Source organism: Oncorhynchus nerka, linkage group LG3 (assembly GCF_034236695.1).
Source record: "Oncorhynchus nerka isolate Pitt River linkage group LG3, Oner_Uvic_2.0, whole genome shotgun sequence".
In the NCBI taxonomy this organism is placed as follows: Eukaryota; Metazoa; Chordata; class Actinopteri; order Salmoniformes; family Salmonidae; genus Oncorhynchus; species Oncorhynchus nerka.
In genome coordinates, this window is record NC_088398.1 from 15,759,002 (window position 1) to 15,860,491 (window position 101,490).

At 43.4% G+C, this 101,490-nt stretch overlaps 2 protein-coding genes across 2 annotated transcripts; one reads left to right on the forward strand and one right to left on the reverse strand.

Annotated features, from left to right (window-relative positions):
• The first annotated feature begins 28,931 nt into the window (after positions 1–28,931).
• Positions 28,932–85,416, forward strand: LOC115106092 (epithelial discoidin domain-containing receptor 1-like). Its single transcript, XM_065008824.1, is given in 21 exon segments — positions 28,932–29,087; positions 43,276–43,378; positions 46,535–46,610; positions 49,541–49,693; positions 49,932–50,079; positions 52,258–52,360; positions 53,088–53,274; positions 61,850–62,099; positions 62,310–62,453; positions 64,830–64,883; positions 65,710–65,876; positions 66,100–66,301; positions 74,946–75,092; positions 75,408–75,561; positions 75,729–75,793; positions 75,796–75,860; positions 76,265–76,392; positions 77,472–77,669; positions 80,404–80,671; positions 82,240–82,389; positions 82,613–85,416. Coding segments are annotated over 21 exon segments (3,003 nt in total). The 5' UTR covers positions 28,932–28,987; the 3' UTR covers positions 82,754–85,416.
• A 34-nt stretch (positions 85,417–85,450) lies between these two features.
• Positions 85,451–100,380, reverse strand: LOC115106879 (flotillin-1-like). The gene is made up of 12 exons (XM_029630060.2): positions 100,223–100,380; positions 99,354–99,415; positions 98,477–98,552; positions 98,049–98,139; positions 97,763–97,906; positions 92,676–92,795; positions 91,913–92,161; positions 91,497–91,678; positions 89,862–89,907; positions 88,497–88,634; positions 88,080–88,244; positions 85,451–87,982 (listed from the first exon to the last, which is right to left on the reverse strand). Exons 2-12 carry the CDS (start codon positions 99,394–99,396, stop codon positions 87,956–87,958), a joined length of 1,281 nt encoding a protein of 426 aa, XP_029485920.2. The 5' UTR covers positions 99,397–99,415; positions 100,223–100,380; the 3' UTR covers positions 85,451–87,955.
• Between the last annotated feature and the right edge of the window lie 1,110 nt (positions 100,381–101,490).

Genomic DNA, 101,490 nt, shown 5'->3' on the forward strand with positions numbered 1-101,490 from the left:
GAAAAATCTGCTGTTGTGCCATTGAGCAAAGCACTTAACCCTACTTTTCTCCGGGGGCTGACCCTGTAAAGCAACACATTTCACTGCACCTATCTGGTGTATGTGACAATAAAACATATACTGAACAACAATATAAATGCACGATGCAAACATTTCAAAGATTTTACTGAGTTACAATTCATATGAGAAAATCAGTCAATTTGAAATGAATTAATTCAGCCCTAATCTATGGATTTCACAACAGTTGGTCAAAGATACCTTGGGCCTCAGCTTCTTGATATTCCACACCTATCAGGTGGATGGATTATCTTGGCAAATGAGAAATACTCACTAACAGGGACGTCAACAACTTTGTGCACAACATTTGAGAGAGAGAAGCTTTTTGTGCGTATGGAACATTTCTGGGATCTTTTATTTCAGCTCATGAAACATGGGACCAACACTTTACATGTTGTGTTTATAATTTTGTTCAGTGTATAAATACAGAACACCTTCCTAATATTGAGTTGCACCACCTTTTGCCTCAATTTGTTGGTCCATGTTTACCACAATGCAGTTGTATCAAGTTGGCTGGATGTCCTTTGGGTGATGAACCATTCTTGATCCACACAGGAAACTGTTGAGCATGAAAAATCCAGCAGCATTGCAGTTTTTGACACACACAAACCCGGTGAACCTGGCACCTACTATCATCCCCTGTTCAAAAGCACTTCAATATTTTGTCTTGCATATTCACCCTCTGAATGGCACATATAGAATCCATGTCTCAATTGTCTCAAGACTTAAAAATACTGTAACCTGTCTCCTCCCCTTTATCTACACTGATTGAAATGGATTTAACAAATGACATCAATAAAGGATCATAGTTTTTACATGGATTCACCTGGTCAGTCTATGTGTTCCTAATGTTTGGTACACTCAGTGTATATATCCAGGGTAGGGATTATGGAGAGAGGGAGTAGCTCCACTAGGACAGGTGTAATCATCCGTTTGAGGCCCAGAGCAGTTCCCTGGACGTGCACCGACTAGTAAGGAGTTCTAAGCCCCGTCTGAGAACCAAAACAAAACCGTTGGAGTAGCAGACAGTGAGAGTGAAACAAAATTCTTGTCCCGTGGGAACCAATTGTAGTCCAAAATGGCACCCTATACCCTACACAGTGCTTTACTTTTGAAAAGGGCCTTTTCTTTCTCTCAATTTAAAAAAAATATTGTAGTTAGATTGTGGCTTCTAGCAATGTATTGTCTGCATCATTTCAATTCATTTCAATTTTTTATTTGACCTTTATTTAACTAGGCAAGTCAGTTAAGAACAAATTCTTATTTTCAATGACAGCCTAGGAACAGTGGGTTAACTGCCTGTTCAGGGGCAGAATGACAGATTTGTACCTTGTCAGCTCGGGGGGTGAAAACTTCCGGTTACTGGTCCAACGCACTAACCACTAGGCTATCCTGCCACCCCAAAAAATAGACAGTATATATATATATATATATATATATATATATATACAGTATATCACAAAAGTGAGTACACCCCTCACATTTTTGTAAATATTTGAGTATAGCTTTTCATGTGACAACACTGAAGAAATTACACTTTGCTACAATGTAAAGTAGTGAGTGTACAACTTGTATAACAGTGTAAATTTGCTGTCCCCTCAAAATAACTCAACACACAGCCATTAATGCATATGAAAACTTTCTAGATCTGATGCCTAGGCTTTAGCTCAGTGTGCTAACGTGGTCTAGATCTAATGCCTAGGCTTTAGCTCAGTGTGCTAATGGTCTAGATCTAATGCCTAGACTTTAGCTCAGTGTGCTAACGTGGTCTAGATCTAATGCCTAGACTTTAGCTCAGTGTGCTAACGTGGTCTGGTCTAGATCTAATGCCTAGGCTTTAGCTCAGTGTGCTAACGTGGTCTAGATCTAATGCCTAGGCTTTAGCTCAGTGTGCTAACGTGGTCTAGATCTAATGCCTAGGCTTTAGCTCAGTGTGCTAATGTGGTCTAGATCTAATGCCTAGGCTTTAGCTCAGTGTGCTAACGTGGTCTAGATCTAATGCCTAGGCTTTAGCTCAGTGTGCTAATGTGGTCTAGATCTAATGCCTAGGCTTTAGCTCAGTGTGCTAATGTGGTCTAGATCTAATGCCTAGGCTTTAGCTCAGCAGTTTAAGGTGATCATGTACACAGTTTAGCGGGTGCAGCGAAATGCTTATGTTACCAGCTCCTACCAATGCAGTAAAAAGTAAAATAGCACTGTAACAGTAATCTATGCATGTGTACACCAGATGAATCTACACAAGATATACTAAGAATGATATGTACAACAGTAGATATATTAGATTGGGCTATGTCAAGAATCCACTATATAAATACATATGGGGTGTGTATAAACAGTGTAACTAAAATGTCATGTACAGTAGTAGAAATATTAGAATGAGCAACACTCCAAAAGTATGTGGACACCTGCTCGTTGAACATCTCATTCCAATATAATGGGCATTAATATGGAGTTGGTCCCCCCTTTGCTGCCATAGCAGCCTCCACTCTTCTGGGAAGGCTTTCCACTAGATGTGGGAACATTGCTGCCACAGCAGCCTCCACTCTTCTGGGAAGGCTTTCCACTAGATGTGGGAACATTGCTGCCACAGCAGCCTCCACTCTTCTGGGAAGGCTTTCCACTAGATGTGGGAACATTGCTGCCACAGCAGCCTCCACTCTTCTGGGAAGGCTTTCCACTAGATGTGGGAACATTGCTACCACAGCAGCCTCCACTCTTCTGGGAAGGCTTTCCACTAGATGTGGGAACATTGCTGCGGGGACATGCTTCCATTCAGCCAGAAGAGCATTAGTGAGGTCGGGCACTGATGTTGGGTAAGTAAGCTTGGCTCATAGTCGTCGTTCCAATTCAACCCAAAAGTGTTCGATGGGGGTTGAGGTTAGGGCTCTTTGCAGGCCCGTCAAGTTCTTCCACACCGATCTTGACAAACCATTTCTGTATGGACCTAGCTTTGTGCACAGGGGCATTGTGATGCTGAAATGGGAAAGGGCCTTCCCCAAAATGTTGCCACAAAGTTGGAAGCACAGGATCGTCTAGAATGTCTTTGTATGCTATAGCGTTTAAGATTTCCCTTCACTGGAACTAAGGGGCCAACTTTTAATATGCACTACGCATTCGGGCTGGACTGCCATATGGTGAGGCATAATTCATCACTCCAGAGAACGCGTTTCCACTGCTTCAGAGTCCAATGGCAGCGAGCTTTACACCACTCCAGCTGATGCTTGGCATTGCGCATGGAATATAAATATACAGTGCATTCGGAAATTATTCAGATTCCTAGACTTTTTCCACATTTTTACGTTATAGCCTTATTCTTAAATTGATGAAAAAAAAAAAATAACATCAATCTACACAAAATACCCCATAAAGACGAAGCTTAAACAATTAAAAATGTACCTTATTTACATAAGTATTCAGACCCTTTGCTCTGAAATTTTAGCTCAGGTGCATCCTGTTTCCATTAATCATCCTTGAGATGTTTCTACAACTTGATTGGAGTCCACCTGTGGTAAATTCATTTGATTGGACATGATTTGGAAAGGCACACACCTGTCTATATAAGGTCCCACAGTTGACAGTACATGTCAGAGTAAATGTGATATTTCTGTTTTTTATTTTTAATACATTTGCTAACATTTAAAAACATATATGTTTTTAGCTTTGACATTATGGGGTATTGTATTGTGTGTAGATTGATGAGGGGGAAAACAATGTATTCAATTTTAGAATAAGGCTGTAACGTAAAAAAATATGGCAAAAGTCAAGGGGTCTGAATACTTTCTGAATGCACTGTATGTATGTGAATGGTGTGTATGGACAGTGTGTGACTAGAAAGGGTGTGCATAGCAGTAGTTATATACTAGCTAAAGTCCAGATGTAATACATAGGATTTAGCTCAATGTTCTAGATCTATGCCTAGGCTTTAGCTCATTGTGCTAACGTTGTCTTGATTCTTCCAGGTGATCTTGGTTACATACGGGTTTGGATCCATACACAGGCAACAACAGAGGTGTTTTAGTTCATTGTTCAGAATTGTACAGGTTGTGTTTCTCCACTCTGCAGTGTGGGTGTGTTGTAGGCGTATAGGACAGAGGTCTAGGGCTATTATGCCCCAACAGAAAATGAATATTCCTCCTCTTGATTCTGTCATTTTGATGCAGATCAATGACAGTGAGCAAAAGCATGAGTCAGTGTTTGGCTTTAGGACTGCTTAGAGACTTTGTAATTGATCCCAAAACTCCATTAAATGTGCTAGTTTGAATCTGTTCATTATTAGCTTAGTTTTGCTTCAGGATTAGTCAGATTTTTTTTATAATAACATAAAACTTGAACAAAAAAAAGTATTAGTATTTAACATCCATAATTTTTGTAATGGCGTCCAACTAATGTCTTCATATTCTGTTGTTGTTGACGACAAAAGCTTCATTTCCTCAGCAGGACAAACTGAACATGTGGTCTTCAATCGTCATCGGTCTCTGTCCTCTACTATATAGGCCAGTGGTTGTCGTGCCTTTTAAGATGAGGGAGGATGATGACTTTTTTCACAGCATATTGGATGACTGTCATTCATATTCCATTCCGCCCAGCTCAATGTAACATTGATAGGTTTAGGCTTCTACATGATACTCACATTTTCATGAGGTTGCTACAACCTAGCCTATGAATGAAAGCTTACAAATGTAGGTGCACAGGTCAATAGAATTTTGAGTAATCAAGGTGACAGATTGAGACATTCAATACCGGCTTGCACACTCTTGCCAGCATCTAGCTGATCTGGGGTGTAATCATTAGTCCAACAGTTGCAAATTAGAGTTTATATCGGATAAATTCTGGTATGTCTCTGTTGCGTTCCGTTTGCCTCCGTTTAAGAACCGTTTTTCAACAGAATCATCAGAATGAATACACCCCTGATAACACACAAACACAGTTCACTTTCATAGCAGCCACAGACTTTCTCTGGAAGTTGTCATAATTACTATGTAAGTCTATGGAAGGGGGTGAGAACCATGAGCCTCCTAGGTTTTGTATTGAACTCAATGTACCCAAAGGAGGACAGAAGCTAGCTGACAGGGTTCTGATGAGGCTACTGTAGACCTTCATTTCAAAACAGTGTGGTTTAATCAATTATTTGGTGACGTGAATATATTTAATATAGTTTTATCTAAACTTCTTTGTTTCACTATTTTTATTTTTATGAAATTCACTGAGGAGGATGGTCCTCCCCTTCCTCCTCTGAGGGGTCTCCACTGATGTAGACATGCTGAAGAATGTGCAATCCTAGTAATACAGCTCTTTTGGAGCTGAGATTTAGAGGAAGGAGGACTGGGGAAGGCCAAGAGGACCTGATCCCAACTATGAAGTAGGAGAGGAGGAGAGGGCTATGGAAAGGGGAAAGGGGGGAGAGGAGAGGGCTATGGAAAGGGGGAAGGAACGTATTGGAGTAACTGTAAGTTTTACTCCCTTAATGATTGACTTCTACTTGGCCCAAGCTGCATATAATGAATCAGAGTTTATTACAATAATTGTTACTCCTATCCTTTATTGCAGACATATTTTCTGTCTGTCAGTTCCTCGTCACTTTGATTGGTTCAGAGCAATGTTCAGAGCAAAGTTTATGGTGTTGGCACTGAAAGTTTGTGTGTGTGTATACATATGTATGTACAGTGGGGCAAAAAAAGTATTTAGTCAGCCACCAATTGTGCATGTTCTCCTACTTAAAAAGATGAGAGAGGCCTGTAATTTTCATCATAGGTACACTTCAACTATGACAGACAAAATTAGAAAAAAAATCTGGAAAATCACATTGTAGGATTTTTTATGAATTTATTTGCAAATTATGGTGGAAAATAAGTATTTGGTCAATAACAAAAGTTTATCTCAATACTTTGTTATATACCCTTTGTTGGCAATGACAGGGGTCAAACGTTTTCTGTAATTCTTCACAAGGTTTTCACACACTGTTGCTGGTATTTTGGCCCATTCCCCAATGCAGATCTCCTCTAGAGCAGTGATGTTTTGGGGCTGTTGCCGGGCAACACGGACTTTCAACTCCCTCCAAAGATTTTCTATGGGGTTGAGATCTGGAGACTGGCTAGGCCACTCCAGGACCTTGAAAAGCTTCTTACGAAGCCACTCCTTCATTGCCCGTGCGGTGTGTTTGGGATCATTGTCATGCTGAAAGACCCAGCCACGTTTCATCTTCAATGCCCTTGCTGATGGAAGGAGGTTTTCACTCCAAATCTCACGATACATGGCCCCATTCATTCTTTCCTTTACACGGATCAGTCGTCCTGGTCCCTTTGCAGAAAAACAGCCCCAAAGCATGATGTTTCCACCCCCATGCTTCACAGTAGGTATGGTGTTCGTTGGATAAAACTCAACATTCTTTGTACTCCAAACACAACGACGAGTTTTTACCAAAAAGTTATATTTTGGTTTCATCTGACCATATGACATTCTCCCAATCTTCTTCTGGATCATCCAAATGCGCTCTAGCAAACTTCAGACCTGGACATGTACTGGCTTAACCTCTTGCTTCTACTCGGGACGCTTGCGTCCCAACTAGAGCTCTGGAAATGCAAATGCGCTATGCTAAATGCTAATAGTATTAGTTAAAACTCAAACGTTCATTAAAATACACATGCAGGGTATCGAATTAAAGCTACACTCGTTGTGAATCCAGGCAACAAGTCAGATTTTTAAAATGCTTTTCGGCGAAAGCATGAGAAGCTATTATCTGATAGCATGTAACAATACACTACAACACAAAAGACCCGCAGGGGATGTAAACAAAATAATTAGCATATTCGGCGCTACACAAACCGCACAATAAAATAGAAAACATTCATTACCTTTCACCATCTTCTTCGTTGGCACTCCTAGATGTCCCATAAACACTATTGGGTCTTTATTTTGATTAAATCGGTCCATATAAAGCCTAGATATCGTTATATGTAGACTGTGTGATAAACGAAAAAAACAGCGTTTCAAAACGTAACGTCATTTTTTAAAATTCAAAAAGTCGACGATAAACTTTCACAAAACACTTTGAAATACTTTTGTAATGCAACTTTAGGTATTAGTAAACGTTAATAAGCGATAAAATTCATCAGGAGGCGATGTAAAAATCATTAGCTATCATTATCATTAGCATGTCTGGCAGACATATCAGTGTGGATGACGGATCACCACCTCAAGCTGAACCTCGGCAAGACGGAGCTGCTCTTCCTCCCGGGGAAGGACTGCCCGTTCCATGATCTCGCCATCACGGTTGACAACTCCATTGTGTCCTCCTCCCAGAGCGCTAAGAACCTTGGCGTGATCCTGGACAACACCCTGTCGTTCTCAACTAACATCAAGGCGGTGGCCCGTTCTTGTAGGTTCATGCTCTACAACATCCGCAGAGTACGACCCTGCCTCACACAGGAAGCAGCGCAGGTCCTAATCCAGGCACTTGTCATCTCCCGTCTGGATTACTGCAACTCGCTGTTGGCTGGGCTCCCTGCCTGTGCCATTAAACCCCTACAACTCATCCAGAACGCCGCAGCCCGTCTGGTGTTCAACCTTCCCAAGTTCTCTCACGTCACCCCGCTCCTCCGCTCTCTCTACTGGCTTCCAGTTGAAGCTCGCATCCGCTACAAGACCATGGTGCTTGCCTACGGAGCTGTGAGGGGAACGGCACCTCAGTACCTCCAGGCTCTGATCAGGCCCTACACCCAAACAAGGGCACTGCGTTCATCCACCTCTGGCCTGCTCGCCTCCCTACCACTGAGGAAGTACAGTTCCCGCGCAGCCCAGTCAAAACTGTTCGCTGCTCTGGCCCCCCAATGGTGGAACAAACTCCCTCACGACGCCAGGACAGCGGAGTCAATCACCACCTTCCGGAGACACCTGAAACCCCACCTCTTTCAGGAATACCTAGGATAGGATAAAGTAATCCTTCTCACCCCCCTCCCCCCTTAAAAGATTTAGATGCACTATTGTAAAGTGGCTGTTCCACTGGATGTCTTAAGGTGAACGCATCAATTTGTAAGTCGCTCTGGATAAGAGCGTCTGCTAAATGACTTAAATGTAAATGTAAATTAGCTGTCCGTCTGGAAAAATTTCCGGCTAGAAACTCAACCAAAATATCCGGTCCTAGACCTGAAGAAATGCGCTGCCTTGCATGTGTTTGACCAAGAAAAAACTCGTAGGCAAATGACAAGACTCTAGACACCGTGTGGAAGCTGTAGGTACTGCAACCTCAGTCAATTAATTGTGGTTCACCTTTAACAATGGGTTCAAGTAGCGCAGCAATATATTTTTCCATTTTCAGTGATCAGTTTTTCCTGTGCTTTTCGATGTAAATGCCGTTCTGGTAAAGCCACAGCAGTGATTTAACCAGTTTTATAAACGTCTGAGTGTTTTCTATCCACACAGACTAAGCAAATGCATATACTATATTCCTGGCATGAGTAGCAGGGCGCTGAAATGTTGCGCGATTTTTAACAGAATGTTCAAAAAAGTAGAGGGTAGAGGCAAGAGGTTAAGCAGGGGGACACGTCTGGCACTGCAGGATTTGAGTCCCTGGCGGCGTAGTGTGTGTAGCGTAGTGTGTGTTACTGATGGTAGGCTTTGTTACTTTGGTTCCAGCTCTCTGCAGGTCATTCACTAGGTCCCCCCGTGTGGTTCTGGGATTTTTGCTCACCGTTCTTGTGATCATTTTGACCCCACGGGGTGAGATCTTGCATGGAGCCCCAGATCGAGGGAGATTATCAGTGGTCTTGTATGTCTTCCATTTCCTAATAATTGCTCCCACAGTTGATTTCTTCAAACCAAGATGCTTACCTATTGCAGATTCAGTCTTCCCAGCCTGGTGCAGGTCTACAATTTTGTTTCTGGTGTCCTTTGACAGCTCTTTGGTCTTGGCCATAGTGGAGTTTGGAGTGTGACTGTTTGTGGTTGTGGACAGGTGTCTTTTATACTGATAACAAGTTCAAACAGGTGCCATTAATACAGGTAACGAGTGGAGGACAGAGGAGCCTCTTAAAGAAGAAGTTACAGGTCTGTGAGAGCCAGAAATCTTGCTTGTTTGTAGGTGACCAAATACTTATTTTCCACAATAATTTGCAAATAAATTCATAAAAAATCCTACAATGTGATTTTCAGGATTTTTTTCTTCTAATTTTGTCTGTCATAGGTGAATTGTACCTATGATGAAAATTACAGGCCTCTCTCATCTTTTTAAGTGGGAGAACTTGCACAATTGGTGGCTGACTAAATACTTTTTTGCCCCACTGTATGTGTGTGTGAGTTGTTGAACCTATGTTTTGGAAAGCAGAGAGACGTCCTGTTGAGTCATGCCACACTTCCAAAGGCCAAACTATTCCTGGAAATGAGTTCCCTTTCTTCCACTTTCTCTTTATCCGTCCACCTTTATAATTCTCTCTCTCTCCTCTCTCTCTCTCTCTCTCTCTCTCTCTCCTCACTATCAAAATGTTTTGTTTAACTTCTCAAAGCATTTTCTTAGTTTGCCTCTATCTTCTTCCTCTCTTACCACTTTTTGTTATTTTTAAATGACTAACTTTTCCTAATCTCTTCCTGCTCCATCCTGTCAAAATCAGTTCAGATTCAAAATTTCTGACTGGCTGTACTTCTTTACTTCCTGCTGACTGGTATTTCCTGGTATTGATGAAGTGTCAGCTGACACATACCAGTGAATCACTGGATGACGAATGACTGGACTACTGACTGACTGACCAACCAATAGCACGCACTGTTACATACAGCCTCATCACAGAGGATATCCACCACAGCATTGATTCCAGACAGATGGCTTCATTCTATCTCAGTGCGTTTGTTGTTCTTGGAATCCAGTGAGAGGATCCATATAAGGTCAACGGCACATATGGAGTAGACAATCCATGTTGGAATCGTGGATTTTTATCTTGGCTGTCAGTGTCTTGTTTTCTCTTTGGAGCGTGAGAATTTCATTCTGGCTGAACTCCAAACTCCCCATCAGCCCTGCTACCTCTTCACACAACTTTTCCATTGTTGCATGGATTCCAGCCAGAGCACTAGCCTCTACCTCAATGGGAAGTAAATCGTCCGTGTCTGTAGATGAATCTGTTTTTCTTTTTTTTTGTCAGGTTAAAGTTATTTTGTGAGGTGGTCGGATCTTTCCATGATGGAGTATGTTGTTCCTCCATAGCGTAAAGCTGTTGGTACTCGTCGATTTCCCTCAGGATCTCCTTAGTATCCAGATTGGCTCTTTACTGCAACCAGTTGTCTTACGAAAAGATAACAATGAGTCTTTCCCACGACGATGACAGGTGTCTGTAGTACAGCCAGCTAGCACTCGCGGAATCCACGCAAAAAAATGAACACAAACTTGCTGTCCCAGCCGTAAAGGCTAACCGCGTCGTGGAATCCTTAGCAACAAAACTTTAGTTCTGATTTCTTAGTTCTGATTTGTTAGATTAGTTTGGTGGTGACAGTGTTTCTTAGCCTCTGGGCAGCTGGAAGGATGTGCTCTTATTCTCCATATACTTTACAGTGTCCCAGAACTTTTTGGAGTTTGTGCTGCATAATGCAAATTTCTGTTTGAAAAAGCTAGCCTTTGCTTTCCTAACTACTTGTGTATATTGGTTCCTAACTTCCCTGAAAGGTTGCATATCACGGGGGCTGTTCGATGCTAATGCAGAACTGATAGAGGAATTCTAAATTCCTTTATGCTTTAATTGCCAAAATCAATTAGCACTCATTTCTAATTCATTAATGAATTGTAAGTTCATTAATTATGCATGAAGTAGATCGAGACCAGTCTTAAAAGCCAGGTAAAGAGCGTTTAATTCCAGAGAGTACTGAATGCTTCCACACATTTCCACAGGTTATAAACTGAAAATGACGTCAGCGTTTTCCAAACGTTCCGTTTCACAAACAGAGGGCCCCTCTTAACTCTCAAGCCTCCACGTTATCAGCACGAAGTCAAGGCCAGTCAGCATAAATCAACATTCCCGACCATTTGGAGATGGCCCGTTCCCACCACCTGGAGATTTGTACAACTGAATGAACTAAGGAACAGACCTATATTGTTACTAACTCCTGACTACATTATATACAATTGGGAAAGGGAGCAAGAGGGAAAACTCACATGTACCGTACATTATAGCATTTGGACTAGTCAGTTTCTGATTGGAATGTATACATAATTAGTCATTTCAACCATATTTTCCTCTATCAATCCTCCCTTTGATCAAATATTATACATTCAAATCTACAAAATAAAAATATTATTATAAATGTTTACCCGACTCTTCACCCATCATTAATCAAATCTAACCTTAACTCCAACTGTTTTTAAACCTACATCAGAATCATAACTCCTCTTTCAGGATTTTTTTTTCTTTTTACAATCTTTATTAACCTCTTGCCTCTACTTGGGACGCTTGCGTCCCAACTAGAGCTCTGGAAATGCAAATGCGCTACGCTAAATGCTAATAGTATTAGTTAAAACTCAAAAGTTCATTAAAATACACATGCAGGGTATCAAATTAAAGCTACACTCGTTGTGAATCCAGGCAACAAGTCAGATTTTTAAAATGCTTTTCGGCGACAGCATGAGAAGCTATTATCTGATAGCATGCACCAATACACTACAACACAAAAGCACAGCAGGGGACGTAAACAAAATAATTAGCATTTCGGCGTTACACAAACCGCACAATAAAATAGAAAACAGTCATTACCTTTCACCATCTTCTTTGTTGGCACTCCTAGATGTCCCATAAACACTATTGGGTCTTTATTTCGATTAAATCGGGCCATATAAAGCCAAGATATCTTTATATGTAGACTGTGTGATAAACGAAAAAAACAGCGATTTCACAACGTAACGTAATTTTTTTAAATTCAAAAAGTAGACGATAAACTCTCACAAAACACTTCGAAATACGTTTGTAATGCTACTTTAGGTATTAGTAAATGTTAATAAGCGATAAAAATCATCCATAGGCGATGTAGAAATCATTAGCTGTCGTCTTGGAAAAAATTTCAGGAGAGAGCTCTTCCGGAATGATCTGGGCGGAGACCGGAGGTAAGTCGTGCCCCTCTTTCGGTTCAACCAAGAATCAAAGATGATTCAATTCACAAGACTCTAGACAACATGGGGATGCTGTGGTAGTTGAATGCTCGGTCTTATCTAATTCGGCTCACTGTTAACAATTGCTGGAAGTGGTGCAAGGATATTTATTTCCATTTTCTGTGATCAGGTTTTCCTGCGCTTTCCGATGTAACGCACGTTATGTAATAGCCACAGTCGTGATTTAACCAGTTTTAAAAACGTCCGAGGGTTTCCTATCCACACATTCTAACCATATGAACGTACTATATTCCTGGCATGAGTAGCAGGGCGCTGAAATGTTGCGCGATTTTTAACAAAATGTTCAAAAAAGTAGAGGGTCGACTGAAGAGGTTAAAAAACAGTTTAATCATTGAAACAAATTACAATCTAATTCCCCTTCATCTCAACACTATTCTCATCAAACATAAATTCCCCACAAATGACAGATCCAGATTCGTCCACTTCCTCTGTAGACATGCCTTCAGTCCTCCATGGGTCAGAACCTGGAATCGGCCCATAACGCACCATCTGTAGTGTCATTGATCTCTCCAGAGTCCTGGAAACAATAACTTTCATACATACACACAATCAACCACGTACGTACAAGACTAACACAGTCACACCGGTTAACCTCTTAAGTCGACCCTCTACTTTTTTGAACATTCTGTTAAAAATCGCGCAACATTTCAGCGCCCTGCTACTCATGCCAGGAATATAGTATATGCATTTGCTTAGTCTGTGTGGATAGAAAACACTCAGACGTTTATAAAACTGGTTAAATCACTGCTGTGGCTTTACCAGAACGGCATTTACATCGAAAAGCACAGGAAAAACTGATCACTGAAAATGGGAAAATATATCCATGCGCTACTTGAACCCATTGATAAAGGTGAACCACAATTAATTGACTGAGGTTGCAGTACCTACAGCTTCCACATGGTGTCTAGAGTCTTGTCATTTCCCTTCGAGTTTTTTCTTGGTCAAACACATGCAGGGCACCGTATCTCCTCAGGTCTAGGACCGGATATTTTCGTTGAGTTTCTAGCCGGACATTTTTCCAGACGGACAGCTAATGATCTTTACATCGCCTCCTGATGAATTTTATCGCTTATTAACGTTTACTAATACCTAAAGTTGCATTACAAACGTATTTCGAAGTGTTTTGTGAAAGTTTATCGTCGACTTTTTGAATTTTAAAAAATGACGTTACGTTTTGAAACAATGTTTTTTTCGTTTATCACACAGATATAACGATATCTAGGCTTTATATGGACCGATTTAATCGAAATAAAGACCCAAATAGTGTTTATGGGACATCTAGGAAGGCCAACAAAGAAGATGGTGAAAGGTAATGAATGTTTTCTATTTTATTGTGCGGTTTGTGTAACGCCGAAATGCTAATTATTTTGTTTACGTCCCCTGTGGGTCTTTTGGGGTGTTACATGCTATCAGATAATAGCTTCTCATGCTTTCGCCGAAAAGCATTTTAAAAATCTGACTTGTTGCCTGGATTCACAACGAGTGTAGCTTTAATTCGATACCCTGCATGTGTATTTTAATGAACTTTTGAGTTTTAACTAATACTATTAGCATTTAGCGTAGCGCATTTGCATTTCCAGAGCTCTAGTTGGGACGCAAGCGTCCCGAGTAGAAGCAAGAGGTTAAGGTGGCCCATAACACCACATTTTTCCATAAATACTGTCTACCCAATTTAGTTCAGAGAAGTATCCACCCCAGAGTTTCTGCCAACCCGTGAGCCAGGGTGGTCAAACCAGCTGAGGCTTCGGGCACTGATTCGTCCGGAGCTATGCTACCTGGGATGTAAGACACGGTCCTGATTACCACGCCCACTTCCTCCTTTTATCTAATGCAATTCTATTCTGTCAGGTCTTCCAGCTGATTGCTTCAGTCTGTTCTACAAACCCTTTAATAACCCTTCTGGTAACTATAATTAATCCAGTCTACATTCTTATTGAGAGTAGACCACTCTAATCCTGCTAGTATCTGATTTCTTGCCTTGAACTCATCCGGCACACCTCGTGGAACCCCAATGTTATCAATATATACTCTTTCGCCAAAAGACCTAGATGGAGCATCTCTTCTCTCTCGTTTTGGCTAACTTCATGTCTTGGTGTTGTATGAGTGTAAAAGGCATTCCTAACCAGTCCAATCAGTCGGCAATACTGCACAAACTCATTCCCCCGCACAACCACCAGATGTCGACACTGGCCCATTTTATTTTATTGAAGTCCCCAGAGTTCAACCAGCCTGTCAATTCAGACATGGTCTCGTCAGTGGTCATATTCTCTGTACCAACTTGGTTCCTGGGAATATAAATAGTGCAAATCAATACAACTGTCATTATTTGGCATTCCTGCTTTCATGAACAGCTTTACCATACATGCCATTCCCTTAGGGGAATTAATTCCGTTCAGTGGAAAAGGGATAGTTGTTAACTGGGGTTTAGCGTTCACACAGGCATAACATTCTTCTTTAGCCACTGATCTGGCCGTATATTGAATCCATTCCAACCATGTGTTGGACTCCCCAAACCCAGTCTCCACCTCTATAACTTAACTGGTCGAAGCCCACATACCATAACCCGAGGTCCTGAGTATTGACCGCCTTAATGTTAATTCGCACCTTTATACAATACTTCCTTTGCTCGGGAACACAGTCCAAAACGCCAACCCTTACTATACTCCACCTGATCCCACATTGAGTGTATGGGTTTACGTAGCCATCCCTTTCAGTGTGAGCTATGACCTGTGTCCACGATCAATATGGGAACCTGCACTGATATCTCTTCTATTTTGGAACAAAATCCTCACCGTCTAAACCATGGGTCAAATTACCACTCTCCGCATATCAAGTAGGGCGTGCTGTATCAGGAATACGTCACCCACGATAAGACAGCTCAGACGAACAGCTTCCATGTGAAACCCCACCCTTTCCCCGAGAACACATCACTTAGCAAGAGCCAGATACATCTTCACTTCTATGAACAAAAACAGGGGTGACAGGACAGGGAGGGTTACTTCATTCGAGAGATGGCCCCCGGAATTCTGTTAATTCCAGTTCTCCTCCCGAACACTGTTTATTTGTTCGACAGTGAAATATGTATCTTACCCCCCCCGCAGTGCGATATGAATCCGGGTGGCCCACGGGACTGGATTGAGTGTCTTCACCTGTAGTTCACCTGTAGTGCATAAACTCTTGGACATACAGGTTTGGTTAATAAAACAGTTTCTTATTCGTCAAACCAATTAACAATTTTTTTTTTATTAGTTAATTATCCCGTAGGTCACATCCTATTCTAGAACACTATTTACCCATCCCCCTTTTGTTACCTGGCTCTGCCCAGGTAACAACCTTGCCTTATTCTTATACAATGACTTAGATAAGATTTAGTGAATTATCCTTATGTCTGAAATTCCATTTAGGAGTGTCCCTTTCATTTTCCACATGTCCAATTCTCACTTTTGTCTCCACTCAGTAACTTATCTACCCACTATGTTATCTTTGCTCGTCCTGGCCCCCCTTCTAAAACTTCTCTGCACTCCAACCTTCAAGGTCTCTGCAGTGCGGGGGAGGGCTCCTCTGTATGTTTCTCATGTTTTCCAAATTTGAACTACATGTCTCACTGTTTGGCTCCATCCAAACCCATGGACCCTCTTTTTAGAAAAAAAACATGTCTATGAGCGGCTTTTCTCCAAATTCCTTAATCAATCTATCTTAATCCTAACAATAATCCTAACTCCTCATAGATGTCCTATATTCCTGTTAAATATAATACTATTTAAAAACTTATAATCTAATAAATGCTAACCATATTAAAAATCCTTCCTACCCTAACAAGCCCTCTCCTTGGGGACCCTCAGTATTCTATCTGACAATAACATGGATTTAATGTGTTGCAAAGTGTGGAATAAAACTTTGGTCATGGATAACAGAGTAAAGCAGAACAAAGCATTCTTATAACCCATCTGGTCCTCTCAACTATTCTTATCCAGCACCAGGTGGGCACCATGCCACCCTTCACGACAGGGAGAACAAACATACATGGGTCATCCTCAGTCAGTCTTATCCTCCCCTCAAAGCATGCTTCACCTCAGCCTCTCCAACTGGAGCATCAAGCAAAGGCATCATGCCTGAAGCCTTCACCACATCTGTAACAGACTTCTTAAAACATGGTATGATGCAAGCAGCACATCACATCAATAACAAATAATACAAGAATTAGGGTCAGAAATCCAGTAACCACCATACCAGTATACTTACCAAACCAGTCTCCCAACCAGGTGGACAGTCAGACTCCTCTACCCCCGCCATGGTCCTCATCTCAGCAGATAGTGCATCAAGCCCATTTAAGGCCCTTAGATATACTACCATCTGGACTGGTGTTATTAGGGATATACGTACAACATTGTTCGCCGAACATCTTGCAGGCTCCCCCCTGACTAGCAAGAAGCATCCCCTAAGCAAGTCTATTCTGTATAAGACAGCCACAATTTGTCCCTACCATCAAAACCAGTCTCCGTGCCTAATTGATCAATAGCTGAATAGTCTAACATTAATTACCTGAATGGGATTTTTAACACAGTGGTGGCAGGTTCGGTCCAGGGGTGGTAGAGGAGTGTGTCCGGCCTTGGTTCGTGTGAGACCTCCGGTTTTGGCAGTACCTTAATAGAAAACACACCCACCGTGTCTGTCCCGGTCCTTTGTAGTCCGGGGGTGTAAGTGCCTGCATCAGAGAGCTTAATAGTTTTGATGGTTAGTAGGATTTCATCACCTTTACAAAGTTCAACAGTACTCCCAGGTTTCCCCCATATCATGGAAAACCTATCCACCTTTGTGGGATTCCCTATGCCATAAGGATATCCTCTTCTCCAGTCCCAGAACTGTCCCAAGTTGGTTATCATGTAATCCCCATACGGACACCCTCCCCCATTACACAGGTAATGTCCCCCGTCTTTTGACACTCCTGTACACGGGTGTTAAAATCAAATAAAAATACCTCAATTTCTTCCCTGCCCTGTTGGCTCAAAATATGTTATCTTCCCCTATTTATTCTCAATGATGAATATGACTTTCTCTCTGTTACAATACCAACTCCCTAATAGCCCATTCAAAAAACTTCACAGCTAATGTTATAAGACAGAATCCTGAACCACTTTCTCATTTGCGGTTCAAACAGTAATTCTAAACCCTCAACCAAAACTGCTTCATTTCTAATGAATTTACCTTAAAACTAGTAACTTAATATGACCCCATTCATTATACAAATGACTCTCCCTGAGGCTGATCAGACCTCAGAAGCCAGTCATGATAAGGTCAAAAGGCCATACCATATTAGACATAAAGATCCCTTTATCCTTACAATAGAAATAGTCACCTGTATGATTCAAACCCATAAAAAAAACATCTCATAAGGTTCCATATGTGAGCGTGCCTCTTTAAAATCTCCTTGCACTAAAACAAATCGTTCTAACAGTTGTTTTATATATATATAATTTGCAGACCTTTTTCAATTTGGTCGTTTAAAGCTGCACTCTCCCCCAAAATTATAATCCCAGGAGGCCTCTAAAAGTGAGCCACCACATCCCTAACTATCATTCACTAATGCTACCTCGAATCAGAAACTCAATAAGTGAACTATAACTAAAACCTAATGATAATTCCCCTTTGACTCAAATCAATAATCATAAGTTTTAAACATCGTCTACGGATATGTTTACTTAACCTCTTGCCTCTACTTGGGACGCTTGCGTCCCAACTAGAGCTCTGGAAATGCAAATGCGCTACGCTAAATGCTAATAGTATTAGTTAAAACTCAAAAGTTCATTAAAATACACATGCAGGGTATCAAATTAAAGCTACACTCGTGAATCCAGGCAACAAGTCAGATTTTTAAAATGCTTTTCGGTGACAGCATGAGAAGCTATTATCTGATAGCATGCAATACAATACACTACAAGACAAAAGCACAGCAGGGGACGTAAACAAAATAATTAGCATTTCGGCGTTACACAAACCACACAATAAAATAGAAAACAGTCATTACCTTTCACCATCTTCTTTGTTGGCACTCCTAGATGTCCCATAAACACTATTGGGTCTTTATTTCGATTAAATCGGGCCATATAAAGCCAAGATATCGTTATATGTAGACTGTGTGATAAACGAAAAAAACAGCGATTTCACAACGTAACGTCATTTTTTAAAATTCAAAAAGTAGACGATAAACTTTCACAAAACACTTCGAAATATGTTTGTAATGCTACTTTAGGTATTAGTAAACGTTAATAAGCGATAAAAATCATCCATAGGCGATGTAAAAATCATTAGCTATCATTATCATTAGCATGTCTGGCAGACATATCAGTGTGGATGACGGATCACCACCTCAAGCTGAACCTCGGCAAGACGGAGCTGCTCTTCCTCCCGGGGAAGGACTGCCCGTTCCATGATCTCGCCATCACGGTTGACAACTCCATTGTGTCCTCCTCCCAGAGCGCTAAGAACCTTGGCGTGATCCTGGACAACACTCGTCTTGGAAAAAATTTCACGAGAGAGCTCTTCCGGAATGATCTGGGCGGAGACCGGAGGTAAGTGGTGCCCCTGTTTCGGTTCAACCAAGAATCAAAGATGATTCAATTCACAACTCTAGACAACATGGGGATGCTGTGGGAGTTGAATGCTCGGTCTTATCTAATTCGGCTCACTGTTAACAATTGCTGGAAGTGGCGCAAGGATATTTATTTCCATTTTCTGTGATCAGGTTTTCCTGCGCTTTCCGATGTAACGCACGTTATGTAATAGCCACAGTCGTGATTTAACCAGTTTTAAAAACGTCCGAGGGTTTCCTATCCACACATTCTAACCATATGAACGTACTATATTCCTGGCATGAGTAGCAGGGCGCTGAAATGTTGCGCGATTTTTAACAAAATGTTCAAAAAAGTAGAGGGTAGGAGCAACTAGTTAAATGACCATGCTACCTTTAGATACAATTCACCCGATAACATTATTATCCAATGCATTACTTTTTCTCTCTGCCGCAAATGTTTCATTTCACAGTGTAAGGAATCCGTAATTTAATCCCCGATATTTAATAAATATGCATTCGCATTTCTCTCATGGCTCCTTTAATTTACTTATTTTGGTTAACTCTCATCCGTTCCGGAACAAAGAGTTCTACCTAAACCCGCCAGAACACACTGTTCATGTTATGCAGGTGAGTGAGGACCCAAAAGCGGTTAACAGAAACAGAGTCTTTTAATGTCCAAACACAGGGAAGACATAAATCCTCTTCTGATGTATCGGTTGACAAAATAGACAACCCGCAGAGAGGGCGACAAATAAATCATAAAGTCCTCTGATCTTTACAGGAGAGTCCCCTTCTAGCAGCAGAGGAGAATAGCAGGGTTAGCGGCAACAGACTGCTGGTCTCTCCGGGTAGGCGCGGGTTGTAGAGGACAGAGGTACCTGATCACACGTAGCATCTGATGAAGAAGCAGATTACGACAGGACGGGACAAGGGTGAAGCAAACGAGAATCTGACAAAGACAGAAGCAGAAACAGAGAGAGAAATAGAGACCTAATCAGAGGGAAAAAAGGGAACAGGTGGGAGAGAGTAAACGAGGTAGTTAGAGGAGATGAGGAACAGCTGGGGGAAGGAAAGGGAGAGAAGGTAACCTAATACGACCAGCAGGGGGAAACGAAGTGAAGAGAAAGAACAGGAACAAGACATAACATGACAATACATGACAGTTCAACTAAGTTAAATCAAACCCTAAAATTGACTATAACCAATAAACAAATAAACAAAACACTTTTATCTCAACTTCTGAAAGGTTACTCGAAGCCTCGATACACACACTAACAGCCATACAGTTTGCTCCGTTATTCCCAGTCTCTGGTGACAAAAGTGTCTCGCTAGTGACGTCATCATCAAGCGCTCAACCTGCCAATTCGTAGCGACTTCAAATGAATTGTAAATAATTCTTGTTCGATTAACCAAACCTAATTTATCACATCTGTTCAAATCCTGAATTTATAATTTACCACCCCAACCAACATCTCTAAATTCGCCAATTTTATAAAAGCTTTTCGATGGGCATAAATCATAATTGTCTCTTTGTTATCATTTAGAATCCATTTTGCTCTAAATACCTGTCTCGTCTTTGACTTAGTATTTTAATTACAACTCTATTCCCAATACGTTATTCACTTGTCTAATTACAACTCAGACCAGCATTAGTGAGTGCTCGCCTTAAAAATGCCTTGTCTCTGGGAACAGGGAAATCCCCTTAACCCAAACATTTACTCCTACAACGACACCCAATAATTCTTATGATCCCTTCACGTCGTTCGTTTTAAATCTCTTGATGTATCATGTAACTTATTTTTCTCTCTTCGAATTGTCGTCCCACAATATTTTTTCCCACTGTCATACACTCAAACCACTGTGATTACCGTGCACTGTCCCTTTAAGATAAGACTTTTCATTTGTTCCCCGCAACGAGAACGGAAATCAGATCATTTTTAGAATACGTTACTTTTTGTTCAAATTCACTGGTGTTACCTTAACCAAAAATCAATAATCAGAAAAACAATCACAACTTCTTACGATTAAACTATTCTTACCTAATTTATAGTCCAAAGCGTTGCACTATATAGCCCCATTGAGTGTCTAGCAATTCCGTTGCTGGCCATAGACACAAATCTGCCCGCCTTTGTAAAACCACACGATCACTTTTCACTATCAAGAACACTGACTACTAAAAACCGGGAAAGACCCCCCCATACATACATCGCTCGATCTCCCGTCAGTTCTGGGGCTTCTTTCGAGGCATTTCTCCCCATTCTTAATCCTTACCGTTACTAGTAGCTATGGTCTTTAAACACTTATCTATGCCCTTCTATATCATTTTAAATTCTATGTGCGTGCAGTTCTATAAATTTGTAATTTACCGTTACTTAGTTACTTCTAGTTACTATTCTGTCTGACTACGTGTGTGTCCCTTTAAAAATAATCCGTATGTATTTTCCATCCTGTGAACCGCGTCCATAGAAGACTTTTGATCGGACATCACATTTTCCCCATAGGATATTCCTTCTGGGACTTTCAACGTTAAATGTCTCGAATCTCACTTCTCTAGACTAAGTTGACCTCTCCTGTGAACCACGTCTATAGAAGACTTTTGATCGGACATTCAATTTCACCCGTAGGATATTCCTTTTGGGACTTTCAACGTAAAATGTCTCAAATCTCACTACTCTAGACTAATCACGTATCATTTGATATTAATTTCTTTCAGCATTGTACAGGTTCATTTATTCTGTTCGCCTAGAATTACCCTGCCTTCTCACCAAGCCTAATTTATCCTCACCTGTTTTAACATATCTATCTGCTACTTTCCACAGTCAGTTTCCCATATACAGATAGACTATTAGGTAAAAACTTTATTTAGGTATGTTTATTGAATTATTGGCCATCCTAATTGTACGGTAATTGTGTTGGTAGCGCACCTTACCTCAGGTCAATTTCGGACCTGCTTCCATTTTATCGATATCCTGGTTAATACCCCCGGTAGAAACCAATTTCTATTTGTTCGGAATATTCAAGCACCTATTATTGATCAAATTCAACTCCTTCATAACATTTTAATCAATAAATATCCTAAATAATCCCTCCCAAATTCGAGAATAAAGGCTACTTTACCTGCTGCCGACTGGGATAAGCATTGTTCGTTTGAATCTAGTCACCCTCTCTGTCCTCTGTGATAATACGCAGGCCTGTTTCAATTTTAACCTCAATTTAGAGGTCAGGTCTTTAGTAAAACGAGTCAAAACTCGTCCGTGCACGATTTTCCAGCGTACTACCTACAGGCACAGAGAGGGATATTTTAGATCCGGCTCTTCGAAGGACCAAATTGATAGAGGAATTCTAAATTCCTTTATGCTTTAATTGCCAAAATCAATTAGCACTCATTTCTAATTCATTAATGAATTGTAAGTTCAATAATTATGCATGAAGTAGATTGAGACCAGTCTTAAAAGCCAGGTAAAGAGCGTTTAATTCCAGAGAGTACTGAATGCTTACACACATTTCCACAGGTTATAAACTGAAAATGACATCAGCGTTTTCCAAACGTTCCGTTTCACAAACAGAGGGCCCCTCTTAACTCTCAAGCCTCCACGTTATCAGCACGAAGTCAAGGCCAGTCAGCATAAATCAACATTCCCGACCATTTGGAGATGGCCCGTTCCCACCACCTGGAGATTTGTACAACTTAATGAACTAAGGAACAGACCTATATTGTTACTAACTCCTGACTACATTATATACAATTGGGAAAGGGAGCAAGAGGGAAAACTCACATGTACCGTACATTATAGCATTTGGACTAGTCAGTTTCTGATTGGAATGTATACATAATTAGTCATTTCAACCATATTTTCCTCTATCAAGAACGCCACAGGATGTTTTTCTGCTGGTCAAGGGCAGTCAGGTCTGGAGTGAATCACGGGCTATATCTGTTCCTGGTTCTACATTTTTTGAATGGGGCATGTTTATTTAAGATTGTGAGGAAAATACTTTTAAAGAATAACCAGGCATCTTCTACTGACGGAATGAAGTCAATATCCTTCCAGGATACCCGGGCCAGGTCGATTAGAAAGGCCTGCTCACTGAAGTGTTTTAGGGAGCGTTTGACAGTGATGAGGGGTGGACGTTTGACCGCAGACCCATTACGGATGCAGGCAATGAGTCAGATAGTTTAATAATACTTCAAGGGAAGGGCGACAGCTTCAAGGGAAGGGCGACAGCTTCAAGGGAAGGGCGACAGCTTCAGTGAAGGGCGACTGCTTCAAGGGAAGGGCGACAGCTTCAAGGGAAGGTGACAGCTTCAAGGGAAGGTGACAGCTTCAAGGGAAGGGCGACTGCTTCAAGGGAAGGGCGACAGCTTCAATGGAAGGGCGACAGCTTCAAGTGAAGGGCGACAGCTTCAAGGGAAGGGCGACAGCTTCAAGGGAAGGGCGACAGCTTCAAGTGAAGGGCGACAGCTTCAAGGGAAGGTGACAGCTTCAAGGGAAGGTGACAGCTTCAAGGGAAGGGCGACTGCTTCAAGGGAAGGGCGACAGCTTCAATGGAAGGGCGACAGCTTCAAGTGAAGGGCGACAGCTTCAAGGGAAGGGCGACAGCTTCAAGGGAAGGGCGACAGCTTCAAGTGAAGGGCGACAGCTTCAAGGGAAGGGCGACAGCTTCAAGTGAAGGGCGACAGCTTCAGTGAAGGGCGACTGCTTCAAGGGAAGGGCGACAGCTTCAAGTGAAGGGCGACAGCTTCAGTGAAGGGCGACTGCTTCAAGGGAAGGGCGACTGCTTCAAGGGAAGGGCGACAGCTTCAAGTGAAGGGCGACAGCTTCAAGGGAAGGGCGACAGCTTCAAGTAAAGGGCGACAGCTTCAGTGAAGGGCGACTGCTTCAAGGGAAGGGCGACTGCTTCAAGGGAAGGGCGACAGCTTCAGTGAAGGGCGACTGCTTCAAGGGAAGGGTGACAGCTTCAATGGAAGTGCGACAGCTTCAAGGGAAGGGCGACAGCTTCAAGGGAAGGGCGACAGCTTCAAGGGAAGTGCGACAGCTTCAAGGGAAGGTGACAGCTTCAAGGGAAGGTGACAGCTTCAAGGCAAGGGAAGGTGACAGCTTCAAGGGAAGGGCGACAGCTTCAAGGGAAGTGCGACACAGCTTCAAGGGAAGGGCGACAGCTTCAAGGGAAGTGCGACAGCTTCAAGGGAAGGTGACAGCTTCAAGGGAAGGTGACAGCTTCAAGGGAAGGGCGACAGCTTCAAGGGAAGGGCGACAGCTTCAGTGAAGGGCGACTGCTTCAAGGGAAGGGCGACAGCTTCAAGGGAAGGTGACAGCTTCAAGGGAAAGCTTCAGGGAAAGGGTATCAGAAATTCTTGCAGGATTATCAAAAATGCCTGCTGGATAGTAGCACAGCTCTCTAGCTGCCACTATTGTTCTTCTAGCCAGGTCTTTAAAGATTCTCAGAGAATAGCCCCTCAGAACCAGTAGCAGTGTTACCAGGCTGACAACAATCCTGACCTAGCCTGCTGGTCTCTGATCTGTTTGTGTTGTATTGTCAACTACAGCATAAATAAACAAAGGGGTTTTCTACAAAGCAGGATCAATGAGTTAGCCATCTAACTTGCCTAACTATTCTAAAATAATGTTGTCGTTTTTAGAAAGATACGTTTGAAATGTGCATGGTCTAATTGACTCAACAACCAAAAACACATATCTAAGCTTTTTAATGATTCAGAAAATCAACAGTTATTTCTTGTTATTAATTAAAGTTAGCTGGCTAACTCATTGATCCTACTTTGTAGTATACCCCTCTGAGGTGTCAATACCTCACAAACAGATCTTGGACCAGGCTATCACTGACTCACAGACAAAATAACAAAACCATCTGCTCTCGTTCAGGAAAGCCTTCAAGTGCCACCTTGTTTCCCCAGTTGACACTATCGAACACTGTAAGTGCTTGGAAGGTTAAAAGGTGTTTCCTTCTATCCAGGACTCACTGAATGGTTGTGCCTCAGTGACTCCCTCTACTCCCTCTACTGGGTCTGACGGAAACCCAGAACAAAGACCTCACTCCTTTCTAACCTCCCCAGTGGGAGGGTTACTATTACTGTCTGTCTTACTGACTGGCTGACTGGGGAGAGAAATGGTCTGTCTGTCTTACTGACTGGGGAGAGAAACGGTCTGTCTGTCTGACTGACTGGCTGACTGGGGAGAGAAACGGTCTGTCTGTCTTACTGACTGGCTGACTGGGGAGAGAAACGGTCTGTCTGTCTTACTGACTGGCTGACTGGGGAGAGAAACGGTCTGTCTGTCTGACTGACTGGGGAGAGAAACGGTCTGTCTGTCTGACTGACTGGCTGACTGGGGAGAGAAATGGTCTGTCTGTCTTACTGACTGGCTGACTGGGGAGAGAAACGGTCTGTTTGTCTTACTGACTGGCTGACTGGGGAGAGAAACGGTCTGTTTGTCTTACTGACTGGCTGACTGGGGAGAGAAACGGTCTGACTGACTGGCTGACTGGGGAGAGAAACGGTCTGTCTGTCTGACTGACTGGGGAGAGAAACGGTCTGTCTGTCTTACTGACTGGCTGACTGGGGAGAGAAACGGTCTGTCTGTCTTACTGACTGGCTGACTGGGGAGAGAAACGGTCTGTCTGTCTTACTGACTGGCTGACTGGGGAGAGAAATGGTCTGTCTGTCTTACTGACTGGCTGACTGGGGAGAGAAACAGTCTCTGTGGCTGACAGAGAATATAATAGATTTAGAATCAGCTCCTTGTTCTACCCCATGCCCAAACTCAACCCCTTAGAATTAGACTGAGTGGAACGAGCATTCCAACTCAAAGTTGGGCTTGATACCATCAAGTCCTATAGTATGGCAAACTCTCATAATATGGCACAACTTGAATGGATGTTTTAATGGGCACTATTGATCTTAGCAGTTCCAAGACAATCACATTATACACTGAACAAAAATATAAATGCAACAATTTCAAAGATTTTACAGAGTTACAGTTTATATAAGGCCCCAGTCTAACTCTCTTGCAACTGCTCTGGTGGACATTCCTGCAGTCAGCATGCCGAATGCACGCTCCCTCAAAACTAGAGACATCTGTGGCATTGTGTTGTGTGACAAAACTGCACATTTTAGAGTGGCCTTTTATTGTCCCCAACACAAGGTGCACCTGTGTAATGATCATGCTTTTCAATCAGCTTATTGATATGCCACACCTGTCAGGTGGATGGATTATCTTGGCAAAGGATAAATATTCACTAACATGGATATAAACACATTTGTGCACAAAATGAAAGAGAAATATGTTTTTTGTGCGTATGAAAAATGTCTGAGATTTTTTTCCAGCTCATTGCGTTTATATTTTTGTTCAGTATAGTTTGGAATGCAAACTACAATATGATTGTCATGAGACATTGCAGTGCCAAAAGGAATCCAAACTTCTCCCTCCCCCATTCCCTCCTTCCCTCTCCCCTCTCTCTGTCTGTTTTATTGTTGTGTGGTGGGACTTAGACAGCTGTTCATAACCATTAGTTAGCCTTGTGAATTAGTCTGGACAAATCATGTAAGTGGAGGGAGATGGCAGTGGGATAGGGAGATAGATAGATGGTTTGCTAAACACCGTGGGCTCGCCTCACTTCCCTCACTAGCTTCTCCCTAAACACTGTGGCTTGTTTTTCCACTTAGACATGGCAGCTGCCTGGTGCCTCAACAACACTTGACTGTCTATGCCAAACATAATCTTGGTTTTGGTTAGCGGTGATTTTCATTTGGTTGTATTTTCTTCAGAACCTAAGATTTGTGTTTCCATCCACTTTTGTGATCGCTGGTCAGTAAAAGTATTTTATCAGTTGTAACATTTGTTGAGTACCTTGTTATGGATTGTGACGGGGATCATTTTTAGGATTGTTGACATAGTGGACAGGCCAGCAGAGGGAGATTCTCAGCTCTGGTTCTGCATGCTTAGAGTTACTGGAATCCTATAAGAGACATATTTCAACATGGTGTCATCTGGCACAGCAGACACACACTGCTTCACTCGTTTGGAAGGCTCGGGTGTTTCCTCAAAACAAGCTGTCTACTCTCTCTCACTCTCTCTGAACACTTGCACCCTGTATCTGTTGCCTAGCGCCTGTCTTTTGTTCTGGACAGCTGCACTGGCTGGCTATCCCTGAAATCTCCTCTGTGTCACACGCACGCACACACACACGCACACACGCACACACACACACACACGCACACACACACACACACTCTACTATGTCATCCATGTCATCTGGACTGCTCCGTCGTTCCATCCTTCTCTTCTGTTCTCTATGCCTACAATTCCACTTTTCACTCGTCTTCATACCTCCCTTCATTCCCTCCCTCTGTCCATCACACTGTCGCTCCCCTTCCTCTGTGTCCCTACAGCTGTGTGTCAGCTGTCGGTCTGTGCCAGTGAAGTCAGTGGGCCCACAGGGAAACCAGGCCACCCCTCTACACCCCCTCCCCTACCAGCTGTCTCCCCCTCCCTACCCCCATCACCCCCAATCATTAGGCAACCACCAGTAAAACTACTGGACAAGCCTTTTTGTGTCTCGTAGATGGGTAACTACAGCACCCTATCCACCCTATCAGGCCCCAGTCTAACTACTACAGCACCCTATCAGGCCCCAGTCTAACTACTACAGCACCCTATCAGGCCCCAGTTCTAACTACTACAGCACCCTATCAGGCCCCAGTCTAACTACTACAGCACCCTATCAAGCCCCAGTCTAACTACTACAGCACCCTATCAGGCCCCAGTCTAACTACTACAGCACCCTATCAGGCTCCAGTCTAACTACTACAGCACCCTATCAGGCCCCAGTCTAACTACTACAGCACCCTATCAGGCCCCAGTCTAACTACTACAGCACCCTATCAGGCCCCAGTCTAACTACTACAGCACCCTATCAGGCTCCAGTCTAACTACTACAGCACCCTATCAGGCCCCAGTCTAACTACTACAGCACCCTATCAGGCCCCAGTCTAACTACTACAGCACCCTATCAGGCCCCAGTCTAACTACTACAGCACCCTATCAGGCTCCAGTCTAACTACTACAGCACCCTATCAGGCCCCAGTCTAACTACTACAGCACCCAGGCCCCAGTCTAACTACTACAGCACCCTATCAGGCCCCAGTCTAACTACTACAGCACCCTATCAGGCTCCAGTCTAACTACTACAGCACCCTATCAGGCCCCAGTCTAACTACTACAGCACCCTATCAGGCCCCAGTCTAACTACTACAGCACCCTATCAGGCCCCAGTCTAACTACTACAGCACCCTATCAGGCTCCAGTCTAACTACTACAGCACCCTATCAGGCCCCAGTCTAACTACTACAGCACCCTATCAGGCCCCAGTCTAACTACTACAGCACCCTATCAGGCCCCAGTCTAACTACTACAGCACCCTATCAGGCTCCAGTCTAACTACTACAGCACCCTATCAGGCCCCAGTCTAACTACTACAGCACCCTATCAGGCCCCAGTCTAACTACTACAGCACCCTATCAGGCCCCAGTCTAACTACTACAGCACCCTATCAGGCCCCAGTCTAACTACTACAGCACTTGAGGAGGAGTTTGTAATAAAGGAGTTGGAAATGACATGATTGACATTTTGAATGCTGAAGGACTATGTACTGCTGGCTAGGCTAATTACACCACCTTCGATTGTTCATTGTGCAACAACAACATATCAAAACAAAGCTAATGTTCTCTGTGCTGTGGTGCCACTGGTCTGTTTTGTTGGATTTTGTGGTGTTGAATTGAGTTATTTTGTTGTGTTATATTGTATTGTGTTGTGTCATATTGTCTTGTATTATATTGTGTTGTGTTGTATTATATTGTGTCATGTTGTGTTGTATTATATTGCTTACATTTTGAGTTTCTCTCCAATGAGTCTATGGTGTCTGGTTACACGTACACAGGGCTGACAGACAGGGATTCATAAATCACAGAGGAAGCTACTGTATCTACTAGACTGGACCTGACATTTAGACAGAAACCCATCCACACGGATTATCACCCCTCTCTCTCATTCTTCCTACTCTCTCGTATTCTGTCTTTCATGATACAAAATAAATGATTCATGCATTTTGAAATCTTCTAATCCTTCCTCTCTCTCTATCCCTCTGTTAGGTATGCCTGTGGTTGTCAGCGCGTCTCCGGACAGGTAACCGGGTGTGTTGCTGGTGCCATGGCAACGCCAGAGCTGCGGCTGTTTCCTGTCATTGTGGTTACCGTCATCCTGGTGGCGTTGTCGGCTGCGGATGACCACGACTGGCACTTTAAACCAGGTGAGAGGTCAAAGGTCAGATGTCAGACAGGAAGTGACTGCTTAAGGTCAAGGTCAAATCAGATCCCCAGAATATGATTGGTCATTATTGTTGAAGAGTTTGGGTTCTCAATAACTTACCTAGTTAAAGCCAAGGGAGGTCATAGACGGACTAGGGATTGATGATCGTTGACCAATCGGCCAGGTTTAATACAATTGGAGTCACAACAAGGGAAAAAGCTATAATCAGAACAGATGTGTTTTACCTTCCATTCAAGATCTCACAGGCACCTCCTCAGAAATGTCAGACAATTCCATCTCGGCCTTACCCATTGCCTTGTCCTCCTCCTCCATCCCTCGCCCTCTCTGCCCCTTTCTTGTCTACACTCTCCTCACATTCTTGAATGTGTGACTTACGTCTGTCCATCCGCTATCAGCAGCCGATCCTGTTTCAGGTCCATGTCTCCCAGGCAGCCATGTGTAAAAGGAGAGAGATGGTAGCAGGGAGAATGAGCCTTGGGTATTCAGCCTCACTAATGTACAGGCCGCTCATCACCTGTCAATCATACAAAGAGAGAGAGAGGAGGGAGGGGAGGAGAGGGATAGAGATAGAGTAGAGAAAATGAAACTCCACAAGGTGAAACCAGAGCTGCCACCTCCAGGGTAGAAGCAGACAGTAAATTATCTGTCTCCCGCACACACACATGCATGCACAGGTTTGTGTCATCTGATTTGATCCATATGGTTATTATTTCCACACCGTTGCTGCGGTAATGCAACAAGTCTTTTATAGGAGGAAATAGCCCATTAGTACCAGGATATGAACTGATATGAAGAATAAATAAAGGAAGGGAAACACCCAGCATGTGTGTGAAAGGGGGAGAAAGAGAGATGGAGCGTGGGAAGAAAGCCAATGGAGACAGAGAGGGCAATGACAGAGAGGGACTAAAAAGAGAGAAGGGGAGGCCTGGAGAGAGAGTTTTATTGGCAGCTAGGTAATGATGTAATGAAACAGGCCTGTCCGTGTGGGGGTGTAGGGGGTAGGTGTGTGTGTGTCTCAGAGGTTTTATCTTCCAACCCCACATTCCTATCCACTGACTCACTGACAGCAACTGAGTTAGAACTTCCCCACTTATCACCCCCCATGCCCTCATATCACTGACAGCATCATTATCACCCCCTCATGCCCTCATATCACTGACAGCATCATTATCACCCCCTCATGACCTCATATCACTGACAGCATCATTATCACCCCCCCATGCCCTCATATCACTGACAGCATCATTATCACCCCCCATATCACTGACAGCATCATTATCACCCCCTCATGCCCTCATATCACTGACAGCATCATTATCACCCCCATGCCCTCATATCACTGACAGCATCATTATCACCCCCCATATCACTGACAGCATCATTATCACCCCCTCATGCCCTCATATCCCTGACAGCATCATTATCACCCCCTCATGCCCTCATATCACTGACAGCATCATTATCACCCCCTCATGCCCTCATATCACTGACAGCATCATTATCACGTCCCCATATCACTGACAGAATCAGTTATCAACGTCCCCATATCAATGACAGTATCAGTTATCCACGTCCCCATATCAATGACAGTATCAGTTATCCACGTCCCCATATCAATGACAGAATCAGTTATCCACGTCCCCATATCAATGACAGTATCAGTTATCCACACACCATATCAATGACAGTATCAGTTATCCACGTCCCCATATCAATGACAGAATCAGTTATCCACGTCCCCATATCAATGACAGTATCAGTTATCCACGTCCCCATATCAATGACAGTATCAGTTATCCACGTCCCCATATCAATGACAGTATCAGTTATCCACATCCCCATATCAATGACAGTATCAGTTATCCACGTCCCCATATCAATGACAGTATCAGTTATCCACGTCCCCATATCAATGACAGAATCAGTTATCCACGTCCCCATATCAATGACAGAATCAGTTATCCACATCCCCATATCAATGACAGAATCAGTTATCCACGCCAGCATATCAATGACAGAATCAGTTATCCACGTCCCCATATCAATGACAGAATCAGTTATCCACGCCAGCATATCAATGACAGAATCAGTTATCCACGTCCCCATATCAATGACAGAATCAGTTATCCACGCCAGCATATCAATGACAGAATCAGTTATCCACGTCCCCATATCAATGACAGTATCAGTTATCCACATCCCCATATCAATGACAGTATTAGTTATCCACGTCCCCATATCAATGACAGAATCAGTTATCCACGCCAGCATATCAATGACAGTATCAGTTATCCACGTCCCCATATCAATGACAGAATCAGTTATCCACGTCCCCATATCAATGACAGTATCAGTTATCCACGTCCCCATATCAATGACAGTATCAGTTATCCACGTCCCCATATCAATGACAGAATCAGTTATCCACATCCCCATATCAATGACAGAATCAGTTATCCACGCCAGCATATCAATGACAGAATCAGTTATCCACGTCCCCATATCAATGACAGAATCAGTTATCCACGCCAGCATATCAATGACAGAATCAGTTATCCACGTCCCCATATCAATGACAGAATCAGTTATCCACGCCAGCATATCAATGACAGAATCAGTTATCCACGTCCCCATATCAATGACAGAATCAGTTATCCACGCCAGCATATCAATGACAGAATCAGTTATCCACGTCCCCATATCAATGACAGAATCAGTTATCCACGTCCCCATATCAATGACAGAATCAGTTATCCACGTCCCCATATCAATGACAGAATCAGTTATCCACGTCCCCATATCAATGACAGAATCAGTTATCCACATCCCCATATCAATGACAGAATCAGTTATCCACGCCAGCATATCAATGACAGAATCAGTTATCCACGTCCCCATATCAATGACAGAATCAGTTATCCACGTCCCCATATCAATGACAGAATCAGTTATCCACACACCATATCAATGACAGTATCAGTTATCCACGTCCCCATATCAATGACAGTATCAGTTATCCACGTCCCCATATCAATGACAGTATCAGTTATCCACGCCAGCATATCAATGACAGAATCAGTTATCCACGTCCCCATATCAATGACAGTATCAGTTATCCACGCACCATATCAATGACAGTATCAGTTATCCACGTCCCCATATCAATGACAGTATCAGTTATCCACGCCAGCATATCAATGACAGAATCAGTTATCCACGTCCCCATATCAATGACAGAATCAGTTATCCACGTCCCCATATCAATGACAGAATCAGTTATCCACATCCCCATATCAATGACAGAATCAGTTATCCACATCCCCATATCAATGACAGAATCAGTTATCCACATCCCCATATCAATGACAGTATCAGTTATCCACATCCCCATATCAATGACAGTATCAGTTATCCACGTCCCCATATCAATGACAGTATCAGTTATCCACGCACCATATCAATGACAGAATCAGTTATCCACGTCCCCATATCAATGACAGAATCAGTTATCCACGTCCCCATATCAATGACAGAATCAGTTATCCACATCCCCATATCAATGACAGAATCCGTTATCCACGCCAGCATATCAATGACAGAATCAGTTATCCACGTCCACATATCAATGACAGAATCAGTTATCCACATCCCCATATCAATGACAGAATCCGTTATCCACGCCAGCATATCAATGACAGAATCAGTTATCCACATCCCCATATCAATGACAGTATCAGTTATCCACGCCAGCATATCAATGACAGAATCAGTTATCCACGTCCCCATATCAATGACAGAATCAGTTATCCACGCCAGCATATCAATGACAGAATCAGTTATCCACGTCCCCATATCAATGACAGAATCAGTTATCCACGCCAGCATATCAATGACAGAATCAGTTATCCACGTCCCCATATCAATGACAGAATCAGTTATCCACGCCAGCATATCAATGACAGTATCAGTTATCCACGCCAGCATATCAATGACAGAATCAGTTATCCACGCACCATATCAATGACAGTATCAGTTATCCACGTCCCCATATCAATGACAGAATCAGTTATCCACGTCCCCATATCAATGACAGAATCAGTTATCCACGTCCCCATATCAATGACAGCATCCATAACAATAACTGAGTTATACCCCCCCCCCACTAGCATCACCCCTTTATCGCATCTCATTTTCCATCACCCCCCCACACCCCCTTCCTTTCATTCACTGTGAAGACTGGTTCTCTGCCCTCTATTTGGTCATGTCTGGCCCTCTAGTTAAGTCATGGCAGATAGTTAAGTCATTTGATAATGCCTGGTTGATATATGCCTGTAGGACTGTTGTCGGGGCTGATATTTTCCCCGGGCAGAGTAGAGCTGTCCATTTAATCTGGTTAACTGTCTGCCCTATGTCCTCCTTATCCCCTCTTTCACTATCCTCTCCACTTCCACCTTCTCCTCTTCTTTCTCCTCCCCTCCCCCTCCTCATGCCCCTCTCCCTTCTCTTTCTCCTTCCCCTCCTCCTCTTTTTACTCCTGTATTCACCTCACCTCATCTGCCTGTTAAAGTGAAAACTATGGAGAATGATACCTCTTCAGGGTTATAAACTAACAGAAGGTTATCTGTTTGTAATGACCTTGGCAGCTCCTATTCTTCACTATTCATCCTATTAGATTATTAATTAACATTGACTCTACGTGTTTCTTCCTGAGTGACTAGAAGAGAAATAAGAGGTGACAAGGACATTATTGGATGAGCTCCCCTACGCAGTGTGATGATGTGTCCCAAATGGCACCCTATTCCCTATGGAATGTATTGCTTTTGACCAGAACCTTGGAGTAGGGTGCCTTGTAGGAAAGATAGGAAATATAGAGAAGGAAAGATAGGGAATATAGACAAGGAAAGATCGGAGATTGAGATTACTTAATGCTGCGTGACCAATGACTGGCTCCAACAATGACATGTACAGGTGTAGGATCACCCTGTTGTTGCAGGACATTTCGCAAACTTGTAGTGTGTTCGACTTGATTTGCCTTCACAAAAATGTCCATTGATTTTAATCCACACAATAATGAACATTTCCTGTTGCTGCAGGATTATTTTCCTGCTGGGAGAAACAGGTCAAATTAAGATCCTTTTAGCTATAATGTTACTCCTGATGTATGATAGTACAATGTATGATAGTAGAATGTGTATGATAGTAAAATTTATGATAGTAGAATGTGTATGATAGTAAAATGTATGATAGTTGAATGTGTATGATAGTACAATGTATGATAGTAGAATATGTATGATAGTAGAATATGTATGATAGTTCAATGTGTATGATAGTACAATGTATGATAGTAGAAAATGTATGATTGTAGAATGTGTATGATAGTAGAATGTATATGATAGTAGAATGTATATGATAGTACAATGTATGATAGTAGAATATGTATGATAGTATAATATGTATGATAGTACAATGTGTATTGTAGTACAATGTGTATGATAGTAGAATGTGTATGATAGTAGAATGTATGATAGTACAATGTATGATAGTAGAATATGTATGATAGTTCAATGTGTATGATAGTACAATGTATAATAGTCGAATGTGTATGATAGTATAATATGTATGATAGTACAATGTGTATTGTAGTACAATGTGTATGATAGTAGAATGTGTATGATAGTAGAATGTATGATAGTACAATGTGTGTGATAGTACAATGTGTATGATAGTACAATGTATGGTTGTAGAATATGTATGATAGTACAATATGTATGATAGTAGAATGTGTATGATAGTACAATGTGTATGATAGTAGAATGTGTATGATAGTAGAATGTATATGATAGTAAAATGTGTATGATAGTAGAATGTATATGATAGTAAAATGTGTATGATAGTAGGATGTGTATGATAGTAGAATGTGTATGATAGTACAATGTATGAGAGTAGAATGTGTACGAGAGTAGAATGTATGATAGTACAATGTGTATGATAGTACAATGTGTTTGATAGTAGAATGTGTATGATAGTAGAATGTGTATGATAGTAGAATATGTATGATAGTACAATGTGTATGATAGTACAATGTATGATAGTAAAATATGTAGAATATGTATGATAATACAATGTGTATGATAGTAGAATATGTATGATAGTACAATATGTATGATAGTAGAATGTGTATGATAGTAGAATGTATATGATAGTAGAATGTGTATGATAGTAGAATGTATATGATAGTAAAATGTGTATGATAGTAAAATGTGTATGATAGTAGAATGTGTATGATAGTACAATGTATGATAGTTCAATGTGTATGAGAGTACAATGTATAATAGTCGAATGTGTATGATAGTATAATATGTATGATAGTACAATGTGTATTGTAGTACAATGTGTGTGATAGTACAATGTGTATGATAGTACAATGTATGGTTGTAGAATATGTATGATAGTACAATATGTATGATAGTAGAATGTGTATGATAGTACAATGTGTATGATAGTACAATGTGTACGATAGTAGAATGTATATGATAGTAAAATGTGTATGATAGTAGAATGTATATGATAGTAAAATGTGTATGATAGTAGGATGTGTATGGTAGTACAATGTATGAGAGTAGAATGTGTACGAGAGTAGAATGTATATGATAGTAGAATGTGTATGATAGTAGAATGTATATGATAGTAAAATGTGTATGATAGTAGAATGTGTATGATAGTACAATGTATGAAAGTAGAATGTGTATTAGAGTAGAATGTATATGATAGTACAATGTGTTTGATAGTAGAATGTATGATAGTAAAATATGTAGAATATGTATGATAATACAATGTGTATGATAGTAGAATATGTATGATAGTACAATGTTTATGATAGTACAATGTGTACGATAGTACAATGTTTATGATAGTACAATGCGTACGATAGTAGAATGTGTATGATAGTAAAATGTGTATGATAGTAGAATGTGTATGATAGTAGAATGTATATGATAGTAAAATGTGTATGATAGTAGAATGTGTATGATAGTAGAATGTGTATGATAGTAGAATATGTATGATAGTACAATGTATGAGAGTAGAATGTGTATGAGAGTAGAATGTATATGATAGTAAAATGTGTATGATAGTACAATGTATGAGAGTAGAATGTGTATGAGAGTAGAATGTATATGATAGTAAAATGTGTATGATAGTAGAATGTGTATGATAGTAGAATGTGTGAGAGTAGAATGTATATTATAGTAGAATGTGTTTGATAGTAGAATGTGCATGATAGTAGAATGTGTATGATAGTAGAATATATATGATAGTACAATATGTATGATAGTACAAGGTGTATGATAATAGAATGTATATGATAGTACAATGTGTACGATAGTAGAATGTGTATGATAGTACAATGTTTATGATAGTAGAATGTATATGATAGTACAATGCGTACGATAGTAGAATGTGTATGATAGTAGAATGTGTATGATAGTACAATGTTTATGATAGTAGAATGTATATGATAGTACAATGCGTATGATAGTAGAATGTGTGTGATAGTAGAATGTGTGTGATAGTAGAATGTGTATGATAGTACAGTCTGTATGATAGTAGAATGTATATGATAGTACAATGTATAATAGTCGAATGTGTATGATAGTACAATGTATGATAGTAGAATGTGTATGATAGTACAATGTGTTTGACATTAGAATGTGTATGATAGTACAATGTGTATGATAGTACAATGTGTATGATAGTAGAATGTATATGATAGTAAAATGTGTATGATAGTAGAATGTGTACGATAGTAGAATGTGTATGATAGTACAATGTATGATAGTACAATGTGTATGATAGTACAATGTGTATTATAGTAAAATGTGTATGATAGTAGAATGTGTGTGATAGTACAATGTATGATAGTAGAATATGTATGATAGTTCAATGTGTATGAGAGTAGAATGTATATGATAGTAGAATGTGTATGATAGTAGAATGCGTATGATAGTACAATGTATGAAAGTAGAATGTGTATTAGAGTAGAATGTATATGATAGTACAATGTGTTTGATAGTAGAATGTATGATAGTAAAATATGTAGAATATGTATGATAATACAATGTGTATGATAGTAGAATATGTATGATAGTACAATGTGTATGATAGTACAATGTTTATGATAGTAGAATGTATATGATAGTACAATGCGTACGATAGTAGAATGTGTATGATAGTAAAATGTGTATGATAGTAGAATGTGTATGAGAGTAGAATGTGTATGATAGTACAATGTTTATGATAGTAGAATGTATATGATAGTACAATGCGTACGATAGTAGAATGTGTATGATAGTAAAATGTGTATGATAGTACAATGTATGAGAGTAGAATGTGTATGAGAGTAGAATGTATATGATAGTAAAATGTGTATGATAGTACAATGTATGAGAGTAGAATGTGTATGAGAGTAGAATGTATATGATAGTAAAATGTGTATGATAGTAGAATGTGTATGATAGTAGAATGTGTATGATAGTACAATGTATGAGAGTAGAATGTATATGATAGTAGAATGTGTATGATAGTACAATGTGTTTGATAGTAGAATGTGCATGATAGTAGAATGTGTATGATAGTAAAATATATATGATAGTACATTATGTATGATAGTACAAGGTGTATGATAATAGAATGTATATGATAGTACAATGTGTACGATAGTAGAATGTGTATGATAGTACAATGTATGATAGTAGAATATGTATGATAGTACAATGTGTTTGACATTAGAATGTGTATGATAGTACAATGTGTATGATAGTACAATGTGTATGATAGTAGAATGTATATGATAGTAGAATGTGTATGATAGTAGAATGTGTATGATAGTACAATTTGTATGATAGTACAATGTGTATTATAGTACAATGTGTTTGATAGTAGAATGTGTTTGATAGTAGAATGTGTGTGAGTAGAATGTGTGTTTAGAATGTGTATGATAGTAGAATGTGTATGATAGTAGAATGTGTATGATAGTACAATGTATGATAGTAGAATATGGATGATAGTACAATATGTATGATAGTAAAATGTGTATTATAGTAGAATGTGTATGAGTGTAGAATGTGTATGATAGTAGAATGTATACGATAGTAACATGTGTATGATAGTAGAATGTGTTTGATAGTAGAATGTGTTTGATAGTAGAATGTGTGTGAGTAGAATGTGTATGATAGTAGAATGTGTATGATAATACAATGTGTATGATAGTACAATGTATGATAGTAGAATATGGATGATAGTACAATATGTATGATAGTAAAATGTGTATTATAGTAGAATGTGTATGAGTGTAGAATGTGTATGATAGTAGAATGTATACGATAGTAACATGTGTATGATAGTAGAACGTGTATGATAGTAACATGTGTATGATAGTAGGATGTGTATGATAGTAGAATGCGTATGATAGTAGAATGTGTATGAGTGTAGAATGTGTTTGATAGTAGAATGCGTATGATAGTAGAATGTGTATGAGTGTAGAATGTGTATGATAGTAGAATGTGTATGAGTGTAGAATGTGTATGATAGTAGAATGTGTATGAGTGTAGAATGTGTTTGATAGTAGAATGTGTATGCTAGTAGAATGTGTATGAGTGTAGAATGTGTATGATAGTAGAATGTGTATGAGTGTAGAATGTGTATGATAGTAGAATGTGTATGAGTGTAGAATGTGTTTGATAGTAGAATGTGTATGAGTGTAGAATGTGTATGATAGTAGAATGTGTATGAGTGTAGAATGTGTATGATAGTAGAATGTGTATGAGTGTAGAATGTGTATGATAGTAGAATGTGTATGAGTGTAGAATGTGTTTGATAGTAGAATGTGTATGCTAGTAGAATGTGTATGAGTGTAGAATGTGTATGATAGTAGAATGTGTATGAGTGTAGAATGTGTTTGATAGTAGAATGCGTATGATAGTAGAATGTGTATGATAGTAGAATGTGTATGATAGTAGAATGTGTATGAGTGTAGAATGTGTATGATAGTAGAATGTATACGATAGTAACATGTGTATGATAGTAGAACGTGTATGATAGTAACATGTGTATGATAGTAGGATGTGTATGATAGTAGAATGCGTATGATAGTAGAATGTGTATGAGTGTAGAATGTGTTTGATAGTAGAATGCGTATGATAGTAGAATGTGTATGAGTGTAGAATGTGTATGATAGTAGAATGTGTATGAGTGTAGAATGTGTATGATAGTAGAATGTGTTTGATAGTAGAATGTGTATGCTAGTAGAATGTGTATGAGTGTAGAATGTGTATGATAGTAGAATGTGTATGAGTGTAGAATGTGTATGATAGTAGAATGTGTATGAGTGTAGAATGTGTTTGATAGTAGAATGTGTATGAGTGTAGAATGTGTATGATAGTAGAATGTGTATGAGTGTAGAATGTGTATGATAGTAGAATGTGTATGAGTGTAGAATGTGTATGATAGTAGAATGTGTATGAGTGTAGAATGTGTTTGATAGTAGAATGTGTATGCTAGTAGAATGTGTATGAGTGTAGAATGTGTATGATAGTAGAATGTGTATGAGTGTAGAATGTGTTTGATAGTAGAATGCGTATGATAGTAGAATGTGTATGATAGTAGAATGTGTATGATAGTACATTGTATGGTGGTAGAATGTGTATGATAGTAGAATATGTATGATAGTACAATGTGTATGATAGTACAATGTGTATGATATTAGAATGTATGATAGTACAATGTGTATGATAGTACAATGTGTATGATAGTACAATGTGTATGATATTAGAATGTATGATAGTACAATGTGTATGATAGTACAATGTGTATGATAGTACAATGTGTATGATAGTACAATGTGTATGATAGTACAATGTGTATGATAGTACAATGTGTATGATATTAGAATGTATGATAGTACAATGTGTATGATAGTACAATGTGTATGATAGTACAATGTGTATGATATTAGAATGTATGATAGTACAATGTGTATGATATTAGAATGTATGATAGTACAATGTGTATGATATTAGAATGTGTATGAGATTAGAATGTATGATAGTACAATGTGTATGATAGTAGAATGTGTATGATAGTACAATGTGTATGATTGTACAATGTATGATTGTAGAATGTGTATGATTGTAGAATGTGTATGATAGTAGAATGTATATGATAGTAACATGTGTATGATAGTAGAATGTGTATGATAGTAGAATGTGTATGATAGTATAATGTGTATGATAGTAGAATGTGTATGATAGTAGAATGTGTATGATAGTACATTGCATGGTGGTAGAATGTGTATGATAGTAGAATATGTATGATAGTAGAATGTGTATGATAGTAGAATGTGTATGATAGTACATTGCATGGTGGTAGAATGTGTATGATAGTAGAATATGTATGATAGTAGAATGTGTATGATAGTAGAATGTGTATGATAGTAGAATGTATATGATAGTAACATGTGTATGATAGTAGAATGTGTATGATAGTATAATGTGTATGATAGTATAATGTGTATGATAGTAGAATGTGTATGAGTGTAGAATGTGTATGATAGTAGAATGTGTATGAGTGTAGAATGTGTTTGATAGTAGAATGTGTATGCTAGTAGAATGTGTATGAGTGTAGAATGTGTATGATAGTAGAATGTGTATGAGTGTAGAATGTGTTTGATAGTAGAATGCGTATGATAGTAGAATGTGTATGATAGTAGAATGTGTATGATAGTAGAATGTGTATGAGTGTAGAATGTGTATGATAGTAGAATGTATACGATAGTAACATGTGTATGATAGTAGAACGTGTATGATAGTAACATGTGTATGATAGTAGGATGTGTATGATAGTAGAATGCGTATGATAGTAGAATGTGTATGAGTGTAGAATGTGTTTGATAGTAGAATGCGTATGATAGTAGAATGTGTATGAGTGTAGAATGTGTATGATAGTAGAATGTGTATGAGTGTAGAATGTGTATGATAGTAGAATGTGTTTGATAGTAGAATGTGTATGCTAGTAGAATGTGTATGAGTGTAGAATGTGTATGATAGTAGAATGTGTATGAGTGTAGAATGTGTATGATAGTAGAATGTGTATGAGTGTAGAATGTGTTTGATAGTAGAATGTGTATGAGTGTAGAATGTGTATGATAGTAGAATGTGTATGAGTGTAGAATGTGTATGATAGTAGAATGTGTATGAGTGTAGAATGTGTATGATAGTAGAATGTGTATGAGTGTAGAATGTGTTTGATAGTAGAATGTGTATGCTAGTAGAATGTGTATGAGTGTAGAATGTGTATGATAGTAGAATGTGTATGAGTGTAGAATGTGTTTGATAGTAGAATGCGTATGATAGTAGAATGTGTATGATAGTAGAATGTGTATGATAGTACATTGTATGGTGGTAGAATGTGTATGATAGTAGAATATGTATGATAGTACAATGTGTATGATAGTACAATGTGTATGATATTAGAATGTATGAGAGTAGAATGTGTATGAGAGTAGAATGTATATGATAGTAAAATGTGTATGATAGTAGAATGTGTATGATAGTAGAATGTGTGAGAGTAGAATGTATATTATAGTAGAATGTGTTTGATAGTAGAATGTGCATGATAGTAGAATGTGTATGATAGTAGAATATATATGATAGTACAATATGTATGATAGTACAAGGTGTATGATAATAGAATGTATATGATAGTAGAATATGTATGATAGTACAATGTGTATGAGTGTAGAATGTGTATGATATTAGAATGTATGATAGTACAATGTGTATGATAGTACAATGTGTATGATAGTACAATGTGTATGATATTAGAATGTATGATAGTACAATGTGTATGATAGTACAATGTGTATGATAGTACAATGTGTATGATAGTACAATGTGTATGATAGTACAATGTGTATGATAGTACAATGTGTATGATATTAGAATGTATGATAGTACAATGTGTATGATAGTACAATGTGTATGATAGTACAATGTGTATGATATTAGAATGTATGATAGTACAATGTGTATGATATTAGAATGTATGATAGTACAATGTGTATGATAGTAGAATGTGTATGATAGTAGAATGTATGATAGTACAATGTGTATGATAGTAGAATGTGTATGATAGTACAATGTGTATGATTGTACAATGTATGATTGTAGAATGTGTATGATTGTAGAATGTGTATGATAGTACAATGTGTATGATAGTACAATGTGTATGATAGTAGAATGTGTATGATAGTACAATGTGTATGATAGTAGAATGTGTATGATAGTAGAATGTGTATGATAGTAGAATGTGTATGATAGTACATTGCATGGTGGTAGAATGTGTATGATAGTAGAATATGTATGATAGTAGAATGTGTATGATAGTAGAATGTGTATGATAGTACATTGCATGGTGGTAGAATGTGTATGATAGTAGAATATGTATGATAGTAGAATGTGTATGATAGTAGAATGTGTATGATAGTAGAATGTATATGATAGTAACATGTGTATGATAGTAGAATGTGTATGATAGTATAATGTGTATGATAGTATAATGTGTATGATAGTAGAATGTGTATGATAGTAGAATGTGTATGATAGTACATTGCATGGTGGTAGAATGTGTATGATAGTAGAATATGTATGATAGTCAATGTGTATGATAGTAGAATGTGTATGATAGTAGAATATGTATGATAGTCAATGTGTATGATAGTAGAATATGTATGATAGTTCAATGTGTATGATAGTACAATGTGTATGATAGTACAATGTGTATGATCGTAGAATGTATGATAGTACAATGTGTATGATAGTACAATGTGTATGATTGTAGAATGTGTATGATAGTAGAATGTGTATGATAGTACAATGTGTATGATAGTATAATGTTCTATTCTATCCTCTACTCTCTGTTTGACAGGCATGATGAATTATGTTACGTAGTCTCTTTCTCATTCTTGTCCCCCCCCCTCTCTCTGTCTGTGTCTCCCTTTCTCTCACACACACACACAAACACTAACACACACACATGGTCCCATGTACACACACACACACACACACACACACACACACACACACACACACACACACACACACACATCCATGCAGCTCAGTGTCGTTATGCCCTGGGGATGGAGGATGGCACCATCCCTGACTCTGACATCACGGCTTCAAGCGCCTGGTCAGACTCTACTGAGGCCAAACACGGCAGGTACGTATGTCGGTGTGTGTGCGTGCCTGCCTGCCTGCACTGCATGTGTTGTGTGTATTATTGCATACCTTCCAAAGGGAAGAAGCCCAGCAGCTGGCCTGTATAGCTCTGTGCCAGCTGTTATTGTAGCTTATCTCTGTTTCTGGTTTCCATGATTCTAATACTCTGTGACCTTTGACATATTTGGGTCCTTTGTACCTCAATGCTTGACTGTGAAGAGTGCAAATAGAGTATTCAAAGTGTGTGTGTGTGTGTGTGTGTGTGTAATTACATTATCTCTATTCATGTCTGGTTCTGGGTCTGTATCTCTCTACCGTTGACTATGTCTGCCATCTGTTGTCACCATGTTTAAATCACACAGGAGAAGACTATTAGATTACAACACAAGACTGTGGCCAGCGTGTCTCTGTATAGCACATTAGGTCATGACATTACATGACCAGCCTGTTAGACACGGCAGATTCACGTGGCCTATGACTCGATATCCACTGTGTGTGTGTGTGTGTGTGTGTGTGTGTGTGTGTGTGTGTGTGTGTGTGTGTGTGTGTGCGCGCGCGTCTTGTGTGTTTCCATGTCTCTCTTAGCCTGCCATGTCTGGGCTGCGTTTGCTGGCTGATTGTCAGTCCATGTGGAGGTGATCAGTCCCAATCCCTTAAAGAGACACCAGAGACAGAGAGAGAGAGAGAGAGATGGGGAAGAGAGTGATATAAAGACAGAAGAATGGGGGAAAAGAGAGAGGATGGGGAATAGAGAGAGAAATAGAGAGGGTGATGGGGAGAGATTGGGGAGGAGAAAGAGAAGAGTGAGAGGGAGGGAGGGAGGGGAGAGATAGATAGTATGAAGGATGGGAGGAGAGAGAGAGAGGTGGAGGGGAGAGATGGATAGTATGAAGGATGGGAGGAGAGAGAGAGAGGTGGAGGGGAGAGATGGATAGTATGAAGGATGGGAGGAGAGAGAGAGGTGGAGGGGAGAGATGGATAATATGAAGGATGGGAGAAGAGAGAGAGCGAGAGGGGAGAGATAGATAATATGAAGGATGGGAGGAGAGAGAGAGGGGGGAGAGATAGATAGTATGAAGGATGGGAGGAGCGAGAGGGAGTGGAGAGTATGAAGGATGGGAGGAGAGAGAGGGAGTGGAGAGAGATAGATAGTATGAAGGATGGGAGGAGCGAGAGGGAGTGGAGAGTATGAAGGATGGGAGGAGAGAGAGGGAGTGGAGAGAGATAGATAGTATGAAGGATGGGAGGAGAGAGAGCGAGAGGGGAGAGATGGATAATATGAAGGATGGGAGAAGAGAGAGAGCGAGAGGGGAGAGATAGATAATATGAAGGATGGGAGGAGAGAGAGAGGGAGGGGAGAGATAGATAGTATGAAGGATGGGAGGAGCGAGAGGGAGTGGAGAGTATGAAGGATGGGAGGAGCGAGAGGGAGTGGAGAGAGATAGATAGTATGAAGGATGGGAGGAGCGAGAGGGAGTGGAGAGAGATAGATAGTATGAAGGATGGGAGGAGAGAGAGCGAGAGGGAGTGGAGAGAGATAGATAGTATGAAGGATGGGAGGAGCGAGAGTGAGTGGAGAGAGATAGATAGTATGAAGGATGGGAGGAGAGGGAGCGAGAGGGAGTGGAGAGATAGATAGATAGTATGAAGGATGGGAGGAGAGAGAGCGAGAGGGAGTGGAGAGATAGATAGATAGTATGAAGGATGGGAGGAGAGAGAGCGAGAGCGAGAGGGAGTGGAGAGATAGATAGTATGAAGGATGGGAGGAGAGAGAGCGAGAGGGAGTGGAGAGATATATAGATAGTATGTAGGAATGGAGGAGAGAGAGAAGAGAGCGAGAATGGAGGGAAAGGGGAAGATAGAGAGGGGGGGCGATTGAGGAGAGAGAAGTAGGGAAAATGGGCGTGCCACTGTGATGGAGGGAGGAGGGGAGATAGAAAGAGGGATGGAACGAGGGAAGGAGGAAGCCTGGTGTGTGATCTTAGGGAGGTGCTCATTGATATTGTCCCAAAGCAGCTGGATGACAGCATGTTAGATGGAGAGAGGGAGGAAGGGAATTTAGAGAGAGAAGGAGGAAAGGAATTTAGAGAGAGAAGGAGGAAAGGCATTTAGAGAGAGAAGGAGGAAAGGAATTTAGAGAGAGAAGGAGGAAAGGAATTTAGAGAGAGAAGGAGGAAAGGAATTTAGAGAGAGAAGGAGGAAAGGAATTTAGAGAGAGAAGGAGGAAAGGAATTTAGAGAGAGAAGGAGGAAAGGACTTTAGAGAGAGAAGGAGGAAAGGCATTTAGAGAGAGAAGGAGGAAAGGATAGAGTACTTGGCTGGTCTCAGAGTGAGAGAGAAAGAGAGAGAGGGAATAGAGAGTGATGAAGGGAAGAGAAGGGGAAGAAGGGAATGGGATAGAAAGACGGGGGGTATAGAGGACTTGGACAGTTTTTCTCGTTTTGCACGGCAGTGATCTGTCATATTAATCATTTTGGCTGATGCAGGATGCAGAGGCCTGGTTTGTCTCTCTCTCTCCCTTCATCCATTCATCCCTCCCTCTATCTCCCCCTTCCCTCCCTCCATCAGTGTCAATGATCTAGTGTTCTGAATGGTAGATTGTGGTGTGCGTGGTCTCGGTTGACCTCAGTGGGATCACCATCAAATGTAGTAAAACTTTATTAGCATTCGATTCAACAATGTAGACAGGAAGAAATGTGCCTTGGTGTTAGGGCTGGTCTTTATATGGTCCAAGTTTGGTTTGCTTTATGTGGTCCAGTTCTCAGTGTGAATTGATCCTAATGCCAGCGACTAAGTGGTTGTACTGTGGTCTGTTTGTGGTGATGGATATTGTGGTCTCTGTAAGAAGTATTTGTGGTTGGGATAGTTTGAATGATAAAGTTATATTCTATCCAGAATGATCTCATTATGGAATCCATAAATTCATAATTCAACAACCCCCCCTCTCTGTCTCTGTTTATGTCTCTCTCTCTCTTTCTCTCTCGCTCATTCTCTCTCGCTCTCCCCTTCTGTCTCTCTCTCTCCTTCTGTCTCTCTCTCTCTCTCTCTCTCCTTCTGTCTCTCTCTCCCCTTCTGTCTCTCTCTCTCATGCTGTCTCTCTGTCTCTGTCTCTCTGTGTCTGTCTCTCTGTGTCTGTCTCTGTCTCTCTGTCTCCCAGGTTGAGTAAAGGAGAGGGAGATGGTGCGTGGTGTCCTGCAGGAGCAGTGTTCCCCAGTGCTTCAGAGTACCTCCAGGTCAGACAGAGTACACAGGCCTACTCCATGGGCTACAACCACACACTGTATGTGTAGGATTCTCTGTTTCCATTGGCTAGAGGTGCAATCATCCTACCAATACTCACATTTCATTGGGTTAGAGTTTGTGTTTTATTTCATCAAGGTAGAAGTTTCCTAGCTTCCCAAGTTTCCCTGTGTTGGAGGTAGAGGGTTAGGATGGTCTTGAGCAGGGGTGTCAAAGTCAAATGGACGGAGGGCCAAATAAAAAAATCAGCTACAAGACGAGGGCCGGACTGTTCGAATGTTCATTGAAAAATTTTTAAATGACGCATATAGTCTAGTGAACCTAATTGAACCTACTGAAAACCTAACAAATATATTACAATATGATCAGATAAATAAAGCAATATTTTCTTATGGCTCTGTCAGTAATCTTTAATTTTCAACAGACACAAAAGACAAATTTCCTTTATATAAATATCCCCATAACATGAACATTAAATGAAAGAAACCGGTATTCAAGGCACCATCAGTAGACTATATTTTCTATTTTAGCAAAAGTGGGCTAAATTTACTTCAAAGAAAAAAACAATAATAGCAATTTTCTATCATCCACTCAACTGAAATATTTTTAAAATATAATTGGATTGAAATACAAAAAAATAAAGTGCAAAAATCTATTAATCAAAAACAACACTTTGTTTAAGGAGAAGTAACATGCAGTGAAAACAAATATTAAATTTTAACTTTTAAACTTGAACTGAGTAAAAACTCTAAATATGTGATTGCACAGTAATGTTCACTTGTTTGAGGTTGAGGGTGATACTTGGTGGTGTCCCATCTTTTCCACAAGTTCATCAATGTTCGGGGTAAGGCTCTGAGCTGAAGAAATCCTCAGAATTGAGTGGAGGTGTTCAGCAGTAAGTCGACTTCTGTGTGATGTTTTGTTCAGGTTCATCAAAGAAAACAGTTGTTCACACAGGTATGTGCTGCCAAACATAGACAACGTTTGAGCAGCCTGGATGCGCAGCTGGGGCATTGTGCCGGGGAGGAAACGGGCGAACTCCGCAGCACCCACTGCCGCATATTTTGCCCTCAGTGCATCATTGCATTGGAGGTCAATCAACTCCATTTGGAGGTTTGGTGGTGAGCTTTCCACGTCAACAGCAAATGGGTTACCGAGCAGTTCCAACCTGCTTTTGTGCTTCAAAGTCAGCAAATCGGCGTCGAAAGTCAGCGGCAAGCATACCTATTTTATCAGCCAACTGTGTGCTCGGGAACGCACTGGTAGAGAGCTTCTCTTTCATGGTCTGGCAGCTGGGAAAGTGGCTCAAATTTTCTTTCCGCATCTGCGTCTCCCACAGAGTCAGTTTGGTTTTAAATGCCTTCACTGTACTGTACATATCAGAGATGACACGATCCCGACCCTGCAGCTGCAAGTTTATTGCATTCAGATGACTCGTAATGTCACACAGAAAAGCCATTTCACACAGAAACATTTCGTCTCGGAGTTGTGTTGTGTCTTTCCCTTTGCTGTCCAAGAACAGACAAATCTCCTCACGAAGCTCAAACATCTTTGAAGCACCTTTCCCTGGCTTAGCCATCGCACCTCTGTGTGATAAGGCAAATCACCATGCTCCGTTTCTAACTCCGTCAGAAATGCCTTGAACTGGCGGTGATTCAAACCTTTGGCTCTGATAAAGTTAACTGTGCGCGTGATGATGCTCATTACATGCTCCATTTTCAAGGCTTTACCGCACAACGCTTCCTGGTGTATGATACAATGATAAGCTGTCAGCTCACCTGTCGCGTTTTCCTCTTGCATCTTTTCCCGTATCTTCGCCACCAGTCCGCTCCTGTGTCCACACATCGCAGGTGCTCCGTCGGTTGTCAAACCCACGAGTTTTTCCCAAGGCAGCTCCATCTCATTTACACATCTTGACACCTCTTCATACAAATCATGCCCCGTAGTTGTGCCATGCATAGGACGTAAAGCCAAAAACTCCTCTGTCACGCTTAGGTTGGAGTCCACTCCGCGGATGAAAATTGACAACTGGGCAATGTCAGAAATGTCGGTGCTCTCATCCACAGCCAAGGAATATGCAATAAAATCTTTTCCCTTTTTCACAAGCTGCTCTTTTAGATTGATGGACAACTGGTCTACTCTCTCGGCAATGGTGTTTCTGCTCAGACTCACATTTAAAAAGAGTTGCCTTTTTCTGGGCAAACTTCGTCACAAACTTTAATCATGCAGTTTTTGATGAAATCCCCCTCCGTAAATGGCCGGGCTGATTTAGCGATCTCTTCTGCCAAAATAAAACTGGCCTTGACAGCAGCCTGGCCTTGTGATTTGGCTTTTGAACAGAGCCTGTCGAGATTTGAGGCCTCGTTTTAATTCCTCTGCCTTTTGTAGCCTTTGTTCCATGTCCATATTCTTGTTTTTGTCCGCGTGTTTCGTTTCATAATGTCGTCTCAGATTATACTCTTTCAGTACCGCCACACTTTCTCCACACAGAAGACACACAGGTTTTCCAGCTACCTTCGTGAACATATACTCCGACTCCCACCTTGTTTGAAACCCCCGGTTCTCAGTATCCACCTTCCGTTTTGCCATTTTTGATGGGTATCTGAAAGTTAATTTTACTGTGATGCTGACGACTGCTGTGCCAATAAATATTGAAATGAAGCAGCCTACTGCTCGGTGCGTCACCTTTGCATTGTGGGAAATGTAGTATTGGTGCGTGTAAAAGATCTGCGGGCTGCCGGCTTGCTGCGGGCCGGTTCTAATAATAAATCAAGATCATCCCAGGGGCCGTAAAAAACCTTCTTGCGGGCCGGATGTGGCCCGCGGGCCTTGACTCTGACATATGTGGTCTTGAGGGTCAGAGCACTACATTACAACTGACCTTGGATCAGTGACTAGAGACGTCTTGTTCTCTGTCTTCCAGGTGGACCTGCGCTCGCTGCACTTCCTGGCTCTGGTGGGTACCCAGGGTCGCCATGCCGACGGGCACGGCCGGGAGTTTGCCCGCAGCTACCGGCTCCGTTACTCCCGAGACGGACGCACCTGGATCACCTGGAAGGACCGCTGGGGGCAGGAGGTAAAGACAAGTGTGTGTGTGTGTTTTATCTATCTAATGTATCTCTCTCCCCTTGGCTCTACTTCTCTGACATCATTTCTGTCTTATGCTAAACTTTTATTCAGCCACCCACTCACGACATACTTGAATCTCACTAGTTTTAGTTTTCACATCTAATTGCTTAATTATGCTATTCATGGTTATTCAATGGGTCTCCATGCTACTCTTGACTGTCGTTCTCCCCCCCCTCATCTACCAGGTGGTGTCTGGGAATGAGAACACCTATGATGTGGTTCTGAAGGACCTGGGTCCACCCATTGTTGCCCGCCATGTCCGCTTCTACCCCCTGGCAGACCGGGTCATGAGCGTCTGTCTACGAGTTGAGCTCTATGGCTGTCTGTGGAACGGTGAGTCACAGTCTGTGTGCGCGCGTGTGTGTGTGCGTGTGTGTGTGTGCGTGTGTGTGTGTGTGTGTGTGTGTGTGTGTGTGTGTGTGTGTGTGTGTGTGTGTGTGTGTGTGTGTGTGTGTGTGTGTGTGTAGGTCTGTGTGTCTGTCTGTTTGGTAGTTGGGAAACGTGTGTGGATGGGTTCTGCATGTGTGTGGGTCTAGAGCAGATTAATTAATACACTCTTAGAAAAAAGGATCTGGATAGAACCAAAAAGGGTTATATTGCTTGCTTCATATACGGCACTATATACTGTAGAACCCTTTTGTAGGGTTCTTTGATCAGAACCCCAGGGGTTCTTCTTCACTGAACCAAAATTGGTTCCACATAGAAGCCTTGAATTCCATATAGGGTTCTATATAGAACCTTTAGGGAGGCCATATATGAAGCAAGCATAGAACCATTTTTGGATCTATCCAGAACCATTTTTTCTAAGAGTGTAAAGTGGATACAGACAGACATTGAAAAGAAGTCCTTTGGAAGATCACAGCAAAGCGGACATCACTCTGTGTCTACTCATATCTCTGCTGTCTGCACTACAGACACTTAGGGGGATGGCCAACGACCATCCCTAGATTTATTTGCTGTGTGTGTGTGTGCATGTGTGTGCGTGTGTGTGTGAGTGTGTGCATGCTTTTGTGTGTGTCGCCTTGAATTTACAGTCTGTTTGCTATATTTGGTAAATGTGTGTAATAAGGCTGATTATGTGTCTTCAAGCACGTATTTCTGCAGAGATGGAGTTCACTCACCATGACGTTTAATTTACTGTCTGGTTTGGCCTGAGATGAAACCATCTAGTTTTACCACAGATAAGAGACACTACAGCACAGAGGATGATAGATGGTATGTTCCGTGCTCACAGAGCACCAGTGAATTACACTGTGTTTATGGGTGGGTCACGTCTCCTCTCTGTCCTCCTCTCTTCACACAATGGCTGGCTGACTGGCTGTAAATCAAGCCTCGTGCTGAGCCTTAATGCCTCTGGATGCATCCCAAATGGCACTAGCTATTCCCTGAACACGGCTCTGGTCAAAGGTAGTGCACTGTATAGGGAATAGGGTGTCATTTAAGACTCAACCTCTGTGTGTCTGGGGATAGACTGACTATCTTCCTGGAATGATTGTCTGTTAGAGAGGTTTCTGTCTCTGGAACCACTAACACTATAACATGCAGATTCACAGAAATGGCAGACACATTTCCCGGCACACATTCCTGTTCCATCATCACGTTTTACATTGTGGCGGGGAACGGGTATGCTATGTGGTTTGTTTATTGTGCAAGACCCCAATGGGACTGAGCCCATGTCCCCCACACACACTGACACACATGTACAGACACGCACACACGTCCGCACACGCACACACAAACACACACACTCTGCGCCTCTGTAAAAGCTGTGTTTATTATGGATGTGAGTGCTGAAGGTGAAAGTAGTTACAGTGAGTGACTTCAGACCTGTGTTAGGAGAACATGCTGATTAGCCATACAGGCTGACTGGGGGGAGAGAGAGTCTAATGTTTCACTGGAGAGATGTCTGCTCTGCCTGTGTGTTTCTCATCTCCTGAACACAGGCTTAACCAACGTATGTAGTTCATGTGTAGCTGACCAGGCGATGGTAAAGATGATATATGTTGTATCTTATTAAAGTGTATATTATTAATGTAGTCTCTCTCTATATACTTCCCCCCTCTCTCTCTCTTTCTTTCTCACTCTCTCTCCCTCTCCCCCTCCCCTCTCTCCCCCTCTCTCTATTTTTCTTTCTCTCCCCCTCTCTCTATTTTTCTTTCTCTCTCTCTTTCTTTCTCTCTCTCTCTCTCTTTCTTTCTTTCTCACTCTCTCTCCCCCTCCCCTCTCTCCCCCTCTCTCTATTTTTCTTTCTCTCTCTCTTTTCTTTCTCTCTCTCTCTCTTTCTTTCTCACTCTCTCTCCCTCTCCCCCTCCCCTCTCTCCCCCTCTCTATATTTTTCTTTCTCTCTCTCTCTCTTTCTTTCTCACTCTCTCTCCCTCTCCCCCTCCCCTCTCTCCCCCTCTCTATATTTTTCTTTCTCTCTCTCTCTCTTTCTTTTTCACCCTCTCCCTCTCTCTTTCTTTCTCTCTCTCTCTCTCTTTGTCTCTCTCCCTCTATCTGTCTCTCTCTCAGATGGCCTGTTGATGTACACAGCTCCAGTGGGTCATGTGATGCACCTGTCTGGCTCACCTGTGTACCTCAACGATTCCACCTACGATGGCAGCATAGAGTCAGGGTAAGCATCATCCTCCTCTCTCAGCTCTGTGGGTATTGGCTGGCTACTTGAGATTGGTCTTCGTCCTCCATTGGCTTTAGTAGGGTCCCACACAAATGCAACTTTTCCCAGGTTGTCACTGTAAAAGAGAATGTGTTCTCAGACAACCTACTTGGTAAAATATGATGAATATATTAAGGACTCCTGGACTCATCCCATCTGTTAGTAGTTAACAGGGCCTTAGTGAGCCGCAGTCAGCCAAATGGCTTTAGTCTGTCATACACACACACGAAACAACTCCTCTACCCAATGTTTATTTTCTCTGTCCACTTAATCGAATAAGAATGAAATGATCTGGAGTAAAGATCTTTATTTGCTGAGGGAGTTGTACTCTGTTTCCAGACTGTATTGTCCAGGGATGGGGGGAAAGTAGGGAGGTTATATTCACATATGCCTTTTTAATGGGGCACAACTGTTTTCATAGCGGATGAGCTAACGGTTTTGATGCAACCCAGACCTATATACAGCAGATGTGTGTGTATGTGTGTGTGTGTGTGTGTGTGTGTGTGTGTGTGTGTGTGTGTGTGTGTGTGTGTGTGTGTGTGTGTGTGTGAAAGGGTGTGTGAGAAAGGGTGTGTGAATGTCTCTGTGTGTCACATGTACAATGTATGACTGTGTATGCCTTGGCATGTGTACAGTATATGTATAACTGTGTAATAATGTGTGTGTACTGTATGTATGTGTTTAGGGTTCAGTTCGGAGGCCTGGGCCAGCTGTTTGACGGTGTGTTAGGAGGGAATGACTTCACAGAGACCAAGGAGCTGAGGGTGTGGGCGGGGTATGACTACTTGGGCTGGAGCAGAGAGGCTCTGGGGCAGGGCAGCGTTGACATCGAGTTCCACTTCGAAAAGACACGCAGCTTCCACACCATGCAGGTAAGAGGATGTGTGTGTGTGAGCAGAGGGAGGGAGGCTGTGTGTGTGAGGGGAGGGAGGGAGGGAGGGTGTGTGTGAGGGGAGGGAGGGAGGGTGTGAAGGGAGGGAGGGAGGGTGTGTGTGTGAGGGGAGGGAGGGAGAGTGTGTGTGTGAGAGAGGAGGGAGGGAGGGAGGGAACCTGTGTGTGTGAGGGGAGGGAGGGTGTGTGTGTGAGGGGAGGGAGGGAGGGTGTGTGTGTGAGAGGAGGAGGGAGGGTGTGTTTGTGAGGAGAGGGAGGGAGAGTGTGAGGGAAGGGAGGGGGTCTGTGTGTGTGAGGAGAGGGAGGGAGGGTGTGTGTGTGTGAGGGGAGGGAGGGAGGGAGGGAGGGAGGCTGTGTGTGTGAGGGGAGGGAGGGAGGGTGTGTGTGTGAGGAGAGGGAGGGAGGGAGGGTATGTGTGTGAGGGGAGGGATGGAGGGTGTGTGTGAGGGGAGGGAGGGTGTGTGTGTGAGGGGAGGGAGGGAGAATGTGTGTGTGTGTCCCTTATGCCTATGTGTGTTTCTGTCTTTAAATCCAAAAATCCCTCCTAAAATCCTTGGCTCAAACTGTCCAATACATCTCTATTAAACCTTCAAGTGATCCATTATACAATAATGTTGCACAACATTACACAACACATAATAACTGTTGTCACATCACTTTATCTCTCTTTATCATCTTGTGACTAGCCAGTAGCACATTGTCTTTAATTACCCTCTCAGTCCCACCATCATATTAGCTTTTCGTTTTCCTGTTGTTTAACATTGTTTGTCTGTTGTCTGGTCTCTGGGGGCCATTAGGTTGTATCCCTGGCTGAATGTGTGGTTTGATGGTTTCTTTATGGTGAAATGTTGTGTTGTTATGTTGGAAGATTTTGGATGTGAAGCAACCCAGTTTAATATGTGAACCCAGTTTAATGTCCTGTTGTTTTCTCTTCGGGAATGGAGTCAGTCTAGAATGTTGGTTAGGCCTGGGATTGGAGATTTGCCCACAATAAAAACACATATTATTAAATCCAATAAAACTTTAATGAAATTGTATTTAAAACCACACCACACTTTAAAACAATAAAATGAATGAGATAAAAGAAAACAAGCAGGAAGAATGAAAGAAATGAGTAAAGAAACCATATTGACCAGTTTGACTAGATACAAACGATGAGTGATCTGTTTTGAACTTTTCAGGGTTACTCATTAGTTCCCCCATGCTCTGCCGTTAACGATGGGAATTCTTGAACTATCCCAGTGTTTTCCCAGTCCTCTCGGAATGCTGCACCTAAGCTATCTAAAGCTTTCTATCGCTATCGCTGTTTTTCCTGCTTTTTTCCAATGTGTTATCTCAGAAAACATAGAACAGAGAATAGCACACAGTTCACATAAATAACTGCAGGAACCTGAACCTGACATGTCTGTGTTCCCTAAAGGGAGATATGTTCTCTAACCTGGTTCTAGGACGCTCTCGCAGGAGAGGAATGTGTTACGTTACCTAGATCTCTCCCTCTGCCTCTCTATCTCTATATATACACTACCGTTCAAAAGTTTGGGGTCACTTAGAAATGTCCTTGTTTTTGAAAGAAAAGCTGATTTATTGTCCATTAAAAAACATCAAATTGATCAGAAATACAGTGTAGAGATTGTTAATGTTGTAAACAACTATTGTAGCTGGAAACGGCAGATTTTTAATGGAGTATCTACATAGGCTTACAGAGACCCATTATCAGCAACCATCATTCCTGTGTTCCAATGGCACGTTGTGTTAGCTAATCCAAGTTTATCATTTTAAAAGGCTAATTGATCATGAGAAAACCCTTTTGAAATTATGTTGGCACAGCTGAAAACTGTAGTGCTGATTAAAACCTCTTGAAGCTAGGGGGCACTATTTTTATGTTTGGAAAAATAACGTTCCCAAAGTAAATGGCCTATTTCTCAGGACCAGATGCTAGAATATGCATATAATTGACATATTAGGATAGAAAACACTCTAAAGTTTCCAAAACTGTCAAAATTGTGTCTGTGAGTTAAACAGAACTGATATTGCAGGCTAAAACCTGAGGAAAATCCAATCAGGAAGTGCCCCTGTTTTTGAAACCTCTCTGTTTCTTATGCATCCCTATTGCCCATTTAAAGGGATATCAACCAGATTCCTTTTTCTATGGCTTCCCTACGGTGTCAACAGCCTTTAGACATAGTTTCAGGCTTTTATTTTGAAGAATGAGCGTGGACGACCACATTGCGTAAGTGGATAGGTGGGGGCTCTCAGAGTGAGTTGTGCGCAAATTGTTAATCCCGGTCCTAGTGAAAAGCCAACTGTCCCGGTTGATATATTATCGAATAGATATTTGAAAAACACCCTGAGGATTGATTATAAAAAACGTTTGACATGTTTCTGTGGACATTATGGATATAATTTGGAATTTTTGTCTGTGTTGTCGTGACCGCTTTTTCCAGGGGATTCCTGGGCATAACGCACCAAACTAACGGAGGTATTTGGATATAAAAAATATCTTCATGGAACAAAAGGAACATTTGTTGTCTAACTGGGAGTCTCGTGAGTGAAAACATCCGAAGATCATCAAAGTTAAACGATTAATTTGATTGCTTTTCTGATTTTCGTGACCAAGTTACCTGATGCTAAGTGTACTTATTGTTTTGTCGAGCGATCGATAAACTCACACAAACGCTTGTATTGCTTTCGCTGTAAAGCATAATTTCAAAATCTGAGACGACGGGTGGATTAACAAAAGGCTAAGCTGTGTTTTGCAATATTGCACTTGTGATTTCATGAATATTTTCTAGTAATATTATTTGACTGTGGCGCTATGCTATTCAGCGTTGCTGATGACAATTATCCCGAATCCGGGATGGGTGGTTAAAGAAGCAATAAAACTGGCTTTCTTTAGAATAGTTGAGAGTAGTTGAGTATTATCTAGTACTGTACTGTACTGTATTATATAGTACTGTACTGTATTATCTAGTACTGTACTGTATTATATGGTACTGTACCGTATTATCTAGTACTGTACTGTATTATATAGTACTGTACTGTATTATCTAGTGCTGTACTGTACTGTAGTGTATTATCTAGTACTGTACTGTTATCTAGTACTGTACCGTATTATATAGTACTGTACCGTATTATCTAGCTCTGTACTGTATTATCTAGTACTGTACTGTATTATCTAGTACTGTACTGTACTGTATTATCTAGTACTGTACTGTATGATCTAGTACTGTACTTTATTATCTAGTACTGTACCGTATTATCTAGTACTGTACTGTATTTTATTTATTTTATTTAACCTTTATTTGACCAGGAAGGGCTCTTTTTCAAGAGCGCCCTGGCCAAAATAGGCAGCACCAAGTCATTACAAAAAAATTGACAAAATTAGTCATATATAGCAACAGAGTCCTTCAAAACACATGACGGTAATTCATTAACATTACTGTTACCAGACATAGACTTAATAGCCTTCCAAACCTTTCTAGGGTCATTATGGTTATTGGTGGTAACAGACTCAATTCAGAATTGGCCTTTCTGAGAAGAAAATAAGACTTGTTTCGTAACTGCCTAAAAAGAAGCCAATCATCATCAGAACATGATTTCCTTGCTTTAGCCCAGGCTAGATTATGTTTATGAATAATACAAGACACTACAATACTAGATTACGGTCATGAATAATACTATCTTATCTTGTACTGTACTGTCCTCTGGAGGAGAACATGTGAGTGAGGAGGTGGAGGGGAGGGTTCCATGTGGTAAGGGCTATAGGTCTAGCTCGAACTCACTGAGCGTATGGCTGCTTCATGGAAGGGCTACAGGGGGCTTACTGTTTATGTACAAGTCAGAGACTAAAACGTGGTAGTAATTAACCACAAACTCCTTTCAGCTGTGATCAATATCCATCGATGATCACTGTTTATGTACAAGTCAGAGACTAAAACGTGGTAGTACTTAACCACAAACTCCTTTCAGCTGTGATCCATATCCATCGATGATCACTGTTTATGTACAGTCGTGGCCAAAAGTTGAGAATGACACAAATATTAATTTCCACAAAGTGTGCTGCTTCAGTGTCTTTAGATATTTTTGTCAGATGTTACTATGGAATAGTGAAGTATAATTACAAGCATTTCATATGTGTCAAAGGCTTTTATTGACAATTACATGAAGTTGATGCATAGAGTCAATATTTGCAGTGTTGACCCTTCTTTTTCAAGACCTCTGCAATCCACCCTGGCATGCTGTCAATTAACTTCCGGGCCACATCCTGACTGATGGCAGCCCATTCAAGCATAATCAATGCTTGGAGTTTGTCAGAATTTGTGTTGTTTTGTTTGTCCACCCACCTCTTGAGGATTGACCACAAGTTCTCATTGGGATTAAGGTCTGGGGAGTTTCCTGGCCATGGACCCAAAATATCAATGTTTTGTACCCTGAGCCACTTAGTTATCACTTTTACCTTACGGCAAGGTGCTCCATCATGCTGGAAAGGGCATTGATCGTCACCAAACTGTTCCTGGATGGTTGGGAGAAGTTACTCTCGGAGGATGTGTTGGTACCATTCTTTATTCATGGCTGTGTTCTCAGCCACTCCCTTGGCTGAGAGGCAACCCCACACATGAATGGTCTCAGGATGCTTTACTGTTGGCATGACACAGGACTAATGGTAGCTCTCACCTTGTCTTCTCCAGACAAGCTTTTTTCTGGATGCCCCAAATAATCGGAAAAGGGATTCATCAGAGAAAATGACTTTACCCCAGTCCTCAGCAGTCCAATCCCTGTACCTTTTGCAGAATATCAGTCTGATCCCTGGAGAGAAGTGGCTTCTTTGCTGCTTTTCTTGACACCAGGCCATCCTCCAAAAGTCTTTGCTTCACTGTGCGTGCAGATGCACTCACACCTGCCTGCTGCCATTCCTGAGCAAGCTCTGTACTGGTGGTGCCCCGATCCTGCAGCTGAATCAACTTTAGGAGACGGTCCTGGCGCTTGCTGGACTTTCTAGGGCGCCCTGAAGCCTTCTTCACAACAATTGAACCGCTCTCCTTGAAGTTCTTGATGATCTGATAAATGGCTGATTTAGGTGCAATCTTACTGGCAGCAATATCATTGCCTGTGAAGCCCTTTTGTGCAAAGCAATGACAACGGCACATGTTTGTTTGCAGGTAACCATAGATGACAGAGGAAGAACAATGACTCCAAGCACCACCCTCGTTTTGAAGCTTCCAGTCTGTTAATCAAACTCAATCAGCATGACAGAGTGATCTCCAGCCTTGTCCTCGTCAACACTCACACCTGTGTTAATGCGAGAATCACTGACATAATGTCAGCTGGTCCTTTGTGGCAGGACTGAAATGCAGTGGAAATGTTTTTGGGGGATTCAGTTCGTTTGCATGGCAAAGAGGGACTTTGCAATTAATTGCAATTTATCTGATCACTCTTCATAACATTCTGGAGTATATGCAAATTGCCATCATGCAAACTGATGCAGCAGACTTTGTGAAAATGTATATTTGTGTCATTCTCAAAACATTTGGCCACGACTGTAGTTTGAGAAACAGATGCCTCACAAGTCCTCAACTGGCAGCTTCATTAAATAGTACCCACAAAACACCAGTCTTAATGTCAACAGTGAAGAGGCAACTCTGGGATTCTGGCCTTCTGGGAAGAGTTGCAAAGAAAAACCCATATCTCAGACTGGCCAATAAAAAGAAAAGATTAAGATGGGCAAAAGAACAGACGCTGGACAGAGGAACTCTGCCCAGAAGGCCAGCATCCCGAACTCGCCTCTTCTCTGTTGACGTTGAGACTGGTGTTTTGTGGGTACTATTTAATGAAGCTGCCAGTTGAGGACTTGTGAGGCGTCTGTTTCTCAAACTAGATACTCTAATGTACTTGTCCTCAACAAATTGCTCAGTTGTTCACCGGAGCCTCCCACAACAATTTCATACTTATTTAATTTATTTCATAAACAAATGCAACACCCAATGCCCTTGTGTGAAAAAGTAATTGCCCCTTTATACTCAATAACCGGTTGTGCCAACTTTAGCTGCAATGACTCCAACCAAACGCTTCCTGTAGTTGTTGATGTGTCTCTCACGTCGCTGTGGAGCAATTTTGTCCCACCTTCCATGCAGAACTGCTTTAATCCAGTGACATTTGTGGGTTTTCAATCACGAACTGCTCATTTCGAGTCCCGCCACAACATCTCAATCAGGGTTAGGTCTGTGCTTTGACTAGGACATTCCAGAACTTTAAATGTGTTGCTTTTTAGCCATTTTCATGTAGACTTGATTGTGTGTTTTGGATCATTGTCTTGCTGCATGACCCATCTGTACTTCAGCTTCAGCTCACAGACGGATGGCCTGACATTCTCCTTTAGAATTATTTGATACAGAGCAGAATTCATGGTTCCTTCTATTAAGGCAAGTTGTACAGGTCCTGAGGCAGCAAAGCATCCCCGAACCATCACACTAAGCTATAAATAACAAGAACATAATATATGTTTTCTAGCCAGGCTTGTGCAGGACAGATTACCCAGCAGGCTTTGCTTTGTTGACTTATTAGGCCCATTCCATATTACAATCAGTATAGTAATATAACATGTTAACCTCAGTGTTCCAGGAGTATGCATGAAGGCATGTGTGTGTGTGCGTGCGTGCGTTAGGCGTGTGTGTATTTGTATTACACAGATCCACATGCTGTTTTAGTTAGAGGTTGGCCCTACAGCAAGTATCAGGTTAATGACTAACCTGTCAGTAGAGTCTTTATACCAGCCCTTCCTTCCCCATCCTTCCTCCTTCACCTTTTCTTTCTCCCCAGATGCCCTATCACTCTCCCTCTTCCCCTTCTTTACCTCTCTGTATTCCCCCCCCCTCTCTCTCTCTTTCTTCCTGGCTATTCTATTCCCTCTTTCCCCCTAGACCCCCTATCTACCTCACCCCCTATCTACCTCACCCTCTATCAGTTCTATTCCCTCTTTCCCCCTAGACCCCCTATCTACCTCACCCCATATCTACCTCACCCTCTATCTACCTCACCCTCTATCAGTTCTATTCCCTCTTTCCCCCTAGACCCCTATCTACGTCACCCTCTATCTACCTCACCCTCTATCTACCTTACCCCCTATCTACCTCACTCTCTATCTACCTTACCCTCTATCTACCTCACCCCCTATCCCTCTCTTCCAGGTGACTCTCTCTCTCTTCTTGGCCCCCTCTAAATCTCCTATTTTTTAGGTCTAGTTTGTGTGTTCTCTCTCTCTCTCTCTCTCTCTCTCCTCTCTCTTTTCTCCTGCCGTGTCCCTCTGGTGGGCTGTAAAATGTATTTTCTCAAATCAATCAACCTCTCCTTTTCCCCCTCTCTTATTCTCACCCTCTTCTCTTCTCTTTCCTTTCCTTTCTCTTCTTGTTGTTCTCTCTTTTTCTTCTCATACTTTCACTAATCACTTTCCACTTTCACTCATTTGCATTTATAGCCGGCTCACAACAATGTTGCCAAAACAATCAAGAGTCAACAGGATTTAAATCCTGTTTTTAATGTCATGTTTTAATTGAATGCCCCCACCCCTCCCCTCCAACTTAAAAAGTTAGTTTGCACATTGACTGTTTCTTTATGCAGAGTTGTGTTATTTCCACCTAGTACCTCAGTGTATGTTCAGTGTATGTTCAGTGTATGTGATGTTCCTATTATAAGGAGGCAGTACATGGTCATAACAAGGCTAACGATGCATTATAACTGCAGGGTTTTAGGGTTACAATTTTTAAAAAAATCAAGATCAGGTGGGTCTTTGCTCTTCAGCAAACAAAGGATAGGAGGGGTGCTCAACATCAATGACAAGGATCATGAGAATGGCTTACCAAGACGAACCTCTACTTCGAGGTAAAGGTCTAGTTCGAGGTAAAAAGAAGGGAGCATAGTTAAACCATGGACTATGCTATTGCACTCCACTGCATGGAAGCCAACCATGGCTCACCTTTCTCCCTGCTCTTTATAGCCTTAGAACGGGTTCACATTTCACCAAGATGAGGTGACATCATACATCAACTCAAAGAAAGAGAGGCATTCTGGCAGCATCAGATTCTTTTTCACTGTCCTCCTTTCTATAATGTTGTTGTCTTGGTTTTTTGGGTCTCTGTGTCTCCGCATTCACAGACACCCAAATCACTTATGTATATTTTGACATGGCCTTTTGACTAATGAGACACACTATTTGTCTTATTATTAGTATTATTTTGTGCTATAATTTGTCATTTACCTTGAAATAAATTATCATTAAAAAATAATTAAGTATATTGTTGTGTCTCAATGGGCTATAAATAGGAGGTAAGTGCAATGGTCAGGTCAGTCTGAGGAAGATGTCAGCTTGACGTTGAAACGTCAGTCAACTGTTTTCACCCTGTTCAATGGATTAAAGTGAGCTCTAAAGCTCCAACTCCTTTCTGCCTTGAATTAGTCTGTTTGGAAGTTTTTCTTGATAAGCGCTTCGCATTGTTAAATGTTCATTATCTTATTAACTCTTTATCCCCTTCCTCCCCTCCCTCTCCCCCCTCCCTCATCCAGGTCCACAGTAATAACCACCACACCCAGGGTGTGAGGGTCTTCAGTAAGGTAGAGTGTCAGTTTAAACCTGGCCTCTTACTCCCCTGGTCCTCGCCCCCCCTCTCCCTGGCTGTACCTCTAGAGGACCTGAAGGACCCCTCCTCACGCCCCATCTCCCTGCCCCTGGGGGGTCGCCCCGCCCAGATCTTACGCTGCCAGTTTGCCTTCGCAGACCGATGGATGCTCATCTCTGAGATCTCCTTCTACTCCGGTACGTTCAGTGTATTGCTCTCTTTCACTGCCTTTCATTCTCACTCCTCTTCTCTCATTTTCTCATTATCTCTGTCATTTTAACGTCATCTCTCCTTTTCTCTCTGATTCTCAGTGTCTCTCCCCTTCTACTCTGTGGAATTCATGGTTATCTCTGATTGTGTTAGGAAGTTGATCATCTTATTCTTGTTTATCCCCATCTCTCTCTCAGAGCCGTACGGGGAGGGTGTCGACCCCATGGACACGGGCTCTGCTCTTCCTGCTCCTCCGGTCTCCTCCGCTAGTCCTCCTCCTCCTGTCTTCCCGTCCTCCGTCAGCCCCGCCCTCAACCACAACTTCACTAGCGTTCCCTCAGGTGAGTCACCTCTCCTTCACCACTTGTACCTCTCTCTCATCCCCCTGTTCGTCTCATCCCCCTCTCTTCCATTCATCCCCCTTTTGTCCCACGCTCTTCTCATCCCTCACCCTTTCCCCTTTTCACACCTTTCCCATTTTCACCCCTCCTCCATTCCTAATCCTCTCTCCTTTCCCCTCTCACCTCCTCTCTCCTCCTCCCTCTTGCCCCTTGACCCACCAGTTGTGATGAGTGTGGGCATGCAGTGTTCTAAGTCGTGTGTTTAAAGCATTTCCAGAAACAATACAGGGTATAAGAAGTAACCACACCAGTGCTGGATATCAATGTAGAAAGGAGCCATGTGTGAGGCGCCTCCTCCTCTGTCCATCATGCTGTGTTAAAGCCCCTGTCCTCAGTCCAACTTCACACAACAGCCGTCTACACTGCAGCTTTGTCTGGCAACATGGTCGTCTACACTGCAGCGTTGTCTGGCAACATGGTTGTCTACACTGCAGCTTTGTCTGGCAACATGGTCGTCTATACTGCAGCTTTGTCTGGCAACATGGTCGTCTACACTGCAGCTTTGTCTGGCAACATGGTCGTCTACACTGCAGCTTTGTCTGGCAACATGGTCGTCTACCCTGCAGCTTTGTCTGGCAACATGGTCGTATACGCTGCAGCTTTGTCTGGCAACATGGTCGTCTACACTGCAGCTTTGTCTGGCGACATGGTCGTCTATACTGCAGCTTTGTCTGGCGACATGGTCGTCTACACTGCAGCTTTGTCTGGCGACATGGTCGTCTACACTGCAGCTTTGTCTGGCAACATGGTCGTCTACCCTGCAGCTTTGTCTGGCAACATGGTCGTATACGCTGCAGCTTTGTCTGGCAACATGGTCGTCTACCCTGCAGCTTGGTCTGGCAACATGGTCGTATACGCTGCAGCTTGGTCTGGCAACATGGTCGTCTACCCTGCAGCTTGGTCTGGCAACATGGTCGTCTACACTGCAGCTTTGTCTGGCAACATGGTCGTATACGCTGCAGCTTTGTCTGGCAACATGGTCGTATACGCTGCAGCTTTGTCTGGCAACATGGTCGTATACGCTGCAGCTTTGTCTGGCAACATGGTCGTATACGCTGCAGCTTTGTCTGGCAACATGGTCGTCTACACTGCAGCTTTGTCTGGCAACATGGTCGTATACGCTGCAGCTTTGTCTGGCAACATGGTCGTCTACGCTGCAGCTTTGTCTGGCAACATGGTCGTCTACGCTGCAGCTTTGTCTGGCAACATGGTCGTCTACACTGCAGCTTTGTCTGGCAACATGGTCGTCTACACTGCAGCTTTGTCTGGCAACATGGTCGTCTACACTGCAGCTTTGTCTGGCAACATGGTCGTCTACACTGCAGCTTTGTCTGCCAACATGGTCGTCTACCCTGCAGCTTTGTCTGGCAACATGGTCGTATACGCTGCAGCTTTGTCTGGCAACATGGTCGTCTACCCTGCAGCTTTGTCTGGCAACATGGTCGTATATGCTGCAGCTTTGTCTGGCAACATGGTCGTATACGCTGCAGCTTTGTCTGGCAACATGGTCGTCTACCCTGCAGCTTGGTCTGGCAACATGGTCGTCTACCCTGCAGCTTGGTCTGGCAACATGGTCGTCTACCCTGCAGCTTGGTCTGGCAACATGGTCGTCTACCCTGTAGCTTGGTCTGGCAACATGGTCATCTACCCTGCAGCTTGGTCTGGCAACATGGTCGTCTACCCTGCAGCTTGGTCTGGCAACATGGTCGTCTACGCTGCAGCTTTGTCTGGCAACATGGTCGTATACGCTGCAGCTTTGTCTGGCAACATGGTCGTATACGCTGCAGCTTTGTCTGGCAACATGGTCGTCTACACTGCAGCTTTGTCTGGCAACATGGTCGTATACGCTGCAGCTTTGTCTGGCAACATGGTCGTCTACACTGCAGCTTTGTCTGGCAACATGGTCGTCTACGCTGCAGCTTTGTCTGGCAACATGGTCGTCTACACTGCAGCTTTGTCTGGCAACATGGTCGTCTACACTGCAGCTTTGTCTGGCAACATGGTCGTCTACACTGCAGCTTTGTCTGGCAACATGGTCGTCTACACTGCAGCTTTGTCTGGCAACATGGTCGTCTACACTGCAGCTTTGTCTGGCAACATGGTCGTCTACACTGCAGCTTTGTCTGGCAACATGGTCGTCTACACTGCAGCTTTGTCTGGCAACATGGTCATCTACAGAATAATACATCTTTATTTTCCACGTGGAGTTGGACATCTCATATGCTACATATCATCACGCTCTCATGCTTTTTAGTACCTTGAGAGAAACTCTCTTCTCCTCTGTATGATCACTCCTTCCATCCCTTGTTCCTCTAGAACCCCCCACCACCAACCCCATGATGGACAGCACGGGTAACAGCACACTGTCAGGTGAGAGAGAGGGGGGGGTGGAAAGAGGGAAAGGACATTTCCCCTGATAACTGGTCTGTTTAACACAGCTTAGAGCCGTCCTGAGACCATGAGGGGTTCAGAAGGAAAGAAAATAGGGAGGGAGGAAGGAAGGGCAGGAGGGAAGGATTATGGGAGGTGGAGTTAATGTTTTGACTCTGGGCCAAAGAGTGTAACACACTAACACAGCATGTTGCTTTGTGGTACCTCATCATATTCACATACAACAACACCACTGCTTCCTTCCTGTGATCTCCCTAACTGCATGTTGACGGAACCAACGGAACCACTGTGGAACTAAGGAACATCAGACAATTACAGGCCTTTTTTATTTAAGAGGGCGGCAGTGTGTAGTGCTATGTCTGTCTTAACGGCTGGCGAGAGAGAGACTTTACACTGTTTTGCATGTTTAAGCTGAACTCATAAACTGTGTGCATTCTATTTCCTATATAATCAGAGCTGCTGCTCTCATGCAAGGTCATCTGGAACAGAAAACACAGCTAAAACATTCTGTCCCCAAGACCAGCCCTGATGCTTTCACAGACCTCCCCGGCATGAGCACACACACACACACACACACACACACACACACACACACACCAGACAGTCAGTGAGCTTGATGAAAGTATTTGGGTGTGGCAGACAGATGCAGTTCCCTCTCTGACTATACAGACTGTGCTAATACACAGACTGTAAAGCACATTAACACTTACACATTTACTGATGAAATACTCACTCTCTCACGTACCACATATACTGTCGCAAACACACACACACATACACTTCATTACGTTTATGTTCTTCTCAGGGGCCGACTTCGATGCCATGACCCCGAGGGCGGGCCTTCCTGTCGCCAAGGACGACAGCAGTAACACAGCCATCCTGATTGGCTGCCTGGTGGGCATCATCCTGCTGCTATTAGCTGTGATCGCTGTCATTCTGTGGAGGCAATACTGGAAGAAGATACTGGGCAAGGTGAAGGAGGAAGGCTTTCAGCATGATTTTCAAAATGGCTACCACTATCTGTCTCACGTATCTTCACATTCTTACTTAATGTGCGTGTTGGCCTTTCAGGCTCAAATTAGTTTGTCCAGTAGCGTGTGTGTGTGTGTGTGTGTGTGTGTGTGTGTGTGTGTGTGTATGCATGCGCTGGCTTGCGTTGTGTGTGTTTTGCTAACCCTCTCCTTGTCCTCTCCAGGCCCAGGGCAGTCTGTCCAGTGACGAGTTGCGTGTCCATCTATCCGTCCCCTCGGACAACGTGGTGATCAACAACACACACAGCTACTCCAGCCGCTACCAGCGTATACACACTTTCCCTGACGACAGGGACAGGGAGCGCTGTGACGGAGAGGGAGAGTACCAGGAGCCCAGCGCACTGCTCCGACCACGAGACAGCAACGGTAAAACATGGTCGCAGTTAGACCGCAAACACACAGAGAGTGTCAGTTTGACTGAGAGATCGAGATACATAGTTAGAGAGGCAGACATAGACAGACAGACAGACAGACAGACAGACACAGACAGACAGACGTACAGACAGACAGACGTACAGTACAGTAAACACACAAAGGAGAAGGAGATGTGGTACAGTACAGTAAACACACAAAGGAGAAGGAGATGTGGTACAGAACAGTAAACACACAAAGGAGAAGGAGATGTGGTACAGAACAGTAAACACACAAAGGAGAAGGAGATGTGGTACAGAACAGTAAACACACAAAGGAGAAGGAGATGTGGTACAGTACAGTAAACACACAAAGGAGAAGGAGATGTGGTACAGAACAGTAAACACACAAAGGAGATGTGGTACAGAACAGTAAACACACAAAGGAGAAGGAGATGTGGTACAGAACAGTAGACACACAAAGGAGATGTGGTACAGAACAGTAAACACACAAAGGAGAAGGAGATGTGGTACAGAACAGTAAACACACAAAGGAGATGTGGTACAGAACAGTAAACACACAAAGGAGATGTGGTACAGAACAGTAAACACACAAAGGAGAAGGAGATGTGGTACAGTACAGTAAACACACAAAGGAGAAGGAGATGTGGTACAGTACAGTAAACACACAAAGGAGAAGGAGATGTGGTACAGTACAGTAAACACACAAAGGAGAAGGAGATGTGGTACAGAACAGTAAACACACAAAGGAGAAGGAGATGTGGTACAGTACAGTAAACACACAAAGGAGAAGGAGATGTGGTACAGAACAGTAGACACACAAAGGAGATGTGGTACAGAACAGTAAACACACAAAGGAGAAGGAGATGTGGTACAGAACAGTAAACACACAAAGGAGATGTGGTACAGAACAGTAAACACACAAAGGAGAAGGAGATGTGGTACAGTACAGTAAACACACAAAGGAGATGTGGTACAGAACAGTAAACACACAAAGGAGAAGGAGATGTGGTACAGAACAGTAAACACACAAAGGAGAAGGAGATGTGGTACAGAACAGTAGACACACAAAGGAGATGTGGTACAGAACAGTAAACACACAAAGGAGAAGGAGATGTGGTACAGAACAGTAAACACACAAAGGAGATGTGGTACAGAACAGTAAACACACAAAGGAGAAGGAGATGTGGTACAGAACAGTAGACACACAAAGGAGAAAGAGATGTGGTACAGAACAGTAAACACACAAAGGAGAAGGAGATGTGGTACAGAACAGTAAACACACAAAGGAGATGTGGTACAGAACAGTAAACACACAAAGGAGAAAGAGATGTGGTACAGAACAGTAAACACACAAAGGAGAAGGAGATGTGGTACAGAACAGTAAACACACAAAGGAGAAGGAGATGTGGTACAGAACAGTAAACACACAAAGGAGATGTGGTACAGAACAGTAAACACACAAAGGAGAAGGAGATGTGGTACAGGAGAGAAGGAGATGTGGTACAGAGTAAACACACAAAGGAGATGTGGTACAGAACAGTAAACACACAAAGGAGAAGGAGATGTGGTACAGAACAGTAAACACACAAAGGAGAAGGAGATGTGGTACAGAACAGTAAACACACAAAGGAGAAGGAGTGGTGGTACAGTAAACACACAAAGGAGATGTGGTACAGAACAGTAAACACACAAAGGAGAAGGAGATGTGGTACAGAACAGTAAACACACAAAGGAGATGTGGTACAGAACAGTAAACACACAAAGGAGAAGGAGATGTGGTACAGTACAGTAAACACACAAAGGAGATGTGGTACAGAACAGTAAACACACAAAGGAGAAGGAGATGTGGTACAGAACAGTAAACACACAAAGGAGAAGGAGATGTGGTACAGAACAGTAGACACACAAAGGAGATGTGGTACAGAACAGTAAACACACAAAGGAGAAGGAGATGTGGTACAGAACAGTAAACACACAAAGGAGATGTGGTACAGAACAGTAAACACACAAAGGAGAAGGAGATGTGGTACAGAACAGTAGACACACAAAGGAGAAAGAGATGTGGTACAGACACTGTAAACACACAAAGGAGAAGGAGATGTGGTACAGAACAGTAAACACACAAAGGAGATGTGGTACAGAACAGTAAACACACAAAGGAGAAAGAGATGTGGTACAGAACAGTAAACACACAAAGGAGAAGGAGATGTGGTACAGAACAGTAAACACACAAAGGAGAAGGAGATGTGGTACAGAACAGTAAACACACAAAGGAGATGTGGTACAGAACAGTAAACACACAAAGGAGAAGGAGATGTGGTACAGAACAGTAAACACACAAAGGAGAAGGAGATGTGGTACAGAACAGTAAACACACAAAGGAGAAGGAGATGTGGTACAGAACAGTAAACACACAAAGGAGAAGGAGTGGTGGTACAGTAAACACACAAAGGAGATGTGGTAGAGAACAGTAAACACACAAAGGAGATGTGGTACAGAACAGTAAACACACAAAGGAGAAGGAGTAGTGGTACAGTACAGTAAACACACAAAGGAGATGTGGTACAGAACAGTAAACACACAAAGGAGAAGGAGATGTGGTACAGACCAGTAAACACACAAAGGAGATGTGGTACAGTACAGTAAACACACAAAGGAGATGTGGTACAGAACAGTAAACACACAAATGAGAAGGAGATGTGGTACAGAACAGTAAACACACAAAGGAGAGGAGATGTGGTACAGAACAGTAAACACACAAAGGAGATGTGGTACAGAACAGTAAACACACAAAGGAGAAGGAGATGTGGTACAGAACAGTAAACACACAAAGGAGAAGGAGATGTGGTACAGAACAGTAAACACACAAAGGAGATGTGGTACAGAACAGTAAACACACAAAGGAGAAGGAGATGTGGTACAGAACAGTAGACACACAAAGGAGAAAGAGATGTGGTACAGAACAGTAAACACACAAAGGAGAAGGAGATGTGGTACAGAACAGTAAACACACAAAGGAGATGTGGTACAGAACAGTAAACACACAAAGGAGAAGGAGATGTGGTACAGAACAGTAAACACACAAAGGAGAAGGAGATGTGGTACAGAACAGTAAACACACAAAGGAGAAGGAGATGTGGTACAGAACAGTAGACACACAAAGGAGATGTGGTACAGAACAGTAAACACACAAAGGAGAAGGAGATGTGGTACAGTACAGTAAACACACAAAGGAGATGTGGTACAGAACAGTAAACACACAAAGGAGAAGGAGATGTGGTACAGAACAGTAAACAAACAAAGGAGAAGGAGATGTGGTACAGAACAGTAGACACACAAAGGAGATGTGGTACAGTACAGTAAACACACAAAGGAGAAGGAGATGTGGTACAGAACAGTAAACACACAAAGGAGATGTGGTACAGAACAGTAAACACACAAAGGAGAAGGAGATGTGGTACAGAACAGTAGACAGTAAAGACACACAAAGAGAACACAAAGGAGATGTGTACAGAACAGAAGGAGATGTGGTACAGAACAGTAGACACACAAAGGAGAAGGAGATGTGGTACAGTAAACACACAAAAGGAGAAGGAGATGTGGTACAGTACAGTAAACACACAAAGGAGAAGGAGATGTGGTACAGAACAGTAAACACACAAAGGAGATGTGGTACAGTACAGTAAACACACACAGGAGAAGGAGATGTGGTACAGAACAGTAAACACACAAAGGAGATGTGGTACAGAACAGTAAACACACAAAGGAGATGTGGTACAGAACAGTAAACACACAAAGGAGAAGGAGATGTGGTACAGAACAGTAGACACACAAAGGAGAAGGAGATGTGGTACAGAACAGTAAACACACAAAGGAGAAGGAGATGTGGTACAGAACAGTAAACACACAAAGGAGAAGGAGATGTGGTACAGTACAGTAAACACACAAAGGAGAAGGAGATGTGGTACAGAACAGTAAACACACAAAGGAGAAGGAGATGTGGTACAGTACAGTAAACACACAAATGAGAAGGAGATGTGGTACAGAACAGTAAACACACAAAGGAGATGTGGTACAGAACAGTAAACACACAAAGGAGAAGGAGATGTGGTACAGTACAGTAAACACACAAAGGAGAAGGAGATGTGGTACAGAACAGTAAACACACAAAGGAGAAGGAGATGTGGTACAGAACAGTAAACACACAAAGGAGAAGGAGATGTGGTACAGAACAGTAAACACACAAAGGAGAAGGAGATGTGGTACAGAACAGTAGACACACAAAGAAGAAGGAGATGTGGTACAGAACAGTAAACACACAAAGGAGAAGGAGATGTGGTACAGAACAGTAAACACACAAAGGAGAAGGAGATGTGGTACAGAACAGTAAACACACAAAGGAGAAGGAGATGTGGTACAGAACAGTAAACACACAAAGGAGAAGGAGATGTGGTACAGAACAGTAAACACACAAAGGAGAAGGAGATGTGGTACAGAACAGTAAACACACAAAGGAGAAGGAGATGTGGTACAGTACAGTAAACACACAAAGGAGAAGGAGATGTGGTACAGAACAGTAAACACACAAAGGAGAAGGAGATGTGGTACAGAACAGTAAACACACAAAGGAGAAGGAGATGTGGTACAGTACAGTAAACACACAAAGGAGAAGGAGATGTGGTACAGAACAGTAAACACACAAAGGAGATGTGGTACAGAACAGTAAACACACAAAGGAGAAGGAGATGTGGTACAGAACAGTAAACACACAAAGGAGAAGGATATGTGGTACAGTACAGTAAACACACAAAGGAGAAGGAGATGTGGTACAGAACAGTAAACACACAAAGGAGATGTGGTACAGAACAGTAAACACACAAAGGAGGAGGAGATGTGGTACAGAACAGTAAACACACTAAGGAGATGTGGTACAGAACAGTAAACACACTAAGGAGATGTGGTACAGAACAGTAAACACACAACAGGATACAACAGATCAAACACTAAAACTAAACATGACACCATTAGATCCTGATGATAGACACAGACCAGAAAATAGGGGACACACATATACACACACACACCCACCTACCCATATACACATACACACCCACCTACCCATATACACATACACACCCACCTACCCATATACACATACACACCCACCTACCCATATACACATCCACCTACCCATATACACACACACACCCACCTACCCATATACACATACACACCCACCTACCCATATACACATACACACCCACCTACCCATATACACATATACACACACACACACACCCACCCACCCATACACACACACACACCCACCTACCCATATACACATATACACACACACCCACCTACCCATATACACATATACACACACACCCACCCACCCATACACACATATACACACACACACACCCACCTACCCATATACACACATATACACACACACCCACCTACCCATACACACATACACACCCACCTACCCATATACACATACACACCCACCTACCCATATACACGCACACACACACACCCATACACACATATACACACACACACACCCACCTACCCATATACACACATATACACACACACCCACCTACCCATATACACATATACACACACACACCCACCCACCCATACACACACACACCCACCTACCCATATACACATATACACACCCACCCACCCATATACACACACCCACCTACCCATACACACATATACACCCACCCACCCATACACACATATACACATACACACCACCTACCCATATACACATACACACCCACCTACACATATACACACACACACACACCCACCCACCCATACACACACACACACCCACCTACCCATATACACATATACACACACCCACCTACCCATATACACATATACACACACACACCCACCCACCCATACACACATATACACACACACACACACCCCACCCACCCATACACACATATACACACACACACACCACCACCTACCCATATACACATATACACACACACCCACCTACCCATACACACATATACACGCACACACACACACCCACCCACCCATACACACACACACACCCACCTACCCATATACACACATATACACACACACCCACCTACCCATATACACATATACACACACACACACACCCACCCATACACACATATACACACACACACCCATACACACATATACACACCCACCTACCCATATACACACACACCCACCCACCCATATACACACACCCACCTACCCATACACACATATACACCCACCCACCCATACACACATATACACACACACACCCACCTACCCATATACACACACCCACCCACCCATACACACATATACACACACACACCCACCTACCCATATACACATATACACACACACACACCCACCCATATACACACACACACCTACCCATATACACACACACACCCACCTACCCATACACACATATACACACACACACCTACCCATACACACATATACACACACACCCACCTACCCATATACACATATACACACACACACCTACCCATACACACATATACACACACACACACCTACCCATATACACACACCCACCTACCCATACACACATATACACATCCACCTACCCATATACACACACACACACACCCACCTACCCATACACACACACACCCACCTACCCATATACCCATATACACACACACACACACACACACACCTACCCATATACACACACACACCCACCTACCTACCCATATACACATATACACACACACCCACCCACCCATATACACACACCCACCTACCCATACACACATATACACCCACCCACCCATACACACATATACACATACACACCCACCTACCCATATACACATACACACCCACCTACCCATATACACATATACACACACACACACACACACACACACCCACCCACCCACACACACACCCACCTACCCATATACACATATACACACACACCCACCTACCCATATACACACACACACACCCACCCATACACACATATACACACACACACACACACACCCACCCACCCATATACACACACACACACCCACCTACCCATATACACACATATACACCACACCCACCTACCCATACACACATATACACGCACACACACACACCCACCCACCCATACACACATATACACACACACCCACCTACCCATATACACACATATACACACACACCCACCTACCCATATACACATATACACACACACACCCACCCACCCATACACACATATACACACACACACACCCACCCACCCATATACACACACACACACCCACCTACCCATATACACACACACCCACCCACCCATATACACACACCCACCTACCCATACACACATATACACCCACCCACCCATACACACATATACACACACACACCCACCTACCCATATACACATATACACACACACCCACCCACCCATATACACACACACACCCACCTACCCATACACACATATACACACACACACACACCTACCCATATACACATATACACACACCTACCCATACACACATATACACACACACCTACCCATATACACATATACACACACACACCCACCTACCCATACACACATATACACACACACCCACCTACCCATACACACACACACACACACCTACCCATATACACACACCTACCTACCCATACACACACACACCCACCTACACATATACACACACCCACCTACCCATACACACATATACACACCCACCTACCCATATACACACACACACACACACCCATATACCCATATACACACACACACACACCTACCCATATACACACACACACCCACCTACACATATACACACACACACACCCACCTACCCATATACACACACACACCCACCTACCCATATACACATATACACACACACACCCACCCATACACACACCCACCCACCCATACACACATATACACACACCCACCTACCCATATACACACACACACCCACCTACCCATATACACACACACACCCACCTACCCATATACACATATACACACACACCCACCCAGCCATATACACACACCTACACACCCATAAACACATATACACACACCCACACAGGGCATAAGAGACCTATTGTTGACTGATGGGAAGGAAAGAGGAAGAGAGAGAGCATTCCTAGTTGCTCTGCGCTGCAGGCGGCCACTATGCTGTCTTTACTATCCACTGTGTCAGATTTGAACGGTGTCACATTATACAGAAGAATAACTATCACAGGAACATTATTATGCTGAATAACAGAAATATTATCCTCCCACATGTACATTATACCCCTGTGGGTGTTACATTTGTTCATTGTCTGAGTTGTGTTAACCCTGCCGGGTCTTTGCTCTGCAGACCTGTTCTGTTCTCCCCAACTTAATGCCCCCTTGTATTGTCACTGGTATGCTGTGTTTCGCTAACTTGTGTTGTGTTTTTGTTGTGCTGTGTTATGTTATGCTGTACTGTACTGTGTTTGCCTTGTGTGTTTTGCCTTGATGTGTATATCGCATGTTGTTTGCCTTATTTTGTGTTTTGTGTGTGTGTGTGTGTCCATGTGTGTGTATGTGCTCCATGTCCCCCCCCCAGCCTTGCTGTTAAACAACCCAGCCTATGACCTCCTCCTGTCAGATCAGAGGCAGCATGGCTCAGGCTCCTCGTGGCCCCTAACCTTCCCTTTGGCCAGGGCCAGCTCCTCCCACCCTCAGGAGAAGAGCCTCAATAATGGGGCCCAGGGTAAGAGCCTCTGACTGGGGGGGAAGTACCAGGATTCACCCCCTTCCTGGAGCTCCATAGAGCTGGAATCATACTGTCTAGAATAACAGAGTGACATCAGGGCTCTGAGCATGTGTTTGATTATGAACCGTTTGTCTGTCACTCACTCACTCACTGCATCAATTCACTCCATTTTGGGAAGTGCTTTTAACATAAAGTGATTTGTCTCAAAGTTGTCATGACAACGGCCTGAGCCTCTCTCTCAACTCTTCCATCCCTCTCTCCACTCCTCTATCCCTCCTTTCACAACCTCTTCCCTCCTCTTTCTCCCTCCAGCCTGTGGTATGGACTTGGAGAAGGGCTTGCCCCCCACCCAGGAGGAGCCTCCCCCGTACCCCGATGCCCCTCCCTACCCGGCCCTGTCTCCCCCCTTCCCCGCCAGCGTGCCCCACTATGCAGAGGCAGACATCGTTAGCCTGCAGGGCGTCAGGTAGGAGGGTTAAATCACCATTAAAAACCCACCGTTTTAACTTGGACTTGAATCAGTGATCTTTCTTTGTTTTTATGTTCTTTTATTCATATTGTATTGCCTTTTTTTGTGTTTCTACCCTAAAGTGTGTCAATTTCAATACACTTAGCTGTGATTTGTCTTGTCAGTGGTAACAACACGTATGCAGTGCCAGCCCAGACCTCCCCCAGCCCCACTGCAGCAGACTGCACCCCCTGCCTGAACTGCCCCGACACTGTCTGGTCTTCAAGGAGAAACTGGGAGAAGGACAGTTTGGAGAGGTGTGTATGCCTGTGTGTGTGCTTGTTTGTATGTGTAGACGTGTTTAACTATACTGTGTGTGTGCATGTGTGTAGACGTGTTTAACTATACTGTGTGTGTGCTTGTTTGTATGTGTAGACATGTTTAACTATACTGTGTGTGTGCATGTGTGTGTGTAGACGTGTTTAACTATACTGTGTATGTGCATGTGTGTGTGTGTGCATGTGTATGTGTAAGTGTGTGTTAGCTTGACAACTCTCACTAAATTCTTCCGCTGCTCTGTCGTTCTCTATATTCTTTAGTCAGACTGACATCGTTGAAGTCATTTGTGGTGCAGAGGGGTGGTTTTCTGATCATGTGAGAGACTTTTAGTTGTGGTTGTTGGTTGTCTGAAGGTAACTTTTCCTATTGGTTCCTTCCTCAGGTGCACCTGTGTGAGATAGAGAGCCCTCAGGACCTGCCTAACCTGGAGTTCCCTTTCAACGTGAGGAAAGGACGCCCTCTGCTGGTGGCTGTTAAGATACTGCGCCCTGACGCCTCCAAGAATGCCAGGTCCGTCTCAGGATAGTTCATCTAAATCATTTAGTGAACCTCTCTCTCACTCTCTCTCTCCATCTCTCGCTCTCACTGTCTCTCCATCTCTTCTCTACTTTTTTTTGCTTTTTCTCGTTTCAATTGTTGATCTCTCGCTCTCTCCACCCCTCTCTCTCTCTCTCCACCCCCTCCCCTCGCTCTTCTCTCTCCACCCCTCTCTCTCTCTCTCTCTCTCTCTCCACCCCCTCCCCTCGCTCTTCTCTCTCCACCCCGCTCTCTCTCTCCACCCCCCACCCCTCTCTCTCTCCAACCCCCCACACTCCTCTCTCTCCACCCCCACCCCTCTCTCTCCAACCCCTCACTCTCCTCTCTCCACCCCACCACCCCTCGCTTCTCTTTCTCTCTCTCCACTCCCCCACCCCACTCTCTCTCTACTTTCTCTCCACCCCCACCCCTCTCTCTCCAACCCCTCACTCTCCTCTCTCCACCCCACCACCCCTCGCTTCTCTCTTTCTCTCTCTCTCTCTCTCCACTCACCCACCCCACTCTCTCTACTCTCTCTCCCACCCCTCGCTCCTCTCTCGCCACCAACCACCCCTTGCTCCTCTCGCCACCCCTCGCTCCTCTCGCCACCCCTCCACCCCTCGCTCCTCTCTCTACCCACCCACCCCTCGCTCCTCTCTCTCTACCCCCCACCCCTCGCTGCTCTCGCTCTCTCTACCCCCCACCCCTTGCTCCTCTCTTTCTACTCCCCACTCCTCTCTCTCTATCCCCCCACCCCTTGCTCCTCTCGCCACCCCTCGCTCCTCTCGCCACCCCTCCACCCCCTCGCTCCTCTCTCTACCCACCCACCCCTCGCTCCTCTCTCTCTACCCCCCACCCCTCGCTGCTCTCGCTCTCTCTACCCCCCCCCCTTGCTCCTCTCTTTCTACTCCCCCACTCCTCTCTCTCTATCCCCCCACCCCTCGCTCCTCTCTCTCTCTCTACCCCCCACCCCTCTCTCTCTCTCTGCCCCCACCCCTCGCTCTCTCTACCCCCCCACCCCTCGCTCCGCTCTCTCTCTCTCTCTCCACCCCCCACCTCTCTCTCCATCCTAGGAATGACTTCCTAAAGGAGGGGAAGATTCTGTCTCGTCTGAAGGACCCCAACATCATCAGTCTGTTGGGAGTGTGTGTGAGCAGCGACCCTCTCTTTATGGTCACAGAGTACATGGAGAGTGGGGACCTCAACCAGTACCTCTCACACAGAGTCCTGCTGGACAAGACTGGACCCACACACAACACCCCCACCATCAGGTAATACGCACACATAGTACACACACACAACCAGTACCTCTCACACAGAGTCCTGCTGGACAAGACTGGACCCACACACAACACCCCCACCATCAGGTAATACGCACACATAGTACACACACACAACCAGTACCTCTCACACAGAGTCCTGCTGGACAAGACTGGACCCACACACAACACCCCCACCATCAGGTAATACGCACACATAGTACACACACACAACCAGTACCTCTCACACAGAGTCCTGCTGGACAAGACCGGACCCACACACAACACCCCCACCATCAGGTAATACGCACACATAGTACACACACACAACCAGTACCTCTCACAGAGTCCTGCTGGACAAGACTGGACCCACACACAACACCCCCACCATCAGGTAATACGCACACATAGTACACACACACAACCAGTACCTCTCACACAGAGTCCTGCTGGACAAGACCGGACCCACACACAACACCCCCACCATCAGGTAATACGCACACATAGTACACACACACAACCAGTACCTCTCACACAGAGTCCTGCTGGACAAGACCGGACCCACACACAACACCCCCACCATCAGGTAATACGCACACATAGTACACACACACTGTAATGTTTTGACTTGAGGTTATTATTAATAGGGGTGCCAGGTAGGTTGTGCCTACCAGAGAAAACATTGGTTTCTCCTTTTGGTTTGTGAGGGAATGAGTCCCATCTGGTCCGTCAAGTCTACACCAATACAAAGGACTTATGTAAAAGTCAATACACTTTTCATAAACCATTAAAACATTGAAAAGAACTTCAAAAACAACTGTATTCTTTTGCGTGGGTTGTATTACCAACATAAATGATCACACACACATAACAATATAATAAATAATGAGCTCTGGTTCCTCCAGAAATGTCCTGTACCTCGGGCCTTTATTTATTTATTTCACCTTTATTTAACCAGGTAGGCTAGTTGAGAACAAGTTCTCATTTGCAACTGCGACCTGGCCAAGATAAAGCATAGCAGTGTGAACAGACAACACAGAGTTACACATGGAGTAAACAATTAACAAGTCAATAACACAGTAGAAAAAAAAGGGGAGTCTATATACAATGTGTGCAAAAGGCATGAGGAGGTAGGCGAATAATTACAATTTTGCAGATTAACACTGGAGTGATACATGATCAGATGGTCATGTACAGGTAGAGATATTGGTGTGCAAAAGAGCAGAAAAGTAAATAAATAAAAACAGTATGGGGATGAGGTAGGTGAAAATGGGTGGGCTATTTACCAATAGACTATGTACAGCTGCAGCGATCGGTTAGCTGCTCAGATAGCTGATGTTTGAAGTTGGTGAGGGAGATAAAAGTCTCCAACTTCAGCGATTTTTGCAATTCGTTCCAGTCACAGGCAGCAGAGTACTGGAACAAAAGGCGGCCAAATGAGGTGTTGGCTTTAGGGATGATCAGTGAGATACACCTGCTGGAGCGTGTGCTACGGATGGGTGTTGCCATCGTGACCAGTGAACTGAGATAAGGCGGAGCTTTACCTAGCATGGACTTTTAGATGACCTGGAGCCAGTGGGTCTGGCGACGAATATGTAGCGAGGGCCAGCCGACTAGAGCATACAAGTCGCAGTGGTGTGTGGTATAAGGTGCTTTAGTGACAAAACGGATGGCACTGTGATAAACTGCATCCAGTTTGCTGAGTAGAGTGTTGGAAGCAATTTTGTAGATGACATTGCCGAAGTCGAGGATCGGTAGGATAGTCAGTTTTACTAGGGTAAGCTTGGCGGCGTGAGTGAAGGAGGCTTTGTTGCGGAATAGAAAGCCGACTCTTGATTTGATTTTCGATTGGAGATGTTTGATATGAGTCTGGAAGGAGAGTTTGCAGTCTAGCCAGACACCTAGGTACTTATAGATGTCCACATATTCAAGGTCGGAACCATCCAGGGTGGTGATGCTAGTCGGGCATGCGGGTGCAGGCAGCGATCGGTTGAAAAGCATGCATTTGGTTTTACTAGCCTAAAAGAGTCCAGCCCGGTAAAGGAGTTCAGGGAACTCAAGTGACCTTAGTCACGCAATGTTTGTCCGTTCATACAAGTGTAGCGTAAACCCAGTATTAATCTTACAATCAAAATAACAATTATTTTACCACACAACTATAAAGCGTATCAAATACTAATACGTCCTCACTTACAACTACAAATCATCACGGTATTCATCACCCCAAAACAAATGAAATACCGTATACAAAAAGGTTGTAGTCAGTGGGTCAGTCAGACAATCCAATCCGCCAGCAGATCTCCAGCGGAGAAAGGCCCTGAAGAACAACAGAGAGGTGTAGTCCACAGACGCAAAGAGTGGATCCCATCCTGGGTAAACTAGCTATTAGGCTACAAAACACTTTTAACGGCAACAAAACAAACGGAATAGAGCAGCTCCGGAACTGAGGGTTGAACACATCCTCATTCACGTCTCCATCACAACCCCACAGCAGCTGATGCTGGCTATTTAATTGGGAATTAAAGGGGAAGCGCCCTATTAGAAGGAGAAGCACTAAGACGGTTCAGAAAAATTCAGGGCCGTCACAACACACACACACACCGTACACACACAGAGTACACACACACGCAGTGACACTCACGTTTTCATGAAGACAGATGCATATACACACACACCTGCATCTGAAATATTGTATTTCTGCCTCTTATCTCCTCTTCTTCTTCCACCACACATCCCTCCCTCTCAGTTACCCTGCTCTGATCGCCATGGCCAGTCAGATAGCTTCAGGGATGAAGTTTCTGTCGTCTCTGAACTTCGTGCACCGTGACCTGGCCACAAGAAACTGCCTGGTTGGGGGTGAGAAGGGCGAGAGCGGGGGCGACCGGGGCGGGGAGCGACCCATCAAGATCGCAGACTTTGGGATGAGCAGAAACCTGTACGCTGGAGACTACTACCGCATCCAGGGGCGAGCCGTGCTGCCTATACGATGGATGGCCTGGGAGTGTATACTGATGGTGAGAGGACACACAGGGAGAGAGAGGGGCGAGGAAGGAGAGAGAGGGGTGAGGAAGGAGAGAGAGGGTCGAGGAAGGAGAGAGAGGGTCGAGGAAGGAGAGGGGCGGGGAAGGAGAGAGAGGGGCGAGGAAGGAGAGAGAGGGGCGAGGAAGGAGAGAGAGGGGCGAGGAAGGAGAGAGAGGGGCGAGGAAGGAGAGAGAGGGGCGAGGAAGGAGAGAGGGTCGAGGAAGGAGAGAGAGGGACGAGGAAGGAGAGAGAGGGGCGAGGAAGGAGAGAGAGGGGCGAGGAAGGAGAGAGAGGGTCGAGGAAGGAGAGAGAGGGTCGAGGAAGGAGAGAGAGGGACGAGGAAGGAGAGAGAGGGTGAGGAAGGAGAGAGAGGGGCGAGGAAGGAGAGAGAGGGGCGAGCCGTGCTGCCTATACGATGGATGGCCTGGGAGTGTATACTGATGGTGAGAGGACACACAGGGAGAGAGAGGGGCGAGGAAGGAGAGAGAGGGGCGAGGAAGGAGAGAGAGGGGCGGGGAAGGAGAGAGAGGGGCGAGGAAGGAGAGAGAGGGGCGAGGAAGGAGAGAGAGGGGCGAGGAAGGAGAGAGAGGGGCGGGGAAGGAGAGAGAGGGGTGAGGAAGGAGAGAGAGGGGCGTGGAAGGAGAGAGAGGGGCGAGCTGTGCTGCCTATACGATGGATGGCCTGGGAGTGTATACTGATGGTGAGAGGACACACAGGCAGAGAGAGGGGTGAGGAAGGAGAGAGAGGGGCGAGGAAGGAGAGAGAGGGGCGAGGAAGGAGAGAGAGGGGCGGGGAAGGAGAGAGAGGGGTGAGAAGGAGAGAGAGGGACGAGGAAGGAGAGAGAGGGGCGAGCTGTGCTGCCTATACGATGGATGGCCTGGGAGTGTATACTGATGGTGAGAGGACACACAGGCAGAGAGAGGGGCGAGGAAGGAGAGAGAGGGGCGAGGAAGGAGAGAGAGGGCGAGGAAGAAGAGAGAGGGGCGAGGAAGGAGAGAGAGGGGCGGGGAAGGAGAGAGAGGGGCGAGGAAGGAGAGAGGGGCGAGGAAGGAGAGAGAGGGGCGAGGAAGGAGAGAGGGGTGAGGAAGGAGAGAGAGGGGCGCGGAAGAAGAGAGAGGGGCGAGGAAGGAGAGAGAGGGGCGAGGAAGGAGAGAGAGGGGCGAGGAAGGAGAGAGAGGGGCGAGGAAGGAGAGAGAGGGACGAGGAAGGAGAGAGAGGGGCGAGGAAGGAGAGAGAGGGACGAGGAAGGAGAGAGGGGCGAGGAAGGAGAGAGGGACGAGGAAGGAGAGAGAGGGGCGAGGAAGGAGAGAGTGGGGCGAGGAAGGAGAGAGAGGGGCGAGGAAGGAGAGAGGGGCGAGGAAGGAGAGAGGGGCGAGGAAGGAGAGAGAGGGGCGAGGAAGGAGAGAGAGGGGCGAGGAAGAAGAGAGAGGCATAAAGAGAACAAGAGGGAGGATATGAGGACATTACAAAAGAAAGAAACAAAATGGTGGGACAAGTAGTAAGTTAGTTGTGGTAAATAAGTAACGAACCAGTAACTAACAGGTAGTGTGTGTCTCTGCAGGGGAAGTTCACCACAGCCAGTGACGTGTGGGCGTTTGGTGTGACTCTGTGGGAGATGCTGAGTGTGTGTCAGGAGCAACCCTACTCCAACCTGACTGATGAACAGGTCATAGACAACGCCGGAGAGTTCTTCAGGGACCACGGAAGACAGGTACACACTCTTACACAGGCTCATACAGTACAGTAGCAGTACATTTAAGTGTGTAGATGGAATGCCTCATCTCTCCCTCCTCCCTTTTCTCTCCCCCCTCCACCTCCCCCTTTCTATCTTTCTCCCCCATCCCTCCTCTGTCTTTGCCTCCCCATCTCTCTTTCTCCCCCTCCCCTCCATCCCCTCTCTCCCTCCCTCCCATCCCCTCCCTCCCCACCCCCAGGTGTATCTGAGCAGGCCAGATGTGTGTCCTCAGGGTCTCTATGACCTCATGCTGAGCTGCTGGAACCGGGACTGCAAGCTCCGCCCATCATTTGCCCACATTCACTCCTTCCTCACAGAGGATGCCATGAACATGGTGTAGGGGGAGAGAGGAATGGAAGAGTGAGATGGAGAGAGAGGGATTAGAGACGGCTCCTCCTACCTCCATTCCTCCATTCATCGTAGAGATGAGTGCTTTGAGCGAGGGATGTGTGTAGAAGTGGTGGAGGTGTAGAGGGAGAGGTGTGCAGTAGAGGGACGGGTGCCTGCTTGTATATTTTGTATCTCTCTATGATGGGCGGATGGGGCTGAGACACCGCTGGTTCGGTTTTCACTCCCACAAGACAGACCACAACCCAAACCCCTTTACCCCCCTGAGTAGTCTCTGAGCGTCTTGATAAGAATGTAACACAACACAGTGGTTGGTGCGGTGGTGGGTTGATGTCTGATTCTGCATAGTGCTTCCAGGACCAACGATGGTCTGTCAATGGTCTGCTAGCGAACACAGGGAAGCTGTAAGACGTATGGGGAGGCGGTGTGACAATGCTTGGTAATGTAGATGAAGCTAAAATGAATGTGTAACGCTGATTAACGTTGATCAAAGAATATCAACAATACCAATCTGATTATGTATCCATGTCAGACTTTAATACTCTGACACTCATAGTTTAATAGCATATTAACATGTTGGGATAAACTTAATAACACATTGTCCTATATAGATATTTTATTACTTGACCTGCTAATGTTTTTGTTATTTGTATAAATCATGTGCTAGGGTTACTGGTGAAGGTCTATATATATTCTCATACTGTCAACATTTCTCCATCTCAAAACGGTACGCACACATTTTTCACACAGAGATGAAATTGCACACAAGGTTTGCTGTCTTAGTATATAACCCAGTTCTTCCCAGACCCTTATTCCCAGCTCCAAACCCTCCATCCCAGACCCCAGTCTAAGGTTGTCTCTAGAAGTCGCTCTGGATAAGAGCGTCTGCTAAATGACTTAAATGTAAATGTAAATGTCTCATGGAACCAGACGAGTGTGGCTGAATATTGCATTATATTCCTCTGGCCTACCCGTTAAAGTCTGGCAAGCAGAATGATGGTATCTCATACACAGGCCAGTAGCAGACACAGTAACAGCTGTTCCACCAGCAGTCTGTAACACCAGGCATTAGACAATGCTGCCAGCCAGTCAGTCAGTCAGCTCCTCAGCCCAGACTTGGCTGGCATTGTGACTATAGTCTTCCACATTCTGCTTCCCACTCCACCCAACTCAGTATCTCACCAATCCAGAAGCCTTTCATTCTGCAGTCTCACTCATATCTCTCACAACTGATCCACTCTGAGCTGTAACTATGGAGTTATAGAGGGTGTGAACTGATCTGGACTCGAGGACTCTTTCCAGGACAGGAAGTGTGTGGTTGTTACCATAGAGATATGGTTGTTACTCTACCAGACCTCCAAACTGGAACCCTTTGGACTTCCGGAGCCAGAGAGAACTGACTGGTGTCATGTGACTTGAGCCTCACTGACTGAGAGAACAGGTACAGTAGGGGAGGTGCACTGTGAACGGCTACAGACTATGAGATTTGAACTTAACAGAAGAGAGACATCCTTCCTGATGAGAGCTGGAATAGTACAGCCCACAGCAACACACACTGCACTGCCTGTGCTGACATCACATGTGAAACTGACAGTTGTGATTGGTGACTAGCTGATGGAACAGCATAACACGGATGGACAGATGGATTGACGACTAGAGGGGAGTGGGGGCTGATATATGTAAATGACCATTTTCATGTGTAAGTGAGGTGAGCGATGTGATTTTCTACCAGTGATGAATAGCGGAGCTGGGTCTGACGCAGTGACCCAGATGCAGAAAGGAGGTTCATGTATATGTCCAATACACTACCAGCTGCACTTTAAAGGCTGTTTCTGTCCGCACGCCCCAATACCTGCACTAGAATACTAGAGTCGTGGCCAGTCTTGGGGCGTAGTTACAGTACTTGAACAACTAATGAACACTTTCAGAGTAGCTCCCACAACACTGGTATGCATCATGTCACTATACGAGTATCATGTTGGTATGCTAGTCTGGATGTTGGAGCGTACAGACAGTCTGTATCCCCTTGGTGTTAGTATCGATAGCAGTCCAACATGGCATTGCTGGTCAAAATAGATGTAGTTCTAAACAGAAAAACAGGTCAGTGTCAGGTCTTGTGATTTAGCATCTTAAAGATTATCATGTATTCATGACTCATATCAGTGGATTGTTGTTCAAATAGAACTGCCTCAATGTTCTCAAGGAGGAAAATAGAGGTTTGGAAAACCTCTGTCTGCATTATGAGGAAAGACAGAACACCACATGCTTTCTGCCAGTGTTACATAGATACCCAGCAGAGCTGATGGTGCCATATGAATACAGTATGTGTCTCCATTGACCTTTTTCCCATATACAAATATGGGTTTAGTTGGGCTACAGTGTATATATTTCCTGTATACTACTCAGAATCTCCTTGTTGTCAGTGATGTCATCCTTTGTCTTTGAAGCTGAACCTGATGTGTACATATATTTTAAGGACAGAATTGTTATTTTGTTGACTAATATATGGAATGACTTTGTTACAGTTGGGGTCTCTTCTTTTTGTTCCTCTGTAGAAAGCTTGCTACCTTACCTTGGTGCCATTGTAATTCATTGTGTCGTCTATTTTTGTAGTTTTAATAAAGTTAATCTTTCCAAATAAAGTAAGGAAGAATGTTCTACTTGTCATTAACACACACACACAAAAGGGTTTACGTTAGGAAATCAGAGTTTGTGTTTATATGTTGTTACAATAATTTCATTCCAAATATTTAGTGCACTTGCATACTAAATTTACACTACACGGGAGGCCAGGATTATTTTGGCAAGTCAACAAAGTATAGATGGAAATAAAGACAGAAATCACATTGAACTAAGTGCAGCTACAGGACATAAAAAGGTTAGAAGTCACAAATCATTGACTGATGTAATATACAGGTGTGTGCATAAGTGAAAGCAGTAGAATTGGTTTGACGAAAATGGCTTTCATTAATATCTTTAGGACATAGCATGCCTCTAGATTGTTCATGTTTAACCTGGTGTGATAGTTTAGTCTTTAGGTTGAGAGAAAAATGGGAATCTTTCAACTTAGTCAGGCACTTGGTAACAAAATGCATAGACAGCCAGATCGCATGTAAGCTTTGTGGTAGTATTCAATCCGGTAGAGAGAAGTAGCTTCTAGAATCCTGAGCAGCGGTATAGAATTAGAAGGATTCTATGGTATAGAACAAGTCCCTAACAACTACAACAACCCTGTACTACAAAAGGATCAAAGGGATGTGACCAGCACAACAAAAATACACCATTCTAATGATAATATTACAATATGAAAGGATAGCTCCTAATTCAAATGTATATTGTCTACTCCAATCTATAGAAGGTCCCTGAATACCCCACTGGACCATACAACTTAATGGAAGTCCACTACTTTAGTGTCTGTAGCCTGGTCCCAGGTCTGTTTGTGTTTTTGCCTGTTCCATTGTCATTGTCAAGGGAAACATGTTTGGCATGGCAATTCTAGAAGGATTTGAAAAGAGAGCAGAAACAGACTGGCACCCATTCCCCTCTTCTACACAAATACCTTCACCTCAAACAACACATCTACCAGACACCACGTGACTGACAGTACACCTGACCTAGATAGAGACCTCGGAGGTTAGCCTTCAGCAGGAAAACCCCCAGTCTGCTCCCTCCCTCTTCCTTCCAATCACTTCACAGAAAATCTCCACCTTTATACAGTTCTAGCACAGTAGAAGCTCTGATCGAAGGCCTGTCTGTCTAATAAGTCTAGGGTTTAGAAACACACTGGAACTAAGCCATAATGGTGTACATGACAATCTGTCTGTTGGATAAACAACAGTATAGTAACAGAATCTGTAGTTCCAGAGTCGGTACTCCATTGATTGTGTCTATGCCAGTATTGTACCAACACAGAAGAGGTTTAGTGCCAACCCATCATATAGTTTGTGTTCTCATCCCCCACAAATGGCAGAGTCATGGCAAAAAGCCCACAAATCGTAAAACACAGACTTACAAAAGACAGAATAATCTGCATGTAACTTGGCTTCTATTGTAATATGGCTTGAACTGATATGATTAATTAGACTCTAAAACAAGGCACTGGCCATTCTAGAGTGTCATCTTAGAGATATGAGTAGATAGACTGATCTTAGGGTCTACTGTCAGGGGAGCACATAGTGGAAAACTACTTTGTCCATAAGGTGGTAGACAGAGGTACTGGAATGCTGTAAGGCATGCAGAAGTCATGTATAAATAACATGACTACCATTATCTAAATTCTGATTCTGGACATATCTTCATTTCTTCCCAGTGAAAGTAAAAAGCATTTCTTCATTTGATAGCAACTAAGCAAGCTTCCGATGCTGAGAACCTTCTAGAACTGCAAATGTTGACAAAACAATCAGCTGACAAACCCAACAATGACATGGATGACCTCATACTGACACGATTATTTCCTACATCATTTCTCAAACACAACCACATCCCAATGAAATAACATTCTATGAATTATAACTGAGACAGTTGAACAGTTTATATGGACCCAAACCTGTAATGGAGGGAGACAGAGGCAGGCTTGAAGCAGTGATTAAAACACACTGAATAACGGATGGAGAAAAGAGTACAGAATGGTGGAGGAGGCGGAGTTACTACCAGAACAACGAAGGCTGTGTCATGCTACTCCAAAGTGCTTTTCTTTCCTTCATCCAAGCTGAACTAACAGTTATGAATGACCAGGAGACACACTCCCCCAGTAGGCTTACAACATACAGCTTGGAACCATCCTCTGTTTTCAGATCAGTGCCAAAAAGGACCAGGAAGCAAGAGGGGAGGTCGAATAAGAGTGTTGAGACAAGCCCTAAGGAGACAGGCATGCCCTAAGGAGACAGGCATGCCCTAAGGAGACAGGCATGCAGACAGACATGCCCTAAGGAGAAAGACATGCCCTAAGGAGAAAGACATGCCCTAAGGAGAAAGACATGCCCTAAGGAGACAGGCATGCAGACAGACATGCCCTAAGGAGACAGGCATGCAGACAGACATGCCCTAAGGAGACAGGCATGCAGACAGACATGCCCTAAGGAGACAGGCATGCAGACAGACAACTACACTAGGTAATAATAATTATAGGCACAAGGAGGCAGTATGGAGTTCCTGGTCTGACGGTGCAGACTGTCTCAATAACTAGGCTCCATTCTCAGCCCATTCGGGTGGACAGCCCAACCTGTGGAAAGAAGGGGAGAGAATGTCAGTGTTCGTCGACAAATATGTACACACAAATACTATTTTCCTCTCTCTTCCTCTCACACACACACACACACCTGTGAGATGTTGATTCCAGTGAGTTTCTCCACGGCAGCTGGTAGTCTGGTCATGATGTCCAGAACCTCTCCGGTCAGCTTGGCCGCGCCCACCTCACCCCCGCCGCTGGAAACCATGGTAACCTTCTGGGCCATGGAGAGGGGCCTGCTGATCTCCTCTGCTATCTAGAGGACAGGAGGAGTGATGGTAGCTTCAGGAAGAGAACAGCAGCAGACAGGACTGCAGTAACAGTACACTACATGTCCATCTGTCATCTAATCAATCTGTCATCCATCCAATCTCTTCATCTCTCCATCCATCCATCCATCCACTTAAACTCTCCATATCTACTGAATCACTTTCCCATCAAGCCTTCTCCCTATCCATGCATCCTCCCAGTCTCTAGTAGAACCAGTCCTACTCCCAGTGTGACTGACCAGTGGTAGTTTCTCCAGCAGCATGTCTACCATGGCTCCCTCCCCGTACTGTTTAAAGGCCTCAGCCTTCTTAGCCATCTGCTCTGCCTCGGCACGACCTTTAGCCTCCAAAGCAAACGCCTCAGCATCACCCCTCATCTACAGACAGGACAGAGAACACATTAGTTCAAATAAACAAAGGTTGTATATATGAAAGAATAAATAAGAACACACTCAGTTGCCAGTTTATTAGGTACACCCATCTAGTACCGGGTAGGGTGCAGAACAGCCTGAATTCTTCGTGCATAGAAATGTTGCTCAATTGGTTTCAAGGGACCTACTCGTGTGGCAGGAAAACATTCCCCACACCATTACACCACCAGCCTGTACCATTAACACCAGGCTGGATGGGGCCATGGAGTCATGCTGCTGACACCAGCATGACGCAACAGGAACCGGGATTCGTCGAGCCAGGCAATGTTTTTCCACTCAATTGTCGAGTGTTGGTGATCACGTGCCCGCTGGAGCTGATAGGAGTGGAACCTGGTGTGGTCATCTGCTGCAATAGCCCATCCGTGACAAGGACTGTCGAGTTGTGCCTTTCGAGATGTCATTCTGCGCAGCCATTTGCCTGTTTGTGGCCCACCTCTTAGCACGATCCTTGATGTTCTCCTCCAACCTCTCTCATCAACGAGCTGTTTTCACCCACAGGACTGCCGTTGACTGGATGTTTTGTGTTTGTCGCACCATTCTCGGTAAACCCCAGAGACTCGGTAAACCCCAGCTGTTTGAGGTACTGGAACCGGCGCGCCTGGCACCGACGATCACACCACCCTCAAAGTTGCTTAGGTCACTCGTTTTGCCCATTCTAACGTTCAATGTAACAGAAACTGGATGCCAGTCTGTCCGCTTTATATAGCAGGCCACGTGACTCACTGTCTGTAGGAGCGAACCATTTTCATGAACCAGGTGGTGGACATAATAAACTGCTGAACCACGTTGTTTTATGAAACAAATATACAAATGGATGGTTTAATAAGGATGTGTATAATATATGAAACAGGAAGAGAGAGAACTTATCCTAAAGTAAGGTTATATTAAGGGAAGTGAGCGATGTCTCCGAAGGAGGAGACAGGGAATTTAGAATAGAGATGGGAAGAGGAACAGAGAACACTATGAAGAGATGGAGAGAGGGGAGGCAGGGGGAGATACAGAGCGAGAGCAAGTGGATGAAAGGGTGGAAGGGACAGGCTGTCGGGGGAGCTAAGACAGGAGGCATATCAGACAGCTATTGTACTGGGGGTGAAGAGACAACAGGAGTGACAGGAGAGTGGAGGGACATGATAGAGAAGAGAGAGGAGAGAAGGGAGGCGCTGCTGAACTCACTCTGATGGACTCTGCCTCTGCCTCAGCCTCCATGATGAGCTGTGCACTGTGAAAGAGAGACAGTTTGAGTTGAGCTGAACAAATGTTGGACCTTTAACAGGACTCACTGTCCAGGACTACTGACGACTACGGAACAGAACATACCCACAGTTCTGACATACCCCCATCATTCCCCTTTTATGGTGACAATAAGGCCTTTATTTGCTGTTTACTTTAAAGGTATTGTAATTAGACATTTAAAGTGTCTCAAAGGAATAGCAATGGTGAACTTCATCAAATGTCCCAGAGGGGCTGAAAGACAGAAACAAAATGTCCCGGAGGGGGTGTATCTGACCGTTTCTGAAAGACAGAAACTAAATGTCCCGGAGGGGGTATATCTGCCCGTTTCTGAAAGACAGAAACTAAATGTCCCGGAGGGGGTGTATCTGACCGTTTCTGAAAGACAGAAACTAAATGTCCCGGAGGGGGTGTATCTGACCGTTTCTGAAAGACAGAAACAAAATGTCCCGGAGGGGGTGTATCTGACCGTTTCTGAAAAACAGAACCTAAATGTCCCGGAGGGGGTGTGGTGTATCTGACCGTTTCTGAAAGACAGAACCTAAATGTCCCGGAGGGGGTGTATCTGACCGTTTCTGAAAGACAGAAACTAAATGTCCCGGAGGGGGTGTATCTGCCCGTTTCTGAAAGACAGAAACTAAATGTCCCGGAGGGGGTGTATCTGACCGTTTCTGAAAGACAGAAACTAAATGTCCCGGAGGGGGTGTATCTGACCGTTTCTGAAAGACAGAACCTAAATGTCCCGGAGGGGGTGTATCTGCCCGTTTCTGAAAGACAGAAACTAAATGTCCCGGAGGGGGTGTATCTGACCGTTTCTGAAAGACAGAAACAAAATGTCCCGGAGGGGGTGTATCTGCCCTTTTCTGAAAGATAGAACCTAAATGTCCCGGAGGGGGTGTATCTGACCGTTTCTGAAAGACAGAAACAATTGCAAATGGTTGTGGACCTGTAAATAGATTGTTTGCAATAATGTTTTGCAGTCACTTTTTCCCCAAACATAAATATGCTGTACTGCCCACGAATTCTGAAACATGGTGTAACTGGGAAAAAAGGACAACTACAGTTTGGTTACTAACAGCTGTAGCCTACACACTTCAATGTAAAGCATCAACCACAGACTCTCATATCAACTGTCTGTTATAAACTGCGCTCCCTGTTGGATGCATAGGCTAGCTAGAGCCATTTTTAAATTATTATAATAGCCTATCTAATAGGTTCAATTAAATGAGAGATGTGCATGGTCATTCGTTCTATGGCTACTTCAGAAATATGAATATGGCCAGAAAATATGAGGAATTTATTCTGCAATGATCATTATTTTAGAACGCAAAAAATAACGGCGAATGATTACATCTTGTTATTATATTTAGCTACTTGTTTTTGGCTATGAATAAGAGTGTCCTCATAAATTCTTCATTTGCATAATGTTATTTTAGCAATGCAACACTAGAAACGTTGTGTACACATGGTCCAGAGTTTGCAGGAGGAGAAGTACATTCTCATCTCAAGTTTAGTTTTTATAACTGACAACTTTCACGTGAAAACTGTCTCAATGAGGCCCTGGGTAATGTAACATACCGTTCCGCCTCAGCCAGTCTCTCCAGACGGTATCTCTCTGCCTCAGCAGGCTTCTTCACCGTGGCCTCCAGCTCCATCTCCTTACGGGTGATCTCCTGCTCCTGCAGCATGATCTGCTGAGACCTCTCCACCACCTTCACCTGCATCGTCTCCTCCTCAATCCGCTGCTTCGTCTTCGCCACCTACATAACCCCAATAACACAACGGATTTACAAAACAACACTCAGACACTTCACATCAAAAGTGATGGCAGTGGAGGGAATTTGAGGATCATGCACATGTCTCAAGTTAGGATTCTGCCCTGTGTAAATAAACGGGAATATCTTCCGTTATTAGAACACGACACACTGCCTCGGCTGTGTTGAGCGTCTGAATGAGAGGATCATTGCACGGCCCAGAGTTTGGTGGCAGGATACCTGCAGCTGATAGGCCATCTCAGACTCCGCCTTCTTGGTGTTGACCTCATAGTCGTAGGAGGCCTTCTTCAGCTCGTAGTCTCTCTGGGCTTTGGCCATCTCGATCTCATTCAGATACTGGGCCGACACCTTCTCCTGCATGGCCTGGGCCTCACGGATCACCGCGTCTCGTTTGTACTGAGCCTCTCCGATCCTGGCATCCTTCTGCACCTGAGCTGTCCTAGCTTTACCCAGGGAGGTGAGGTAGTCCTGACAGAGACAGTGTTATTATTATTATTAGAAACATGGTAGTTTGGGTCCAGCATGCTGATTGGCTGAAACAGCATTTCAGCTGTGCGTATATCAGGCAATATCCCACAAAAATACTTACTGTTCTATTTATGTTCATAACCAGTTTATAATAGCAATAAGGCAACTCAGGGGTTTGTGTAATGTGGCCAATATACCACGGCTAAGGGCTGTGTCCAGGCAGTCCGCTTCGCATCGTGTCAAAGAACAACCCTTTGTCATGATATATTGGCCATATACCACACCCCTTTGAGACTTATTGCTACTATAAACTGGTTATGAACATAAACAGAACAGTAAACAAGTATTTTCGTGCAGCAATTTGTCTTGCATTCTCGAACACTGACTTTCAAAAAGGCATTTGCATTTTTACCAAATCTGTGCTAAATATCTCAATTTCAGACTGTTTTCTGTAGTAATCCTTGTGTGACCTTCATACCGTAACGTCACTGTATATTTGTCAGAGCGAACAAACCTGGTCGTCGTGAACGTCTTTGAGCGTGTAGCTGACCACGCCGATGCCCATGTTGACCAGGTCAGAGGAGGCCACCTTGAACACCTGCTCAGAAAACTTCTTACGGTCCTGGTAGATCTCCTACAGGGGAAGGATAATATAATAATACCATTTAGCAGACACTTTTATACATTTTCGTATTGGTGGCCCCAACGGCGATCTAACCCATGAACCCTGGCGTTGCAAGCGCCATGCTCTACTAACTGAGCCACGAAGGACAAGTGGGTTGTTTACGTGCTGCTGTGCAGTTTGTTGCTAAAGTTTCTTTGCTACCTGCCAACGTTACGGTTTTTATTATTTTCCCCCCCCGCACAACTTTTTTCATTCACCTTTTTCACCCCGGATGCTTTCTGGACATGGTTCTACACGACCTCCACCAGCCGAAGCTAAGTGGTAACATTAACATGATGCTTTCTGGACATGGTTCTACACGACCTCCACCAGCCGAAGCTAAGTGGTAACATTAACATGATGCTTTCTGGACATGGTTCTACACGACCTCCACCAGCCGAAGCTAAGTGGTAACATTAACATGATGCTTTCTGGACATGGTTCTACACGACCTCCACCAGCCGAAGCTAAGTGGTAACATTAACATGATGCTTTCTGGACATGGTTCTACACGACCTCCACCAGCCGAAGCTAAGTGGTAACATTAACATGATGCTTTCTGGACATGGTTCTACACGACCTCCACCAGCCGAAGCTAAGTGGTAACATTAACATGATGCTTTCTGGACATGGTTCTACACGACCTCCACCAGCCGAAGCTAAGTGGTAACATTAACATGATGCTTTCTGGACATGGTCCTACACGACCTCCACCAGCCGAAGCTAAGAAGTAACATTAAACCTTCTAATTGCAGTCACTGTACTCATAATATACAGGAGAACGATCGCCTTATGGCGAGGACAGCTGTGCTGCAAGCCCAGCTTCAGACGCAATCGTTAAGCAAGGGTCATTTAAGTGTAGGAAAGGATGAAACAGCGTCTGTGCCACCAGTAAGTACAGATAGTAGTATAAATCCCCTGGCACAGTCCCCGCAGCCGGACAACTTTCTCATGGCTTCTGGAGGGAAATGCTGTAGGAATGCTCAACCGGTGTTCATTCAGCCGACAGAAACTTTCAACCGTTTCTCCCCATTTAGCAACGAGTCGGTCCGAGTCTTCTCTCCACCCGTTACGGGGTCTGAGACGCCGAAGCCTCCCACCATTAGCTCTGACAAATTGAAAACCCTAGTCATTGGAGACTCCATTACCTGCAGTATTAAACTTAAAACAAATCATCCAGCGATCATACACTGTTTACCAGGGGGCAGGGCTACCGACGTTAAGGCTAATCTGAAGATGGTGCTGGCTAAAGCTAAAACTGGCGAGTGTAGAGAGTATAGGAATATTGTTATCCACGTCAGCACCAATGATGTTAGGATGAAACAGTCAGAGGTCACCAAGCAGTCTCTCACAACTCAATCGCTGGTTGAAAACGGTTTTCTGCCCCTCCCAAAAGATAGAATTTGTAGATAATTGGCCCTCTTTCTGGGACTCACCCACAAACAAGACCAAGCCTGGCCTGCTGAGGAGTGACAGACTCCATCCTAGCTGGAGGGGTGCTCTCATCTTATCTATGAACATAGACAGGGCTCTAACTCCTCTAGCTCCACAATGAGATAGGGTGCAGGCCAGGCAGCAAGCTGTTAGCCAGCCTGCCAGCTTAGTGGAGTCTGCCACTAGCACAGTCAGTGTAGTCAGCTCAGCTATCCCCATTGAGACCATGTCTGTGCCTCGATCTTGGTTGGGCAAAACTAAACATGGTGTTGTTCGCCTTAGCAATCTCACTGGAATAAATACCTCCTCCATTCCTGCCATTATTGAAAGAGATTGTGATTTCTCACATCTCAAAATAGGGCTACTTAATGTTAGATCCCTCACTTCCAAGGCAGTTATAGTCAACGAACTAATCACTGATCTTGATGTGATTGGCCTGACTGAAACATGGCTTAAGCCTGATGAATTTATTGTGTTAAATGAGGCCTCACCTCCTGGTTACACTAGTGAACATATCCCCAGCGCATCCTGCAAAGGTGGAGGTGTTGCTGACATTTATGATAGCAAATTTAAATTTACAACAACAAAAAAAGACTGCGTTTTCATCTTCTAGTCGTGAAATCTATGCAGCCTACTCAATCACTTTTTATATAGCTACTGTTTACAGGCCTCCTGGGCCATATACAGCGCTCCTCACCGAGTTCCCTGAATTCCTATCAGACCTTATAGTCATGGCAGATAATATTCACATTTTTGGTGACTTGAATACTCACATGGAAAAGTCCACAGACCCACTCCAAAAGGCTTTCGGAGCCATCATTGATCAGTGGGTTTTGTCCAACATGTCTACTCACTGCCACAGTCATACTCTGGACCTAGTTTTGTCCCGTGGAATAAATATTGTGAATGTTAATGTTTTTCCTCATAATCATGGACTATCGGACCACCATTTTATTACATTCGCAACCGCAACAAATAATCTGCTCAGACCCGAACCAAGGATCATCAAAAGCCGTGCTATAGTCTCAGACAACCCAAAGATTCTTAGATGTCCTTCCAGACTCCCTCCACCTACCCCAAGGATGTCAGAGTACAAAATCAATTAACCACCAAAGTGAGGAACTAAATGTAACCTTGCGTAACACCCTAGATGCAATCGCACCCCTAAAAACAAACCAAATGTGCCATAAGAAACTAGCTCCCTGGTATACAGAAAGTACCCGAGCCCTGAAGCAAGCTTCCAGAAAATTGGAACGGAAATGGCACCACACCATACTGGAAGTCTTTGGACTGGCTTGGAAAGACAATACCGTGCAGTATCGAAGAGCCCTCACTGCTGCTCGATCATCCTATTTTTCCAACTTAATTGAGGAAAATAAGAACAATCCAACATTTATTTTTGATACTGTTCCAAAGCTAACTAAAAAGCAGCATTCCCCAAGAGAGGATGGCTTTCACTTCAGCAGTGATAAAATCATGAACTTCTTTGACGAAAAGATCATGATACATTAGAAAGCAAATTACGGACTCCTCTTTAAACCTGCGTATTCCTCCAAAGCTCAGTTGTTCTGAGTCTGCACAACTCTGCCAGGACCTAGGATCAAGGGAGACACGCAAGTTCTTTAAATACTATATCTCGACACATTGATAAAAATAGTCTCTAAATATATATATAATATATAGCCTCTAAACCTTCAAGCTGCATACTGGACCCTATTCAAATCAAATCAAATTTATTTATATAGCCCTTCGTACATCAGCTGATATCTCAAAGTGCTGTACAGAAACCCAACCTAAAACCCCAAACAGCAAGCAATGCAGGTGTAGAAGCACGGTGGCTAGGAAAAACTCCCTAGAAAGGCCAAAACCTAGGAAGAAACCTAGAGAGGAACCAGGCTATGTGGGGTTTTACTGCTAACCTACAAAGCATTGCATAGGCTTGCTCCTACCTACATTTCCGATTTGGTCCTGCTTTACATACCTACATGTACGCTACGGTCACAAGACGCAGGCCTCCTTACTGTACCTATAATTTCTAAGCAAACAGCTGGAGGCAGGGATTTCTCCTATAAAGCTCAATTTTTATGAAATGGTCTGCCTATCCATGTGAGAGACACAGACTCGGTCTCGACCTTTAAGTCTTTATTGAAGACTCAGCTCTTCAGTAGGTCCTATGACTAAGTGTAGCCTGGCCCAGGGGTGTGAAGGTGAACGGAAAGGCACTGGAGCGACGAACCTCCCTTGCCTGGCCAGTTCCCCTCACTCCATTGGGATTCTCTGCCTCTAACCCTATTACGGGGGCTGAGTCACTGGCTTACTGGTGCTCTTCCATGCTGTCCCTTGAGTGGGTTGAGTCACTGACATGACCTTCCTGTTCGGGTTGGCGCCCCCCTCAGGTTTGTTGAGATCTCTGTTTGGCCCTGTCCGGGGGTATCGTTGGACAGGGCCACAGTGTCTCCCGACCCCTCCTGTCTCAGCCTCCAGTATTTATGCTGCAATAGTTTGTGTCTGGGGGCTCTCTCTCTCGCTCTCCCCTAGGATCATGTTTCAGGACTACCTGGCCTGATGGCTCCTTGCTTTCCCTAGTCCACCTGGTCAAGCTGCTGCTCCAAATTCAACTGTTCTGCCTGCGGCTATGGAATCCTGACCTATTCACTGAACGTGCTACCTTGTCCCGGACCTGCTGTTTTGGACCCTCTCTCTACCGCACCTCATCTCTAACTCTGAATGATCGGCTATGAAAAGCCAACTGACATTTACTCCTGAGGTGCTGACCTGTTGCACCCTCTACAACCACTGTGATTATTATTATCTGACCCTGCTGGTCATCTATGAACATTTGAACATCTCCACCCGGCACAGCCAGAAGAGGACTGGCCCCCCCTCAGAGCCTGGTTCCTCTCTAGGTTTCTTCCTAGGTTCTGGCCTTTCTAGGGAGTTTTTCCTAGCCACTGTGCTTCTACATCAACATTGCTTGCTGTTTGAGGTTTTAGGGTGAGTTTCTATACAGCACTTTGTGACATCAGCTGATGTAAAAAGGGCTTTATAAATACATTTGATTGATTGATTGATTAGGGTCGACCAGCCATAACGAGTGTACCCATGAGTGTTCCTGTCAAATTGACCTGGTCTGATGGGCTTTGTCCCTTCTAGTATTTCTGTATCTATGTGGGGAGGAGGTGACACCAGTAGCACACAGAGGAGATCAGCCAAAGCTACACAGGAAGTAAATGACAGACCAGGGGAATGAAAGGAAACGCGTTACTATTACATATGTTATAATAACTATAATCCATTAATGCTCTAAGTTGCCAGGCAGGTTTGCTAGCCTTTTGGTAAGTTATGAGAAAAGTCAACGATGAGAAAAACAAGCTATGGCTTGTAGGTTGAAGTCAGCGAGACATTGAGCAATTCAAAAGACAAAGGCACTCCTTATGGAAGAGAAAAGGGCACCAGAGGCAACACATGCCCTTTATCAGGACATGGTGCGGTGTGTAGCCTACCTCAACAGTCAGATGGGCGATGATGGCCCTCTGGTGCCCCTCCAGTGTTTCCAGGGCGATGTTGGAGACCTCAGCCTCAGACTTCCCCATGAACATCTGACAGGCCGTGGCCAGCATCTCCTTGTTCTGACCCTGGATCTTCACCTGCCAGAGGTCAGGGGTTAGAGGTCAAAGATCACATAGGACAAATGGGGATTCCATGTGAGGTCAAATGTACCTATCCAATCAGAATACATGGCTACTTTCACATGTACACTGGGTGGGGTGTTGACTTCTAAGTCCATACTTGAGCGATGCCAGTGACAGAGATGGGCACTCCATGACGGGTGTACACCTTATCACTCTTCACATTCAGAGTCAGGGTGTTCAGAGTGATCCTAACAGAGACAGAGAGAAGAGGTTCAAAGAGGGAAAGTACAGTGAGAATAGAGGGGATAGTGAGAGGGATGGAGAAGAAAGTGAGTCAGACAGAGAGAGTAACCACGACTACAGGTGGAGGCTACAAATGACAGATAGATTGTGTTGCATTATAAGCTTAAAATAGTAGCCTGGTATTCATATAGGCTCATTTAACCACTAACGTTACAGTAACAGTAGAGAATACACGGTGACTATGGGGCCTTTTTCTCTATACATTAATAGAATCCCTGAATGAAACCTGGATAGATGAACGGATGGATAGCTGAAAGAAGAAGGGGAGGGAGAGATAGCCACCTCTGGATCTGTTGAATACAGGGGAGGACAAACACTCTTCCTCCAGCGATCATTAGAGGAGGGGAACGACCAAAGCCTGGAGGAGAAGTGAAAAAGAGAGAGCAATCAGATTGACAGAGAAAGGGAAAACAATTGCCTTAGTATATACTAAAAGGGAGTGGGTTATTTGAAAATATGAGAGATGAGTTTACATTAGGCTGTACTCTCGGTCAACACAGTAGTGCACACAATTAAGATGTCATGTACACACTGAGCCTATGACATATATTAATTTGCCTACATATTGGACTACATTGCAACACCACATTCCATACAATACAATGTAAGTGAGGAGCTAGCCTAGTGACAGCTGGTATTGTAAAAAGTTAACAAAGTACTGTACTGTTTGAGCTGAACCCGATTAGATTCCTGTCCTGGTTTACTACACACTGTGACATCCAGGGTACGTTCAGCAGGACACAATGTTTTGTAACATTCAGATAGAAATATGTAATATAGAACAAACATGCCTCTCCGACACGTAGATCAAGGAATCACGTTGGCTCTATTAATGACTTTTCTATCAGCAAAGTTTGACAACTGAAAGTGGCCCAGTGTTGCTAAATGGTATCACATGACACTTGATGATAGGCTAAAGTGAGTCACATGTCACTTGACCCTGCATGACGTTTTACTGTTACTTGTACTGTAAACAATCACATACAGTAAACAACATAGGCCTATTATAGTTTCAAGAAGGGTCATAATAATATTGGGCCATGTAGGGCGATGGGGGTAAGGCTGGGTAGATTACCCAACCTGTTTTTTTAGAGGGTTCTGTATAGTGCCATATAAGATTATGTTATTAAATATTAACACATAAAAGAAAGCATCTTACCAGACACCACCATGGCTTCATTGGGTCCACATGTGTAGAACATCTTGATTTGGACCTAAGAGCTGTTTTGGTTAAGATTGTCAAAGTCATTAGACAGTTTCCACTTGGTTGGCTTAATCTTTCAAGAATCCCTGGGATAGTAACGTTACTAGTCTTTTGCTGCTCGTCCCAATTCCAAATAGTTACTTTTGTGGTTAGTACTTGTGCTGAGAAAAAGTAGGGCAATCAACTTGTGAAAAAGTGACAGACAGTCTGGGTGGGTGTACAACAGACTACAGTTGAGAGAGAACGTTATTTGGCAGAATGGGACAGAGGCGCTCCATCTCATCTGGGATCTAAGCAGATTGATGAGAGGTTAAATTAGCCATGTGGATCCTCCAACAGTGTCGTTCGTGAATCCATGGCTTATGCCGGAAGTTACATCATAATACTTACCGTTACCGTCTGCCAATATGTTACAGCTAGCTACATAGTTACCACAGCGAGAGTTTCTCTACGGTCTCTGGTTACCATAACCAGCTAGTTACGTCAACAATGTGAATGTTAAATACAGCAGATAGTTAACGTTAGTTAAGTGCATTTACTATAGCCGTGTGCTGTCACCCATGCTGACCCACCCTATTCTGTCTCACGGCTTCACATCACTCCCCATGAACCACAGCAAATATTATATTTATCTCTTCACAGCTAATTCTGACCACACTGTCAAGTACGTAGCTAGCTAACTTGCTACTCTATGCCCCCGTCTCAACCAAATTAGCTAGTTTAAGATTGCTGGCTGAAAATCCAACGTTTACGTTACGCTAGCTAGGTCCATAACAACCACAAACAAGAAACAAATACTTGTTATCTTGCCTACTGTAACTTACCAATCGATTCTCCCTAAAGATATGTTTTCCTAAATCGTCGTGTACACTCCAGATGGTTTCAATATACTCCGATTTACGTGACTTGACGACTGGCTCAAATACTGGAATTGCAACAAAAATGTTACTTAACGTGACTTAATGGAGTGCAAATGCTGACCACGCCCCCTTAGGAGTATAGTGGAAATAACGCACTCTGGTGGTCAAAATGCAGACATTCTTTACCTAGAGAAATGTTAAGGGCGCGGGGGGCAACATAGGGAGAGGGTTGTCTACCTTTTTGCTTTGAGGAGGGTTGTGTTTTTTTATTGGGCACAGGGGAGGGTAGTGCATTTTTTCCATGGTTTACATTCGCTCTTTTGCATTATTTCTTCTATCCTTGCCACATTTCCTCATCTGCTTGCATGCACCTCCCCTATGTCAAGGTGTTTTGGTACTTCCCTTTTCCACTGCGCTTTTCGACATGCTAACTTTTACTACCACAGGTCAATGTAGTCTACCAGTCTGTCTATCCTGTCCTCTATCCACCATTCATAGTGGCAATACTGGAAAGTGGATCGTTTGTCAAGATCTGCAATAGGCTAACTAGCAATCATACCACACATAAAAGCATTCAAAGCCTGATCAATTTTCAATATGAACCCACAAGAAAAAATATGAATAGCTAATAGGCAGAGGAGAGGCGAGGTGTATCATTGTGCATGAAATAAGTATTTGCATCCACCCCCTTATTTTATTCTTATTTATTCTTTTTTTTTTTTTTGCACTGACTTTCTTGCACAGGATCGATGTACACACACTGGACTCTAAGCACACACCCACACATGCTACACTGACACTCCAACACACACACACGGACACACACAAAACACACACATGCATTTTGAAGACACCACACACACACACACATACACATTCCCTCACACACACTGCTGCTACTCTCTGTTTATTACCTATGCACAGTCACTTTACCCCTACCTACATGTACAGTTGAAGTCAGAAGTTTACATACAAATACATTTAAACAATTCCTGAAATTTAATCCTAGAACAAAATTCCCTGTCTTAGGCCAGTTTGGATCACCACTTTATTTTAAGAATGTGAAATGTCAGAATAATAGTAAAGAATGATTTATTTCAGCTTTTGTTTATTTCATCACATTCCCAGTGGGTCAGAAGTGTGAAAAATACACTCAATTAGTATATGGTAGCATTACCTTAAAATTATTTAACTTGGGTCAAACGATTCGGGTAGCCTTCCACAAGCTTCCC

Coding starts and splice junctions, on each gene's coding strand:
- LOC115106879 (XM_029630060.2), bottom strand. CDS start 99,396: ATGTTCTACACATGTGGACCCAATGAAGCCATGGTGGTGTCTG. Junction 92,162..92,675: donor AAGACGTTCACGACGACCAG/GTTTGTTCGCTC, acceptor TGTCTCTGTCAG/GACTACCTCACCTCCCTGGG. Junction 88,245..88,496: donor TGCTGGAGAAACTACCACTG/GTCAGTCACACT, acceptor CCTGTCCTCTAG/ATAGCAGAGGAGATCAGCAG.